General features: G+C 41.2%; 3 long non-coding RNA genes across 3 annotated transcripts; all 3 read left to right on the plus strand.

Annotated features, from left to right (window-relative positions):
• Positions 1–320: 320 nt before the first annotated feature.
• LOC121143241 lies at positions 321–47,961 on the plus strand. Its single transcript, XR_005880432.1, has 3 exons — positions 321–770; positions 43,417–43,539; positions 47,424–47,961. It is a non-coding gene; the product is annotated as an uncharacterized LOC121143241 (long non-coding RNA).
• A 313-nt stretch (positions 47,962–48,274) lies between these two features.
• Positions 48,275–59,701, plus strand: LOC121143242. The gene is made up of 5 exons (XR_005880433.1): positions 48,275–50,712; positions 51,640–51,726; positions 55,004–55,292; positions 56,122–56,250; positions 59,301–59,701. It is a non-coding gene; the product is annotated as an uncharacterized LOC121143242 (long non-coding RNA).
• Positions 59,702–92,167: 32,466 nt separating this feature from the next.
• Positions 92,168–97,511, plus strand: LOC121143071. The gene is made up of 3 exons (XR_005880203.1): positions 92,168–92,414; positions 94,815–94,911; positions 97,450–97,511. It is a non-coding gene; the product is annotated as an uncharacterized LOC121143071 (long non-coding RNA).
• The last annotated feature ends 46,668 nt before the right edge of the window (positions 97,512–144,179 follow it).

A 144,179-nucleotide genomic window follows, 5' to 3' on the forward strand; every position in this document is an offset into this window, starting at 1 on the left:
GTTCCAGGGGATGACCACCCTTTTCTGATCTCCACTGGGACTACTCACATATGATCCATAGTCAGGCAAGCAGGTAAAAGACTCATGCATAACATAAAATAAACCTCAAAGAACGGGGAACGAAGTGCTTTGTGAGTTCATGCCAATGCAGAAGATGGCCTTTCTAATTCTCTTAGTACAGACTCCACAGATCCTAATGGAGGAATGAGGAGAGCTGTCTTTTTCTGGTGTGCTCTTGGCCTCTCAATATTGCCTCTCTTCTTATCAATTACCTTTCTTTCAACTTTAGGTGCATAGGAATACCTGGCCTTCTCCCATCCTCAAGTTCTGCTAATTGGATTTTATGGAAAACACAGAGGGCAGAATACAGACTGAAACACTAATGGAAGCATCAATTACAGGCTTTCCTGGATCCTGAGATGCAAATGTGTGCCCAGGCTCAGTGGCATGTTTGTTTGTGCCTCCCTAGACACATGGCAACACAGTTTATAGGTGAGGCCACACACGGCTGTCTGTGCAGTGGGATGTGTGCTGGGACAACCACTGTCACTGGCAAGAAGGAGGCTGTAAGAACTTCCTAGTGTGCTTGCCTCGGCAGTCTCTGCCTTTCTTCCTTGTCGGCTAGAACCAAGAGAACTCACAGATCAAGGCAAGGACCAAAGATGCCTGGGTCCATGAGTGCCTCAGCAGAGCAGAGCGGCCGGGATCCTCCACTCACCCGGAGATGAACAGGAAGTGAGTGCCCTCTGCTAAGCCTCTGCTGTTTGCAGGTTAGTTGCTAAGCACCTGGTGTTGTTTTGACGAATATTGTCCTTTATGCAATTTTTTGTCCTTTAATGTGGCAGAGGTATTAGATCCTAAATTGCATATTCCTTTGAAGTGAGGAAGCTACATAAAGAAACAGATTTTCTTGTTTACTAGTGGTTTATCTGTCTTATGTAAACCAGTCCCGTCCTTCATAAACAGTTCGGTCAAGACTTCATGACCTCATTTCATTTGGAGACTGACTCTCCGAAGATCTCAAGAGAAGGAAACTGAAATCAGAGAGATGGAGTAAATGGGAGAAGGTCACACAGTTCATGTTTGCTTCAGCATCAAGTTTAAAGTACAAATTTACCCCAGAGTTCTTTATCCTTCCCATGTTTTTCTGTCAGAAGAGAATAGCTGGAAAGGGGATATGCTCAGAGGGTATGTAAGTGTTATTTCCATTTTATTTAGATATAATTACAATTATTGAATACAAAACTACATTCTAGGTCTCTTAGATTATCATACTCAAATTTATTTTAAAAATGTAAACTTACTGCTGTTGCGTGTATGTGCTGGGAGAACGGCTGTGTGCGTGCCATGATGCGCACACATGGGTCAAGCCACACCTGTGTTTTCTCCTTACATCTTTGTAGAGGTTCTGGGTATGGAACAGAAATTGCTGGGTTAATGTGGCTAGCTCATTTACCTGTAAGCCTTCTCTTGGTTCTCAAATTCCTTTTTATTTCACATTCTTGATCTTAATCCCCAAGGTATGTGTAATATTTAGAGATTTCAGGAGAAATGAAACCAACAGGTACATGTGTATGCAAGTATTTTTATGCTATATAGAGCTGTGGAATGCTTAATGGTGGGGATGCCTCTGAGAATGTGCTATTCAGCGACTCCATCGTGGTGTGAGCATTTGGAGAATATTTTACATAAACCCACATGGTATTGTCTAAACATGCCTAAGCTACATCATGATCAGATAGGGCTATTGTTTACATGGCTGCTTGGTGACAGAAACTACACATAGAGGGTTCTTAATTAAAAATAAACCATGTCCTTTATTCATATCATAGGTTTAAAATGCAGGTCATGCAAAAGACTTACCCAGCATCATCACTTAGTCATATGAACTTCTGTGAGTATTATCTGTTTTCCCTGGTGGACCAATTCCACAAGAGAATGTAGTACTACATACTGCTATCCTTGAAAATACCCAAGCTCAAGATCAGAAAGTAGAGTGTTTCCTGAATGTCCATCATTTTTATACAATGATAACTATTGCAACTTGAGTTTGGTAGTGTGTGTGTGTGTGTGTGTGTGTGTGTGTGTGTGTGTGATGGAATGAATGTAAATTATCCATTAAAAAGTGGGGTGGGATTACCTTAAGGAATTGCCTTACATGACTGTGAGACTGGTAAGACTGAAATGTGGTACTTGCAGCCAGTCAATGGATAATTATTTTCAAGTGTATATTTTCTTTTCAAATCAGTTGGAAATATAAAAATTTAAAAATGGTAGCCAGAATGCTATTTTATACAAGTCTATCATATATATTATATACATTATATAGTAATTGTCAGCTGTATTTGAACAAACAAAGCCACATGTGTAATCATATATCTTGAGGATGGCTCATTTTTATGGTCCAGCAGTCATCATTTCACGGCTATTGCTGGATGTGGTGTTCTAACACTCCTTTGCTACTTTTAGAAACATCAGTGTCTGCTCCATCCCATGTCAAAGGCTGGAAAGGCAGCAGCAGGCACTGTCAGGCATTCTTTTAAGACCTATGGGCACCTGAATAAGACTTGCACAAGGATAGACGCAATTGCCACTGCTGATAAACTTTGCAGCATGCTGCTGGTGTGTTCAGATTTTTCCATGTGTGAGGCAATATTTCCTTGTCAATTTTGGAGATTCGAGGAATCAACTAGGTGCCACAGGAGACGATAAAGGTGGAAGAAAAGAATCAAAGATAAAGAGCAAGATATGACATGATGAGACATAAATGAGTTAGTAAGTAGGAGAGAAATACAGTTCAGTGGAGGTACAAGGAAATGAAAAAAATCACCTTCCATAAAGAAAGAAATACTATCTTGCCTGACTGTCAAACGATACTTTCCTACTTTATTGAATTGTCTGATTTTTGCTTTTTGTTTTGTCTTTCTTTTTAAATGAAGTTATAGACGTAGAAGTTTCTCTCACTCTAAACTACAATAAATATTACTTTCCACATGTTACATGAAACATGTGAAATCAGAATCTGTGCTTTATATGAGTTGAGTATCTTCATATAGAAACATTAGTCATTCTATAAATATTTACTGGCTGTTCTATGCTCAATTGGGCAGCAACTATGTAAATATAATAAAAATGTGTTCTTACAGAATGTTAAAGACAGTTAAATTCCAGGGCAGGACAGGATTTATGCAAAGAGAAATAGGATATGAGAGTAAACACTGTTTCTAATTATTTTCTCTTAGGAGAGGCACAGAAGATTGCTCTCAGAGAACAGAGATTCATGCACCTGGGTTGTTGGATATTATGTTCACAAGCTGTTGAGTAAGAATGTTTTCTGGACATTGTTGGCCATATGAAGACTAACGTGCTTGAATGTGTACACAGCTGGTTAGGAGCTTCACAGAACAGCTTCCAGAACTCAAAGTCAAAGCAAAGGTCAAGAGCCTGTTGGTATGACTGTGAAGAACTCAAAAGATATAGGAGACAGAGGAGGACTTGAAGCACCTGTGCAATTTTTAAATGCTCATGCCTCCCTTGGTAATGTCCTCTCAAGTAAGGCTTTTGTTTCTGATTCCCTTTAAAGTAGGAAGAAAAACAACTCCCTTCATAATTCTCTCTCTAATCCACTATCAGTTTAAGTGTGTGGCATGATAAGCTGTAGCTCCCTGGGTTGTCTGGACTGGAGAAAGCAGGTTCTTTCTTCATCCCACTGAGATGGGCAATTCTCAGTACCTTAGAGGCAGAAAGAAGATAAGACACTTGACTTCCCAGTGAACCCCGCTCACTGTTTCTGCCTCGGTGTGGATTAGGAAGTGGACACATTCCCATGGCGTGATTGAGTCTCTCTGATCCCAGTGCAATGACAAATGAATTTCTTTTGAGACTTAGTGTCCAGCAAGGCAGTGGTTTTCACAATATATAAACTGCTTCTGTCTTCTGTATTGTAAGTGTTCTCTCCTATATAAACTTTCTGCTGCTGCTGCTGCTGAGAGCTAAACTTCAAGTTCAGCTTGATTCTGACTACATCCTTTACTTTACCACATCCTACAACATTACAATAATACTAACTTATCATTTAAAATGCTTTTGAAGCTTATATATTTAAAAAAGCAAACTGAAATCCTGCTGAGAATGGGACTTGATATATGCAATCAATATGAATAAATAATGTATGAAACAATATTTAAATAGCTTTGTCCTAATTCACTAAATGAAGCAATTTATCTTTTTCTACTTCCTTCCAAATAATTAGATTGTAATAGTTCAGTGAGAGCTCATATAGCTTGTGGGTACAGCCAAGACCCACAATGGTAAAATCCGATGGAGATGATTTTTCATAAAAACTTTCAGGTTAATTTGAAATATAAGACAGATGAACATTTTTGTGGTTTTTGATATCCAATGTCTCTTCCCCAAAAGCGTCATCAATTGTTGCTGCCACCAGCTATGAACTGAATGAGATTACCAGAATCCCCCATATTTGCCAGAGCTGAGATTTATTGTGCAACTTTTGCCTATATATTAATAATATTTTGTCTCTATGTTAATAAGAGTCAAAGTTGGTTTCTCAAAGGAGACACCATGAATTTTGGAAGGCATCATAGATTCTGAAGGAGTTCCTAGTTTTGCAAACTGACTTTTCTGGAAAGGAAGAAGAATCATGACAGTTTTCTGGAATTAGTCTTTAGCAATGCTATATTCACACTGCATGCAATGCTATATCTAAATGTGGAGATCTGATTGACTGAAAAATATGCCCAGTGTGTAAGGATATGAAAAAGTGGATCCCAGCAAGAAGGACAAATTTACCCTTTCCTGTGAGAAGAACTGAAACTGTGGCGTAATGAGTAATGAAGTCATAAGTAAAATGTGTTGGGTGAATTAATGGAGGTAATAATCAATTGATTTGTGTTACCACAGATGGAAAAATGATGTTAGGGAATGGGAAGATGGTTCAAGGAGCTGAGTTGAATCTCTAGATCCCACGTTTAAAAACAAAACAAACCAAAAAAGCCAAATGGATGTTTGTCTCTGTACTCTGGTATTAGGACCCTGGGAGTCAGCCTCATGGAAATAGGAACTTTGGATTCAGTGAGAGACCCTGTCTCAAGTGAATAGAGTGAAGAGTTACAGAACAGTGCAGCCAGCCAACATTCATGTGTATATATACACACATGTGTATGTATACACACACACACCAGAAAGGAAAGGAAAAGAAGAGAAAAGAAAAGAAAGGAAAAGAAAGGAAAAAACTACTTTAGGTAAAGGTTGTATGGCTAAGTGAATCTGATTTTGCATAGAATATGTTAACCTCTTTTGGTCTAGCTGCTTTGTTTTCAGTAGGAAATCATAGTACACTGTATAGCACCTAATACTTCAAGCCTGATGCAATTTTCCTTTTCTTATTCAAACTTAATTACTCTGTGCTTGTGTGGGGGAGTGGGTGTGTGTGTATGTGTATGTGTGTGTACATGCATGCCAGAGTGTTCCTGTGGCGGTTAGAGGGCAACTTGCAGGAATTTCTTTCTCTTTTCCACCTGCGGATCTCAGGGAACCAACTCAGGTCATCAGGAGCAGCAGCAGACTGAGCCAACCCATCAACCTCCTTATTCACTTTAAAGAGAAAAGTAATTCACACATTCTAAATTTCTATACTACACAAACAATTAATGTGCTACACAATAAAGATACTTAATATCTACTGGAGTGCTTGGATTTCTTCAGCAACAATTTCTGCTAGTATTTCCAAGAATAAAATGACTTAAAAAATCAGGAGGTGTGATGCATACCCTTTGAGTTGGCTTTGCATCTGACACAGTATAGAAATAGGTTTTAGTAAGACACATTTTTGAAAAGAAAAATAAAGGCTATTTAAAATATGAGCAGTACAAAAACTGTCTTTTCCTTCTAAGTTACATATGAGAGTATCTTTTACTGTTTTCATAACATTTTTTTTCATAACATTTAACAGACACTTTATACAATAATTTTACATAAGAGAGTTACTAGAGAAATTTACATAAGTTTAAAGAATGATGATTAAGGAGATTCCAGACCTGTGAGCTACTTTTACCACAATTACAGTCCACTAGGAAAATGATTAAGATTGCTCAATTATGTGAAGATGAGGAAAGGCTAAGATATAGGCCTTTAGATGACGATAACCACATAATGTTATCACTGGCAACTCAACATCACCATTTCTAACACGGTAAGCCAATCATCACTGTCGATTTCAATCCATAACTTAGGGAATCCCATTAAAAAAGATGTATTTTTACCAGGTATTGTCTTAAATATCTCATTTAACCCCAGAGTCTGGGATTACTTTACTCTCTTACTTGTAAACAATCCTATAACTTTTGGACACTAGAAGTCCATTCCACACACATTTTGATTTTATATTTATCTATAGCACTCTTATGTTGTTGAGGGTGGGCTTTGAGGTTTCATAGTCCCATGCCAGGCCTAGTCTCTCTTTCTCTGTTGTTTGTATGCAGGATGTAAGCTCTCAGTTCCATGCCTGCCTGCCTGCTGCCATTTTTCCTGCCAAGACTGATCATAGACTAATCCTCTGAAACTGTAAGAAAGTCCCCAATTAAGTGCTTTCTTTTGTAAGAGTTTTCTTGGTCATGGTGTCTTTTCACAGCAATAGAACACTATCCAATTTTGTGATTATGGAACAAATAGAGCTTCATCTCTTTGAGCAGGTGTTCCATGTACAAAGACTACGAATGGATAGCTTCTCATGTATAATCAGAGCTTCTTCTTTCACTGTGTAGATGCTAGTGTGCCTTATGGAATCTTCTCAATCACTGCATATGCTATGGCTTCACTGTCAGGGTCACCTCTCCACGTTTGATCCACAGTAATGGATTTCTGGTTCTCATATCTCTAGCTGGCTTCATCCAGAATTTGGTTGCTTCACTGTTATTACTTTCTGGGGTTTATGAGGCAATTTCTGTCTTAATATATGCATGCAACCAGCCCAAGAATGCCTCATTTGAGCATAAAGAATGAAGGCATACCTACAGTCATGCTCAACACTGAGGCATCTTTTCCCATTGTTCATGGATACAATTAAGGGTGTATTCTTGTCTCCAAGAATATGCTTAATGAAAAACTATTGCCCCTCCATTTGGTGAGAGTGAGAGTGTGCAAACAATCAAAAAATGAGCTAGTGAGATTTGAGAACTAAGGTGCCATTTTCCCAATTCGTTGGTAAGAAGTGAATCTGAATCTTGTTTATACAAAAACTTCTGCCACCATACTCCACTGATCCCTTAACACAGTGTTTTTAATTATGTTTATGTGTATGGAGGTACATGTATATACACATGGAAACAAATGTTTGTGTTCTGTCCAGTCCTGCAGCCATTCATTCTTAAATAAACACACAGATACTTACATTAATTATAAACTGTTTGGTCTATTGCTCAGGCTTACTGATAACAAGCTCTTATAACTTAAATTAACCCATAATTCTTTCCTTTTGTTGTTTTTTTGTTTTATTTTGAGACAGGGTTTCTCTGTGTAGCTTCGTAGATGAGACTGGCTTCAAACTCACAGAGATCCACCTTCCTCTGCTTCCCGAGTGCTGGGATTAAAGGTGTGAGCCACCAACACCCAGGCAAAGCCATTTCTTTTACCTTCATGTCATCAAAAGCCAGAAAAGGAGAAAGAACAAGAAAAAAGATGATGAGTCTATGGCAAAAGCAAATATGTAGGGGATGAAGATGTAGCTCAGTTGGTTGCAGTCTTGTCTATTATGCCTTTTGCCCTGGAACAAATAGCCAATACAGCAAAAACTGGGTCTGTCCTTGTCATCTGGAATCCTAGCACTTGGTAGGGTAGGAGGAACAGATGTTTCCCATCATCCTTGGCTACAAAGGAAATAAATTCAGGATGACTGGGGAAAATGTAAGATCTTATCTTAACAGACAAGCAAACCAAAGCAAACAAGTGAACCCCAAAACGAAATCCAACTAAACAAGAATAAGAACAGCCATAACAACAAAAACACATAAACATGTGTCTAAGGGGAAAAGGAATGGAAGAAGTTGGACAATCTTCAACCGTGTTTATGTAGCTGACTTATTTCTTGGTCTTTAAAAAAAAATGCCTCTCCATACTAAGAATATCTGTAATTTGTAAATGGTTAACTTTCACATAACATGAATGGATATTTAAAAAACAAAGGAAAAAAAATCACAGAAACAGTTGAAGTGAATAAGGGGGAGCTCTTGAATCCCAGACTAATGCCTGGGAATCCAGCATAGGACTGATCCAGACCCCCTGAATGTGGGTGCCAGTGAGGAGGCCTAGGCAAGCTATTGGGCCTTGGGTAGTAGATCAGTATTTATCCCTGACCTACAAATAGATTTTGGGTGCCCAATCCACAATGAGAGATGCTCTCTCAGCCTGGACTCCTTGGGGATGGCCTAGGCCCTGCCCTGGGTGAAATAACAGACTATGGGGAGGGGGATGGAGGGAGTTGGTGGGAGGGTGTGGGAGGAGAGGAGGGAGAGGGAGCTAGGATTAACATATGAAGCAACTTTGTTTCTAATTTAAATTTAAAAATAAAAGACAAAAAAACTAAAAAAAAAAAAGAGAGAAGAAAAAACTGTTTCAACGAAAGAACACTTTTAGCCTATGAATAAAATCTGACTCCCTTCCAAAGAGGGGAAGCAGATGACTCAAAAAAACTACTGAAATTGACAAGAAATTCAGAGTTAAAAGAACCACAAATCTATATGGGAAGGTTACCAAGACTGACTATTTGCTAAGGAAGAGGAGGCTCTCACAGAATTGCCTGCAGGTTGGCAGAGAACTTCAGGGATATAATTTTCATGATTCATTCTCCACAGCGACTTTCTGCCACCATGTCCCTGTAAGTAACACATGAAAGCAATGCACTGATATTAGACGTGAGTGGAAAATTTTTTCTGTTTTATCCTAGTTGCCCTATATGTGGTTGATGGACATTTGTTTATGTCTGTTCAGGAAAGTGCACCTAACTGTTTTCAAATGAAACGTTTTAGAATTTTTATCACGTGTGCTGGCTCTAGACTGATCTCCGAATTAAAAGAACTTCCACTACATAGGGGGCTCCTTAAATACATAAACCATGTGTGGTGGTCTGAAAGCAAATGGCTCCCAAAGGGAGTGAGTGACACTATGAGGAGGTGTGGACTTGTTAGAGTAGGTGTGGTCTTATTGGAGGAAGTGTGTCACTGGGGAGGCAGGCTTCAATATCTTATATATGCTCAAGCCATGCTCAGTGAGACAGGCCACTTCCTGTTGCCTGCCTATCAAGGTGTAAGACTTGCAGCTACAACACCATGTCTGCCTGCATTGCACCATGTTGCACCATGATGATAATGGGGGAAACCTCTGAAAAATGTAAGTCACCCCAATTAAATGTCTTTCTTTTATAAGAGTTTCCATAGTCATGATATCTCTTCACCACAATAGAAACCCTAACTAAGACACAGTAACTTGTGCTTACCTGTGAATATCTTAACAGCTAGCACCTATAAATGCTTGGAAGCAACTGGCCACTTTGTCTTCTGTTTCACAACAGACTTCTCTCTTAGACATGCTCCTACTGTTCTCTTAGCTAGACACTTATTCAATTGTCTTCCGGGTGTGACCTATACCTCTGTTCTCTGAATATCTGTTAATCTCTTTAGCCAATGGTCTCTGAATGCACGTGCTTCCTATGTTCCTAAGCCCTCCTTATCTCTTGTTCGATGGCTGGGGTTGCTCTAGAAAGAAAGGTCTTCACTTCCATCACAGTACTCGAAGGATCCATTGTAAGGGCCGTAGAGCTGCTAATACCAGTGGCCCATCCTGTGACTCTGCTATCATGAGGCCCTGGAAAAGACTCACTGAATTTCCTGTGTCTTCCTGTATGGTGATCCATCTTAGGGTGTTTTCTCAGTCCTTGAGACTGGTGTGATCTTGCTTCACTACAAAAGCTAACGGCAACAGCACTGAAAACTGGGAACCGGAAGGAGAGGTGAAAGCTTCTCGGGGCACTTGTTGAGTGGTGCACTGTCCTTAGAACTGCAGAACTCTACCTATTGCTTTGGAAATGGGGCTGAAGAAAATCAAGAGAGGAGACTGGTGTTTACTGTTTAAATAGCTACTGCAGTTGTCCCTGCAAATGTAATGGCTAGTAGTGAAATGATCTGGGTGAGCTTAAGAATAAAACTCAAGTAAGCATGACTTAGCTGATGCTGGGTCAAAAATTCTGAAGTCTGACACCAAGCCAGTTATTTATTTATTTATTTATTTTTGCATATTTACACATAGTACAATTTTGGAAAAAAGTTTCCTCTCGACAATCAATCAAAATAAAGCTTTAGAACTGACTACATTGAAACTCCTTTGCATAGTACAGCTCTTTAGCAAAGTACCTGTGACTTTTTACACAAAATGAGTTCTATTGACAGAGAAACAGTGCTCAGGGTAAGGACCCATGGAGGAAGGGTTTGTAATAAGCATAAGGATGGGTTCTATTGACAGAGAAACAGTGCTCTGAATTCTGGGTCATTCTGATGAAGGCTGGCTTTATAGAATAGAGAAGATTACCAAGTATTAGCACATTCTTTCACAGCCTTCTCAATAAAAAACAGGTGTCAACTTCTTCCATTGAGGGAAAAAGGCTATGTGTTTAACATTTCTGGTTTTTCTAGTGTTCATCTGTGAGCTCTTGTCCTCTACAAAGTATCAGCCAGCTAATTTACTGAATACCAGGCAGCTCTTTCCTTCCAGTGTAGTTTGACTTATGACTCCATCCAGCCCAGTTACCTTGACCTTAAAGGCTTTGCATTTGACATGACTGAGGTGGTGAGGGAATGAAGAAAGACCAGACACATGAACACACATGTAGAAAAGTTGGTCTCATATGGGTTGTGAGCACTCCGATAGAGTGATACCAATACACAGTAACCCCAAGCCTCAGCATGTTATTATGTATGTCAAAAGAGTAGGAGTTGTCTAGTCTTGATATGTCTCTGCATGTGATCAGTGACAGCTTCTAGACATCCTAGAGGAGGAAACTGTGGTTGCTGGTCCTTGTACATACTGGCTAGTCATTCCTAGATACTGGTACTTTCACACTGTCAACAATCACACTCAGACCAGAAGAAGGCATTGCCCTCCCTGTGAACCTCATCCCCGGGGACGGATTTGTCAAATTCACAGGAATCTAACATATTGGTCCTTGACAAGGCCCATGTCAATGCTATATATTCATTCAAGGCTTCTTCCCAGACCCAGGTTTGCCTCATGGATGTTTATGGAGTTGTCAGGGCACACATCCTCAGTAGAATGATTCAGCAATAAGTAATAGTAAAAAATAAAAATCAGAAAATTAGTGATTTAGTCTAAGTGGGGAGAGGAACACAGCCCAGCATGACCGCCCTCCCCAAGACCATCTTTCAGGTCCTGACAAGACCCAAGATATGCATAACTAAGCATCCTGGTCAATGATGATGGCCCTACCTATCATTATTGCCCAAGCATTAGTCTGTCTTATAAAATGTTCTGAGACATTGTCAGAATTGGGTGCAGTCTCTTGGGAGACACATTCCTTTTGCAGCTGGCACTAGGTTTCGGGCTTTTATTCTTCCCAGCATGAGACTCCTAGGAGAATTCTAAATCCTTGAGGACTATCATGTCAGTTGTCTGATAACCAAATTGGGAAACACAAGTGTCTCTTTAGACTATCTTAATTTGTTCCTGCTAGGATGGTTACAGTGGTTCTGGCTCAAAATGTGCACAGCTCAGTCCCCTTCCCTGATTCTCATGTACATGACCACAGCCACTAAATTCACCCCTAAGCTTGATCACAGAACCATGGGTGCTCTCTTGCAGAGAGGAGAACACACAACCACTAGGGCTTTTTCTGCAGGTGTTGGAAGCTCTCAGCTTCTGTCAGAGAACTGATTAGAAATGAGCTTAATACAAAACTCTCACACCACAGTAATAATGGTAGTCTAGGAACACTTCATGCTCAAGTACCACATTTTTTGTTTTACTGTACTTGATGGCAGCTATTGGGGTTGTCAGGTCTTACAAGGACCAGAGAAAGAACAGCGTGATACTAGATGAATGGTTTTGAAATAGGAAATATTGGAGCATAAAAAGATGAAATGTCTGTGAGCAACCCAAATATCTCCAATCTGTATTATTAGAACCAACATTCTACTTTTTAAGACTCTTCACAAAGCCAGAAGACACCGTAAGAAAACCAAATGATTCTGAATGGCTGTAGATGAAATGAACAGTGAATTAGCCTGATGGTAATGAACTATAGTTGCTCATTTCCTGTCTGCATTTTTTATGTGGTAGTTCAGGGATAAAACCCTTTTCTATGAATGGGGAAAAAAGGCAACCGTCTGAGACGTGTGAAAAGTTCAGTTTTCAGGTGATAGGTTCTGTGTGTACTTCTACATAATGTCTGTCTACAGGATTCCAAGGTTTTGAGAAAGTTTTCCATAATGTTGTGAATTTCATGGGTGGTTAACTTCTTCTGTCAACTTGTCACAAACTGGAATATCTGAAAGGAAAGTCTTTAAACTTTTGTAAAGGTTTCCTTTTATTTTATTATGTATAGGCCTGTTTGTGTTTGAGCATGGGTGATGTGTATGTCAGGACAGGTGCCCATAACCTAGATCATTTTTCTGCTGGTCTCTGAGGTGATTGTGAGCCACCTGACTTGTGTTCTTGGAACAGAACTGTTATCTTTGCAACTGAACTTGGGTCCTCTGCAAGAGCAGCATGTCCTCTGCTGGGACATCTGGGAAGAGAATCTTAATGAAGAATAAATTATCCAGATCAGGTTGGCCTGTGGATGGACTGTCTTCTTGGCTGATGGGGGAAAACGTAGCCCACTGTGGGCAGCACCATTCCATAGAAAGTGGTCCCTGAACTCTATAAGAGTAAACAAAGCTAGCTGAGCTTAAGTAAGCTATCAGGAAACATGGGAGCATTTCTCTGTTTCTGCTTTTGATTGAAAGTAATGTAACCTGTTGTTTTAAGCTCCTGCTTCTGTGGTTTCCATACGGGATGGATTGTTACCAGGAATTATGAGCCAAGTAAACCTTTTACCCCTAGCTGCTTTTTGTCAGGAAATTTTATCATTGCAACATAAAAGAAACTAGGACACTGGGTATTTGTAAAATCGTACCACCTAAGGTAGGATTTTACAAATAATATAAATATTATTCAACACCCCAATTGGTTAGAGAAATAGTAAAATCCCAAAGTTGGTGCAAGGGACATTTGAGAAATAATGCTTCTTAGATTGTTGGGTTACTGGTTTGTCTTTAACAGTACAACCAACCATTCAGTAGAGGGATTTTTGTTTTCTTTTTCTCTTAGAAAACAAAGAACTCTAACTTCATAAATCCTAAGTCCAAATTTTGTATTCAACTAACAAAGCCAATGAAATTTAGAAAATTAATCAATTATTTGTCATCTATTTATATTATGGATAAATCTTCATAACCAGTATCTAAAGAAATCCTGAATTTGTCATTTGTCTGTTAAGTTCTGTTAAAAGTTTTATTTTATTTTTTTTTGAGACAAGGTCTCATTATATATCCAAGGCTAGTCTAGAATTCAAGGTAATCAAAGCTATATCCTTCAGCTTAGTCAAAGGCGTCCTGTGAAAATTAAAATTTGGACTAAGCCTCTATTAAACTTTTGTCCTTTTCTTGATGCTTTCAAAACTGGCTGGGGGCACTTGTGGGTTTTGTAGTAGACCTCCTTTTGGCCATTGACCATTTTTGTTCCTGATAGCCTAGCTTGCTGAGTGGGTATAAAGCAGCCCCCTCACCTTTTTGCCCTAAGAAACTATTATAACATGATGTGAAAGGTGCTATAATGTAGATATATGCCAGATATGCCAACACTGTAAGCAAATGTGAGCACATGGGCATACCAGCACATAGAATTTTATGAGAAGAAAGAAAAGTGTAACTCTACCTAGAAAATGGCAATCAACATAAGGGTATCATGACTGTCTCAGACATGGAACCTAAGTTTATGTAGTTAGGAGTTTTGAAACCAGGACCTACTTTGCTGCCAAGCAAGTGTCTTCAGACAAGTTTGTATAATGTTTGTAAAGTGCAAATATAATCATTCCTCTGTCTTCTTTAACATTGGTCTCTAGTTCCCTTTTTCTTCAGGATAGTGTCCAAATTCTCTAGCAGACTTGTAAGATATGGGTCCATTTGGTCTCCAGTATCAAAGGCCCTCACCCCTACCCCTACCCCTACCTTATCGAGAAACTTAACTCTAACCCTAAGTCTAGCCCTAATGTTAACCTTTGTCCCAACCCTAGTCCTAACCCTAAACCTATCCCTTCCTTAACCTTAACCTTAGCCATAAGTCAAGCCCTAACACTGATGCTAACACTTAGCCTCTAATCTTAACCCTAACACTAATCCTGAACCTTAGCCTAATCCTAACCCTGTCCCTAACCTTCTAACCCTAACCCTAACTAAAATCCCTTGAAATTTTTGTGTGTATATGAATTTCTTTTAGACAAAACAAAATTAAAAACAAAACCCTCCTTTTTTATATATGTGTGAGTGTATATGTGTGTGAGTGTGTGCATGCATGAGTGTGAAAATGCAGATTGAAGGAACCCAAAGCTCTGGTGTCGAAGGGTTGAAAACATCTTCTCAGCAACAAGAGCTGTTTGAAATATTTAGAAGGCAAAGACAAGGATGAAGCCTTTACATTAGAGTGACTCCATAGGCCAGTATGTCAGAAACAAACAATTCAGTGTCTCACAAAGGAACACGTGAACGAAGCAAAGGTAGCTTTGCAAGACAACTTTCTTTTGTAAAAACGGTTTACCAGGAGCCAAACCTGAGTAGCAAGAACACTGAGTCAGGAAGGCCACTTGCTTTCTATCTTAACACAGGCGATGAGTCGTTTCCCCGCTGTTTATATTCCAACCCGTAGTCTTTAGTGACTGGTTAGTTTTAAAAGCATCAACTCAAAAGAAATGAAGGAAATGTAGAAGAAGCAGACTTCTCCAGGCCAGGAAGTTCAGGAATGAATTCCAGGGCCTTTGTGTAAACAAAAGTTTTACTAAGTGGGGAAGATGGAAAAAGCTGAATAAACATTTTCAGGGTGGGGCCGATTTATGGACTATTGGTCCTTGGCAAGACCGCTACTTAAAATAAATTTCACAAGTAGGAGTCATGAAGGAAAATGATGAGAAAGACAGTATTAATAGAGTCCCCTTCAGGGTTACAAGGCCATGCACTGAGTTTCTTATTATTGAAAATATTCAGGGGTAGACAGCCGGGAGCTGCTGGGAATGCAGTATTGATATGAAGGAGCATCACCTTTAATGTTCTTCCATTTTGTATATAATTGTTTTCTCCTCGTTAGACTTATTCTGAAGATACATCAAGTTGAGTAAGTAAGTATGCCAGAAGCATCTTTCCTGAAGGTCCCTATATAACCTGAATTGTGTAATTGCAAAAGCCCAAATTCTGAACTCAAGCAGGTCTGGCACAGTCTGGTTATTTGACCCTAGACAAATCAATGCATTTCCTTATATCTTTACTCTGTGAACTAAAATAAATAAGACTAGGACTGGTTTTACTTTTCAGATTAGTGGAAGCATAGAAAAACAGAAGATACACAAAGTAAGACAATTTTAGAATAAGCTAAGACACACAAAATAAAACATTCTAGATTAAGCTAAATGAAAACAGATGATGATGCCATGGTTATAGGGCATTCACCAGAGAACACTGCCCTTCAAAATGGGTTTAAGCCAACAGAAAGTCTTTAATAGCCCGCCAATGACTATATTGGGTGTTCTAAATCCCACTGTAGCCCTGAGACTTCCTTAGGGTGAACCCGTAAGCACAAAATCCATGTTTCTGGGTTGACACACTTCAGTTAACAAGAACAGTTAGCCAGAGTGGAACTATAGACATTAAAAAGCAAGGTTAGTACATTAGAGACTTTCCCAGAACTATGGGCTTTGATGGATTAGGTCTTTGTTTTCATTTTGGCAGATGGTGCTGTCTACATGCTGAGTTTTATGACTTGAGTGGTACTTCCATCATAGAGTCAGTTGTGCTAAAGTCTCAGGGCCTATTACAATCTGGGGTCCTCTTATAACCACAGATTATGAAACCTCACATTTATACTGAATTCTATGCTAGCTGGGTAATAATAGTTCACAGTGGTTTCTACAAGGAAAATCTGCTCAGTAGGTTTTCTCTTCATTAATGCATTTGAGGCTTGATGGGAAGAATTAGGCACAAAGTAGGGCTAGTGCCACAAAGATCCCTACAGTCATGCTAGGAAATAAGCTCAGGCTTCTTGGCTCTAGATTCCATGCATCTACTCACTTTACTGTCCATAAAGAGGACCTCATAGGTGAATGATGCTTGCCTGTGGTTCAGTGGTAGTTGAGACTCACAGCTAGCCCATGGGACAGTGTATTCTGAGGCTAGGATCTTAGCAAGAAAGCTTGGCATTAGCATCTTCACATCTCAGGATGAAAAAGTCATGACTGACTGATGGGCTGGAACAGGAGGCAAGTTCCTAGAGAAGGAAGCAGCTGGGGTGGGGTGAAGATACTACAACTTAGGTGTAGGGAGAGGGGAAGGAGGGCATCAAGTTAGAGTTGATAGAATCCATTAGACCTTATGTAGACCAGGCATGAAGATGGATATAGGGTGATAAGATCATGATGATGACAATGATTTACTGTAAAGATCTCACTTGTTGTCAGAACACATGCCTTGTTCATATTAACTCAAACAGTTTAAGTAAGGGTTCTTAAGTGAGACTGGCTTTATATACCTTTTTGAAGAAAACAAACTGAAACACTGTGAGAGTTAGCAACCAGAGCAAGGTAATTTGCTAATTTTTATTGATAAAGAATAATTAAATAGCCTGCCTTCTGGTGCCCTGCTCAGAGACTCCTGAGGCATGAGGACTGCTCCCTGGGGACCCCATCCCAGTGGTCCAGCCCATCCAGAGACTGCCAGTGTCCTAGTTCTGCCTCCACCCACTGGAGGAGGTAAGTGTGGGCCTGTTTCTGGCCTGCCTTCTGGTGCCCTACTGTAGCCTCTAAGGTCTGGGTACTGTTCACTGGGGAACCCATTCTGACAATCAAGCCCAACCAGAGACTGTCAGCATCCTAGACCCGCTTCCACCCATGGGAGGAGGTAAACTTGGGCCTGTTTCCAGCCTGCCTTCTAGTGTCCTGCTTGGAGCCTGCTGATGCCTGGAGACTGAGCACTGGGGAACCTGTCCCAGTGGAACAGTCCATCCAGGGTCTGCCAATGTCCCAGTCCTAATCCCACCTCCACTCATGGGAAGAGGAGAGCCATTGGAGTATCGGACCTGCTTGCACCCACCGGAAGAGAGCCTTGGACCTGTAACAACCAGGAGAGGAAGAGACTCCACCTGCACCCACTGGAAGAAGGGATGGAAAGAAGACAATATAAAAACATATTCAACGACAGAAAAAACAATATGACACCACCAGAGTCTAGGGACTTTACACCAGCAAGACCTGAACATCCCAATGCAGATGAAGTAGAAGAGAATGACCTTAAAAACAACTTCATGAAACGGATAGGTGCCCTCAAAGAGGATATAAGAAAATCCCTTAAAGTAATGGAAGAAAAAAACAAATAAAAATACAAGAAATCAACAAATCTCTTAAAGAAAGCAAGGAAAGCCAAGAAAAAATGGATGAAGGAGACAGTTCAAGATATGAAAACTAAAATAGAAACAATAAAGAGAATACAAACTGAGGGAATTCTGGAAATAGAAAAACTGGGTAAATGACCAGGAGCTACAGATGCAAGCATAACCAACAGATTACAAGAGGTGGGAGACAGAATCTCAGGCATTGAAGATATACTAGGAGAAATAGTTTCATCGACCAAAGAAAAATCTTAAATCCAACAAATACCTAACACAAAATATCCAGGAAATATGGGATGGCATGAAAAGATGAAACCTAAGAATAATAGGTATAGAAGAAGGTGAAGAAACCCACTTCAAAGGTACAGGAACATATTCGACAAAATCATAGAAGAAAACTTTCCCAACCTATAGAAAGACATGCCAAAGTACAAGAAGCTTACAGAACACCAAAATAGAGTAGACCATAAAAAAGTTCCCTTACCACATAATAATCAAAAGTACAATCATACAGAATGAAGAAAGAATATTGAGAGCAGCAAAGTAAAAAGGCCAAGTAGCCTATGGTTTTATCAGAATTACATCTGACTTTTCCATGGAAACTCTCAAAGCCAAAAGGTCCTGGATAGATATTCTACCAACACTAAGAGACCATAGATGCCAGCCCAGACTACTTTAACCAGCAAAGCTTTCAATCACTATAGGTAGATAAAACAAGCATTCCATGACAAAACCAGATTTAAACAATACATATCCAGTAATCCAGCCCTACAGGAAGTTCTGGAAAGTGAACTCCGAAAGAAGGAAGTTAATTACACTCACACCCATAGCCAATAGGTAATCACACATTATCAATATCTAAAATACAAAAGGGGTGGAATCCACACACAATACCATCACCATCACCAAGTCCAAAACAAACAAGAATGAACAATCAATGGTTATTAATATTCCTCAATATCAATGGTCTTAACTTGTCTATGAAAAGACACAGGCTAACAGAACAGATACAAAGACAGAATCTATCCTTCTGCTGCATACAAGAAGCACATATCAACTTCAAAGACAGATACTACCTCAGAGTTAAGGGTTGGGAAATGATTTTCCAATCAAATGGACTCATGAAACAAGCTGGTGTAGCAATCCCAATATCTAAAAAATTAGACTTTAAAATAAAAACAATCAAAAGAGATGAAGGAGGTCATTTCCTATTCATCACAGGAAAAACCCATCAGGATAAAGTCTCAATTATGAACATCTGTTGTTGGGGACCAGGTCTCAGTAAATCTCTAATTCTCAGCTGAAAGCCACTTCTCAAAACTCAGGCACCTTGCTACAGATGAGCCTGGTGCGATAGAAATAACCCATCACTTAACAATGCTTCCTTAATGACACCTGCACTCCCTGGTGCAAATCTCATGCTCATCACTTATCAACCATTTCCTGCTCCTTACAGCCCCCTGCCCCATTCCTCAGTGCCTTCTATCTAACAACCTCTTGCATTCCTTTGTCCCATTCCCTACATTCCTCTATATAAGCTTGTATGAAATCCTCAATAAACGGAGCTTGATCAGCCATGTTGACTTGTTTCCATTCTCTGTGTCTCCTGTTCCTCATTTGTTTCCCTCCAGGATAGCCCATATTGACTTGTCTCCATAGGTCGGGGCAATCCATGTCCTAAATATAAAGGCATCCACATTTGTAAAAGAAACATCACTAAAGCTGAAATCACACATAAAACCTCACACACTTATAGTGGGACACTTCAACACCCCATTCTCACCAGTAGACAGGACCGCCAGATAGAAAACAAAGAAACAAAGGAACTAATAGAAGTTATGACCCAATTTGGGTTAACAGACATCTACAGACCTATCCATCCAAATACAAAAGAATATACCTTCTTCTCAGCACCACAAACAACCTAAAATACCTTGGGGTAATGCTAACCAAACAAGTGAAAGACATATATAACAAGAACTTTGAGTCTTTAAAGAAAGAAATTAAAGAATATACCAGAAAATGGAGAGATCTCTTATGTTCTTGGATAGGTAGGATCAACATAGTAAAAATGGCAATCTTTCTCAAAGCAATCTACAGATTCAATGCAATTTCCATCAAAATTCCAGCACAATTCTTCACAGACCTTGAAAGTATGAAACTCAACTTTATATGGAAAAACAAAAAGCCCAGAATAGTCAAAATATCCTGTACAATAAAGGAAAGCCCAGCGGCATCACCATCCCTGACTTCAAGCTCTATTATAGAGCTATAGTCCTGAAAACAGCTTGGCATTGGCACAAAAATAGACATGTAGACCAATGGAATTGAATTGAAAACCCTGACAAGGACCCACACACCTACGAACTCATGATTTTTGACAAAGAAGCTATAGTTATACAATGGAAAAAAGAAAGCATCTTCAACAAATGGTTCTGGCATAACTGGATGTGGGCGCGTAGAAGACTGCAGATAGATCCATATCTATCACTATGCACAAAGTAATGGATCAAAGACTTCAACATAAATCCTGCCACACTGAACCTCTTAGAAGAGAAAGCAGGAGGTACCTTTGAATGAATTGGTACAGGAGACTGCTTCCTGAACATAACACTAGTAGCACAGACACTGAGATGGACAATTAGTGAATGTGACCTCCTGAAACTGAGAAACTTCTGTAAGGCAAAGGACACAGTCAACAAGACAAAATGGCAGTCCACAGAATGGGAAAAGATATTCACCAATCCCACATCTGACAGAGTACTGATTTCCAAAATTTACAAAGAACTCAAGAAGTCACCAAAATACCAAATAATCCAATTAAAAAGTGGGGAATGGACCTAAATAGAGAATTCTCAATAAAGGAATCTAAAATGGCTGAAAGACACATAAGAAAGTCATCAACATACTTAGCCATCAGGGAAATGCAAATCAAAACTATTCTGAGATATCATTTTGCTCATGTCAGAATGGCTAAAATCAAAACCATCAGTGTCAGTTTATGCTGGAGAGGATGTGGAGAAAGGGGACCACACCTGCACTGCTGGTTGTAGTGCAAACTCCTACAGCTACTTCGGAAATCAGTCTACTACAAGATCCAGTAATTCCACTCTTAGGCATGTACACAAAAGATGCACATTCATACAGCAAGTATATCTGTTCAAGTTTGTTCATATTGTTCATAGTACCATTGTTTGTAATAGCCAGATCTTGGAAGCAACCTAGATGCACCTCATCTGAAGAATGGATAGACAAAATGTGGTACATTTACACAACGGGGGGGGGGGGGGACGACAATGGAATATGGAAATTTACAGGCTATTGAATGGAACTAGAAGAAACTATTGTGAGTGAAATAATACAGTCACAAAAAGAAAAACATGGTATGTACTCATTCATATATGGTTTTATAAATAGCACAAAAGATTATCAGCCTACAGTCCAAACTTGCAGAGATGCTAGGAAACAAGGAGGACCCTAAGAGGGACATACATAGTTCTCTGGAGAATGGGAAAGGGACAAGATCTCCTGAGCTAATTGGGAGAGTGGAAGGAGGGGAGAAAGATTAGGAGAAAGAGAATGGGAGAAGAGGAGGGGGAGAGGAGCACTTGAGGGAGTAGGAAGATTGAGTCATGTGAAGAATAGAGGAGAGAAAGAAAAGAGATACCATAATAGAGGGAGCACTGATAAACACTTAAAGAGAAATCTGGCACTAGGGAAATGTCCAGAGATCTATAAGGATGACCCCAACTAACAATATAAGCAATAGTGGAGAAGCCACTTTAAATGCCCTTCTCTGACAATGAGATTTATGACTACCTTATATGCCATCCTAGAGCTTTCATCTAGTAGCTGATGGAAGCAGAAGCAGACACCCACAACTAAACATTGAACTGAACTCCTGGAATCCAGTTGCAGGGTAGGAGAAGTGATGAGCAAAGGGGTCTAGACCAAGCTGAAGAAGCCCACAGAAACCCCTGACCTGAACAAAAGGGTGCTCATGGACACCAGACTGATAGCTGGGAAGTCAGCATGGGACTGATCCAGACCCTCTGAATATGGGTGTCAGTTAGGAGTCCTGGGTAATCTATGGGGCCTCTAGTAGTGGATCAGTATTTATCCCTAGTATATGAATGGACTTTGGGAGCCCATTCCACATAGAGGGATACTATCTCTGCCAAGACACACATGGGAGGGCCTAGGCCCTGCTCCAAATGATATGACAGACTTTGAAGATCCCCCATGGAAGGCCTCACCCTCTCTGGGGAGCAGAAAGTGGATGGGATATGCTATTGGTGAGATCTCAGGGGAGGCAGGGAGGAAGAGGGAACTGAAATTGACATGTAAGACATGCTTTGTTTATAAGTTAAATTAAAAAATAAAGTATAAAATAAAAAAGCTAAAATACTTGGAAAATAAAAAAAGAATTAAGTAATCAATGAATCAAGATGCAGAAAGATAAATATATTTTTCCCTTATAATTGGATATTAGCTCTTAAGTTAAATGATAATCAAACTATAATCAATAGACCCAGACAGGTTAGGTAAAGAGGAGAACTTTAATGGGATGCATGGGTCTCTCTGGAAGGGGGAATAGAATAAATTTTGCATGAAGAATGGGGGCCAGTGGAGATGGGACCTGGAGCAACCATGTTGGAAGGCAAAAGGGGAAGAGAGTGTGGGGACTGCCTGCTGGAACTGGGGAACATTTGAGGGAGTGCTATGGAAACAGTGTATGGAAACTTCCTGGCATCTATGAGAGTGACCCTTGTGTGAACTCCTAGTAATGGAGGACACAGGGTCTGAACTGACCATCTTTTGTAGCCAGGAAAAGTTTCCAGTGGTGGGACTGGGTTACATTCTATTGTGTTATTGATTGAGGACATCCCATAGCGATCCCTAATCCACCCAAGCAGATGCTAAGACAAAATATTGCTGTCCAAAAATTGACAGTAGGATGCCATTACCAAGGACAACATCCACACAGCTCGTTGAATGTAGAGAGGTTGAGTTAGTGCCTACCTGAACCCTTCACCCCTATGTTCAAGACTTTTTGGAGCAGGAAGATACTCTACAAGCTAGGAAAAGAGAAACTGAGACACCAGCTTAGCTGGAACAGTAGCGCAATAGAACTCCTGGAAGTAGCCAACCAATATCTAGTTTAATTTGATTCTTATACCCCAAGGGGTAAAGAAACAGATAACCCCCTTTAGTCTTCAGTTAGAAAAAAGGGATTGCTAGGGAGGCACACAAATGCTGCCATTGTTCTGGGTAGAGGCAATGATAAAGTTAATGAGGTTAGAGGGGGTGGGAGGCAGCTCAGTGGAGAGAAGATGATGCTACTCAGCTGGTAGAGTTTAAAAAGTCTCCCCCTTTGATTCTGTCATCCATTTTGCTTTTCCCTAGACCTTCATTTTGTATCAGTTCTTACCAATGTCTTTCACTGTGTAATGTACTTTTAAATATGCCATTTGTTCTCTAGAAGCTGATGGAGGGTCCATTTGTGCTTCATGGTGCTCATTCGTGCCATTGAGCCTTAAATAATACAAGGCATTGATGTCTTGTCCATCATTATGTCTCCCAAACCTAGTAGAGGGTACAGTGTGTGATGTACCTTGGAAACATCGTAAGAATAATTATTGTGAAATAAAAGCCAGGCTTTGAGAAAAAAAAACAGTTATGTCAGGATAAAGTAAGGAAGTAATGTGATTTGGGAGGAAGGAAGATTCTGGGTTAGGAACAGATGGATGGCACAGAGCACAGTAGAGTTTATAGACTTTGAAGTGCTTAGTTTCTAGAGTGTGGTGGTCAGTACGTGTTCACCTTCTTCCCTACAGAGTCTTTGTGGTGAGACATGCAAGCCTGATTTCTCTGTGGGCCATGAATAGAAGACTTCGGAGCATGGGCAAATGATAATTTATTGTCCAATGTGATAGGAGGCTCCATATAATCATCTTCAGGGACACACACACACATATATGCACACACATGCACACATACACATGCACACACACACAGATGCACACACACACATGCACGAACGCACTTAAAAATTAATTTCAATTTTTTTTTGCTGGTAAATTTCAATACTTGGCAAGATCTGTGAGTATTAGGTAACAACAATCTGCTAAGGTATATGATTAAAATGTGTTTCCTCACTGTAACAAAACAGAGATACAAAGTGTTCTGGCTAGTTTAATGTCACTTGACACAAGTAAGAGTTATATGGAAGAAGGGAACCTCAACTAGGAAAACGCCTCCAGAAGATCTGACTGTAAGGCATTTTCTTAATTATTTTTTGATGGGTGAAGAGACCAGCCCATTGTGGGTACTCCTGTCCCTGGGCTGGTGGACTTGGGTTTTATTAAAAAGAAGATGAGCAAGCTATGCCAATCAAGTCAGTAAGTAGCACCCTCCATGGCTTCTTATTCGATTCCTGTTTCCAGGTTCTTGTCCTGCTTGAGTTCCCATGCTGATGAGCAGTACTGTGGAACTGTGTGATGATTTGAAAGAAAATGACCCTATAGGTCCACAGGGATGGCACTACTAGAAGGAGTGGCCTTCTTTGAATATATGTGGCTTTGTTGGAGGAAATGTGTCACTAGGGGGAGGGTTTTGAGGTCTCAGATGCTCAAGCCAGGCTCAGTCTCTTCCTGCTGCCTGCTGGTCAAGATGTGGAGCTCTCAGCTTCTTCTCCAGCATAGTGTCTGTCTTCATGGCACCATGCTTCCTGCAATGATGATAATGGACTAAACCTTTGAACTGTAAGTCAGTCTCAATTAAATGCTTTCTTTGCAAGGGTTGCCATGGTCATAGTATCTCCTCTTTAAGTCTGTTTCCTGACTCCCATGAGAATATATAAGACTTAGGAGAGATGTTTAAGAAGACAATGAAAAGCAATGTAAAGGGTGGAACACACCCCAAGAAACTGGGAAGAGGACCATGGTTCTTTTAGGGGGAGATAAGCATATTCTGGAGATCTGTGAACAGTTTCTGGAAGGAGACAGTACTCAGAGATTCTTTCAGGCTGAGGAGCAGTGTGTAATGTGTACATGTCTTGGCACCTGCTTGTCTTTATTTGTGCAAGGAGTTAGACAGCCAGTGAAAAATACATTCTACTCAATTTCCCTTTGACTATTACCTCATTCTAGGCCTGGGCTGGGCATGCATGGAATACTTGCACTCAAATGTCACTTGTCTGCATGGCTTGTCCCCATCTTCCTCTAGTTGTCAGTGACTTCTGTGGCTCCACTAGTTTACATTCCATTTGTCTCTATTCTTTCTTTTGAGTCTACCATATTTATTGCTATCAAATATACTATTTTCAGTACCCTTGTATTTTCTTTTTTGTCATCTGGCAATAGGAAGTCATGGGATGAATTTTCTTCTCCAAATCATATAGCAGTACATAGTTTGCTATGTGCTTTCAATATATCTCAGATGTAAGTTGACTGTGCATGTTCCTTCCTGGTGATGTTGACCGGCATATAACATGATCAACACTCAAGAGCACACTGGCAAATGTGTGAACTGCAGCAAGTTACTGGATCTCTTTATGGTTTAATTTCCTTACCTGTGAAATAGGGAAAGTCCATATTGCACAGATTGCCAAAAACATGTACTTACATAGTATGTTGCATGACATGTTTCTATTTGCGTGTTTGTAATTATCTGATTTCCTCTTATATCATGAGTTGGTTTGGTCCCCCCAAAAAACATTTATAGTCAATCATTAGGCATGTGTTACTTATACTTCAGGAAGTGGTCTTTCATGTTGCCTGGCACCATGCCTCTTTTGTCAGTTTCTTGTCCTTAAATTCCCAGCCTTTTCATCAAGTTCTGATTACCCTTTGTTTTTTGTTCTTGAGACAACATCTCATGTCACCCAAGCTGTTCTCACTTACTTTGTAACCAAGATGGTCTTTAACTCCACCTCCTCTCTCTCTGTCTCTGTCCCTGTCTCCTCTGTCTCTGTCTCTGTCTCTCTTTGTCTCTGTCTCTCTGTCTCTGTCTCTCTCTTTCTCTCTGTCTCTCTCTGTCTCTGTCTCTGTCTCTGTCTCTGTCTCTCTCTCTCTCTCTGTCTCTCTGTCTCTCTCTCTCTCTCTCTCTCTCTCTCTCTCTCTCTCTCTCTCTCTCTCTCTCTCTCTCTCTCTCTCTGTGTTCAGACCAGATGTTAGGCCTGGGTATCATTCCTTAGGTGCTGTCCTCCTATTTTTAAGACAGGGTGTCTTATTAGAACCTGGAGCTCACTGATTAGGCTAGACTGACAGATAGCAAGCCCCTGGAATCCTCCAGTTTCTGCTTTGTTAGTATTGGGATTTCACTTAGAACCATACATGTGGCTTTTTACATGGGTTTGGGGGGATTGAACTCAGGTCCTCATGGCTGCTCAACAAACACTACATAGACCAGATGTGTTACCACAGCTCTAATCATGAGTGTTTGACTCATCTCCCAAGAACTAAGGCTGTAGTCATGCACTGCTGTACATAGTTGATGTGGTGTTTGGGATATAATACAATGCTTCCTGCATAACTAGGCAAGAACTCTAGCACCTCACCCAGTCATCTGGTTAATTTTCACAGGTGGACTATTTTTCTTTTGGCTCCTGTGGCCTATGCTTTGTGCTCACTGTTCTGGAAAAAGAGTTTGTGCTCAGCCTGTATCTGTTAATCATTATCTCAACTGACTTCATTATTTTTCCTGGTATTGTTATCCCAAGGCACAGTTTATTCTGCTTTTTCAATGTACCACATGGGATTCTATCATCTGAGTTTCATCTTTCTGCAACATTCAGTCCCTGCTGCATTCACCACTCTTTAATATTTACTTTACATGGCCCTGCCATGAAATCTAGTTTTTAATGTATCATGCAAATAATAGAAAGGGGAGCTAAGTTTTGCTTAAATGCCTTTAATTGGTATTCTGTCCACAAACACTGGTATGAAAACCATACCTTCTCCCTCTTTCCCTGTCCTTCTCTTCCATCTATGACTCTCATCTCTCAAATTCTTTTTTCTTTTGGTAGTTTAGGAGTAAAAACAAAAGGGAACCCAAAGAGTTTCATTTAGATACTGGAGGTAATTGTTTTTATGACACTTAATGTGTTCAGTGGTTGTAGAGCACACATTGGGACTTAGTGTCTGTGTTCCAGGCCTTTGAATTCTAGCAGAACAGGTCAATAGAGTCTCACCTTCTTCAAAAGGCTCTCCTGACTCAGGAGGCTAAGAGGCTGATACAATCATCTCTGTGGCCTTGGAGTTTTCTGGGAGCATGGGGAATGACCCTGGAGTGGGCTAGAAGCAGGGACTCTACAGAGTTACATACTTAGGGAAGAGATGGCCCCTGCTGAAGGTTATAGGGGCTTATTTTGAGTGCACAGAAAAAAAATGTATTAAGCAAACCAACATTATTTTTGTATGGAAGATCCTCCCCCATGATGCATTCCTGGACCTAGCAACTGAAAGCAGAAACATGAGAAACAAGCTATCTTTTCCCTTCTAAATTGCATTACCCACATGGCTGACAGAAGTTAAAAATACTTGGCTGGTAGGAAAGGTGAGAAATGGGATGACTCAGTTCTTCTCAGAAAGACTCTGTAAAGGCTGTTCAGATCCTGCATCACCAGACACAATGTCCTACCAGGGCACATTCAAGATGTGAGAATCTGGCCTGCCTGAGAGTAGACATAAAAAGCTTTATGGAGGTGACAAAAATGTCAGGGTGACAATTAAAGAAACAAAATGTAACTCTTCTAATTAAAAACATCACAAAGAACCAGTGGCCACTAGTGAGTTCTGGGTACAAGTAGGACTTTTTTAACCTCAGGGCTTGTGCTCTGCGCTCCACATGCTCACCTCCCAGGCCTGGTTTGGCCTCTCAGTCCATCAGGGTACTAACTCGACTTGTGACTCCTCGGCAATCCTAAAACCCTGTCCTCAGCATTCAGGCATGAATTTGCACTCCCCCGGCTGGACTGGAGCTGTTTTTGACAATTGAGTTGTCAAACACCACGTCTACTGATCTGTCCTCTCTCGGTTCTTCCTTCCCCAGTATCCCATATTTCTTCCACTCTTCTGCTTTCATCACCCTTCTCTCTCTCTGAGTCCCTGCCCCTCTGCTTCTCTTCCTTCTTCTTCATTCCTCTGATTCATCTCTCTGTCTTCCTTCCTCCCCACAGCTAGTTGTTTAATAAAATTTAATTCGATAGTTTTAGAAAAATACAGAGAAAGGGAAGATAGTATGGGAGCTCCCACAGGATCCCTAAAAACTTTTCCTTGTCATAGGCATTATACATCAGTAAAGGTATGTTTGTTGCAGTACATGAACAATGTTAAGTGTTACTTTTTTGTATTTTTTTTGAGACAGGTTTTCTCTTTGTAGCTTTGAAGCCCCTCCTGGCACTCACCCTGTAGATCATTCTGGCCTCAGACTCATAGAAATCCACCTGCCTCTGCCTCCCAAGTGCAGGGATTAAAGGCATGCACCATCACCTCCACATCAATGCTAAGTTTTAAATAAAACTATACAAATGACATATAATTAGTTGATCAAAACAAATGACCATTGCTTGGGATCGAACTCCAGTTTCTGGAGGCAGCATGTGGTTACATTTCAACAGTGACCTGACATGTGGTGTAGCCGGGTCTTCTGACACTTTCCAGATTGTTGTAACTCTGTTCTGTGACCTGGTGCTTGACTGCTCTTTGCCGCTATGCAAACTTTCTCCTTCAAAGTGAAATCTCATTCAGCTGCAGGTTTAGAAGAAGCCCTAGGTGACACACTTGTAAATTCCTGCCATGCCAATATTCCCATCATGTCTTAGTTAGGGTAACTATTGCCGTGATGAAACACCATGACCAAAGAAACTTGGGGAGGAAAGGGTTTATTTAGCTTACACTTCTACATTACAGTTCATCCCTGAAGAAAGTCAGGAAGGAACTCAAACAGGGCAGGAACCTGGAGGCAGGAGTTGATGCAGAGGATATGGAGGGGTACTGCTTACTGGCTTGCTCCTTGTGGCTTGCTCAGCCTGCTTTCTTGTAGATCCCAGGACTATGAGCCAAGGGATGGTTTCACTCTCAATGAATTGGGTCCTCCCCTATCAATCACTAATTAAGAAAATGCCTTACAGGCTTGCCTACAGCCCAGTCTCCTAGACAATTTCACAATTGAGAGTCCCTCCTCTAAGGTGACTGTGGAGTTGACATAAAACTAGCCAGTACATAAAGGCTGAACTTTATTCCTACTTCCTTGGTTTTTGAGCAGTATCCATTTTCTCTTCCAACATCCCAGTTATGATTTTATGTTATATTTGGTGCCTATGTCTCTATGGAGTTCCAGAAAAGTTCAACCTTCCGCCAACAGACAGGCCACATTCATCCTAGGATAGCTATAAGTGGGTCAATGTTATGTTTCAGTATCAAAGGGTTAGATGACCCTGTGGAGAGACTTGTCTTGCCAAAGAGTTTCTCATAATTTCAGTATTACAAAACTATATTGACAACCTGAGTACTGACTTGTGCTCTATAGACTGTTCTTCATCTGTTAGTTGGTATTTCTCATAATTAGACTTGGACAATGAATTTTGAAAGACCATAAAGTATTGTATCCAGAGCATTGGATTGGAGATACTTCTCACTGTTCATAATCTGACTGGAAGCTTTCCCTTCCCTCCTGTTTGTGCTGTACTCTAGAAATATATTAGTATGTACAGCAGAGAATTAAAGAGAATTAAATTCTGCCTCCTAGGATGTGACAGGCTAGCATAAGTTATTCGGAATTTTTCTGTACAGAGATTTGTCTATTCTCGATTTCTTTGCCTATACAACTATTTAAAAGTACTAGTTTAGGCCTGGGGTTATAGCTCCAGTTGGTAGAGGACTTGCCTGGCATGCCTGAGGCTCAGGGTTTGAGCCTCAGCACCATAAAAATGGGCTGTGGTGTTACGCACTCCTGTCATCCTAGCACTCAGTAGGTAGGGACAGCCCAATGAGAAGTTCAAGGCCATTCTCAGCTATACAAAGACTTTGAAATTCCCTCTCTTTCATAAAAAATATCAGTGTGTATGCATGGCTATCAATTTTACAATCTTTACTAAGAAATTTAATATTGTTTGGCCATTTAACTGGGGCAATGTTTGTTTTGAAAAAGTCACTATCTTTCTTGTGCATTCTTTCTCCTTTTTAAAATTTTAAAAAAGATCATGTGTATGAATGTTTTGACTGTATGCCTGTGTATGTACCACTTATGTGCCTGGTTCCTGCGGAGGCCAGGAGAGGTATCCAGCCCCTTGGAAATGGAGTTACAGATAGTTATGAGCCCCCATGTGAGTGCTGGGAACTGCCCCTGGGTCCTCTCAATAGCAGCCATTGCTGTTAGCCACTGAACCATCTCTCCAGCTCTGATTCACGCCTCTTGAAGTTCTGATGACTATAGACTGAATGGTACTGTCTGAAGAGTTAAAAACCATGGTCTTTGTTCTAGACAGCTGTTCTCAAAATTTCTTCCAGCTCTCCATCTTCCCTCTTCCAGCACAGTCACAAGACATTTTAGAAACAACCTATCCTTAAAACCCTGTAGCTGGAAATGCTCCCTGTTTAGGTAACTGCCCAAATATACCACATGCATACCTACCATCTGCACCATTCTGTAGAATCTGCCTTCTGTGTAGGCCAGTGATGGGGGATGTCCTTCTGCATATATATATTTCCCTTATTAGTTGATGAATAAAACACTGCTTGGCCCCAGTAGAGGCATGAAGAGTTGGAAAGAGTCACCATGTGGAGCCTGGGAGGATAGGATGCTCCAGGCATTCTCCAGTAAGATAAGGCTATGTAGAAATACATAGGTTAGTAGTTACAGATTAATAATTTAAACAAAGATAGCCAATATGAAGTCCTAGCCATCAGACTACAGTTTATAATTAATATAGCTTCTCTGTGTGCTCATTAGAGGCATAGTGGCAGGACCTGGCAGGACAAGGAAACTCAGCAACAGTGCAGGGTCTTGAGCCTTATATGCAATATATATATATGCACACACGCATACACACACACACACATATATATACATGTATATATCATCATGATCAAATCAAGATACCAGCTGGGTGTTGGTGGCACACGCCTTTAATCCCAGCACTCGGGAGGCATAGGCAGGCGGATCTCTGTGAGTTCGAGGCCAGCCTGGTCTACAATGCGAGTTCCAGGCCAGCCTGCAAAACAATACAGAGAAATCCTGTCTAGAAAAACCAAAAAAAAATCAAGATACCAGCTATCCTTAACTGAGAAAATATTGAATAGAAGCAAAAGTTATCAGAGTATTGTAAAATTAATAGTGAAACTATTTTTTGCTTTACAGCAGTTTATTCTAATCTGAAGTAGTTTTCTTCCATTCTTCCCTTCCCCAATACTAGGATTATAGTGTCTGGTTTATGGAATTCTGGGAAATGAATCCAGGGCCCATACATGCTAGCCACACTCTTGCCAATTTGCAACTTCCCAGATGCAAAATGTGATATGTTTCAAAATGTAGCAAAAATATATTCCTAGAAGACTTTTTTTAGAGTCAAAGAAAGCTGTGTCTCAATGCCATGAATCAGCTATTGTATATTTTCATTCATTTTTTTATAAGTTCCTCCAGAGCTGTAAATGTTCATATGACCTCAGGTGACTAATCAGTTGTCTTGCTTTGCCAGAGAGATTGGCTGTAGTCTGACAACAAATGCTCGATCTGTTATAGTGGCCTTCACAGTCCTGTTTCTGTCAAGTCACCTGTCACACACACACACTATTCCAATTATTAGAAAAGAAATTCAGAAAATCATCTATGTCTTTTGAGACAGATGCCTTCTAAAGTGCTGTTCCTAAAACTTCTCTCCGTGAGAAGTCATTGGCAGCTCAGGGCTAGAAGGGGGAAGAGGAGCCATTTTTTCTAGCACTGTAGACACTAGTGAGATATCTATGTTCCAGTAAATAACCTTCCACCCACACTTGTGCAAAAGTCCTAACCGTACTCAGTGGTTCACCACACAAAAAAAGACATGGAAAGAGGAGAAGAATTTGGGTGGGGGGGAGGAAGAAGGGACTCATCAGAAGTAGAAAGAGAAAAAATGGTAATTGGCATGAAATGACCAAAATATATTATATGCATTCATGAAATTGTGAAAGGAAAACAACAACATGGTTCACTCGTTGGCTTGAATTCTGTGCTCTTTGGTCATTGCCTCCTTTGTTTATGAGCTGATGCCAGGGCAGTTTCTAGGTTCTCACCCCACCTTAGCCCCACTAGGATGGATGGCTGCACCCTTACATAGTGGAACTAGGAGGTGGTTCCTTGTAGATGAGTCTTCTGTGTCATCCTGGTTGTTCTGTAGTAAGTTGCCTTGCTGTGTGTGAACTAACCTGAAGGCCACTGTCCTTGAACACTATGGGGGGGTCCTGGGTGAATAAAGCTCTGACTTAGAACAAGTTGACCTGGCCAGCAGCCTCACATTGACTGCCTTTTAATTTGTGGATTATTTTTCAAAGGATTAGAAATAACAGGTGTCTGATTGGAATCTCATTTTGCTGTGTGGAGATGGAGTAGCATCTGCTTGCCCACCGAAGTCCAGTGATGTAGGAAAGCATCAGACTACTTGAAAAGATGGGAGATGTGAGCAATAGCATCAAGAAAGACTGCTGGGGATGAGTCAGGGCTCTTGGAGACAGCCTATAATAGAGGTCAGGTACTTGATTTCTATACCACAGAAGCCTTTGAGCAAGGCTTTGTATTTGGGTCTGAAATCTTGAACTCTGGTCTTGGCTTTGCCTTTATCTAGTTAAGTACATTCTCCAGAAGTCTTTTCTCTCATTTGTAACCAAAAATATTGGATCAAAATGCTCTTAATTCTAAGGTCTTATGACACTGGAGTCTTTAAAAGAAGTGCACAAAAGTGCTTTATTGACTAACAGAATTGAAATGTGTAGGCATAGAATAAGAAAACCCTTTTGTTTGTGTTTTCTGAGACAAGGTTCCATTATGTAGCCCTAGCTGGTCTGGAACTCACTCCATGAACCTCAAGCGAGCTGAAACTTTCCTGCCTTCTGCCTCCCATGCATTGGGATTCACAGGCATGATAGCTCAGCTCATGCCTGCCCCAAAATAGATAGAAAACTCCCTTTTTTACCAAAGACAAAAACAAACTAAAAGCCTAAAATGGACTTAGCACATCCTGCCCCCCATCTGGGATTATTGAATTTGTGGCACTGTGAACAGAGGAGTGAATAGGCTGTGGGCATTTCCCGAAAGTATGCAAGGTTTTTGGACAAATTGCTTTCCATCCTTCTATACTCTTACCAGAATTGGAAACTCATACTGGGAGCATATCCTCCAGGGCTGCTTTGGAAAGGCAAATAACTTCCTAAAACCAAGAGCTCTTCCAGCCTCAGCCTTGTCAGATTTTCATACAATTATCTACTACCTAACCCATTTAACCCAACCTGCTGTCTTCAGACAAAATGGTGAGGTCCTAAAAAGCTGCACAAATGAGTCCCCCTTGCATCCTTTAGGGAAATGACCCCATGTCCCCTTCTATAGGATGAAGCTGCCACTAACCCCTGTGCTGGAAGCTCATAGAGTTGGCTGCTCAACCTCTTGGGAGCCCTGCATGGCTGCCCCAGCTGCCTTGGCAACAAATGCGAAAGAGGTTCTCGGAACATTCCTCAGCCAAGAAGGGCTCTCTGGGAGACGCCCTTCTGACAGAGCCAGGCTGTTAAGACAGAGTCTATTTTCTTCATGCTTAAAATACATCGCTGTGTATGTGAGCTGCCTCAGGGTTTGGGTGACAAGGAATCCTATTTTTGTCACATTGCCCTGGTTTTACTGCTCTCCCACCACTCAGTGTCCTGAGAAGTCCTTCTGAGTAGCAACATGTCCCCTTTAATAAATCAAAACATTCGTGCGGGATCACACCACTTGAAATGAGACCCTGCAGAATGAGGTAAAGCCAAGCTGTTGCTGGCACTGCTGCAGCTTCTGAGCTGGAGTCTCCAGCACACATGCTTTGATTTAATTGGCCTAATGAGGCTGGGCTGGATGTGACTGCGTGATCAATCAGGTTCGAGTTATGAGCTGTTGAAAAATGGGATTACAGCAGAGAAAAGGCTTTTGGCAAATTGACTACAGGCAGGAAGCCAAAAAGTCTTGATTTAACAATTGAATAGTTTTTCCTTTATTTTTTTTTGTCCCATCCCTTGCATGCTGATAAGTCACAACAAAACCTAGGTAGGTGTTTCACTTATATGCTTTAGAATTTGTCTTGCAGTCCTCACTCTGTTTTGATCCAAACACAATGGGTTCTGCCTTGTGTGACATTAGAAACCAATGAACATTTTCTGTCTAGAATAGAGAAAGGCCCTTGCCAGAATATTGTTGTCCTTGTAATAGACTGGGAAGTAGTATAAATATATTTCATATATACATATACATGCATGAAAGCATATGTTTGAAAACTAACCTGTGACTTTAGCTATTTCCCAATCCTAGCCACTTCATTCCTGTTTATCTAGCTAGGTCCCTGGTGTACTAGCAAGAGTTTCTGGGTCCCCTCCCCCATATTTTCCAGTGGCTGTTCAAGGACAGGGATGGGGAAAGTGAGGGAAGGTCTTGAGTCATTCTAGGACAGCAAAAGAAACCTCTTGAAAAGACATTCTTCCATTCTGGGAAACTAGAAATGAGGGAACTTGGCAAACATGGCTGGTTTTCTGCTTGACTTGCCAGGCCTGAGGTAAATACAGGTACTGTGGCATGTGTCATTATTCGGGTCATCTCTAATGATGTCTACAGAGGGTTTTTGTTGTTGCTTAATTGAACTTTGGTCAAACTTAAAGGGTAAATTTACTCCTCAACTTTGGGAGCTGTTTATATTTCTTACTGTCCAAATAAGTTTAGTTTTCTCTTCCTTTCCTTTATAAGGTGGGTTGTAGCTTTTATTTTTAGTTCAAGTTCTGCCTTGGAGCTTCCTTTTGTTACGAGTGGGAACTAAGAATCTTAACCTTCTAGAATATTCTGAGCAAGGAGCTGCAGCTTCGCTGCTGAAGGGACACATTGATGTTCCACACTGTTTATGTCCATCTTTGCCCAGGGAGTTTTAATCACTCTACTGTCAAGAGGTTTAGATCTAGACTCCAGCACCTCATTAGCAGGTTTTCATGAGTGAGATGTTAACCTAAGACCACTGCATAGGTCATAATGTAACAAGCCTGGTAAAGATGAGTATGTTCTAAAGAGACACTCATGTCCCTCTGACTATCAGATTATTGGAACCTTAAACCCTAAGGAATGGGAGTTTCCCCACCGTAGTAGAAGGGAAAGTGCCAGGTAGAGTGGGAACTGAGTCCCTTGAAAGGATAAAACCCTGGTAACCAAAGTAAGACCACACCTTGATGAGAGAGCTTAGATGAGTGTATTGACAGCCCTCTGTTTCAACTTTAACCTTAGTTCAGAGTAATGAAGTGAGGATGTCACTGAATGACTTTGTCCCTCTTTCTAAAGTTGCCAAATTGAGTAAATCTCCCTTTTTGCTACATTATTATATTGTTGTTACTATATTATTTTGGCTATTTTAATTTGTTCTTGTTTTTTTCTCTTTAGTATTTTTCCTTCAATGTAAGATACCTATTGATTACTTTGGAATTTCATACAATGCATCCTGATCACATCTGCTTGCCATTTCTCCCAGGTCTACATTCCCACCCTTGTGCCTCTTCCCCAAAAGAGAAAAAGAAACATACCAAGTTCAATTTGTGTTGCCCATATACTGATTAGAGCATGGTCGAACTCCCAATGGCCAGGCCCTTATAAATAAATGTGCCCCCTCTCAACCTGTAAACCATTTACTATGTTTGTAACTGTGAAGAGCTATACTTCAGCATCCTTTTTTAAAGGACTTCCTTCAGTAGCTTCCTATCTGAACTGTTTCTTTTTGGGGGGGGAGGGAGAGGCTGTCACAGAAGACTTTAATGTCTCATTCTCAATTATGAATTCACTGTCATTGATACCACTGAAAAGGGAGCCTCCTTGCCCATAACAGCTGGTGGCAGCACAGATTATGGACTTCCCAACTGATTCCCAGTGGTAGCACATGAACCCAGACATCAACATGGTCTCTGGCAGTAAAAAGGACCATGGACATCAACATGACCTCAGGAGTCTGTATAGACCACTGACACCAACTTGGCCTACTGCAGCAGCATGGACTATGGAGGTCTTTTGAGGAGGCTTACTCCATAAAATGGACCATTCTTCCTCTTGAATGGATAGCTTCTTGTTGCTCAGAGCCATGTGATCATGTGGTTGGGCAGCAAGTTTGGGGGCAAAGCCTGCTTGAGCTCCAGGGTACTGTATACCTCCCTTCTAACCCTACTTGGCATCAACATGTTCCTTGGTCCACCACTCCCATTCCTATTGTGTCTTCCGTATCTCTAGTTCCATTTCTCCCCACAATGCATTCCACATAGTTCTGGCATCTTTCCTACTTCTCTATCATGCATTCATTTACTGACATGGCATTGCAAACTGCTGTGACTCACACATTATATACATATATATTGCTCAAACAGCTTTACATGCAAACACTTTTTGCAATCAGTCACTGGTCTGATTCAAGGTTTCTGGTAAATACTGGACTATTGCTGAGACTTGTCTCGGATATCCTGTTGTTGCCCGGAGTTATGGTGACTGACTTTGTGTGGCTGGGCCGCATGTCTGGCAGTAGGAGCTATGACAGCTCCAGGTCACTACAAACCTCCTTGCTATTGTTGCAGCATGACCATCCCATTTGCAACACTCTCTCGATGTCCTTCCCCCAGTAGGGCAAGTATCCTGAACTGTAGCAGTGACAGATCCATGAGGACTTGAGCACTGGCCCTACTCGGCAATGACATGATCCTTTGTCCTAAGTAACAGTGCTTCCATAGTTGTTATCACTGCTGCCACAAAAGAATTGCCAGGTTTTGGGTCCGAGGTAATGCAAGCTCTGCAGACTCATACTCCACTGCTGCTTCTCCCTTCAAAGGCTCTGTGGGTCTCTCAGGCTCCTTGGAGAGGTTCGGCATCACACAGTTGCCAGTGGCTGCCACAATCTTGACTCTTCAGACTTAATTGGTTCTTGAGGCTAGATGATTTAACTTGATTTCTTGGGACTACAGACTGTGACCCTTAAGACAAGTAACAATGACTTCTAAAAAATTCTGAAACTTTTATGTTGTGTCTTGTGCACATTGTCTATCTTCTTTAGAGTGAGTCAAACCCCAGACATTCAATTCACAAATCCTTGTTTTCCCTATGACATAGAGCTGGGTAAAGCATTTCCCATTGCTTTTCAGTAAGGGTATGGACATGCTAAATTCATAATTGTGCTCCCTATTCTATATTATTATTACTGCCATCGTTATTATTTAAGACCATTTGATATTTATTTGTGTGTGTGTGTGTGTGTGTGTGTGTGTGTGTGTGTGTGTGTGTGTGTGTGTGTGTGTGTAGACTGTAGACATGTCATGGCGCACTGTAAAACTCAGAGAATAACTATGGAATTTGGTTCTCTCCCTCTACCATGTGAGTTCTGGGAATTGAACTTAGGTCATGAGGTGACTTACAGTACTCTTATTCCCTGAGCAGTCTCACTTATGCTTATTATTTCTTCTTATTTTCCTCCTCTTATTCCTCCTTTTACTTAAAATATAGAGTAAGTTATTTTTATTTTTTATTTTTATTATTTTTATTTTTGGAATAGGATCTTGTAGCTCAGTCTGGCATCAAATTTGAATTCGTGATTTTCTACCTGTACCGCTCAAATTCTGGGTTACATGGACACTACCATATTCAGCTTTATGAACATTTAAAATAATTTAGGGTCACAGAAGAAGGAATAGACTTTGACATCTATAATAGTGTTCCCCTCTCCTTTTCTTCCTCCCTTCCTTGTTTCCTTCCTTCCATTTTTAACTTTTTTTTTCTGCAAACACTAAGTAGTCTTTCCCACATCCTCCTATTTGTGTAGAGGTTCAAAGTTTCTTTGAAGGGCAGGTGTGTTCATTATGAAACACTCACAGAGGAAAGGATTGATTGTGTCTGTTATGCAGGAGCTGTCCATCATGGAGAGGAAGCCATTGCTGTGTGAGTGCGCAGGTCAGGAAGAAGGAAGAGGGCAATGCCACTGCCTAGCCACCTTACTCCCTTTTCTCTTTTCATTCATCCCAGAACCTTACCCCCCCACAGTTAATTATCTCTGGAGAAAGCCTTCCAGGCACACTTACAGGAGTGTCTTACAGAACAATCTAAGTCCAGCCAAGTCGAAAATGAAGACTAACTCTCAGTAGGCTTTGTGGTTCTTATGGAATGCAAGTAGCTCAATGAGCTCTGCTTCCAGGAAGCCTTGTTTCACTTTAGGGATGGCTGAAGCTGGAGGTTTCTTCTGATCTCTTCTGTATTCCCAGCATACTTTTAGCCTGTGTTTAAAATAGAGTTGTACTATTCGCACATCCTGGGGGAAAGGTCTCATTTCTGCTCTTCAATATATGGGGTTAAATACAAGGTAGTATTAGAACAAAGGGTTTTTCAATGGGGAAAATTTCAACATGTTAAGAAATGGTAAGAGGGTGGTTGGAGAGATGGTTCAGAGGTTAAGACCACAGGCTGCTTGCTCTTTCAGAGGTCCTGAGTTCAATTCCCAGAAACCTCACAGCCATCTGTAATGCAATCTAGTGCCCTCTTCTATTATGTAGGCATATATGCAGGCATCACACTGTATGCATAATAAATAATAAATTTTTTTTAAAAAGGAAAGAAATGGTAAGAGACTCTTTGCTCTTCATGAAGTGTGGTCTCTGTGTGAGTGTCTCATCTCTGATCTAGCCTCATCATGTCAGAGCTTTTCCTCATTTGTACACTTATGTATTTTTTTTTGTTTTTTTTACGAGACAGGGTTTCTCTGTATTGTTTTGGAGGCTGTCAGTCCAGCCTGGCCTCGAACTCACAGAGATCCACCTGTCTCTGCCTCCCGAGTGCTGGGATTAAAGGCGTGTGCCACCACCACCCGGCTTCATTTTTATTTTTCTTGAACACTCACAATGTGTGACATGGTCTAGACCCAGAGAACAATACAGACAGTGCTCAGATATGACTGTGTTCACCTAGCTTTTGTTTCAGCCGACTGCCTTTCTTGAAACTCAAATGGTCCAAGGAAAGATTCTCAGGCCAGTCTACCACTTGGGCAGTTCCCATGCTGTAAGAAGCCCATCTGAGGAGCAGAATCCATCTTTAAGTAAAACAGATATCATCCATAGTTACGCTTTTGTAGCCTACCTAGCTAAAAATCGGTCTGTTTGTAGAGCAGACATAGAACACCTGCTGCGTACAGACGAACTTGCTACCACCACTCAGTCAGGAAGATGGGTGCTTATTGAGTTTCATCTCCATGCTTCTGTGTTCTCTGGGACTACAAAGGTGCACGCTTCTGCAGCAGGTGGACTAGGTATTCCTAATCCACTTGTTCTCCTCCATCCCCACCATACTTCTCAGTTGTTCGCAAAGCAAAAATGCCCCTCATTGCATTATTGCAATACTTTTCTCATTTTCTATATTCCTTATTGGACTCTGGTGGGCCAAGTTCATGTTGTCTCTACTCTGGGTCCTAAAACTAGCAAAGTGCCTTGTACTTCCCTTGTGGAATGAATGAATAAATACAGAGGTGCATTTAGGAGGAAAGCAGGATGGTGCTGAAATGAATCCTTTGGTATTTTAACCCCTGTCTTTCTGTTCTCAGCCATAAATCAATTTGGACTTTGGAAGAAACAGATATAGCATAGATGGATGAGTAACAATTGAAATATGTCCTCCAACTCAGATTGAGTGTTAGTTTCTGTGAATCATGAAGTAGTGAGCTAAGTACTTCTTGGTGCTCTTTGGGCCTGTCAGGGAGTATGAGACACGAACAAGGTGCTGTGGAGACAGTTCTTTTCGTAAAATGCTTTCTTTGCATGAGGGTCTATGTCAGATCCCTAGAACCTACATTCAAAAAGGCAGATATCATGGCACAAACTTCTGCTTCTAATGCCAGGGAGGAAGAGACAGAGGGATTCCTGGAACTTGTTAGCCAATTGGACTACCCTTTTGGATAAGCTCTAGGTTCAGTGAGAGATCCTATCTCAAAATAGGTTTTATGACTCCTCAACAATGATAGCTGAGGTTGACTTCTGCACACACATGAATAAGCAACTGTACATACAAGAACACACATATATACATGTACCCACAAAGATGTATATGTGGTGATATATTATTCATGATTTATTAAAGCTTTCCTGAGAATTCAGAAAGCAAAACATGTATATAAAAAGTATAATATAATAATACAAAGTATTTCAAAATTCCAAGAAGGGAAATTTGGTTAATTATGTACACATATACATTGAGGGTTAAACCACTTTAAAATTATTATTATTAATTATTATTTTATTACTGTATGTGTGAGTACATGGTGTGCCTGTGGTGGTGGGGGGAGACTAAGCACATGACAGCATGAAACTTGGTAGAGTTGGTCTCTCCATCTATCTGTTTTTGGTTCCAAGGATTGAACTTGTGTCAGGATTGTACTTTATCTACTGGGTCTTTTTTTTTCTGGCCCTTTTTGTGTTACCATTAATTTACTTATGGGAATGGGTATAAGTGAAACTCAAGGATGTGGGGATGCTTGGCAGAGGCACATGTGTCCTGGGCACTATTAAGCTGTCAGCTGGAAGAGAATGCAGGGACCAGGAGAGGGAGGTCACAGTAGGGCTCTGTCTTCTGTCTTGTCCAGCTCTGAGGACCTCTTTCTTACATATTCCCGCTGACTCATTATTAAAATGCAGAGCTCAGAGAACAGAGACTCGTGCACTGCATTCTGCCGTGGTTTTCTTCTTCCATGTTGTTTGGAACCTTAAAAGAATTTATCTCATCAATGAGACCCATGTACTTTGTGTTGCTTCTTTGTATATTTCATTTTGATTCCAGCTGTTTAATTCTAATCTCTCCTCTGCATAATGTCCATCACTCTAAAGCTTAAATAGATGATAAATAGGTGATGAGCTTTCTCTGGTTTATACATCTTCCCACTATTTATTATTTATTGTGGTGCATGGTGTACATGTGTTTGAATGTGTGTGTGTGTGTGTGTGTGTACAGAAGACAATTTTCAGGAGTCAGTTCTCTGCTTACACATGTGGGTTTTGGGGAACAAACTCAGGTCATCATGCCTATCCCTAATTTCCATATATATCACATGCTAAATCATCACCTGCAGTTTTTCCCTGTACAAATTGCTACTGGCTCAAGTTACACCAGATCAGAGAAATATGACTACAATATGCTTTATTAAACTATAAACACAGCAGGGTCCTTTTTGGTGAGATTATAGGAGTAGAGTCTCTGGGAGAGTCACCGCTGTCTTAGAGACAGATAAAAGGTATTTTGGAATCTGCCCCTCTATTCCATAGTGATCAATGCCATAACTGGAAAAGTGTGATTGCCTTCCTCCCACTGCATTTTAATTTGGTCACAGGATGGCAGGTGAATTCTCTATGCATCCATGAAAGCATAGTTGAGAAGGCTGACTGCTGCTCTCAGGACCCTCAGGGACTATGAAGCAGCTCGTTTGTCTCCTCAGTTCATCTGGAGGGGAGAGATCTGATCAGCTACAGGATGGTTGGCCCAACATTGTGGAGACACAGGACTGCACACATGTCCCCCCAGTCTTGTGAATCAGCTTCACTCATTTTTTTTTTTCAGGGTCAGCGTTCAAAGCGACATTTCAGACACAGGCCTGACTGCTTCCTCACTCTCAGCAAATCTGGACTTTTTTGCTCATAGACCCCTAGCAAATGCTGGCATGACTTTTACAAACACCGGCCAAATTTCAGTCTCATTATAAAATATAAAGTCAGAGCTGGCTTTGAGTTTTGCACTCACATTTCACACAAAACTAATTTGCAGTGCTTCCAGATGGGTTCAGAGTAGATGGCACGCTGCCTGCTACTCTAAAATTCATGAGGCAGAGAGCACTGGAGTGGGAGAGGAAATAGAGCTTGTACCCTGTATGGGGGAATGTGGAGATTTTGGGTCTAGGGAAAGAAAGAGTTAGATTTTAAAAACAACATCAGCAGCAGCTCAGTATGACCGAGGCAAAATGGCGGAGAACCAGCATTTTATTAGACAATCAGGGCCAGGTGTCGGCATGATGTATGTTCCATCATTAAGCTGTTCCCTCACTGGAAGAGGTAGGAATTACTTTATTCTTTTTAGTTAAGAAAAAGATTTTTTTGTATAACTCTGCTCTCTAAATCACATCTTTGTTATTAATCAGGTGTGTGTGTGTGTGTGTATCATTAACTAAATGATACTTTTTTGGCAAAGACTCAAAATTGCCTCCAGCGCCCGGGGTGATGGATCAGCTGGTAATGTGCTTACTTTGCAAGCAGGAAAGCAAACAAACACAAATCTTGAGTTTTTTTATTTTTTAATTTGAAACAGGGTTTCTCTGTGTAGCTTTGTAGACCAGTCTGGCCTTGAACTCACAGATATCCGCCTGCCTCTGCCTCCCAAATGCTGGGATTAAAGGTGTGTGCTACTACTGCCTGGCAAGACCTGGGTTTGAAACCCAGAACTACAGGAGAAAATTGCTAGGTGTGGTGTATTCTCCGGTAATCCCAGTGCTCAGGATGTAAAATACACACACAGGGCAGAGACAAGTGGATCCCTGGAGACTCGCTGGCAAGCTGGCCTTGCTTACAGCTGCCGGGCAGTGAGAGACCCTGTCAAGAAAACACCAATGGTGCTTGGGGAATGATACTCCCAGTTGTCCTCTGGCTTTCATATGCAAACACGCACACCCACATACACACAGCACATATAAAATACCCTCCAGTTAAAGAGACCCAACTTTATTGTGTCTCCAGTTCATGAAAGGCGATGGGGCAGACAGTGTGCGTAGGCTGCTTTTGTGAGAGGACTCCTGCAGGGGTTGAATGGGAGGGATGCCGGCAAACCCCACTTTATTCATGAATCTGAAACACTGGATTCTCCTGGCTGTGTCTGTCAGGAGCAAGGGCCATCTTCCACTTAATTCATGTACATGAATTGGGATTCTTGGGATTCAGGCTCCTTAAAACAAACGAGCAACCCGAGAAAACGGAAGGTAAAGGCTCTTTCCTGTGGGCAGCTAGATGTCCATTTCTTCATTTTCTCAAACGTGCACATCAGGACTCTGCACCTTCCCTGGCTGTTGATAGTACTCTAGGATAAGACTGGAGCAGCGGTTGAAGCAGAAGGAGCTGCCTCTCTATCCACTGGGCCTGGAGACGCAGCTCCCTGGTGTGCTGTCCAGGCTTTGCCCTATATGAACCGCAACCTTTAAACTGTGCCCTAAATGAAGCTCTACTGATGCCTACGAAAGCGCGTCTGTTTTGTGTCTGAGTTTCAAATTTGGGGAAATAGATGAAAGAAAAATTCAAAGTACCTCTTTTAGCTCATAATGACACTTAACTGCATAGATAAATGGCTTTAAAGATTATAACAAAGAATTGTTATAAGTTACTTAACAAATGTTTATTAGCTGCTTGTCTTTTTAATTTTGGGGGGGTGGTGTTAGTAATACAAAATAATAAACTTCATTATGCCTTTTTCTTTTAGTTTTTTAAAACAGGGTCTCTAAGGCTGGTCTTTACCTCAGTATGTAGGGAAGGATGAACTTGACCTCCTAATCATCCTGCCTCCAACTCCACAGTGCTAGGACTACAGGCGTGTACCCCACAGGTATGTACCCCAATGCTGATCTTTATTATAGGAATGTTTGTGTATGTGTGCTAGCTACTGTTATGTTAACTTGATACAACTAGTGTCATCGCAGAGGTGGAAGTTTAATTAGCGATTGATGGCTTGGGGAGCTCACTGTGGGTGGGACCACCCCTGGACTGGTGGTCCTGGGTTCTATAAGCAAGCAGGCTGAGCAAGCCATGGGAAGCAAGTCAGTAAGTAGTATCCCTACATGGCATCTGCTTCTGCCTCCAGGTCCCTGCCCTTTTTGAGTTCCTGCCCTGACTTCCTCCAATAATAGACTGCAATTGGGAATCAAATGAACCCTTTCCTCCAAACTTGTTTTTGGTCACTGAGGTTTATCATAGTGATAGTAATAACCCTAAGACAGTCTACATCACCAATGTGTCACATTCAGGAGAAGTCAAAGCATGATAATGGATTTGTGACTTGGTTTAAAATAACATGAAAATTATCAATGTATAAGTGGTATATAATCTAAGTGTTTTGTACCTCAGATCTCTAGACACCTTCAAGCTCTAATTCATAGCATGACAAGCTGGCTGATCCCTGGCTTTCATCTTTCTATAGATAAGTGAGATTCTACTGTCTGCAATACCTTCCTACAGGCTGCAGTGTACCTGGAAAGAGATCATAGATATGTGCCATTTTTAATTGGATAACCCTGTGATACATCAAAAGATCATTTTTTTACAAAGAAGATACTAGAAAATATTGATGCTTTCTCTATAATACATAATTTTTATTTTTAAAATAACATATCTTTTGTGCAAAAATGTAGAGATAATACTATATACATTAAAGAAAAAACAAAACTCTATAAACCCAGAGAAAATAATCTTGGTTAATATTTTAATGTATGTTCTGGCAGTATTTTATACATTTACATTAATTGGTCATATCTGAGATGTTATTATATATACAGTATTACATTAGATTAGCAATTAGAAGTAGCTGGAAAGAAACTCCATCTTCAGAGATGAGTACCTGGAAATTAAATTTTGGAAGCCAAGGCTCTCTTGTGTTTTAACTTCTGTTTTGCTGGGCTCATGTATCCAGGATGGTCCAGAACTCACTATAGCTGACAACTGAACTTCTTATCTCCCTGTCTCTAGCTGCCATGGGATAAGATTACAGGTGTGTGCCACCATGCTTGCTTTCATGTCGTGCTGTGTATTGAGCCCAGGGATTTGTGCGTGCTTGACAAGGACTCTAGTTTCTGAGCCACATCCTCAGACCCTCCCTGCTCTTAAGACTCCTCCTTTCAAATCACTTCTTTATTTATTTTATAAGTGTAGGTATGTCCAACATTTGTATGCTCATGAAGGTCTGAAGAGGTCACTGAAACCCCTAGAACTGGAATTATGGGTGGTTTTGAGATAGCTGTGTGAGTGCTGGGACTTGAACAGCCAGTATTTTTAACCAGTGACTCATCTTTCCAGCCCAAGAACACTTTCTTGTTTTTTTTAATGAAATAAAAGGCTAATGAAAAAATAGCCTTTTATTTTCTTTCTTTTTTAATTTTTATTTTTAAATTTAAATTTAAATTAGAAACAAGGTTGCTTCATATGTCAATCCCAGGTCCCTCTCCCTTTCCCTCCTTTCCTCCCATGCCCTCCCACCAACCTCCCAAATACCCTCTCATTTCCCCAGGGAGGGTGAGGCCCTCCATGGGGGTGTCCATAGTCTGTCATTTCATCCAGGGCAGGGCCTACACCCTCCCCCAAAAGTCTAAGTTGAGAGAGCATCTCTCATTGTTGTATGGGCACCCAAAGTCCATTTGTATGCCAGGGATGAATACTGATCTACTACCCAAGGCCAGTAGGTTGCCTAGGCCTCCTCACTGACACCCACATTCAGGGGGTCTTGGTCAGTCCCATGCTGGATTCCTAGGCATCAGTCTGGGATTCAAGAGCTAACCCTTGTCAGGTCAACTGTTTATGGGGTTTAAACCAGCCTATTCAAGGCACCATAGGAGTTTCAAATATAAATACACACACACACACACACACACACACACACACACACAAATCCCACCAAACCAAAACAACAAAAATCCCTTCTAATTTTCCATTCACTCTGGGAAACACATTGTCTCCTTTGGTCATTTCATTCTTCCTGCTTGCTCCATGTAGCTTACCTAGTAAATCACCCCTGCATGTTCATGATTCCTTATATTTGTATGTTAGAGGAAATGGTAGAAAAATTTCTTTTGGACAAATCTTGCTCATTGAAAATCTGTTCTATCTCCTAAGCAAACAGAACAGAGGCCACATCCATCCCAAGTGAGATGAGACTTTGGCACATCCCCTTCAGGGTGGTGATGGCTTCCTCGTCCAGCTTTTCCTGCTCTACTCCCACTGCTGTGTTTCTTTATTTAGAGTTCTAACAAGGAAAAAAAGTCCACAAGAGTACTTCAGGGTGAGAAGATGTTAAGTTGGCTTTGAATCGCTTTTGCTCTGTTAATATGAGTTGCATAACAAATGTCACAGGGTTGGTGGATTTTACCGCATCTGTTAAATATTAACAGTCCTTGTCCTTTCTGAGAGATTGAAGTGCCTGGAAACGGCTCAGCCAATCACAAAGAAACTGGTTTCCATGGAAGCAAGATCGCAGCTTCATTTCATTCACAATGAAATCCACACAGCAAGACAGATCTGTAAAAATAACCAGTGTAAAATCAAAGCAAAATATTCCTGGGTGTTTGTTCTATGCCTCTTGGCATATGTCAGATTTGCATTTTGAAAATTATCTAAAAATATCTGGGTATTCAGGAGAGTTTTTCACAGAGCCGAAGATCTGTCTTCTACCTCACCCTGGCAGTGGGTCTTCAGTGTGCCAATCTGTGTGTTTAAAGCGTTGAACCCCTTCCTTCTTTGCCTCTTCAGCACATCTTAGTGCTTGCTTTAGGCTGAAAACCAGAATATCTTCAAGTCGGGTAGACATAGATTACCTTAAAGGATATTGATAAACCAATAATAAAGAAAAACATGAGTAATAATTTATTATATCATTCTCTCTCTGGTGGGATGTAATAATCATCTACACTGGTTAGATAACTACTGTTCCCTTTATTTTACATGTGAAAACCACAAATCAAAGAGGCTAACAAGCCCCTTCAAAATCGCACAGCCAATAAGAAGCAGAATCTGATCTCCATCAAGAGAGATCCAAATGACTGGTCTCCTCCTTCCCTCCTTTCCTCCCTCCCTCCTTTCTTCCTTCAGTATGTATAAGTGTAATTGGGTGAACATGTGCATGAAGGTACATGTGACTACACACAAAAATATGGCACCAGAGGAAAATGTTCAGTGCCCTGTTCTGTCTACTCTCTGTCTTGTTCTTCTAAGACAGGGCCTCCCACTGATCCTTGAACAACCAGCAAGCACCAAGGGAGTTCCTGTGTCTACTCTCCAGAGTGCTGGGGATAAAGGCAGACATTGGCCCAACTTCTTCCACGTGGGGGCTGGGGATCCAAACTCAGCCCCTCATGTAGTGAGTACTCTTACCTATGAAGAGTACTCTTCAAGTCTCATATTTATTTTTATTATGGAGAGTATCAATGTTATTGTCAGTGGAGTAAAACAGATCTCTGGATCTCTCTGTGGACTACTCTATCTACTGTGTACACTCACCCATAACTGTATACACACACACAGACACACACACACACACACATACACACACACACACACACACACTCCATTTGATCTTTTTTTAACAGTCCAGGTGGTCATTATGGGTTCCGATTAACATGGATATGTCTTGAGTCTGGAACTGTATGGCACAACTGTTACTTTATAATAAACATAGTTAATCAATAGTCAGGACCTTGGAATATGCCAATAATTCCTGTATTTCAGAGGCGGAGGCAAGAGGACTACTTCAAGTTCAAGGCCATCCTGTGCTGTGGTGAGGCTAACCTGGGCTGTGGAATGAATGTCTATAAACATTAACCAACCAACCAACCAAACAACCAGCCAGCCAGCCAGCCAGCCAGCCAGCCAGCCAGCCAGCCAGCCAGCCAGCCAGCCAACCAAACAAACAAACAATAAAAATGTAGTTTTTCTAAGACTGTCAAGATCGTTTAGATAAAGACACTTGCCACACCATGCTTGATGATCTAAGTTCCATCGTTGAATCTATGTAGCAGGAGAAGAAAACCAATGCCTAAAAGTTACCCTCCACATGCACGTTATTTCATGTGCACAGCTACAAATACAAATGTAGTTGGTGTGACACCTCCAAGAATTTTATTAACAAGCAAAAAAGACTTTACAGAGAACCTCAGCAAATTTGGGTGGTGACAGAAGGATGTTGTTTGAACAGATCCACTTTTTGCCACTGTCTTACTGAGCAGAGAGGTGTGTCTGGCACGCCTAAATAAACAATTGAAGCAAATGACCCCTTGTATTTCAGAAACTTATTTTCCACTTTTAATATGTGAGTTTAATAACATGCTTACCCAATTACTGTTTACTTTAAGGTGTTCTCTGAAGATAAGGAGACTCCTGCACTTAAAAGTAACACAGGGGTTAGGAAAGGAAGAGAGCAGCCTTTGGCAGATCCTCCTCTTGTTCTTCTTAGTTCTTGAAAAACTGACATTAATATTAGTCACTTGAGAGACCAGTACTGTCAGTGTATGCGTGTGTGTGTGTGTGTGTGTGTGTGTGTGTGTGTGTGTGTGTGTGTGTGTGTGAAGTCAACCTCAGGTTTTGGAAACAAGGTCTCTCACTGGCCTTGAGTTTGCAGATTAAACTAGGTTGACTGGTCAGTGACAGCCATCCTCCTGTCTCTGTATCTTCCTATCTGAGATGACAAATACATGCAACTGTACCTAGCTTTTTATATGGGTGCTGGAGTTTGACTGTAGGTTCTTTTAGCACTCAGTCTTTAGTTTCTACAGTACCATTCTCTGTATCAAAGCTTTCTGAAAACCACTGTAAAAAGGATAAATATCCAGCAAGTGTTGTTCTTCCTCCATTGGTAGGAAGCACGGGGTCAGATGTGACCCAACATTTTTCTCATGACTCAGCATCAGTATTTTGACTCTATTATCTCTAACTACAAGTCAGTCTCAGAAGGAGACCCCCAGGCATCTGAACTTAGAAGAACTGAGTGTGTCCCCTCTGACAGTGCTCATTTCTGGCCTGGTTTCTCCAGCCCTGCTTCTTGTAGATATGTAGGTAAGTATATCAAGTCTAATTGCATGCCCTTTGTGGCTAAGACCATTTCCTTGATGTCATGTATTACACTAGAAATAAACAGATTAAATTAGCCTCCTTAAGGTGAACTCCTGAAGGACATTTGTTTTGGACATGGAGGTAGGCTTCGTGTCTATTTTACTGTTCTTCCTCTACAAAGAATATCAACTTAGTTTAAACATGCCCTCACAAATGCAAAAATCTTTGTACTGTTTTTATTGTTTTAAAGACAAGATCTCTTGTAGCCTATACTTGCTTCATGTAGCTGAGGTTGATCTTGAACTCCTGATCTTCCTGCCTCTTTCTCTGAGTGCTAGGATTGATTACAGGCCTGTGCCAACCGGCCTGGCTGCAATGCTGATCGTTTTTGTTTGCTTTTCATTGTTGCTGCTTCATTCAAGAGGGGAAAAATGGATTGTGAGAACATTGCCTTCTGAGTATTTTGAATACTTCAATTCGCAATGAACATTGTATCCCAGTCTATTATTTTGGAGGAAATACCATTTTAAGAGACAGTTTCCTTTGGGAATAGTTCTAGGAATAGTGACTTTACATATGTGTGAATGCATGTATATGCATATATACATATTTACATATAAATACATAACTATGAATTCACTTTTATTCTATATTATTTCTGAGAGCAGCAGTGACAACAGGAGAGGAAAATGGGTAAAAATCCGTGGGCCTACCTGACAGTCTTCAGTACTCTCTGGTATCAATGAACAGATCAGGACTTTTGTAGAGCTCTTTGGAAACATCTTGAAAGTGTCCTTTTGATAGAGATGGTGGATGGGTGACCTGTCCTTGGTGGTGAGTGTCAGCTAAGGCTGGCATGCTCTGTTTGCAGTCACAGTCTTGGAAGACTCTGGAGTTTGCCTTTAGCGTGTGAAGGTGAGTGGTTTTTGAAGGAGTCTGTCAAGGACACTGGAAATCAGATATGTGCTTCCAACCATGCATTCATAAAATCCTCCACGATAACTGGAAAGAAAAAAACTTAGCTTGGTTCCAGGGGACATGACTCAACTTCTGTTCTGCAAAGATCTCAATTAAGGAAAGTCTTATCTTGTAGCCTGGCCCTGGGCTGAGGCTTGGCCAGGGAAGGAAGGCCTTTCAGGTTAATTTAAGCCCCAGAGAGGCAGTAAAAGAGTTTAAGAGTTGCTGCTGTTGCTGATCTCACAGAAGCAGGGCCTGCCTCCCTGGTAAAACTTAAAGGGCATCGAAAGTTCATGCTGTCCCTGGTCTCCCTCCAAACCCCCTGACTCTCCTGCAGATAGTCGTGATTAGAGATGCTGGGCAAGGGTGCTATCTCTAGGTGGCCCCAGTAAACAAGCCTATCCCTCACTGGAACCTATTACTAATTCCCTCTGCGAATACAAGCAGACAAATAAGTCAGGCAGCCCTCATCAGCCTCTTACCTGAAATACTAGAGGGACCCATTTCTAAGTAGGAAATCCCAGGTCAGTAGGGGCTTGATATTAGTTACTTATACATTGCTGTGTGTGTCCAACTTACCTGATATCCAACTTAAGGGTGGAAAGATATTTTGGCTCATGATTTCAGAGCATTTCAGTCCACCACAGGAGGAAAAGCATGATGACTGTGTGTGGCACCGGGCTGTTCACATCATAGCAGACCATGAACTCAATTTTTATGCTACAAGGCTTTGGGCTTAGCAGATTTTCAGGAGAAATGGATATTAAAACATTGGTAACTTTCCAGGATGACACTGATAGTTTACATTTTTTTGCTAGGGTTTTACATTTTCCTTCATTGCTTTCAAAGAAGGATATTAGTACAAGAGACAGTCATTTGAATCCCAGCCGTTGATGGAAGTCCGTCCACACACTGCTTCTTGTTTACTGTGGCAGCTACTTCCCATGGAAAGAAATTGAATGAGAAAGCTGCTGACCATATGAGCACTGGTTTATGCTGTTTGGATCTCAAGGTTAGTAGCAGTAGCTGAACAAGTTCCTGTGTATTTTTCTGTTTGTGATCTGGACATTCTCTGTCATTAAGAACATGAACACTGGTGCACACCCATGTTCCCAGTACTCAGGATATAGAAGCATGGAGGATCAGGATCTCAAAGTCATCCTCAGCTACATTAGGAGTTGAAGCTAGCCTGAACTACATGAGACTATTTCAAACACAAAAAAGAAAACAAAAGAATAAGGAAGAGAAAAAAGAAAATTGTTCTTTGGGGCAGTCTTCTTATTACTAATTCACAGTGAATTTTCACCACACCTAGATATGCAGTATATTTCTTCCTCAGCATTCTGTTAGTGGTACAATTTGGTTGTTTCATTTGTGACATTTTCATGGGTGCCTATCAGGTACTTCAACTGAATCTAACCCCAATAGCCCTCCTTTATCTCCTTCATCCTGCTTCCCCTTCTATGTTTCAATAGGTTCCCTGTTACTTTCATGTTCATTAAAAACTTGTTTCTTTTTTTATAACCTGAAATTCCAAATATTAGAGAAAATATATGACACCTGTTTTCCCAAGTCTGGCATATTTTGCTTAAAATAATGATCCATCCATTCTGAGGCAAATGGAACAACACTGTTCTTCTTTATAGTTGCCTATACCCCATTATGTTTAAACACAGGATTTTCTTTGCTTTATTTATCTGTTGATACACATCTAGACTAATTCCATAATTTGGCTATTGTAAATAGTGCTGCTACAAATGTGGGCATTCAAGTATCTTGGATTCTTTTGGGTACATATCCTGGAGTAATAAGCTGATTCATAAATTAGTTCTATTTTTATTGTTATTGTGTGTGTACATTATAAGAGTGGGTGTGCATATGGACTCAGAGGACAACTTTTGAAGTAAATTCTTTCCTTCTATCTTTATATGAGTTTCAGAGATTGATCTCAGGCAATCAAGCTTGGCCTACAAGTACTTTTACCTACTGAGCCATCTAGCCAGTCCTGAGTTGATTCCTACTAACAGTAAGTGATAAGTCTAGTTTCCATCTTCTATATGTGGACAGTCAGTATTCACATCACCATTTCTTAAAGCAATGCATTTTCTTGAGATAACTTTAGTGTAAGTTTATTTCTAGGACTTTCATTCTGTTTCACTGGTCCATGTGCCTGTTTTCATGACAGTACTGTACTGTTTTATTTTTTGGTTTTGGGTTGTGGGCTTTATTTTTATGTCCATGTAAGATACACTGAAGTCAAATGCTCTAACACCTTTAATGTTGTTCTCCTGCTACACTTGACCTAAGAGGCCAATAAGTAATGTGTTTTTCTCTTTCTATAAAGAATGTTGTGAAGTGAAATCTTTAATATCAGATTGAATGTATCTAGAATTACCATGAAAAGTCCAGAAAGGTGTAACTGTTGAGATTTACCCTCTTATGGGTAGTTCTATTCACTAGACTGACATCAAGTAAAAAGGAGAAAGCAAGCTGAGTACTAGCAAGCATCATTCTCTGCTTCTTGACTACAGAGACAATGTGCCCACCTGACTCATATTCTTGCCCAAATGCCTCCCCACCATGATGCATGGTATCCTTAAAATTGTGAGCCACAATAAAGCATCATTCCGGTCAGTCTCTCAAGATAGTCTAGATAGTACATCTTGCCCCTTAAGAACACTGTATAAACTGTCAAGAAACTAAGGATGTGAGCTCACTTGTTACCCTAATTAATCTTGCTCACCTATTATGTCTTCTTATTGCACATCACAATCCCAGCCTCCGTGAATGACACAATGATGAAAAAGACCGCCGTTCTTGCTCTGCATGCTGGAAGTGCGAAGGAAGGAAGACAGACAGTTATAATAAAAGGCAGAGTTTAATTACTTAGGAGATGAATAAGACTCAGTGCTACCACCAGGAAAAAAATGACAACACATATTGGTGAGGATGTAGTGAAAGAGAAGCCCTTATTCACTATTAATAGGAATGGGAAATTGAACAACCACCATCAAAAATCAGTATGGAGGATACAAAAAACTTAAGTCACAAAAGCATGACCTAAGACCTAAGTTCGAAACCTCAGAATCTACATAAAAATCTGGGTATAGAAATGCATATCTGTAGATCTAGTGCTGGTTAGGCAGAGACAGGAAGATGCCCCCCCTGCTTAGTAACCAGGTTCCAAGACAGGGTTGTGTTTCAGCAAATAAGGTGGAGAGTGGTTAAAGAAGACTACCAACAGTAACCTCCAGGCACAATCACATGAACAAATATGGATGCATACACACCTGTATGAGCATGTGTACATGTACAATACATATACATGTGAAAAATAAATACCTGAGGGACACTAAGTCAACATAGCATGGAGATACTTGCATGTTAATATTTGTTTGTTGCTGCTCTCTTCATAAGAGCAAAGATATGGAACTGGCCTACATGTCCATCAACAGATGAATTGGAAATGACAATATGGCATACACAATGGAATTTTATTCAGCCTTAAATCATCATCTGCAAGAAAGTGGATGAACTGAAGATCATCATGTTAAGCAAAACAAACCAGACTCAGAAAGATAAATACATGTTTTCTGCCACGTGCAGAACCTAAATTAAAAATTATACATCTATGTATGTGTGTATATGTCTGTGCATTCATGTACTCGTGTTTATAAATCACAAAACCAGGAAAGAGGTTGTGAGAGAGGAGGAAGAGGCCTTTGAGAGTTGGGGAATACAGACAGTAACACAATGTTTCCAGTAGGAAAGCAGAAAGGAGACTAACCAGAAGGAGATGGGCAACCAGTTCCAGCGAGGGAATGGGGAGGGCAGTGGGGGAGGAAAATAAATGTGAGCAACGTATGACACAGGTGTGAAGATGCTGTGATAAAGACATTGCTTTGTGAGACAATTTAATTAGTCAACGTGGAACACAAGACACAAAGCAAAAGATCAACTCTTAAGTGACAGGTGTCCAATTTGGAATAGCTTTTCAAAGGGATGCTTATGAACCAGGTGATTCTAATAGGGATAACCAGACAGAAAAAACAAAGAGCAGGGCTTCACAGGGCTGTCTCTGTCTTTAGAAAGAAACTTGGGGCTAGGGAACTTGTGAATTGCGAGGACTTGTCTTTACTGTGCCAGTCACCAGACCAGGCAGGAGAAGAAAGGGCAGCCCCATTGCAGACCTGGAGCCTCATGAAAGCTACCAGTGAATTTCTGATGAACTATGATGTGTGAGGACTGGAAAGACAAGAAGGAAAGGAAGGCTCTTTTACCCCTAGGAGAAAGGAAAGCCTATGACACATCACCCCTCTCTCCTTGGGTTTGCTTAGTGGACCTGGCATTGTTACAGTTTCCTGTTTTGTGTCTAGATCATGAAGCTCAAATAAGATTCTTTGGCCACTGCCTTTCCTTTCCTCAGCAGCAACTTTATGTTGTTAGGGATTACTGGATGTTTTTCATTGGCTCAGAGATAATAGAGTGATGTGGTGACCAGGGCTGGTATCACTGCCTCAGAACCTGACTTTCTGGTTGTGCCCATCTTCTGTTCCTCAGAATGAGGTTTCAATTCTAGCCACCATGGCTCTGAACAGGACTGTAAGCTTCTGTGGCTGGTAACTCCTGGTGCTCTCCATGATGTTTTTTCTGGGGACCCTAGGTTCTCCCTGCTGAGTAACATCTACTGTTCCTGTCTAGTTAGGGCCAAGATGGCCCCATGCTGCTGCAAAGCCTTCTCATGTCACCATGTGCTCCCCTGGCTTTCTCTAGCATCAGCCTGTATGTTTATTGACAGTGAAGTATGTTTTGATACTTTCTCGTTGTGTAGTCTCACTTTGCTACATTAGTAACTGAAAAGCATTCAATCCAGTTTTCCTATCCAATTTGATTGGCCTTGTCTGGATTTAAAGAAACAACTCACAGGTAGGTAGGTTCTCTCAGAACCCACCTTGTCTTCATTCTCAAGGTAGTTACCCCACATATAGGATAATTACTTATGAATACCCCACCTCAAACATTCAACGTTCACACCAGTACAGTGTTGCCTTTCTCTCATTGATTCATTTGGTTTTCCTAAAATAGAATCTTGCTATATACTCCAGGTTGGCCTGGAACTCACCATGTGTCCCAGACTGGCCTTGAACTTGTGGCAATCACTCTGTCCCAACCTCACAAGTGTTTAAAATTATATGTATGATCTACCACCCCAGCAACTTCTACTTTTAAATTAAAGCCCTGATAAATAGTAAACGGATTATACCAGAGATGTGGGGATTTTTGTTTTATGTGTATGTATGTAGCTTCCCCTCCCCAAAGGACACACAGCTTTGGAGACAACGAAGACAGAGTCTGGCTTCTTACCGAGTGTCGGAGAAGCAGCTCCCTAGCAACTGCCGATAGAAGTCGTCATTAGCAGGCTTTTCTCCACCTCCCTGTGGAGCTGGCTGATGTGACTGGTAATCTGAACATGGCATTTTGCCAAGCACAGGATGGATGTCTAAGAGGATGTGAGAAAAGCCAAACCTGGGGGATGGAGCTACTCAAGGCAGTTTCTGATGAGTCAGCATGGGAAAGACTTCAGGACTGGAGGTATGAAAGGTTTGAAAACAAATTCACCGCTTTCCTTATCCCGTGCTGTACCACACACGTCTGCTCTTGGGATCCTGCCCTGCATCTTGTGCTTTCTGGAATTTTCCTATTGCCCTTGTTGGCTCCTTTTAATCACAGTTGTCTCCAATAGTAAATGACATGACTAGTTGAGAGTGCTTATTCTGTGGTTCAGAAGGTCAAAAAAAGGCTATGCACTCTAGACGGGTGATCTTTTGCCTTTCTAATATAAAAGGTATGTTCCTAACATAACTTTTCTCAATCTTTCTAAAAACTGGTCTAGTGACGGCTAAACACGAAATGAAGAATTCAATTTTTGAAAATTTTATGGATAACTCAAATGTTAGGGAAGAAATGGCTGTAGGGCATGCCTTCTTCAGACCTTTTCATTTACAATAAAAGAAAGACTACTATAAAGTGCATGAAGACCAAGTAATAGAGTATAACAATTATAGTTGATTGTCACTTGACAGAATGTGGAATTACCTAGGATTGTCACTGGGATTGGCAGGGTAGATACTGGGGGTGGTGATGGGGATGCTAATGGGGTGGAAGTGAGATAGGAATGGGGTGGGGATATGGGGGTGCTAAACCATTTCCTTTCTGGGTGGGCTTTGGTCCCAATTTATTGTTCCTGTCCCAGTGTTCATCACCATTTCCATTTTGCTGATGTTGAAAATGAGACTTGAGAAGTGATTCAGCTAAAGCTGGAAGCTAAGTGCCAAGTGTGGGTGGGTTTACTACAGAGTCCATTCAGGTGTAGAGTGGATCTCTCAGGGATCCCTAATTTTACCTCTGGTTTCACACCCAGGCTACAAAGATGAACAGTGCCCAAGGCAGTCAGGTGCCCAAGAATGGAGATAGAATGATACCATTCCTTGGCAATTCTACCCATGTTTGAGGATGCTATGCTAGTTGCCATGGAGACAAAGAGGGCAGGGTAAGTTTCTCTTTGCTACTCAGATCAAGGTAAGGCCAAGAAGGCAGCTCTCATGAATGCTAATGGTGGCTCTCTGATTAAAGTAAATTCCTAATCTGCCATCTTGTACCTCTCTAGCAAATGGTGGACTAGAGAAGGCCTTAGCTTTTCAGAATAGTTAAATATGTCATGTTATGGCTCCTTGCTCCCAAAGGCTGGTCATTTCACTGTTGAGTTATTTCTTTAAAGATGGGTTATATCTCAGAAGGCCTGTGAAGTCCTCTGCTGCCCCAGTATAGAGCATAGGAATCTTTAGGACACGGGTACATGCACAGATACACCCGCACTTGGATACCCACACTTATGAAAGGTGTCATCTCTGTATATGGAAAACTATGTTCCCAGTTGAATCTGCCAAAGTATATGAATACATTTGTTTTTTACCCTGATTTCACATCCATACAAGTATCACCTGGTCATCAGGTTTCTTATGTGGTATGCTTCCATTATAGAGGATTAGGCACATTATGTAGAGGCAAGAAGAAAAGTGTCATTGTAGCTCAGTTGGTAGAATGCTTACCTATTATGCACAAAACACTGGTTTTATCCCCAGAACCAGATAATCTGAGTGTACACATTTGTAACCTCAGCACTTGAGAAGCTAAGGCAGAACTGTCAACATATCAAAAATACCCTCAACTGTACAGAGCATTTGAGACTAGCCTGGGCTACATGAGAACCTTTCTCAACAAAACAAAACAGAACAAGACAAAGCAGAATATTGTAAAAAAAAAAAAACAAAGCAAGAACAAAGTTGTGGGGAACAGAAGAATTTATTGTTGACATGGGTACAGCTATGTAAAGGACCCCAAAGCCTCAGCCCCATGAGAAAGTGGAAAGTTCCGAGGGTGAGGCTCAGAGGGATGGGGTCTATGTGCAGATGTTGACAGTGTGTGCAGAGAATGTCTACCATAGCTTCACCCCTGAAAATTTATGACCTGAGGACTTTACCCCTACAGAGACTGCACCCACTGAAATTGGACAGCTCTGTCCTCTTGATCAAGCTCTATACCATAACCTCTGCTTCCTTGTTTGTCTATATGCAGTAACACATCCTTGTTCATCTAAATACAATAACCCTGCTTCTCTGATCAAATGTTTATAGTAAATATGCTGGGCTTCCAGGGTGCTGTGGCTTCTCCATCAGAGAGCCTAGTCCACCAGATTCTAGCATTTCTCTCTCTCTCTCTCTCTCTCTCTCTCTCTCTCTCTCTCTCTCTCTCTCTCTCTCTCTCTCTCTCTCTGTGTGTGTGTGTGTGTGTGTGTTTTCTTCATCCCCTCACCACCCCAGTAAGGTGCATCCATGGAGCTGTGCTGTAAAAGGTACAAAGTCTTTATATATATTGTCTCTCATGTTAATGATGAATAAGAATCAGCACAGAGTTTGAAACAGAAGCCTAAATCTCTATGCAGAGCAAATGAGCCTCCTCCTCAGAGCTGATGTTTCAGGAGGACACCTGGGTCCTTTGGCCTGTACAGACTCTCTGATGCTGCCAATGGGTCCAAAGAATATAGGTCCTACCAGGGTAGGCTCAGCCTGGTCAAAGGGTGAGGGCAGTAGTCATAATGCCTCTGCTTCTTTTCTTCAAAGGCAAAAACTTCTGGACACCAGGTGAATGTGTCCCAGCAACCTTGCCTAACACTTCTGTAGCCTTTACTGTGTTCAAGGCATGTTTATCCTCAGCTCTTGGAAAATTTACCCTATTTAATTCTGATTATTTTTCACTGAAGTAGACCCAGTTATGGTTGTAATTGTAGAGAAGGAAACTGAAGCACAGAGAGCTTTAGTGATTTGTAATAGGGCATAGAGCAGGGAAGTGGCAGAACTGGAATTTAATCCTAGCTGGTCTAAGAGAGTGATGGTTCAGAGAGCTCTGTGTGGTAGACAGAGTTTCTGTTCCACCTGGTTCCACAGCCGTTTAACCCTAAATAAACACACAGAGACTTGTATTAATCACAAACTGCTTGGGTTATGGCTCAGGTTTCTTACTGGCTAGCTCTCTCTTAATTATTAACCCATAACTATTAATATATATATTTCTATATGACCTTATCTTACTGGAGAATACCCGGTGTCCTATTTTCCCAGTAGTTACATGGTGTCTCCCTGAAGGCATCTCTGAGTCCTCTCCTCAGAATTCTCTTTGTCTGGTAGCCCTGCCGAAATGTTGTTTTTTTTTGTTGTTGTTGTTGTTGTTACTGACTAATCAGTGTTTTATTCATCAACCAATAAGAGAAATATATATATATATATATGGACATTCCCCATCACTGTGTTCCATGTGTTCCCAAGACTCCACTTACTCATTCTGCTTTATACTTATGTCATCATATAAGGCAGGGTGACCTATACCAGAAGACAAAGGGCCTTGGGTGTCCTCTTCCTATCCTATGTGGCACAATTTCTAGGGATTCCTCTACTCACAAGCACAGTGACAGTGACAATGTTGATCTTTCTGGCTACCTTTCCTAGGACCCAGTTCAAGTTGGAAATTGGCTGCTTCTGAAAGAGAGGATGTAGATCCAGAGGAAGCTGCCTCCCTTCTCTACTAGGCAGGCACAGCACCAACACTTCCTGTGAGAACTCTGCTTGCTTTCCTTTCCTTTTGACCCATAAGGGAGGGGAGCTGTTTAGTCTGAGATCATTCTGGGTTCTGTTTCTAATGAACCCTGAAAGGGCAGCTTGTCCAAAGAAGGCTTAGAATGGGAGCCCTATATTTACAGTATGTATGGCCCTGCGCTTTCTCTCTGTCTTCCTCTGTCTCTCTCTCTCCCTTCCTTTCTCCTGTGTCTCGTTGTGTACATGTGTGTGAGTGTGTGTATGTGTGTGTGTGTGTGTGGTGGGGTGTGTGAGCACGTGTTCCTCTGTGTGTGTGTGCAAGCTCAAGTACATGAGTGTGTGTGTGTGTGTGTGTGTGTGTGTGTGTGTGTGTGTGTGTGTAGAACAGCAAGCATAGTCTCTGCCGCCAGAATTATCAGAATATTTGAATTTTGGTCTGTTTGTGGTCTAGGGAGAAGAATCTTTGATGTAGCATATTCAAAGACAGGGCTGGAAATGAATCTGTTGGCAAAGTGCATCACATGAAATAAACCAGACCTGGTGTCTCATGCCTATAATCCCAGCATTGAAGAGAGAGGATTAGAAGTTGAAGGTCATCAGCAACTACATAGAAAATTCTAGATCAGCCTTGATTACACGGCTGTCTCCACAAGTCAAAACAGGGCCATTGAGACAGCTGAAGGGGTGAGGGTGTTCACTGCCCTGAAACCCAAGAGGTGAAAAATAGCTGACTGCTGCAAGTTCTCTTTAGACCTCTATGTGTGACCTCTACACGAATACCCCACCCAAAATAAATAAATAAATAAATAAATAAATAAATAAATAAATAAATACCAAACCCCAGAAGAATGTTCAAAGCCAAAGTGGTTATCTTCTTCTGAATTCTTTGTCAGTTGCTTCTATAGAAAGCTCAGCCTGTGTGTCTTGAGTTATGAGGTCTTGTCTCAACCCTGAGTGGAGCCTTCGACTGCAAGTTTCCTCTGCCTCTGGATGAACTCTGGAGTCTCTGCACCTCTGGGTGGATGATATAATGGTTTAAAAAAAAGTGCTGACATGGAGGGAAGGGAGTGGCAGAGCCACCCTGCCTCCCCCCATCAGAATCAGACAGACTGAGCTGCAGCTAATCCTCAGAATCCCTCCACCTTGGCAGCTGGAGCTCAGTGGCCCTGGGAACAAATGTCTAGGCACACCTCCACATGCATAGGTAAGGAGTGTGCTTTCACGGCTCTGTGCACAGACTCAGACCAGAGATCTAGGAGAATCAGTTTCCATGTTTATGCAAATAGCATAAGGATATTTAAAGGGATATTTTCCCTTTAAAATATATTGTGAGAAGAAAAACGACTTAACGAAAATAATGAAAGAAACACGAATCATGTTTTCAATTTCCTAGTTAGAAAGCACCATTCTGGCTGGCCTACCTCAGCTTAAAATTCTTGTAGTACTTTAGAACTTTTTTCTGTCTCAGAAGTTTTATCAGTGTATACAGCTGACATTCATTTTATCTTTAGAATTCAGTAAGCATTATCTGATGAATCCCTCTGGTGTTCCTTCAATAGCCCTCCTCCCTCAGGACACCTCTTCTCCCCACCTGGGTCACAGAGACAAGAACACTTATTACTTTGTTTTATAGCTGCCCTGAAATGGGCACTGGTCCCTGCATAGTGTAGTACACAGAATTCTAATGAGCACAAAGTGAGTGCCTTGGTCCTTCTCTCTGACAGGAGAGGGTGATGTCAGCCTCTCCAGGAAACACTGGATTGATTTTAAGATTGCTCTGAGGGGGAAGGAGTAGTTTTCTGGTGTGGGTTAGCATGAGGCTGCCTCCAGCCCACACTCAAGCTCAGCATATCTCTCTGTGTGTCCCTATATCTGGAGGGACAGAGACCTGAAGTGACTCCTCAGAAGACAGATGCCCTTCAAAATAAAAGTCAGGAGGGCAGCAGATGCAGATTTCTTTAAGGTTTAAATCTAGGTATTATCCTAGAGTTCCAATGATTATAGCTACTTAGTGTCCAACTCTAGCATTTTCTTTTAATTTTCGACTTCGGTTCATTTGATTAAAATGGAGAATATCTGTTTTGTTTTGCACTACCTCTTCTGTATCTATCTTCCTGCCTCGCTCCTACACATTTTCTCAGCATTAAATGCTGGTGTGGTGAGCTGGCTGGCAGAAGAGGTAACATTCAAGACACACCGTCTAATATAAAGTTAGTTAGGCACTTTCCATGCCACAAGCCAGGCAATAAGTGAAAAATGAAAACCCAGCCCCAGTATATAACCTAATAGACCTCATTCCTCTTTCCCACCTGTCTAGAACACAGATGTTCATGTCTGCTTTCAGACTGCTGCCATCGCAGCCATTCTATTTCCTGTTTTGCAAGTTTCTTTTTCAGCTTTCCAGTTTAGCTAGTAATTAATGAGTTAATGAATTGGCAAAGATTTTTAAAGCCTGTTGAACAATAAGTGTACTATATACTCTAAGGCTGAATTTCCTAAACGTGAGGAGCTCATTCAGTTCTCAGATGTTCTTGCAATGAGAAAAAGAAAACACCAACACTTTCAAACTCAGTGCAGTGACTTCACACATTATATTAACCATTTTTTTTGCAGTGAAGTTCACACTTTATTTTAATTTTTGAGACTGGATTATGCTGAATAGCCTTTGACGGCCTGGAACTCACTGAGATGCCCTACTTAATGTTGAACTCAAAATCCCCCTTCCTCTGGATTTCTAATAATACAGACATGTGCCACCACACCCATCTTAAGGCTTTTCTTCTTTGATTTAGTAGTTGATTTTAGTTGAATAATTTTCTGCTGGAGACAATTCCCAAGAAACATTCTTTAGTAATGACCATTGCCATCAACAATTACTCTCCTGTTCAACTGAACTGCACTATTGAATAATGTTTAAGCTCCATGATGGACACACAAAAATATGCCCTTGGTAATTTGTCATCAAAGACCTTGTACTGAACAGAAACTAGCAATTAATAATATGAAAAAGAGCTTAGGATGTGTGCAATGAATGTTTCATAAGTTACAGTGTCTGGGATGTGAAGAGAAAGATATCAGTATGGGTTCCCATGGACAGGAGGTTCAACTCTAAGTTGAGTTTCAAGGGATTCAGGACCTTTGTGGAGGTAGAGTCCATCATGAACTGAAGGAAGGCAATCACATATAAAAATGGGTTTCCTCACTATATTCTTGAGTTAGTACCTACTATACAGGACTGACTTGAATACCAGTGTCTATTAAGGAAACTTTAAACCCAGAAAGAATATCTCAAATACCAGGCTTATGAAAACTGTGTTTAATTTCTAAAGAAGTGGCATATTTCATAATATCCAGAGTTTTCAAAACCAAGAATCATTGAAGCGTTTATTTCACCACTCTGAAATGTTAGATGAGTCATCTTATTTGGTAAAATGATTACCCAATCCAGGGCACAGGGATTACACCAGGGCAGAACAAGAGGGCAAACAGGATTCAAGATGTGTCTGTGCTGGAGCAGCAAGAACGTGCACCTTCCTCTTTCCAGTGCTTACACAAGGAAACGAAAAACTCTGTCGTGTTTGTTATGTTCTAATCTAGATGGAAATATGAGTAAATAACCATTTGGTTGATGAACCCAGTGTAGTAAACAAGAGTCCCCACGTAAAGCCTGGAAGGAAATTGCCTAGATGTAACTCACTTTCTGCTTCATTAAAGAACAAACTCACTTTTATCTAACTATGATGGAAGGTTGGACAGATCGTCTTTGCTCTACATTTGAAAGACAGGAGAAGATCACATAGAGCAAACAGACAGAAAGAAAAAGAAAAGAAAAACAAGCCAAGCCTGGCACCCCCACATGTTAACAATAAAAAATAATGTACTATTGTCTGGCTGTCCTTTGGGGATGGGAGTAGATAAATAATCTCTTAAGGACATTTGAAGGGTTTCCAGGTGACTTTTACTCTGTCAGAGCATATTATGTTGAACAGAGGTAGAAATTTATAGGCAGCAAATATCTAGCTGATAAGAAAACATACCTGAATTATTTCTAAGTGTCCTAGGAGCCAAGAAGTACCTCAAAGCATGTATGTTTAGGTGTCATTTTTCAATCAGTCGCAGTTGTTGAGTTGTCATTTACCCATAATCAGAAAAGGACCTGAACCTGTGTCAAAGTTCTCTAAACTTCAGCAAGACAGTGTGGAACTAAAGAAAATGAATTCAGTCAAGATTGGCCCCGTGATAGTTATGTCTTTTCAAGTCACTAGGCAGTATGGTAGTAGTGAGTTTTGGACTGATGGATGATTCAGGAGTCAAAACTGATTTTCCTTTTAGCTGACTGGGCAAATTTAAATATCCCTTCAACAAGAGCTGTATTCTTTTCGCTGCTGCTAAGATGTCGGTTTGTACATTGCAGGTTGTAAGGTGAATAATGCACAGAGTATGACATATCTTTCAGTATTAACCACCTCCCCCATCTTCAACATGGGGGCTCCTCCTAAAGGACCTTGCCATTGGGGATACAAGTTACTGGATGAGAGTAAGCCATGTGACTTTATTGTCAGTTTCCCCATCTAATCTATATGATAAATGGTCAAACGGTATAGTCTTTAATGACTAGCTTAATATTATTTGTGATTCAAATTGGCTGTGAGCCCTATAAGCCCAAACCTGAAAGATGGTGATGGGTTTGCTGTGGTTCAAAGCCCCTGAAGTGTGCATGTTTTAACACAACAGGGCCTGCTTGCAGGCACACTCAGTGACCCCTCATTTACAACCACCTGTCTTGCTTGGTTCCATTTGTAAGTCCTAAAACTAACACTATGAATCTCTTGTGGACTTGTTGGGTATGCTAATGTATCAGGGCTGGTCCTCGACTCAGGAAGCCAGAAACTCTTGGCGTCAGTGAGACCCAAGCAGTTGTACTCCTATAACTGCAGTACTTGGGAGCTTGAGGCAGGAAAACTGGAAAGTTCAAGGCTTTTGTGTTGGTTTGGGTTTTAGTCCAGGTCTCAAAAACTAAAACTAAACAGAAAAAGGAATGCCCAAGAGATGAAAGTGACAAGTTGAACCTCTAAGGTAGCCACTGATTCACCTGTGTGCCCTGACCTCAGTAGGAAGCATTACAGACACTGCCCACTGCTTATCAGTGGGCTTGGGAGATAACAGGAGGCCAGGTGAGCTCTATTCCAAGGTCCAGGTTCCCAGATACTAAGTTGAAGTTAAGTGTCTTCAGTAACTCTTTAGAGTTCCTCTCACTCTTGGACCACCTAAATGAAGCCCTTTCCCTCATCCAGCCTTTGGTCTGGTCTGTTTCCTCCCTACACTTCTTGTTTTTTTCTACCTCCCCGTGGAATAAAGCATGAGTTGCATCACTCACTCCAAATCACTACCTAGACTTAGTGATAACTAGAACCCAGATTGATCAACTTATTTCACAAAGGCACACAAGGCAAACATTTTGGGCAGATGGGCTGAATGTTCTCTTTCACAACTACTCTGTGGAGTTTCCATGTCAGCTTTGCTATTAACTCCAGAAGCAACCAATAGATGACAGACAAAATATACACATGCATGCAAGTGAGTGTGGCTGTGTCCAATAAAACTTTACTCATAACAGATGATGGTGGCTATAGTTCACTGACCTCTAAGGTAGGTAATTATACAGTTTGGTAAAAATGTGCCCAATAGTTTATTCTGCACATGGTCTATGCTTGTGGAACAAACTAATCATTAAAAGAAGCCACTGCAATGCTCTTGAAGCATTACACTTTCAAACCAAAGGTCACACTGGAGGCTCTTGAATATAGTTACACTGACATGTGGAAATTCTTGGTGGTCTGGGCAGAGGGATAATGGAAAGCACGGGACCTCCCTCTGAATTCTAATTTAGCCTGCTCATTTTTTTTGGTTTTCTGTCTACAAATTATACTTGACTTAATTGACTTCTGAACAAAGGGTTGGTTAAGCAATAACTTGTAAATGTTTAAAAACTTGCTGAATAAATGCAGTCTCTGCAAGAGGAGGAGGAGGAGGAGGAGGAGGAGGAGGAGGAGGAGGAGGAGGAGCAAGAGTCATCTGTGCTGAGACTGCAGAGTCCCGAGCTCAAACTTAGGTTACCTCTTGGAAAGTGGCACTTTGCCCCCCAATTGAAATCTCTCTGCTCTCCCAGCTTGCCAGGGAAAGAACTTGGCTGGGTGGCTGAGACTGTAGGCTGGCAGGATCAAAGCACATCTGAATTCCCTGAGAGGAAGCAGCTGCTCTTCTGGGTCCTGCGGAAGAGCCTGAGTTTCCAGTGAGATATAAACTTTCTGAAGGCCCTGTGGGATCTTTCCCTACAATACCATGCTTTTGTTGTTGCCTCTAATAAGTACAAGCATGGTGGGGTTGTGTGGTTCTAAGAGAGACAAAGGCAGGCGAATGGGCTACAAAAAGTAAAGAACTTTACAAACAGTAATGATGATAATAACAGAATGGGTACTGTGGGGGAAAACCCACTAAGGTTAGAGTAGTCATTTCACTAGATTCTGTGGCTCCTGCCTTCAAAGGTTCACCTCTGCATAAGCCTAGCTGACTGGATTACCAACCAATAGCTTTTTCCCTAAGATTTGCACTCATGTTTTTCAAAGTAGGTTTCCTTAATTGTTTTATTGGGTTGTAACATTTTTATATGAGCGCTATCCTAAAAGCAATTCTTTTACAAAGGACAAGAAATTTTTTTGTGTTGTTTTGCTTTTGCTTCAGAAATCAAATGCTTTGAACAGTGGTCTGAATGTTCATAATTATATTTTCAGCCAGGAAACTAATGGCCTGAGTCTGTGTTGTTCAAAGTATAGTGACCTCTGTCCTGTGGAGAAATGTTAAACAGGCATATTGTTTTATTCATGTTATTTTCTTAAAAGTTTAGGAGAATGACGTAAGTCCATGCAGGTTTTTTAGGTTCCTGAGTTATTGGAAGATTGGTCCAGTCTAGAGGTCTTGATCTGATTCCTTTTTCTCTGCCAGTTAAATAATTAAAAGGCAGGAAAAATCCAGAGAATGACAGCAGCAGAGAAATCTCAAGCCCAGCAGATGGGAATCTGCATCTAGTAGACAGGCATTTCTGCTTATTTGTTGACACCACAGGCCGAATAACTAAGGCAAGCTTGCTCTTTCTTGTTACTAGTTCTGGATAGATCAAGGAGGGATTGTTGAACTGGCCAAACATGAAATACAGCTATAGTAGCATGGTGACTTGGACAGACAGTTGATGAATTTAGTTTTTAAAGTATTTTAAAATCCATTTATTAAGTTAGGACAGCATCCCAGTATCACCATCAAGAGTTACAGTAAATATAAATAGGTCCAGTGAGAGGGCAGATCTGAGAAGTCACCTGAGGGCTTGGCAAGGCTGTTAGCTGGCTTGCATTTTGCAAGAGAGGAAAACTTATCTAGGGTGCTCAAACCATCTCTTTTAAATATGTAATACAACACTGTCTTAGACAGTAAGCAACCCACCTTAGGAATCAGTGTCCAGTCATGTGGTGTAGACAGAGAGGAAAATCACCATTGATTTTACAAAGCTGGTGTCTGCCTGTCAAACATGAGGGCATAAAGCAGAATGAATGGCTCCTTTCTAAAAGAGTAGTGGCTAGTTACTGGATTGCTTTTTGAGCCATTTCAAGTCCTTGGATAATTTATTCTAACTTGTCAAAGAAGCATGTCATGGTCACAAAACATCAGAACTAGAAAGCACACACACACCTTCCTCCATGGAAAGGCGATTCATAAAGGATAGTTTGGGGGCTAGGGAGATGATTCATGGGTAACAGCATTCTAGGAGCAAGTATGAGAACCTGAGTTTGAAACTCAAAACCCATTTAAAAGAGAGATGTCACTCATGTGTCCATAATTCAGAAAAGGAAATTCCAAAAAGCTGGAGGAACAAGGAGACTGTCTTAAAGAAGGTGGAAGATGAGGAGAGACACCAGAGGTTGTCTCCTGACTGCCACACACATGCCATGTCATGCCTGTGTCTGCAATAGAACATATGAATGCACTCCCACACATTGTATGTATACACGCACATTATATACACACATATCTTAATACATATCACACATTGTGGTGATATATTATTTATGATTCAATAAAGCTTTCTTGAGGATTCAGGATGCTAACTAAGCCAGCCACACCAGTTAGGTATAGAAGCTAGGCAGTGGTGGTACACACCTTTAATCCCAGGACTCAGGATTAAGAGGTAGACAGATCTCTGTTATTTCAAGGCCACACTGACTACACTAAAAGAAACAGCTCACACAAAGGTGATCTCAGCACCAGGGATCACATGCCTTTAATCACAGCACTAGGAAGGTGGAGGCAGGATGATATGACTGGGTGGAGAAAGGAATGAAAGGAAGGAGGAGACAAGATCTGAGAGCTTTTGCCTCTGAGGTTTTGTGGGGTCATGATTGCCATTTCAGCTGGGTAGAGGTAAGATCTACTGGCTTGGCTGCTTTGAAGCTTGAACCCTCAGGAAAGCTTTATTAAATCATAAATAATATATGACCACAACACATGATCATTTCCTCACCTTTTTTGGCAAACATTCCTGTAAAGATTTTCAATCTACGAAATGATTCTTCTTTCGTTGTTTTTCTTTGCTTACTGTAAGATTCTTGCAAATGTGTATACTGTTAGTACAATCAATACATGTACTAATAAAAGGTCTGGATACAGGAAGATGGCATAAAGTGAAATTGAAATTGGTCCATGGATCTGGAGGACAAGAAGAGGATGGATGAACATACCACCATTTGCTTTCTCCCTATCTGGATTTTGTTACAAAGCCCACCAGACTAATTCTTTCCTGGTCCTTGAATATTTTCATTTTGGTTACTGTTACCAATTCCACTACAGATGAAGCCATGCTGTTCTTCTCTGGAGCACATCAACAGTTCACTCTCAGCCCACTTGTTAGATACACTGGATGCTAGCTTACCTCCAAATACCCCCCCAAAAAAAACAGAGATATGGCTGCCAAGATTAAGACTTCCCATCATTCCTAGAGCATGTGTCAGGCATGGATTCTGTAGGTGCATATGTATGTGCTCACCACTCTATTCTGACTCTCTTGTCTTTTGTCCCATAGACCATTTTCTGTCTTGTAGTTTTTAGTGACAGCAAAGCCTGAGAAGCTTATAGCAAGACAGCGAGAATCATTTCACCTTTGAGACAGGAAGGCTGTATGAATTGGCTTCATTTGAATCTCTGTTACCCAGCATAATACCTGATGTTTGATAGTTACTCAACAAAGACTTGCTAAATGGATGAATGTTTGAATGATGGGAACTTTAATCCTGTTCAAGCCCAGAGCTGCTGTATCTCCATCTACAGATAGCAGTGAGACAATTTACTTTCTTCAGAACTTTTGATACGTGATGAATATAGAGATTTCACTTAAAATTAGCCTCTCTCCCCAGCAAACTATCATGAGAGTCTGTAATAATTTTGAATGTTTTGGACATTGTGATCAAGTTCTCCAATGAAACAGAACCAATAGAGTAGAGACATTGGTTAGAGGCTATGAGATGTGGTGAATATGACTGTGGAGAATGTGCAGTCTACTCCCTGCAAATCTGCATGTTTTGTGCCATGGAGAGACTCAGGGAAGTTGGTGGTATAGTTTGAAGGCCTGTAAGTCAGAGAGCCAATCTTAAGAGATTCTAGTCTTTGCAACCCAGAGAGTTCTGAGTGCTGGGACAGAAGATCACCGATGTTGCAGGCAGGATTCATGTGAACTCTTCACTTAATGTGTGATAAAAACCTCTAGCTTTTCACACAAACCCCACCCACACCAGGGAGGGTTGCTCGTTCACCAACTAAGTTGATGTTCTCTTCCAGGAAAATCTACATAGACACACTTAGAAACATGCAGCCAGTTCTCTGGCTATTCTGTACCAGGTCAAGCTGATATGTAAAATGAAGCACTGCAGAAATAATAAGTGTACCCTTCAAGTAACTTGACTTCTTGGACTATTTCATGAATTGACGTATTTTAGGACTGGAGATGAAAGATGTGCAAAATGCTGGGTGTGGTCATGTGGTTGCCTGTAACCTCAACATTGTGCTGGTGAACACAGGAAGATCCCTGGGGCTTGCTGGCTACCAGCCTTGTTTAGGGTTCAGCAAGAGACACTGTCTCAGAGGAATAAGGCCGAGTTGATAGGGCAGGACACAGATGCCCATTTCTGGTTTGTGTATGTGTGTAGACTTGTATATACAACACACAAATACCACACACATAGACATACACACAAACCTTGTCTATGAAATCCTAAATTGTGAAACATGCATAAATGAACAGTGGAAAACCTTTTCTCTGGGGTTGACAGCGTTACTTTTCTTTTAAGCTTTACTTGATGTATGGAAGCACATCTTTAAATTTTTTTTTATTCAGCCGGGCGGTGGTGGCACACGCCTTTAATCCCAGCACTCGGGAGGCAGAGGCAGGTGGATCTCTGTGAGTTCGAGGCCAGGCTGGACCGACAGCCTCCAAAACAATACAGAGAAACCCTGTCTCGTAAAAACCAAAAAAAAAATATTATTCATTTTACATACCAACCATAGTTCCCCTTCCATACCCCCTTTCCCTCATGTTCTCATCTCCCATCCCTTCCCCTCTGCCCCCTCACTCCCAGTATACCCATGAGATCTTATCTATTCTCCCTTCCTGGGGATTCCATGCATCTTAGGGCCCTCCTTGCTACCTAGCGTCTCTGGGACTGTGGATTGTAGCCTGGTTATCCTTTTGGCACAATTTTTTAATGGGATCTGTTGTATTACATGTGAGGATTGAGCCGGGCGTTGGTGGCGCACGCCTTTAATCCCAGCACTCGGGAGGCAGAGGCAGGCGGATCTCTGTAAGTTCGAGACCAGCCTGGACTACCAAGCGAGTTCCAGGACAGCCTCCAAAGCCACAGAGAAACCCTGTCTCGAAAAACAAAAACCAAACAAAACAGAAAAAACAACAACATGTGAGGATTGAATTCTATTCATTATTTGAGGTGTGAAAAGAAGGCCTTTTTTATTTCATTAGCTTCCATCCTACAGTATTAACATGGACACTGACTTTGAGCACTGCTAACTAAGTTCTAGTTTCTGCTGGGTATATTAATGTTGTGTGTGAATACAGCTCTCCTTTAGTCTTTTTAGAAGAAAGCTTTGTCAATTTCTTAATTGACCTCCCATGTGCTTCCATACGAGGAATAATTAACATGTAAAAATTAATGTCTCTTATATTCAACAAAAAAGTCTATTGTGCAGAAGAAAAATTTGGCTTAGATTTAGGCAGTATCATCTATTCCATCTTGCCTTTATTTTTCTACATTGTTATTTTGTCAAAAATGTAAGGAAAACATATTTCTGCAAGTTACCATTGAGAAACAGTTTTGCTTTGGTGAACTTAAAGATTTTCAATTCTGTGTATGCTTGTGTGTACAAAAGTGGGTGTGTCTACCTGTGGTGCTGGGTCTTCTGGACCTGGAGATACAGGTGGTTGTAAGCCACCTGGCAAGAGTGTTGGACATCGAGCCTGGAATCTGTGGAAACACTATACATGCTGCTAACCCATAACCACCATTCTGGCCTTGAGCTTTGATTTTACCTTTTAACCATTTGGTTAACCTTTCTTTTCTACCAGAATAGCTTTAATTTTCACCCAAATGTTGGCCAGTTCTGCTCCTGTTTAGTGTCCTTCTTTTGATACTGTTGTCAGAGTAATGATAGTAGCAGTGGCAGAAATGAAGAAGAGGCAGAGACCCTTGGAGGTTATTATTGTTCAAGACTGGCCACATGAGTTCAATGGGCACAGTGTTATATCCACACTTCGACCTGGTCCCTCTCAATTTCTTAGTGACTACCCTTGTCAGCTGGGACAATTACAGGAGGTACAGATCAGAAAAAAATGTACACAGAGGCCAGGGAAAGACTTCGGGCATCCTCCTCTATCACCCCCTCCCCTATTATCTTGAGAAGGGGACTCCCCCTGACTCTGGAGCTAGGCTGGTAGCTAATAGACCCCAGAGATTCCCATGTCTCTCCACCCCTATCCAGCACCAGAGATTTAGTGAACCTGGAATCATGCCTGGAGCTCACAACTGATGTAGAGAATGTGTTTTATGATAAAAACCCATGTTACTGTGATATGCAGTTTAATTTGGTTGTGGAGAAGTAACTGTACCAAGTTACCCCTACTTTCACGTATCTGGTATTGTGTTATCAGGTCATGATCTAACTCTGCTGAGAGCACAGACCTAGTTCACTGGAGTCTCCCTCTCTGCCACTGCATCAGTCTACATGTGGGTCCAGGAAAGAGTGACCTCTGTAATTGAGGCCTGCTGACTTAGCTATGGCTTTACTCTGACACTATCATTCTTCAATGTCTAATCTGTTCCTCATCTTGTGGTCTCAGAATGCCAACATCAATCAGTAATCCAGAAAAATGCCCCAAAGGCTTGCCAATCTAATGGGGCCATTTTCTCAGTAGAGGTCCCCTCTTCCCAGATAATCCTAGCTTGTGTCAAGTTGACCAAACCATCATACCAATAAAACATACTGACAGAGTTTCAAGATATCTGGAGTTTAGGCAGACTTGGTGAGTATTTAAGAATATGGTTAAGAGAAAAGCCAGACATCCAAAGAGAAGATAACCCAGTCCAAAAACTGTGGCTTTGCTCTCTTGGTTTTATTTCTTACTTTGTCAAACTTTATCGGCAACTTCTTCCCAAATCTCAACCATGGAATTAGGACATTCAAGTTACTCATTATCTCCTGGCCCAGATCTTCTACTTAGAACAGAAACCAGTGATAATGGATTAAAACATACATAGATGTGTCAAAATACTTCCACTTTCAATTACCTTCTTGCCTTCTGGAATTAGGACCTCAGGGTTAGATGGAGGGGTGGATGACTGGCTGAAGACCCAGTGCTGCAGGGCCCTGAGTGGCCAAGGAGACTAAGAAAGCCTTCAGATTACATAGAAAGTTGAATGTGTGCTCTTACCTTTTGGAATCCTGTTTCTTAGTCTTGTAATGGATCAATCTCAAAGCACCTTGTCCACAGGATTAATTGAATGGAGCACAGAACTGCTTCTAGCCATTGTTGCTATCTGTAAACTGCATCAGTAAGGAATTCATACCCATTCAATGGAAAGATGATAGAGCCATGGAGCTGGTGCCCTGGTCTCTGCCTGGACTATTGATGTATCAGTGTCTGAAAGGATCAAAGTCTTCTGTGATGAGAAGTGATCATCTCCAAATGTGTGGCCTTTAACAACTAGTAACAATCTAAATTTATTAAAATTAAACAATATAGCAAAATTTAGTTTGCTAGTCATAGTGCCTGGCAGAAACCTTCAGGTGCCAATAGAAGCCTTGTTGAGCAGTGCAGATGCAGCATTCCCATCATAATGAAAAACTGTCTTGCAAAGTACTCACAGAGAGGAATTAGCTATAATTAGTCTCAAGAACAGACAGTGGACTGAAAGGCACTGTGAAGTACAAGGTTCGAACAAGGACGGTGATGAAATGTGACCCCACCAGGGACTTTAGGTACAAGAAGAATAAAAATCTACTTCTTAGGATGAAGGGTTGGCTTGTTTTAAGCCTGTAAAACTTAAGGCTCCTCCGGTGTCATTTATCGAAATTATAAGTCCAAGTCAGCTCCACACCCTGAATGGATATCTCTGAGCATCTGAGTCCTTATTTGGGAGGGCTAGAGTAGGACTTGGCCTATAGGCCAGTCAGGGTAGGTCATCTTCAACACAATGGAGATTTGCTCTATACAGTTTCCACAGTCAGGAGCATTTGTGTTAGAAATCCTAAGTCTTTCTGAAAGTACATGGACTACAACAGCTTCCAAAGACGACAGACTTGGGAGGATGGTGAAGGATCCAGGTGCTTATTCCATTCTAGTAACTTGAACACAGAAGACAAGTGCTGTCACTCTGAGTCTGGCTGAGTGAGCCAAACCCAACAATCCAAGGGAATAAGTGCAGAACTAAAGAAATGACAAGACCCACTGGCTTTGCAGTAGAAAATTAAAGCAACTGCTAACAGGAGAAAAAAAACAAACAAAAACAAGTGCTATAGAAATATCTGAATGAGGTGGGGGTTGGGGGATGGGGGGTTTTAAGCACCACAGGTTCAAAGACACCCCCACCTCTGCCCTGTAATGGAGGCCTTTACTTTCTGGGCCAACCTTGTCTGACAGTCTCATTCTGTATGAGTTCTTTCCCAGAAGGCTCCTCAGTTCCTGAAGCAAACAGTCTCCTTGCAGCCCCAATCTGCCAGGCAGCCAGACACATGTGAATATCAGCAGCTGGATACGTGCTGGGGCAGGAGGCACTGCAGCCTACCACATGTCAGTCACCTTCAGGTCTGTGTCCAGCTGATTCCTCAGAATAAGCCTTTGGGGAGGACCTACTACATCCATTGGAGCAAGAATTGAACTGGGGCCCTGAGAAGTTAAATAATTTGCTAAAGGGCTTGGGGGACAGCTTAGCTGGTACAGTACCTCCTCTTTGAGCACAGGGCTCTGAACGTGATCCCCTAAATCCATGTAAAAAGCAAGGTATGGAGATGCCCACTTGTAATTATTACGCTGAAATAGCAGAGACAATAGATACAGGGCTCCTTGGCCGTCCAGCTTAGTCAAGTTGGTAACTCTTATCTACAAATCAAAGTGGACAGCTCTTGAGGAAAGACATCAGATATTGACTTCTGGCTTCTACACATATGTATGCATACAGTCACACATATGTGCATCCATCCTCACATAACATGCTTACATACCACCCCCACCCCCCCCACACACACACTTCCTTGAATCCCTGAGCCATACTTGGGGATGAAGGATCTCAACCCAGAAATACATAATGCTGAATCTCCCTGACATTGCTGTGAGTACACTGCATTCTCAATTGGGCTCAATGGTCTTTGAAATTCAAGGTCTGTTTTCTTCTGTTGTAGGATTTTGTGCTCAAAAGAACCATGATTGGTAAGGGATAAGAGAAAGTTTAGCTTGGTCATGTTGACAAGATCTTAGAGGCTGGTTCTTGATAAGTCTTCTCACCTTGCTTGCTTCAGTCATAACACATTCTCTGAAAAAAGCCTAGAATTATAAATTTATGGACTACAGAAACATCCCAGTGGTTAAGATTACTGGCTGTTCCTTAAGAGAAACCAAGTTCAGTTCCCAGCAATTACATTAGGAAGTTCACAATGACCTGTGCCTCAGGTCAGGGGATCTGACACATCTTTTGGCTTCTATGGGCATCTGTACACATGTGTACATACTCATAAGCATACACAAAATGTAAAAATTAAAAATTTAGAGAAATAGATATTTTTAGGTAGATATAAAAGTTTAGTAAAATTCAACAGATAAAAGGTGAATATGATAACAAGCTGTACTTGAGGTAGCTTAAGAAAATCACTTGCTTCATACACAAGTCAACAGACTCTGGATGATTGACAATGGAAGGAACAGAAGAGGGTGCATGATACCTTAGGGCTGGAGTTGCAGGTAGTTGTTTGCTCTCTGATGTAAGTAGTAGGAACAAAACTCCATTTGTCTAGAAGATCACCTCTCCAGCCTGTAAAGTTCTTTCCCAATAGTTTGCCTGAACTTGGGTTATTGTGTATGAGTATTATGATCACTTTTGAAAACTTTCTGCCTCTTGGGGCGAACCTCGAGGTTGTCCCATGGTGATTTGCTGTGGCTGTTCTGTATGTTTCTACTGGTGGATGTTGGAAGAGAAACCTATGGATGGAAAATCTCAGTCTACCCTGATGTATTATCAACTGACAAAACTGTAGCAGAGGAGAAAGTTTGAACCAAATACTCAGAAGAATTGTAGGTCTATGAGAGCTTTTGTTTGTGGGTTGTATGCTTCAGAAACCTGAATTTCAAGCACTATTCTTTAGGAACTAGAAACTCAATGAACAGTCTCAAAAACAGTCTCAAAAAAAAGATGCCAATTAACTTGACAACTCAAAACATTCTGACTTTCTTCAGGTTATCCTTTTCCCAACCTGCATTCTCTAATCAGTAAAGGAGTGTAGTGATGAGTTTTGGTGAATATCTACTCCATTCGGTGTTTTGTTTAGCTTCATTCATAACTTGAACTTAGGAACATTACTAACGTGCCTCAATCCACACATTGGCCTAACTTGGCAGAGCTCATTAGCCATTCTAGATAGCGAGTAAGGACTCAAGTCATCTTTATAAAACAGAATGAAGAAAGACACCAAAGGTGATGAAGAGAAATACTTATTACAAGTATGTTGTAAAAGGAAGAGAGGCTTAAATTTAAAGAAGTGAACAAGGAAACTTCTTTTCAATGAGTTTTATTAGAATGAAAGACCCATAAGGCTGTCATGGATTCATGGTGGCAAGGAGAGTATTAGACAAGAAACCATATAATATATGGAGGGATAAACATGATGGATGTCTTAGTTAGGGTTGTGTTGCTGTGAAGAGGCCAAGACCATAGCAACTCTTATGAAGGTAAACATTTTAATTGAGACTGACTTACAGTTCAAAGGCCCAGTCTATCATTGTCATAGTTGGAAGCTTTGTGGCATACAGGTCGGAAGACATGGTGGAGAAGGAGCTCAGAGTTCTACATATTAATCTGCAGGCAGCAGGAAGAGGTTGAGACACTCTAAGCCTAACTTGAGCTTCTGAAACCTCAAACCTGTCCCCAGTGACACATTTACTTCCTTTACCACCACCACACCTACTCCAACAAGGCTATATCTCCAAATAGTGTCACTCCTTATAAGCCTATGATGGCCATTTTCTTTCAGATCAGCACTTAGGTGCTTCACAAGGAAGGAGAGGCCTCCTTTTAAAACCTGGAGTGGAACCTCATTGAGAGAGAGAGAGAGAGAGAGAGAGAGAGAGAGAGAGAGAGAGAGAGAGAGAGAGAGAGAGAGAGAGAGAGAGCAGCACACCATGAAAAGGATGTGAGGGAAGCTAGAGTCTCTTCAGAGAGGCCTTTGGAATACTGTCCATAAGCAAATCCAGCTGAATAGTTTCTCCAGACCAAATCTTCCTCCCAAAAGCAAAGATCTGATGTTTTATTACATTTTAGGATGCTGGAAAGTTCTGGGTTCCTGAACTTAGGTCCTCCAAACTTATGTGTGACACTCTGTACTCACTGTCTCATCCCATCTCCTACATGTGTGATTAAATCAAGTAGAAGAAAAATTATTTTAAGCTCTGAAAAGTTCTCAGGCACTGACTTTCTGACTTTCATCATCTGTATCTATTTAATACATTTACATTTGTTGCAGAATTTTGGAGATGTGAGAGCAATCCCACCAACTCCTCTTCTTCCACAGGATCTTACAACACAGATGAAAAGACTGGGTTAAGATAAAGCAATGAGGAAATGTTAGTAGCTGGTTTCTCTCATTACTTAGATCAAAAAAAGAAACCTAAGAACCAGTGTGTGTTTAAATCCTAAAGTCAGATTCCAGGGTAGTTAGGGTGCTCTGGTCTTATTGTGGTTTTGAACGCACAGTTTCTTTATGTCTATTACTGATACTCTCCCTGGGTCTGAATGGGAAGTTTGTTGGATCTAGAGAGGGATTAAGGCTGGCATTTGGGGGATCATGGGTGGATATGAAGGGACTGTATTTTAAAGAAGCACAACAAATATATTTCTGTTTCTTTGGCCCAAGAAAACAAAACAAAACAGAACTCACTGCCTCTGTTGACACTAAATTACAGAAATGATGTGACTGTGGTTTTGAAGGGCTGGTGTCACATGTCCTCATTAATAGATTTCTCCTAAGCAACTAATTTCATTGTAATTGGCTAACCCTTTTGAATGTGTCTGTTTGGGGTGATGTTGAGTTAGAAGACAGAAAGGGTATTTGAAAAACCAGCCCTGGTGTATTTTAGTAGGATAAGCAACAGAGCTTTAAAGAGCAGCTGAAGAAACAGCTGAATTTAAAATATGTCAAAGACAATTAAGAAAGAACCACTGAAATGCATGTCCCTGGTGTGTTGTCACAGAAAAAAAAAATACAGCCCCGGAAATCCACAGCCCTGTTGTTAGCCTGGTTCTGTGGTAATTATTAGCTGTCCAAACTTAAAGTTATGAGAGTTCTCTGAGTTCTGGCCTGCTTTGCTGTATATTGAGGATGATTCCAGAGACGAGGCACTTTACAGTTAATAGAGAGAATGGGTGAAAATTCTTAACAAGGAGACTTGCAGAGTGTGGAGGAAGGGATGCAATTGGGGAAAGTAATGAAGCATGAGGGACAGACAACACCGCTCAGAGGCAGAGCTTGGTCGTCTCGGGAGTCAGCTCTTCCGTCTTGTTCCTGACTTTCAGCCATGCTCACACTTTCTCAGCTCCGGGCTACCTTTGCTCTCCCTCCTGCATTCATTTTTTTTTTTTTAGAGACAGGGTTTCTCTGTGGCTTTGGAAGCTGTCCCGGAACTCGCTCTGTAGATCAGACTGACCTCGAACTCACAGAGATCCACCTGCCTCTGCCTCCCGAGTGCTAGGATTAAAGGCGTGCGCCACCAGTGTCCAGCTCTCTATTACATTCTTTAGCTTTTCTATAGCACTTGTTTTTGTTTGTGTTTTTTTCTCCTGTTAGCAGTTGCTTTAATTTTCTACCACAAAGCCAGTGGGTCTTGTCATTTCTTTAGTTCTCCACTTATCTCTAACTGAAGTCTGCAGACTAAAGCCCTTTCTTGGAGCATCAAGGAGAACTAAATGAAGAGCTTCAGGTGACAAGGGTTATATCTGTCCTAGAGAGGACAGAAGCTTGCCCCCTCTCCTCCTGCCCCTTCCTGTAGATCAGAATCTTTTTCAAGTGGATGGCTATTTATTTATCTATCATGATTAACCCCCACCGTGTGTGTGTGTGTGTGTGTGTGTGTGTGTGTGTGTGTGTGTGTGTGTGTGTGTTTGGAGCCATCCATCTATTTTATTGTGTTTAAGACAGGGTCATTCACTGATCTGTGGGTAACCAAGCCTGGCTGCTTGGTCACTGAGCCTCAGGACCATCCTGTGTTCATCTCTGCAGTATTCAGGGATTGAACTCAGGTCCCCAAGATTTTGCCTGATCAAGCTGTTTCCCCAGGCTCAGCTGTGTGTTAGTAAGTTGGTCACCAAGAGGGTATGCCATTCCTCTATAATGTTAGACACAAATATGGACCCATGGATAATTTAGAAGTTTTAATTTATATGCAAGTATATTGAAAGACTTTCTAGTAACCTCATGAAAATAAAACCAGGTAAACTTATTGTAGTAATGTACTTACTTCAATATTTTCAAATTATTTCTCTCCTTCCCTCTCTCCTTTTCACTCTTCCTCCCTCCAGTTTTTTTTAATCAAGGAAGAGGATACAGGGAACAAAGGCAGACTGTGGAGCTTGCGCTGCCCTGGATGGGACTTGCTCTCAGTTCTAATTCTTCAGCCCTTGCTCTCAGTCAGCTGCCCCATCACCATCACCAATCTCCAGAGGAGATGCTGGAGCTCAGACAAGTGAGGGCATAGCACAGGACTCTGGGAAGAGGAGAGTTTTCTCCAAGAGTGAAGGGAAATGCCTGATAAGACTGTGCTGCAGTGTAGCTTCACTGACCCAGTGAAATCTTGGCTTTTGAATCTCATGACAACAGAAACTTGAAGTGTTGGCCTGTGGTTTGAAATAGCTTGCAGAGAAACATCACTCTTTACAATAGCCACAAACACCATAAGATATCTTAGGGTAACTCTAACCAAGCAAGTGAAAGACCTGTATAACAAGAACTTTGAGTCCTTAAAAAAAGAAATTAAAGATAACCAGAAAATGGAAAGGTCTCCCATGCTCTTGGATAGGTAGGATCAATGTAGTAAAAATGGCAATCATACCAAAAGCAATCTACAGATTCAATGCAATCCCTATCAAAACACCAGCACAATTTTTCACAGACCTCAAAAGGACAATCCTTAACTTTATATGGAAAAAAAGACCCACGATAGCCAAGGCAACCCTGTACAATAAATGAACCTCCGGAGGCATCACCATCCCTGACTTCAAGCTCTATTATAGAGCTATAGTCCTGAAAACAGCTTGGTATTGGCACAAAAGCAGACAGGTTGACCAATGGAATTGAATCAAAGACCCTGATATCAACTCACATACCTTTGAATACCCAATCTTTGACAAAGAAGCTAAAACTATACAGTGGAAAAAAGAAAGCATCTTCAACAAATGGTGCTGGAACTATACAATGGAAAAAAGAAAGCATCTTCAACAAATGGTGCTGGAGTAATTGGATGCTGGCATGTAGAAGACTGCAGATAGATCCATATCTATCGCCATGCACAAAACTTAAGTCCAAATGGATCAAAGACCTCAACATTAACCCAGCCACACTGAATCTCTTGGAGGAGAAAGTGGGAAGTACCCTTGAAGGAAATGGTACAGGAGACCCCTTCCTGAACTTACCACCAGTAGCACAGACACTGAGATAGACAATTAACAAATGGGATCTCCAGAAATTGAGGAGCTTCTGCAAGGCAAAGGACACAGTAAACAAGACAAAATGACAGTCTACAGAATGAGAAGAGATATTCACAAACCCCACATCTGACAAAGGGCTGATCTCCAAAATTTACAAAGAACTCAAGAAGCAAGACTCTAGAACACCAAAGGATCCAATTAAAAAATGGTGTACAGAACTAAACAGAGAATTCTCAATAGAGAGTACAAAATGGCCAAGATACACTTGAGAAAGTGCTCAACATCTTTAGCCATTAGGGAAATGCAAATCAAAACAACTCCGAGATACCATCTCACTCCTGTCAGAATGGCTAAAATCAAAAACACTAATGACAATTTATTCTGGAGAGGATGTGGAGAAAGGGATACACTCCTCCACTGCTGGTGGGAATGCCAACTACTCTAGCAACTTTGGAGATCAGCATGGAGATTCCTCAGAAAAGTGGAAATCAGTCTACCACAAGATCCAGCAATTCCACTCTTAGGCATATAACCAAAAGATGTAACCCATACAATAAGGACATCTGCTCAACTATGTTCATAGCAGCATTATTTGTAATAGCCAGAACCTGGAAGGAACCTAGATGCCCCTCAACTGAAGAGTGGATAGAGAAAATATGGTACATTTACACAATGGAGTACTACCCAGCAGAAAAAAGAATGGAATCTTGAAATTTACAGGCAAATGGATGGCACTGGAAGAAACCATCCTGAGTGAGGTAACCCAGTCACAAAAAGACAAGCATGGTATGTACTCACTCATATGTGGATTTTAGACATGGAGCAGGGCATTGCCAGCCCACAACCCTACCGCCAGAGAGTCTGGGGTGCATGGTGGACCCTAAGAGAGATATGCATGGTAACCCAGAGAAGGGTTAGGGGATGCAATTTCCTAATTGGATTGGAGAGTGGAGAAAGGGAGGGTTGAAAGAGATGGGAAAAAGAGAGAGAGAAAACAGGAGGGGAGAGGAGGACACGGGAGAGCAGCAAGGTTGAGCCAGGGTAAGAACAGAGTAGGAAAGGATGGGAGATACCAGAAAAGAGGGAGCCAGTATAAGTTGGAGGAGAGATCTGGCACTAGTGAGATCTTCACAGATCTACAAGAATGACACCAACTGGCATTAAGGCTACCTTAAATGCCCTCCCATGATAATGAGAATGATGACTCCCATATATGCCATCCTAGAATTCTCATCCAATAACTGATGGAGGCAGAGGCATCCTCCTGAACCGAATTGAACTCCTGGAACCCAGTTGCAAAGAAGGGTGATGACCAAAGGAATTAAGATCAGGCTGGCAAACCCACAGAGGCAGCTGACCTAAACAAGGGGGAACACATGGACCCCAGACTGGTGACTGAGGGACCAGCATGGAACTGATCCAAGCACCCTCCCACTGAACCTGGGTAACAGAGAGGAGGCCTTGGCAATCTGTGGGACCTGGGAGAGTGGAGCAGTGCTGACATACAGAAGGACTCTGGGAACCCATACCACATTGAGGGATGCTCTCTCAGCCTGGACACATGAGGAAGAACCTGGGCTCTTCCCGGGATGATGTGACAGACCCTGAAAATCTCTCATGGAGGACCTTGCCCTCCCTGGGCAGCAGAGGGGAGGTGGAGTGGGGGTGATGGGTTGGGAGGGTTAGGGGTGGGGGAAGAAGGGAGGGAGAGGGAACTGAAAGTGACATGCGTAAAAAGTTAAATAAAAAATATACGGAAAAAAAAGAAATAGCTTGCAAAAATCTTTTACTGTTTAAAACTTCTTCTGGTGTCTGACTTTGTAGGGCACAGCACACAGAATCAATAAATATTTGCTAAGTCAATTTAAGCATTCAATACAGAGAAGGGAAAATTGGGAGTGGTGGAAATATTGGAGAACATTTAGTGAAGGTAATTCTGGTAAATACTCAGCCAGTCTTCTCTCTCTGCCTTTTCTTACACGGATGAGAACAGCAGCTTGTCCATGACTCAGCAGCTCCTGAACTTGGAGAGCCCATAACTGTCTACCATATAGTGACTCAACAAAAAAAACCCTACAATTTTAACTTCTCTGTTTAAAAGGAATTAAATTGAGAGGGCTGGGGAGATTGTTCAGCTAGTCATGAGCTTCCTGTGGAATCATGTGGACTTGAGTTCAGTTCCCAGCACCCAAATGAAAAGCTGTGCATGGCAGTCCTAGGTTTGGAGGGCAGAGACGAGCATCTCTATGGGTCTTGCCAGCCAGCTAGTCTGGCAGAGTGACTAAGCTCCAGTTTGAGAGATGCTGTCTCAAAAAATAAAGTGGAGAATGATAAAGTAATATACTTGACATTGACCTCTGTTCTCAGCATGCATGTGAACATATGGGTATGTACACCAAGACATATACACACTAGACAGATAGACAGACACACACACACACACACACACAGAGATGCACACATGAACTAAAGAACACAGATAAAAAAGAAAGAGAAATGGAATTAAATCTACAGCTAAGCTATGTCTGGTGGATGGGGAGAACTTGCTACCTCAAGATAGGACATCTAATTTGGAAATGTGGGAGAGAATTTTTCTGCTACGAAAGAACTGTGTTTCCTGAGAGTGCTGTTATAAAGAGACAGAAATGCAATTATTTTGGATTGTTTTTGTGCTCTGGTATTTTTAGAACTCCCTATAAACACCTCCCTGGAGGAGAACACTGCACTTGGCATGCCACAGTAAATCAGGCTGTTCACAGCAAATGGAACTGACAACTTGACAAGATGTCTGGGCTTGTAGATGTCAGAAAGAGCCCAGGTGCTGAGGCAAGATATTCATGTATTTGGACTCTTGGGGGGGGCAGTTTTTTTCCTCCTTCTCTCTCACCTGAAGCTGAAGATCTTCCCACGGCTGACCCTGGACAACTGTCAAGACAGTTACTCCTGTCCTAACTCACTACTGGGCTCCAGGCGGCTAGAGGTTTAACAGTGAAGAAGGTTCATGCTTGTGGGTATGTCTGTAGAAGTAAGGATGGGTCTCAGGGCTGCTGTGAAGTGATAGTTAAACTGTGAAACATGTTAAAATTGGACGCTATGTAACTTGGCCTGGTGCAGTGATGTTGCTATGAGAAGCAAGGTGTAAGAAAATATCCCCAGGATGAAAGAGAACAGGATAAAATACCTTGATTTTTTTAAAACAAGGATATGGATTTTCTTTCCATGCAGATTGTTAAATAGGCTTTTCTTGTTCGGTGGGGCCTGGTAATGAGAGCCGACAGGATATTAAGGTTATTTCAGGTTCCTGTGTCTCCCAGGGTCACATAAGCCCTCTGCTATGCATATTAATCCATCTCAGCCTTCGTGCCAGTAGCTGCCTAAGTAGGGCAATGGCTTTAGTCAGTGTGCACCCTTCCCCCACTGCAGTTTAGTTATGGGGCCAAGCCTTCTGATTACCAGAGTGTGCACCGAAGATCAATCCGTGCTTCTGATTTCACAGAGATAGCACCAAAATGTAAGATTAATAAATGGTGAATCTAATGGCTGTTTCCTCAGAAATGGAAAGCGTAAAGAAAAAGAAAAGCGACATCTCCTTCCTTTCCAATTTCTCCTCTGTGTGGGCATGCCTGGGCGTGCCCATGCATGCATTCATGGAGTGCATTGGACTAAGTGGAGAATTTTGCATCACAGACTGGAAATGAGGACTGGCTCCCACCCAGCTCTGATTACGTTCTTCTCTTTTTTAGGATCATAGCTGGCTCATCTGCAAATCTTTCATAAAGAAAATCCTGCAGATGTGATTAAATCTCTGTAAATAGAAAACTGAATACTTGCAATTCTAGAATGAATCTATGGGTGACTGCTGTGTGTCTCCACCAACAAACACTGTCCCAGATGATTCCTTGAAGGACCTGTGGGGAGCCTATTCTGGTTGCTATTACTTAAACTGCACAATGATGCTGATAGGATGTTAGCATTTAAAATATCAGACTGGATTACTAAGCATTTGACTAACAGCGAATTCATTGACTTTTCCTGGCCTCAGTTTTTTCTTATATAACATGGGAATGATTTTACCTTTATCAAAGTACTCTTTGTTGTTATTGTTGATTACTTATTTAATTAACTAAGGGTCTTGCTATGTGCTAGGAATGTGGGTCTATACTACCGCGCTCAGCCTGGTAGGATTCTAATAAACACTAAATGAGATAGTTCAGGATGAACTATCACTATGGTAACAGGTAATACAAACAAAATTTTCAGATGTGCTTTAGCAAACTCTAGCCACCTTTTGACTACAAGTTTATGCCAGTGTTAGGTACTTAAACCCAACTGTTCAGTGCCAAAGAGGGAAAAAAAAACACCAGTGAACAACCCTCTTTCCACCTACATTTGTCTTTGAGCAAAGCTGTAAAGGCGCACTGCAATCTCTTCTCTTCTGATAAAAGCAAAGTGTGTTGACTGTAAGTGGCCATTAGGGAGCCAGTCTCTGTAGAGCACCTTCTGTGGAATAGGTACTCAAAACTCATTCACACTGTAATGGCTTAATATTTTCTCTAGTGAGGAGTGACGGTAGAGGCCCTAATAAAACATCACACAGGCTCTGGAACCTCTGAAATTTTGAAGCAGATGTTTTCTTAACACTCTGTAAATACTCCAATCATCTCAAACTGCTGCGCGTTCACCTTTGTGCAGATTTTAGAAATGTGCCCTTTGAGTAATGGTCCTGTCTAATCTGCTCGACGTTTATTGGTGCTCAAAGAGAAGTAAGGTTAGAAGATGTAGTGGGGCACATTCTAAATAAATCAGCCACAGAAAGCAGGATGAATCACAGGGGGAAATTACAGTGTCCAAATCATTTATACACTGGTGATTACCGTCTCACCTGGGTCCCCCAGATGCCACACAAAATCCTGTGAAACTAGAGGAGCCATTCATCAACCCGAGGCCTGAGTCTGCACAGTTCCCAACGAGACCCACTAGGGGAGACTTCAAGTGATGTGGGACAGGAGTGTGTTGAGAAGGGAATGTGCAGGTCTGTAGGTCTTCTGGGACCATTTATGCTCTGAATTAGTCAGAGAGCTCTGGGAAATTACATGTGTAGCTGCCTCTGCCTCAGTTCCCTAGCAGGGAAATATCTGTGTGTGTGTGTGTGTGTGTGTGTGTGTGTGTGAGCATGTGAGAGGGGGAAAAGAAAGATTGTGATTTTCATAGTTTTGAAAGAACCAGGACCTCTGTTTCCAACCTTCTCTAAAGCAAATGTCAATCCAAAAATTCATAAAGGGGGCTGTCAAGATGGATTATCAGTAAAAGGCACATGACACATGCTGCTCTTCCAGGGGACTCAGGTTTGGTTCTAATCGTCTATATGAGGTGGCATCAGGGGATCAGACACCTACCCACTTTTGGCCTCCACAGACAACTGCATACACTTATGCATATAAACATTAGTGCGTGCAGACACACACACACACACACACACACACACACTTAAAAAATCCTCATAAAAGGAAAAATGATGTTTGTGAAAAGGCAGCTCAGTGTAGACTAGACTCTCATTCATAATCTCTGGAAGTTCTCAATGGATTTAGAGATACATAGAGCTCTTGGGACTTTGTATGGGAACTTTTGGGCAAATAAGCTCCAATTGTGTTTGAATTCTGGAAATTTTTCCCTATGCTAAAGTGTTGAACTTATGCATACAATATAAAAGTTGTTATGCAGATAATTTATGCAGCAACTAATGACAGAAGTTTGCTGTCAGGTCTCATGAATCTGTGATTCACAATTTTCTCCATGCTGTATACTAGATGTACAATTAGTTATTTTCTATTATTTACTTATGTTAACTGTTACATTACAAGACATGTGGTGATATGTTCATTAAAGACATATGTGATATATCTAATTTTTCTGAATTGAAACATCTCCTTCTGTAGGGAGAAAGAAACTGGTAGAACTTCCAAGGCAGGTTGAGGCAGTTACAAGATTGACAGAGAGCTTCCCCAGGGATACAAAGGCAACAGGAGACATCTGCTGGAGAAGAGGACTCATCTGCTGGAGTGATGGCAAGTTGGGCAAGGAGCATCAGGGACACAGCTTTTGTGAGTCATCACCCAAGCTGTGGTGGGCTCTTTTGTGATACGGTTGCCAGAGTCACCCATGTTTCTCTAAGTAGCCACAATAAGCTCACTGGTTCACTCAGGAAGACTTGGGAAGACTTGTTTCCCTGATCTTATGTCAAGAAAAGGCATGTAACATACAATTTAGCAATATATTTATATATCATAAGCACTATATATTTTACATTATTTTTGGCAGTGCTGGAGATTGAGTACAGGGCCCTATACAAGTTAGGGGCACATTGGAAAAGTGAACTACAACACCACCCTGGTCCTGTATTTTTGAAACAAAAACCTAAAATCTGAACACAGTCCCTTAAGTTTTACCTCCTACCTTCATTGACATTATGACAAATTGCTGTGCTGTGAGGCTCATTTGAAGTACAAGTTCCACAGAACTTCTGCTTCCAATTGAGATGGAGAATGCTCCCCAGACACTGAGGGTGTCACCTAACAGCAAAAACAAATAGGAAAGCTACAAAACTGAGATGTTTTTAATCCACTAGGGTCTGAGGGATTCAAAGAAACATGGGTGAAGCAAATTCCAAGACAGACAAGAGTGGGAAATGACCCCTGTGTACCTTTCTTCCTAGATGAGGCCTGGGCAGGGAGTAAACTGACAATGGTTGAGGCAAGACAGACAAAAATCCCATTGCTGAGTGTTGGCTAAGAGCAAAACAAGTTCTCAGCAATTTATAGTCAAAAGACTAGACTAGTAAACACTGATTATCAGAGCCTGAATGTTCTCAGAGACCAACAAACACTGATGATCACAGTCTCCCATGTTCCCAGGGACCAGCAAACACTGATGATCACAGTCTCCCATGTTCTATGAATGCAAGACTGGCTGAAGGGAATGACCCTCCCCAGCTCTAGGCAGACCAGATGAGTGTACCTGCTACACAGATAAGAATGGACTCAGCTGAGTTTATTGGGGGCCACGGTGGGCATCAGATTTTCAGTCATTATCACCCTTTACATATCTTGTAAACAATAATTATATAAAAATAAGAACTATAAAGAGAATTTACTCTTACTTGACAAGTTACATAAATTATGTAGTTATTAAGTCAATGAACACACAAGCTGTGTGCACAAATGAGGAAAAGTAAATAATTATGAACAGAAAAAAGAACGAGTGTATGCAGATCAGCCCGGAACATGGATGTTATAATTCTAAAAAACCCACAACAACCGACTTTAACACCACTGTGGAAGCATGCCCAGATACTAATGTCAAATGTGGACGAGAAACTTGAATCAGTGGAGTGAGCTAGCAGAGCAGAGGAAACTATAATAATAAATAAACAAATGAGCTGGCAGGATGGATCAGTGACTGAGAGTGCTTGTTGCACTTCATAGGAAAGGACATTTAGTTCCTAACACCAGATCAGGCAGCTCACACCTCCAGCTCCAGGGAGTTGGATTATCTCTGCAGGCTTCTGCAGACACCAGCAGACATACACACATATACATTAGGTTAAAAAAAATCTTAAAAGAACTCTTTAAAAGTTCTTCTATGTTAGTTCTATCATATATTATTTCTGATACAGGTTTGCTTATGGACCCCTTCCCTACCTCTATAGGTCATATTCCTCCTCTTTGCATTCAGGATAACTAATATTAAATCATTTGGTACATGTATGGTATGTGTGTGCACATGTTCATATGTGTGAATGTGGGCATGAATGTGCCATGACAAGTGTATGGAGGTCAGAGGATAACCAGGTATGGAGGGCCTCACCTTCTTTGATAATTTCTGCAGTGTATATCAGGTTAGTTGTCCTTTGAACTTCAGGGGTTATAGTGACTCCACCTGCCATCTTTCTGTAGGAGTGCCGAGAAAACATATGCGTGCTACCACGGAGTCTGGGATTCAAACTCAGGTCCTTATGTTTATATGGCAAGTGCTTTACTCTTGAGCCAACTCTCTGTCACCCAGAATAACTTTTTATTCAATACCATGCATTGTGGTGAAGGATCAGACCCTCACCCAGACCCCTCCTTTGGCAGCTATGACAGGCTGCAGAAAACACTCAGCAAGATGTAGTCCTCTGACTCAGCAGGATGTGTTGAGGCCCCTGACCTTGTCCGATCTTGCCCTCATTACTGGGAAGAGGCTGCCAGATACGCTCCATGTAGTAAGAAACCAATCAGAGGTTAGCTGGTGGGCTCTGGATGTGTTTTTCTGATAATAGTGGAATGCAGTAGGTAGCAATGGCCCTTGGATGGCCTCCAGGCATAACAACATTTCTGCAGCTGCAGCTGATCAGTCAACTTGAGACAGGTTCCCACAGCCCAGAGGTGCACCAATCCCAAGACAGTTACTATGCAATGCCCCTGCCTTGTTCTGCCTCCAATATATACCTTACCCACTGTGGCTGATGGATGGAGGACCCGAGTTAACTTGAAATTAAAAAGACTCTGCTTTTGCATCAGATCTGGTCTCTTGGTTGTTTGTGGGATCTAGACTTTAGGCACAACTAAACTTTAAAACAATTGTTCTAAGATTTATTTTTTAAATTAATGTGGGTTGGCATTTTGTAATAGATATTTTTGTGTTTTACTTTGAACCTTAATGAAGCTACTTGAAAATAATTCGGTGCTTTTGGATTTGGCTTAAAAGCAAGCTTTATTAGATGGGGATAGGAAACATTCAGTGCAGAGTTAAATTCTCTCTACTGGGGAGAGGCATGTCTTATTACTTTAAAGTAGGGATGAGTAGGCAGTTTTTTTCTCAGCAGAGCCAAACTGCAAGAATTTTTAGCTCATTGGACCATGCGATCTCAGTCTTAACTTCCAGTTTTGTCATTGGGACACAAAAGTAGGCACAGAAAAGAAATTGGGTACAGCTGTGTTCCAGGAACATTTTTAAAAGTTGGTGGCAGGCTGGATCTGGCTAGTGACCATGTGTACCCATGCTCTATGTTGGAAGCTATGAGTTAGGAGGTGCTCTTTCCTGGTTGTGCAGCCACCATCACTGGCTCAGAGTAAGTTCTGAGCTATGGTTCTTCAAAACCTTTCAGCTACTTTCTCATTTATATACTCTAGTGATACTCTAGTACTTAATGGAATAGCTAGGGAGAATATTTTGCAAATCTGTGTCTCCTTGGGTCTGTCTCTGTCTGTGTCTGTCTCTGTCTTCCTGTCTCCCTGTCTTTCTCCCCCACACCTTTCTCTCTCTGACAGTAGATACCCTAGTCTTGCTACATTCCTGGCTCATATGAATTGCTTCTTTGTTGCAGTGACAAAATGCTTGAGAAATCAACCTAAGGAGTGAAAGGTTCATTTAGGCCTACAGTTTGGAGAAACACAGCCTATCATGCCAGAAGTTGAAGGAGGCTGGTCTCACTCTGTCCACAATTAGGAAGCAGGAAGAAATGAGTGCTGGTATGCAGCTTGCTTTCTCCATTATTCAGTTCAGCCCCCAGCCACTGGGATGCTTTTGCCCACTTTAAGGATGGATCTTCCCTTCTTCACCAAACTTTTCTGAAAATCCTCTTAGATGCGTCTCTTATATGATTGTCTTAATTTATTTTCTTGTTGCTGTGATAAAATACCATTGCAAAAGTAACTTAAGGGAGAAAAAGTTTCCTTGGCTCACAGTTCATGGTGCCATGGATAATTGTAGGGAGACTGAGGTGGTAGGAGCTTGAGGCAGCTGTCACACTACATCCACAATCAGAACACAAAAGGGATGAATGCATGGTAGCACTCATTTTGCTTTTCCATTTTATACTCCCTAGGATTCTTTGCTTAAGGAATCCTTCTGTAAACAGTTAAGAAGGGTTTTCCCACATTGCCCAAGGTGTCAAGATAGTCCCTGACAGGTAGGTTCATAGGTCCATTTCCCAGATGACTTCACATCATGCCAAGGTGACAGCTAACATCATCCAGTTATTAAGCTACTTTTTACAAAAAGACTTCCTCTGTGTGCAGAAGGAATCTGCATTGGCACACTGCAGATGAACTTAAATACCTGAAAGAATAACCATTAGAGGGTGAAGGGTAAGTCAAGCTATTTGGAAAGCTTGGGAAACACTGGGTCTAAATTAAGGTTAGCATGATGCAGTCTCAGAAATTAATGGTTACTAAAGAAGCTAAAATATGGTCACTTGAGATATGTTTTCTGTCTGAAGCTATTAGGAACCTCATCTTGGCACTATAATCTGCGACATGTCTTTAGTCTTAAATTCCTGAGCTATTGAATGCAAAGCCATTGCCCTGATCTTTTTCCTTTGTCTTTCAATGTCGACATCTAACCTGAGGAATGGGTATGGTCTGAGAGCACCCCAAATTAATATGTGTCCAGGTGGTTCTATATTCATATATTGACTATAATAATTGAGGTAACATCTTATACCAGAGACACCCCAGCTCAGAACTCTTCTTCAAAGTTTCCAGATGGCTTTTGATGTTCCCAAATGGATCCCTCACATGTACAGAATAATATAAAGTATAGCCACAGTCAAAAAGCTTATGATCTATTTGGGGAAACAAACTCATATAAAGCAATTGAGAAAAAAACTCATGTTATATATAATTAACTCCAAACTAATTATATATAAGATAAAAACTGCAAGCAGAAAATTGCTTTATGCTTGAATAGTCAAGGCAAGCTTTCTCTGAAGAATTATCATTTATCTTTGGTCAAATAAAATATCTCAAATATAAGAAAATTCTTGCTAGCTAGATCCAGGTCCCCTCCCTCCCATTATTTAAAAATGAATTAAAGGCAAACATGAACACCTGCTTTTGCAGAAAAAAATTTTAAGTTCCTTGAAAGTGTTCTGCTTTTCTTTTTAAAGATTTATTTTTTTTATTTAGCTGTATGTGCATGTGTTTCTGTGTGGATATGTACACATTAGTGTAGGTGTGTGAAAAGATTACCTGGAGCTGACTGACTTGTGGTTATGAGCTCCCCAAAGCAAGTGCTGGGACCCAAATTTCAGATCTTTTTACTTGTCCTTCAATGTCTTAAAAGTCCCTTAACTAAGTTTTTTCTTTGTCCAGTACAGAACATCTGATATCATCATTATATTTTACTAGAGTGATGGGAGAAAGAGGGAGATGTGATATATGTAAAACTAGTTTTTGAGTGTTTAATTACTTTGAAGCTAAAGAGAGGGTGGCCATGAACTAGTCTTTATTTTCTCAACCTGGGCGTTTATTAAGGAGACATACTTAGTTGTGTGCTCCTGATTAGCTTACATTAAAGAAGGTTGCTATGTCTCTTCATTCAGGAAATTTTTACTCAAATCTTGGCCTCTATACACATAAAGTTGGCATAAACTAAACATTTACTCAGAATAAATTATTATACATGTATTTTAAAACAATTCTTTTGTATGTTTATAATATTTCCACCTTTTAGAGAATGAAACAAATGTACAGCCTAGTGGGAAATACTTGTTTATTTTTACATAAAGAATTAGATCCTGACTGAATTTCTGATACTGCAAGACACAGAGTATCTTCATTATTTTTCGTCTGATGCAAATTTTGATTTTATAGTTATTGTGAGAATGCTGTTTGACGTAAACATTTTGGTATATGTTTTAGGGGCATATCAGGAATTGTTAAATATTCTGCCCTAAAGCCAAAATTCACTAAATGACCTCCTTTCCTTTATTCCTTCATTCCTTCCTTTCTTTTGTGAAACTTAAGCCACCAACTCAAATAACAAGTTTTAAAACCAATCAGTCAATCACAATTCAATATTATGATATGCTTAGTTGAAGACCAACAGTGAGGACATCTTAGAAGTCTTGTTTTCTGATATTGCAGAGACTGTTAGCTTTAAATGACTAACACACAATAGCCACTAATCTGAAGCAAGAAATTTGAGCACTATTCACTGATCTTGTGTGGTACACTATCACACATACTGGCAAGTGAATGTCTTGTGTGTACATAACCAAAGCCTCAGTGAAATCACAAGATGCTACATGGACAAGCACTCCCAGAAATTCCTGAGAGTTTTGATATAGTTGGTTTTGAATTAATTTTTGTGGTCGTGTGGTTACAGACACTTCATACTTTTCAAATTCTTTGAGACCCCTCCACACTGAATTATATGGATTTATATGGGTTTGTGACTCACTGTTTAAAAAAACTAGGAAGCTAGGTCTAAGACAGGTAGTCGTGATGCACACCTTTAATCCCAGCACTTGGGAGGCAGAGGCAAGTGAATTTTTGTGAGTTTGATGTCAGTATGGTCTATAGAGTGAGTTTCAGGACAGCCAGGACTACAGAGAAAAATCCTGCCTTGAAAGCCAACAACAACAACAAACTGAGAGACAAGGGGAGAGAGAGAGAGAGAGAGAGAGAGAGAGAGAGAGAGAGAGAGAGAGAGAGAGAGAGAGAGAGAACATTGTGGTATGTACCTTTAATCCTTTAATCTCAGCATTCGGTAGGGACAGTTAGGTAAATCTTTTGTGGGTTCAAGGTCAGCATGGTCTACAGAGTGAGTTGCAGGACAGCTAGATCTATATAACAAGGCCATGTCTCAAAAAGCAAAAGCAACAACAGAAAAGAAACTAGGCCTGTAGCAGACCATCTTAAAAATTAGAGCAAAAAGTAAAAGAAAATTTATAAAGAAAAAAAATAGACCTTTTCCTCTGGCCTTTGAATTGTGCTACAAGACAAGCCATGTGAAGTCCATCTCTTCCCTCTGCTAGGTTTCTGGGAAAGACATTCAGTGTCTTCCCCTTTCCCAACTCTCTATCCCATCAACCTCAGACTTGCAAAACTAGTGTGTCAAGAGAGACACAAGAGGTTAGTCCTGAAGGAGAAGACCTGCCCTGCAAATCCTCCTGAGAACTGTGGAGAACAGAGCTCTCCTAGCACAGAAAGAAAGTCCTGGGAGGATCTTGCACTTCATGAGTTTCCAGTATTCCCTGAGAGGCTCTGAGCCTTCACCTGCATTTCCAGGTCAGTTTTCTGTAACTGTCTCCTAGCTTGTTCAGTAGAGGCAGCAGGTAATAGCACCTCCTGGGACGCAGAGATAACAAGCCCTAGAAGGCTCCATTTTGAGGGACACTTGTAACTTTTCAATTGCTTTAAGGACTCTATACTTATTTCATCATTTATTGTTTTATTTGGAACCTAACACAGAATTTTGACAGGGCTAGAAGCATTTCAGGTTAAATTAGTCTTCAGATCAGAAATGTGGACAAAGGCTTCCCCGTTCTCCAATTTTCACTTTCCTTTGGTTATTTTATTTATTTTTCTTTTGTCTGTGAATTTCTCCTCCTGAGATAGTTATGCTATATAGCTCAGCCTGGCATGAAACTTACCATGTAGCATACTTTGGCCTTGAACTCACCATGTAGCCCAATGGCCTTCATGCAGTCCACCACTTCATGGTAACTTTAACTCCTTCATCCCCTCAAATATTGGCATCACATACACGAGTCACTTGACCAGCTTCTCATTACCACTAGTAAGTCCTGGGCATTGTTCCGTGACCCCAACCCTCTCTTGCTCCAGACTGGGAAGCCATTTGCAAATATAAGCAATGTTGAAAGATGCTTTGTTCAAAGAGAAACAGTGCCTGCACTTAGTTCTATCTGTCCCTCAAAGTTGTTTTAGACACTTGACCCCAAAGTTGCCTTAAGATAGAGACAAACAATCCTTCACTCAAAAGAACATATTTCAAACTGACCTCTGGGGCTACCTATTTTAAACAGGTTGAAATTTTTGCAAAAGCCATGTCCCAGTTTGTAACATGAGTTCTAATCAGTCTTAATAATAAAACCCAGAGTCAGATATAAGGGTAAATGTTGAAAGATTAGAGAGACAAAGAAGCAAGCCACACCTTAATTTGACAACTTGTCAGTCAAAAGGAGACTGAGCTAACTCCTCTCACTTCATATACCTCTCTCCACCCAGCCATATCACTTCCTGTCTGTCTGTGCAGACCTCCAGACCTCCATGGTTAACTAGTAGCTAGCTCTGCCCTCTGATCTTTAGGCAAGTTTTATTTGTTGGAGTATAAACAAGGCATCACCAAATTTCCCTTTAGTACGTTTACACAATGAAGTACTATTCAGCAGAAAAACACAATGGAGTCCAGAGATTTGCAGGCAAATGGATGACACTAGAGAAACCATCCTGCATGAGGTAACCCAGTCACAAAAAGAGAAACATGGCATGTACTCTCTCATATATGGATTTTAGACATAGACCTGGGGAGTGCCAGCCTACAATCCCAGGGCCAGAGAGTCTGGGAAACAGAAACTTCATTCAGTGGCTGATGGAAGAAGAGGCAGAATCCCTTGGTTAAGTACTGAGCTGAACTCAAGAAAGCCAGTAACAGAGAGGGAGGACTGATGACCAAAGGGATTAAGACTGGGCTGGTTTAACCCCCAGAAACAGCTGACCTGACAAAGGTTAACTCTTGAATCCCAGGCATCAGCCTGGGAATCCAGCATGGGACTGATCAAGATCCCCTGAATGTGGGTGTCAGTGAGGAGGCCTAGGGAATCTATTGAGCCTTGGGCAGCAGATCAGTACCCATCCCGAGTATACACACGGACTTTGGACTCCCATAGAACAATGTGAGGTGCACTCTCACCCTGAACTCTTGGGGGAGGGTCTAGGTCCTGCCCTGTATGAAATGACAGACAGGGAGGGCCTCACCCTCCCTGGGGAAATGAGGGGATAATGGGGGGGGTCGTTGGGGGGAGGGCACAGGAGTAGGGGAGGGAAAGGGAGAGGGACCTGGAACTGACTTGTGAAGCAACCTTGTTTCTTATCTAAATTTAAACTGAAAAATAAATTTAAAAAGGTTGTAACTAATATAAGAAAAACTATATGCAATAAGTATGAAATATATAAAATATGTAGGTAATAAATACATCAACAATGTTTATTCCATTAACAACTGAAAAATTCAGAGAAAATGCTCCATTGTCTATCCTATTTTGGTGAGTCCAAAAGGTTGTATCTAACTCATTTTTTATTCTAACTTACATTACCAAAACTATCATTTTATGTTTCTCAACCCTATACACTTTACATTTCTTCAGTGAATTTATTTCCTTGTAACAAGGAAAGCTAAGTATAACTACAGCTCAGTTCCATCAGAGACCTGAGAAGGAAGTAATATTACCTGAGTATGCACGAAGTGCAAGCAAGTGATTGCCAAAAAATGTGAGAAATGACACAAACAGCTGGATGCCTGGACAGTAACCCAAGGTTCCTCTGCAACATTGGGACATTCATCTTCTGCCTTCAGGCCCAGCATATTTCTCCTTTGCTAAAATGCAAAACAAGAACTCTGAATCTAATATCGCTTGTTCAACTTTTTTCTTTTCTTTTTTTTTTAAGCATTACCAATAACAACTTGTAAACAACTACTCTATATGATGACAAATTTCCATAACCCATTGGACAACCAAAAATCACCCCCACAACTCTTGGGAATGTGAGTATCATGTTCTTAAATTTACTTCTGATTGTCTGGAAGTACTGGTATCTGAAAAGAAAAGTATGAGTTAATTGTCAAGTCCCAGGAGAGGTAGCAGTATCATTTGTTATCCAGTCTCTGGATAATGGGAAAGTGCAGGACTTGTCTCAAGTCCTGGGTAGAGTAGCCTATGAAGTTGTATCATCTCAGCTAGTCACCTTGACATTGTCCTGGGCAGTTTGTACTCCTAAGCAGATCTTTAGGTGATGTTTGTCAGCTTAGTGGCATTATTATAGTCCTGGTGGAATCATCGCTATGGGGTCCCATCATCCTTTTGAAGACTTGAAAGGTCACTGTTAGGCATGGTTGTGGTTCACTGAAGAAAGATTAAACATTTTAAATATCATATACACCAGGCTAAAGGATCAATACTTCTTACGTATATCTAGAGTACAACAACTTAATTCCTAGTTACCTGATAGAGACTAAAACCTGAAATCATGTATAGGAGGCTAGATGAAGCTAGAATCAGTTAATATTCTATATGACCATTAATATCATGACAAAAAGTTAATATATTAATCTTATAGCTTTTGTAGGTAGCCCCAACTTTGGCCAAATCAAAGTTGCTCCCATGTGTAAGCAATTCCTGACCCAGTGGCAATACTAGCATTTCCAATATGCTACCTTCACCATCAACATAGCAGACACACCTTTAGGTTTAGCTATTAACAGGAATCTCTTAATGAAGATATAGAGTTCTATCCCAGAGATCACACATTATTGACAACACAGGCTCCTTCTGCAAACCTATTTTGGGATCATAAAGATGAAAAAATATTAAAATGTCAGAGTATGTGACAAGTGACACAGAGACTAGAACAATGTTTTACTCACACCAATGCATTCCTGTTCAAACAGAAGTCTGGGTGACTGTATGAACAACAAAACAAACTCAACCAAATCAAAGGAAAATAGGGTTTCATATAACACAGTATCAGAAAGTAGACATAAGAGACTAAATGTGTCAACTGGTGGCAGGTAAGTCCACAATCTATTGTGATAGCTTCTTCCCATCAATCAGATTTCTTCTAATGTTTTCTTAAGGTTATTTTTTTATAGATGTGGTGACTTTAACAAGAGTCTAACAAGCAAGCAGACAGGCTTCAATCATTGGTTTCAGGAACTGTCTGTGCCATGTAGGCATCCAACTCAGCATCCAGGTATCCTTTAGTTTTTGACATGTATGCATCCAATTGGCTGTCCAGCTGCTCCTAGGTCAATACAGGGTGAGTGAGGGCACCTCTCCCTAGGCCATAACCTCAGCATCTGCCTTAAAAGCCCCCTCTACCCAGATCTATCATACACAGACCTCAGAGTGACATCCTGCCCCTAAGCATGGTCCTGGTGGCATGTCCCACAGTAGACTCTCTGGGGTGGGGGAAAGACTCTCTGGATTATGGGTAGCCTCTTCCTCTAATCACTCTCCTGGCTAGGGCACACATGGGTTGGCCTAAACATTCCTGGATTTACAGTAAAGTCAGATTCATATGAAGTAAAACCTCTAAAAGGTTTATAGTGTGCTTAAAAATATACATAGGCTTAGGAGAGAAAAAGAAACAGGATAGTAGGAAAAAAACAAAGAGAGTAGTTGAGTGTGGTAGCATACACCTTTAATCCTAGCACTCAGGAGGCAGAGGCAAACAGATCTCAGTGATTTCAAGGTCAGCCTGGTTTACAGAATAAATTCCAAGGCAGGCAAAAGTAACAGAGAAACTCTGTCTCATAAAAGAAAAAATAAAAGAAATAGAGCAATAAAAAAGCCACATAAAGATGAAAAACATACAGAGTGTCAAGTGCTGCTAAATTAATCCAACTTATATATTTAAAAAATGCTTTGACTTCTAAATTTAAATATAAGGACAGGTTACTTGGGAAAAGAGTTTTTGCTTGTGTTTCCACAGAAAATGAAAAGCTGTGAATTCCTTCCAGACTTAAATGGTTTGATGAAGCACTGACCCAGGTGATCCAACATCCCAAAACAGCTGAGATTATGCTATTACAGATGGCTACAGCCAGGATTTCTGGGTCTTCTTAGGATCCCCAAGACAATACCCCTTAACAGCAGGAAGTAGTTTGGAGATAACAATGCCCACACTCCCAAATATTGTTTATAAATGTTTATTTTCATTTATACAGGGTTGGTTATAAATGTTAATGATCACAGTCAATCTCTTTCTAAAGGGAAAATGATATAGAAATAAATACTTTGTATTGGTATGGATTTTCATTTATTGATACAAATTTAAGATCAACTTTGTGATATGTATATTTCTCCTCTTGTTTAAGTATTGTGTTTATACTGATCTTTTAAAATGTAGTTCATATTTAAATACAGATTGTATATTGTCACCTATAATAGTCAGAACTTATAGTTAAGTTAGTTAGGTTTTCTAGATATACAGAGATGTATCTGAGATGGGTAGATATTCTTCAAACCTTTCAAAGGCCTACAGAATATATGGCATTTAAATGGTTTATGGTTTTTCATGACAGTGAGACACAACTACTCCTGGCAAACCAATTATGTCTGAGAGGAAGATGGGCATTGAAGAAACTTGTTATGGAGTTTGCTTTCAACATGGCAAGATTAGCCATTTGGGCTAGAAACTGCTCTTGCCTTTACTGTTTGATAGACTGGACATGTAGGATCCACAGGAAAGTGACTGCTAAACTTGATGGAACAGCCCTAAAGGTTCTTGCTTCATGGAAGAGTCTGCCAAACTTTCTTCAGGACACAGAAAAATGACTGACAAACTGCCAATGCAGATGGACAGTTTAAAATTTCCTGCTTTGCTGAGAAGTCTGCCAGAAACATGGTAGCCTATAGGCTGAAGATGGATGCCCCAGTGTTACAGAGGAACTTCGGGTGACTGTCCAGGCAGGGAGATGTCTCTGTCAGTTCTAGTGTTTTATGTTATCCTTCTGTGGTCTTTGATGGAGTTAAAGACAGATAGTTATAATTATAGTTTTCCTTAGTTATGATAAAAGATAAGCTACATATAGGACTTTAGACTCACACAGATAGGATAGATGATAAAATATTTTCTTAAATCTTGCTAAATTTTAATGGACTAAATATTGTAACTATAGTTCTTACTTGATAACTGTTCTGTTATATATAATTTGATCATGTTAAAGTTAAAACCTTTCTTTTTGTTTAGACAGAAAAGAGGAGATAATGGGGAAAGTCCTTCTGTATACATGTTTGTCTTATTGGTTGATAAATAAAGTATCGTTGGCCAATAGGGAAGCAAGATAGGTGGTGCTAGGAGTCAAGGAGGTGGCTGGGAAATGCAGTCAAGTGTGAAGAGTCGCCATGTAATCCTGGAAAGAGAGGACATATGAGGCTGGCATCCTCAGGAAGATAAGACCTTATAGAAATATATGTGTATATATGTAGTTATGGGTAATACTTAAGACAGAACTAGCCAATGAGAAGCTCTGGACATTGACTGACAATATTGTAACTAATAGAGCCTCTGTGTGTTATTTGGGGTTGACTCAGCTCTGGGACCAGATTGGTTTGTTACAGTATGGTTTCTTACAACAGGCATTAGGTTCTTTAATTTCTCTGAGAAGGAGTTTACGTGGCTACAGGAAAAAAATGAAACTAAATTTAGGATAGAGGCCTGCAAGAGGCCCTTCAAAGATTTTGCTGATGCCAAAATGTTACCTTGAGTGTCCCTTGCTGGTCTACATTCTTTAGCCCAGTGCCTGCCCTTGCTACACCTACTGCATAATCTAGAATGGAGGGGTGTTCTGTTTGATTATCCTCAGAAAAAACATTATTTCTAGGAATGCCCAGTTTACAATCCCTTTTTACGTGACCTTGTTAGCCACATTTGAAACACTAGACATTTTTATTTTCTCAAACCTCTGGAAATCACATCTATCCAAGCATCATCATGGTCATGAAATTCAATATTGATTGTATCTCAGAGTTATTTCTCTAAGGGTGCTAATCTTTTTTTTAAAATTTGAATTAGAAACCAGTTTGCTTCACATATCAATCCCAGCTCTCTCTCTCTCCTCTCCTCCCGTTTATCCCCCCAACTCCCCACTCAATCCCTACTACACTCTCCAGAGTGGGTGAGGCCCTTCATGGGGTATCTCCAAAGTCTGCCATATCATCCAAGGCAGGGCCTAGGCCCTCCCCCATGTGTCCAGGCTGAGAGAGCATCCCTCCATGTGAAATGGGCTCCCAAAGTACATTTGGATGCCAGGGATAAATACTGATCTAGTACTTGAGGCCCCATAGATTGCCAAGGGCTCCTCACTGACACCCATGTTCTGGATCACTCCCATGCTGGCCTCTCAGCCATTAGACTGGGGTCCATGAGTTCCCCCTTGTTCAGGTCAACTGTTTCTGTGGGTTTCTCCAGCCAGGCCTTGACCCCTTTGCTCATCACTCCTCCTTCCAGGAGTTCAGATTAGTGTTTACCTGTGGGTGTCTGCCTCTGCTTCCATCAGCTCCTGGATGAAGGCTCTAGGATGGCATACAAGGTAGTCATCAATCTCATTATTGGGGAAGGGCATTTAAGGTAGTCTCTCCACTATTGCTAGATTGCCAGTTGGTGTCACCCTTGTAGATCTCTGGAAATCTCACAAATGTAAAATCTCTCATCAAACCTATAATGACTCTCTCTATTATGGTATCTTTCATCCTGTTCTCTATTCTTCCCCTGACTCAGCCTTCCTGCTCCCCTATGTCCTCCTCTCCCCTGCTCTTCTCCCCCTCACTTTACCCCAGCTCCCTCTCCACTCCTATGCTCTAGTTGACTCAGAAGATCCTGTCCCATTCCCCTTCTCTGGGTACCATGCATATCTCTATTAGGGTCCTCCCTGTTTCCCAGACTTTCTGGTGGTGGGATTTTAGGCTAGCACTCCCCTGCTTCATGCCTAAAATCCATATATGAGTGAGTACATACCATGATTGTCTTTCTGTGACAGACTTACCTCACTTAAGATGGTTTCTTCTAGTGCCATCCATTTGCCTGCAAAGTTCAAATTCCATTTTTTTCAGCTGAATAGTACTCAGTTGTGTAAATGTACCGCATTTTCTCTATCTACTCTTCAGCTGAGGGGCATCTAGGTTGCTTCCAGGTTCTGGCTAAATACAAATGATGCTGCTATGAACATAGTGGAACAACTGTCCTTGTTGTATGAGTGTGTGTCTTTTGGGTATATGTCTAAGAGTGGAATTTCTGGATCTTGTGATAGACTGATTTCCATTTCCCTGAGGAATTTCCATACTGATTTCCAAAGTGGCTATACAAGTTGGCACTCCCTCCAGCAGTGAAGGAGTGTTGCCCTTTCTCCACATTCTCTCCAGCATAAACTGTTGTTGGTGTTTTTGATTTACACCATTCTGACAGGAATGAGATGTTATCTCAAAGAAGGGTGATGTTCTTATCTTTAATGGTGTAATTACCCTTCTGCATTGTGCGTTAGCATTTTCAAAAGCCAGAGATTCATTTATTATTTGTCTAGCTTCTGAACTTGCTGTCATTCTATTTACTGCTGAAGTCAATCTTTGTAATGAATTTGTGAAGGCTTCCTTTTGGCCCTGTATAGCTTTAGTAAATGACTCAATTTTTCCCTTATTTTTCCAGTTCTGTTACAAGCTTCTGTGTGGCAGAAATCCAGGAAATGGTAATCATATAGAGATTGCCTTTGTACATTGGCATAATCTCCCTCTCCAAGAAGTTGGTCTTGGGAGATTTCCCTACCAATGCCCCTATTTCATTGCTCAATGGTGTTAGTCTCATCTTTCCACCAGGCCCTCCTCTGTAATTGAGGACCGGTTTCAAAACTGCTATAACCAAGTCTCTCCAGTCTTGAGGGATAATGCTATTTCAAGTTGACCATGAGTTAAACTCTGCTTCATAAAAGGTGAATATATGTCATATAAGATTATTGCTTTTTTGAATCTCCCTAAATCTCACATTTCTACAGTTGTCCATTTAATTCTTGCAGTCTTGAGGATATCTATTGTTTGGCATTTGATCCTGTAAGGTGACTGGATAAATTAAAGTTGTTTGTTTTAAAACCTTAGGCTGTTCCTCTCTAAACTTATAATGCAATACTAAAATTTGTTCTCCATTAAATTCCTCTGTCTGGGTTTGAATATCTCTATGATCTGTTTTATAAAGTTACATAAGTTTCTCTAAAACTATATCTTAGCTCTAATATTAACCAACATTTTAGTGATACAACAAAAATGATAAAATTGATAATGTTTATAATTGACATTACATGAATCCTATCTAGATTGGTTATCCTCTCATTTAACTGGTCCAGTTTCAAACAGTCCAGCATATTATCATAGAGAGACCTAACTCCCTCCATTGTAATAGTGATTCTCATTTTTTAATGTGGGGAAAAAGACTCTCTCTTTTAAGTATTTCCCCCTTTAATAATTCCCAATTGTCTCAGCAAATCTGCCAACAATGAGGTGAAATGTGAGGCATAGCATGTCTGAGTGGAAAACACAGGTGGTGAGCAGCTTGGCTGAGGACAGCTGCAGCTGCTGGCATAATATCTGTGAGCTTACAGTGGTAGCCCAAGGAGAGAGCATTTATGGGGAGCCTTGAAACCATGGGGGAGAGGGAGTTGGCTGTCTGAAAAATGCACAAGAGATTTTATAGAAGAAGCACTTATGGCGGGAGCTGCCTGAAGGCAGAACCAGCCAGTCTAGGGCAGGTAAGTCTGGCTGCAGTATTTGGAGCACAGGTGGGTGCCTGTGGAGTTTGGGGCCTGAGGAGTTTGTTGCAGAGAGGATGCAACAAAAAATCCCAAGCTTGCTTAGAGACTTAGGGAAAAAAGATAGAAGATCCTCTCTGGTCGGGTGGCGACTCCAATGGGAGTCTTGCTTTGTGGCTCTGGCCTGCGTTGGTGGCTGGGAAATCACAGGCAGGTGTTTTTTTCATGAATTCTTGCCCCATATTGGGTACCAATCGTAGCACAATTTCTAATTGGTCTTAAAATAGAATCCCGGAGTCAGATATAGCGGTAATTGCTAAAAGATCAGAGAGACAAAGGAGCAAACCACAATCACTCCTTACTTAGATAACTTCTCAGTCAAAATGAGACTGAGTTCCTCACACCTCCTGGCTTATATACCTCTCTCTGTTCAACCACATCACTTTTTGCCTGTCTGTACAGATATCCAGACCTCTCTGGTTAAATAGTGGCTAGTTCTACCCTCTAATATTCAGGCAAGCTTTATTTGTTAGAACATAAACAAAATATCACCACACCAATTCCAAGTTTTCAGTTAGTGTTGAATGATCACCAATTGGCTGGCTGACCCAGTCTTTTAATGGAGTTGAAGATACTGATAACAGATGTTGGATGGTCACTCCTCTTGGTGCACCTTGACTCATTCTGTCAGGTGCTAGACCCAAATTTTCACTTCAGAGAGAGCCAGTAAAGGAGTGTGTCTGTCTGGAAATGGATTCATCTTCTACACTCTTGCCAAAAAACTTGAGCTGTGAAGAACATCCATATGACCTTCTGCATTTGTATTTTATTCTATCCTCATAAACTCCATAGACACAGTCTTCAGCTTTTAGTATATGGTCTTTTCTGTCCTCACAGTTACCATAAGAATTTCCAACTCTTAAGTCTCCTTTTAGAGATGAAGAACCTGCAGTTCCAAGAACTCCAACAGGATGAATGAAGATTCCAGAGGTTATCTTCATTTCATGAGACATACATATTACTTAGAGCCTGACTGGAAACATTACCATGAGTGTTCTTATAATGCAACAATCCTTTCTCCCATCTACTTATCCTGTTATGACTTCAGACTCAAGGTTGTGACTAATATACCTGGGTGTGACTCCTCTCCGTAGGGCCTTTTACAGCACTCATGGTCTAACTCCCCTTTCTATTTTTCCCTTCATTATTATTATTATTATTATTATTATTATTATTATTATTATTCAGGATAGAAACAATCTTGTTTCACATGTCAATCCCAGATCTCTCTCCCTCCCCTCCTCCCCTCCCCCCCAACTAGGTCCCCCAGTCCCCCACCGGATCTCCATTCTGATCCTCAAGGAGGGTGAGGCACTCCATGGTGGATCTCTAGTAACTGTCATTTCATCCAGGGCAGGGCCTAGGCCATCCCCTAAGAGTCCTGGATGAGAGAGCCTCCCATATTGTGGCATGTGCACTCAAAGTCCATTTGTAAGCCAGGGATAAATACTACCCAAGGCCCCATAGATTACCTTGGCCTCCTCACTGACACCCGCATTCAGGGGGTCTAGGTCAGTCCCATGCTTTCCATGCCTGAAGTGATAATATTTGCCACTGAGAGATGAGTAGACAGGCACAAATGACATCTGTTCTAACATCCAGTTGCTTCCAGTCTGTGAAGCCTGGTAAGTGGAAATACCATGTGTTCCTATCCAATAAGCCACACAGCACTAAGTCTGAGTCTAACTAAAACTTTAAGCAGAACCTTCGGGAGGTTGAGGAACTGCTGAAAGAATGGAGAAGTAGTAGATTCTAATTAACATATCATCTAATTAACTCTGTCACCATCCCTTTGTGGATGTGACAGAGACTGTCAAAGATAAAAGGACTGTGCTGGGCTGGCAGTGGCCCAGGTCCAGAAAGCTCTCAGACTCATCTTCATTCCTGAGATTTTAAAAGAAAAAACAAATTATCACAGGAATGTGGTTTGGCATTTGAGGAAGGGAAAAGTGGTTTTTTTGTAAACTTAAATCTGGTGTGTTTGTTCTCCACATCAGCAAATAATGCATTGATAGATCAGTATACCCTTTCTAATTATCTCCAGGACCCTTTTCTGTGGTATTTTGTGGCTCAGTACTGGATAGGTGACAAGGATGCCATCAGTACTTTGAATAGCTTTCCTTGTTTTTGTCACCACTAGTAGTTGTTACTTCCCCAAAATAGAGCTTCAATCTAACTTTAGTTTCTTCCAGGTCTCATTGCAACTATGTCTTCTGCTTTGTGGGTCATGCAGTTGAGTGAATATTCTGGCCAGATCATCTCTTTCTTCTTCCTATGCTTTCCTCCACCATGGGGAAACTTTATTCCAGAGAGTCTATACTTGGAGATGGTGGTACCTTTCCCTTTGAGATTCTTATTTCATCCCCATGTTTTCAGTTCTAGGTCGCCGAGCTTGTTCAGACTGCTGTTCATCCTTCCACATTTGTCTCCTCCCATCCCCTTTTTGGAAGCTTCATGCAGCTGTTGCTTCTCATTCCAAGTGGTTCTGCTTCTCAGCTGCCAACCATGGGTCTTACTCTGTGCTTTACTGAGCATTGGAAGTACTACTTTTCTCTTTCCTATCTACCATCTATGACAAGCTAATGGTAAGTTAATAGTCCTGGGGAGCTTTGACTCCTGTCAATCAATGCCCAGGACAAATGCTGCCCAATGTCTGTTCCTTGCAGAGCCCCTAATGGAGCTAGCAATGGTACTCAGTCTCAGAAGAGCCAGGAGAACTCAGAACCTGGGGTAAAACATAAGGCCAGCTATGCTCTGCCTTCAGGTAACTCAGCTTCTCCCTTCAGAGGTTCTTCCTGATAACCTATCAGTACAGTACCGTTGACTACCCACTTCCCCAATGACCGGATGAAATAATTTTACTTCTAATATATGCTTTTGCTCGTTGTGCCTTTTTGTGTCTGGATGGCTGTTTTTGTCTGACCCCTATGTCTCTGACTCCCATCTGATGTGTTGTACTTATTTTCTCAAACCTGTTTGAGCCTCAGATACCCTCTTTCCATGCTGTCTGCTCCCCTGAGTATACAATGTGCCTTGCCTTCATTAATCACACAACTCTGTCTGGCTCTCTAGAACTCTGGCTTCAGTTGCCAGTACCAATGCATCATAGACCCATGAATGATCACATACTTAAAATCTTCTGTGTACAAGCCTTTGTATAAAATGCATTATTTTATTAAAGTAAGTTAGGTTCCCTGAGATTCAGAAAGTGTTTGTTGTGTGTGTTTGTGTGTTTGCATATGCATATATATGTGTATGTAGAATGTCTGTATGTGTAATTATGTATTTGTGTATGTATATGTTTTATGTTCACATATGTATATGTGTTTCTGAGTTTGTGTATGTGTGTATATGTATACATGTTTCTAAATTGTTTTTCTGTTGCTGTAATAAAATGCCATTACCAAGGCAACCTATAGAAGAAAGAGTTTATTTTGGCTTTTGGTTCCAGAAGAATAAAATCCAGCAAGGTGGGGGTGGTATAGCAACATGTGGCAGGCATAGTGGTAGGAGGAGAAATCAGAGAACTCACATTATCAATTGAAGATCATACTGGAAGTAGGGTGAGATTTTTTATCTCAAAGCCCATCCCTAGTGTTATGCTTCTTGCAGCAAGGAACCTCCCAAACCTCGCCAAGCAGCGCCACAACTGGGACCAAGTGTTAACATACTGGAGCCTCTGGAAGACTTCAAACCACCACAGTGTATATGTATAAGTATGCTTGTGATTATGTGTGCTTGTATTTGTGTATATATGTGTAAATATATATATGTGTGTGTGCATTTATGTTTGTGTGCATATCCACATGTGTGTTTGTGTGTGTGTATATGTTTATGTATACATATTTGTATACACTTGTGTGTTTGTATTTATGTGTGTATATCTGTTTGTGTATGTATGCATATATGACTATGTGTATTTGCCTCTGTGTGTGTTTGGTACAAAAGGGTGACAAACAGGATCCTCTGCTGAGGCACAGGGATGGGTGAAAAGTAGATAGAGTCATCACAAGTGTAGTATACCTTTGGAGGAAGAATGAGGTTCAGTGTGGTCAAATTTGAGGGAATGATTCTCAATAAAGGTTGTTGTGGTTTGAATGTAAATTATTTCCCATAGTCTCACATCTTTGAACACTTGATTCCTAGATGGTAGCTCTATTTGAGAAGGTTATGAAATATACACAGTCCTGCTGTAAGAAGTGGGCCGCTGGGCAGGGGGCTTGGAGCTTTATATCTGCGTTCTTCCTGTTTACTCTCTATTTCTTTTCTATAGATGTAATGTGACAAACTAGCCTTTTGCTTCTGCCACCATGTCTTCCATGCCTGATGCCCTATCTTCTCTGCCATGATGAAGTATACGCCTCTAGAACTGTGAGACAAAATAAATCCTGCCTCTTTTTACTTACTGTTGGCAAGGTATTTTATCACAGCAACAGAGCAGTTACTAAGATAGAGGCTGTGTTTTATTGCTATGTCCTAGGATGCTAAATGTTCTACCCAGAAAATGGCAGTTGTGACATCTAATGATCAAGACAGAAGGACACAAGTCTGACAGCACTTCTAACAGTCTATACAAAGGATAAAGTTGTGAGACTTGGTAAAAAAAAAAAAACATGGCAAGGAGGACTCCATTAAGTGCCATTACCACAGCTGTAGGAACCATGGCAATACCATTTTCAGAAACAAACAAACAAACGAAAGTATATAGGGCTCAACTTCAAGAACCATGGGTCAGCTAGAAATTTATAGCCAGGAAATAGATGAGTGTCATAAAGTAGAAAGTTAATAAAACATAACATTAGGGGGAGGAAAACCGAGATTGAGCTCGCCTAAAAGCATCCTTGCAAGCAGATGCTATTTCAAGAATTATGGGGTCATCAATCTGCTGTGATATCAAGGAAGCTCAGTTAATGAGGTGGTCTGCTATGAAAGGTAGGGTGTTCTTGTTAACCTAAGTTAGAAACAGACTTGCTAAACCTGAACTTTATGATCTAACACAGACAGGTGTGGAGGATAATTTCAGAGCCTCATGATAGAATGACTGCCTGGCATGCACAAAGCCCTGGTTCAATGCCCGGCACTCCATAAACTAGGTGTGGAGGTGCACACCTGTGGCCCCAGACCTGAGATATGGAGGCAAAAGGATCAGAAGTTCAAAGATACCCTGGACTACAGGGCAGTGAGTTTGAGGCCAGTCTAGTGTACATGAGATCCTGCCTCACAACAAAATAAACAAAACTAACACAACCTACCACAGCCCCTAGCTTAAGTTTGGTCAAGTGAAGAATCTCTTTGTCACCTTTGGGGAAGTACCAGTCTCCTTTGCTGATGTGAGACATTTTAGAAAGGCCTGCTAATCTGGGCCAATGGTGCCTTGGTAGTATTCCCTGGGGAATCTTGGGGTCAGTGTGAAATGACAGAATGTAAGGTTGCCCGCGTTAAAGACAAAGCTTATTTCTCTGGCTTTGGAAGCATGGGTGGACTGGGTGGGCAGGTAAGAAGATATTCCAGTGATCCCCCAAAGTGAGAGAGACAGCAGATGATTCTGATTTAATCAACTTCATGGAACAAGGCAAGTGATTGGCTACGGGGCTCCAGTAGACAGTCACCAGCAATGTTCCATTTATAACACACTTAATAGGGGCATAGCAATGATGCAATATATAGACATGGGAGAATCAGGAAGGGGTTGGGCTTCAGGGAAGGGCTGAGAGTTCAGTCTGGAGTTCCAATGTTGGGTCTGAGTAGCATATGGGGACAACTTTGGCTCCAGGTACCAACTAAGAGCAGAGGCTGATGAGTGACACTATCTGTTAGGACATTTTGCTTGCTTGATTGCTTTAATGGGATAGGGTCTGGAGTGTACCAGGCTGGCTGAAATCTCCCCGTCTAGCTGAGGATGAAGACCTTGGACTGCCTTCAGCTCCTGACTCCTGAGATTCCTGACTTATGCCACCACACTCTATGTGGTGCTGAGGATGGAATCCAGGCATTTGTGTAGCTAGGCACCCATTGAACCCCACTCCAGCCCCCAGGGTACCCCTTGTCTTTAAAACAATTGTATCTTTAATAAGCTTACATACCCCCTTAAACCACCCTTAGTCATTATTCACACTTTCTTTCTCTCTTCCCTGTTTCTCTTTTTAATTTTTCTTTCTTCTATTTTTTTCTTTCTTTTTTTAAGACAGTGAACAATTAGTAGTTGTCCTTTGAGTTCAGGTCAGAACACTCCTAAACTGAGCTCAGTCTTTTCAATTAGTGAAGGGACTGAGCTTTTAAATAAAACATTAGGTAATGGATGTACCAGGAATGGACTAAAAAGATGCAAGCTTTTTGTACTGATCTCAGTTTATTCCCCAATGTCTCCCACAGAAAGGTCATGAGCAACATGGCTCAGCACTCTGGGTCCAGAATAACGAAAGTAAGTTTTCTTCTGTGGTAGAGTCCCCCAGGACCCAGAATCTGGCTGTGCTGTTCATGGCTTTAGATTCCTCCCCCTAAGTAAATTGAATCACACTATGAGCCAGTTTCATCACTGAAGGCTGCATAAAAGCCTGACATACCTTTTTGGCAGGAGGTGCCAAATAGCCTTTCAAAGTGCTGAAAGCCTACCTCCTACTGCCATCTGTGTTGGCAGGCCCAGTGGGAGCAGGGCAGACCCTGGGGGAGGGAGCTGCAAATTTCATCCACGTGGGAGCTAAGCCCAGTCCAAAGACACTCTCCTGCAAGGTTTTCCTTCCTTTGACTCTGTTGATGTACTTCTTTCTGAAAGCAGCCAGAGGTCTCAGTGTGTGTTTTCACAGAGTTCCTGACCCCTCCTGGCTCAGCACTCGAGAGCTTTAAGCATGATGGGAAGTGAGTGCAAACAGGGATATGTGCAGAAGATCCAGTGAGGAAGATCTGTGGCTCCCGTACCTGTACAAACGCCTGATTAATCAGAAAATCAATCTTGCTGTCCAGGTGACAGATAGGAATCCGCTGCTGGAGGTGAGGAATGACGAGATAATTCTTCCCCATAACTACAAGGCTGCCTAATGTACATCTCGAGAAGCTGGGAGTGAAGACCTTGGTAGAAAGTCACCACATTCTTCCTCTTGTTAATTGAATGCTGGTGAGGGCAGAGAGGAAGAACAAGGCAGCTTGCACTTTGTAAAATCCCCTACCAACAGACGGAACCAAACTGAACCAAACCAAACCAAACCAAACCAAACCCCTCTCTAAAGACACCCAAGTTCTGAGAGGTGACTTTTAACTGTTTTGGTAAGGAGGAGAATGGGTACTGGCTGTTCATGTCCACAAAATGCTAGCGTGAGAGGCTTTGTTTTGTTAGAGAAAAGTATTCAGCGTGTTGAGGCAGCAGCTTTCTCTAAGAGCTCTAAGAGACTGAAAGGCTGGGACTCTCTGCTCTGTTTAAATGGCTAGGGAAACAGCATCTTAGAGGGCTTGTGCTTCCCCCCCCGCCTCTCTGCCTCCCCCGTGTGTGTGTGCGTGCGTGCGTGCGTGTGTGTGTGCGTGCGTGCGTATGTGTGTGCGTGCGTGCGTGCGTGTGTGTGCGCGTGCGTGTGTGCGTGCGTGCGTGTGTGCGTGCGTGCGTGTGTGCGTGCGTGCATGTGTGTGTGTGTGTGTGTGCGCGTGTAGAATCAGAGGATAACCTTGTGTGTCTTTGCTCAGGTGCCTTCCACTTTAGAGTCTCTCACTTGTCTAGCACTTTTCTGAGTAGCACAGACCAGTTACCCACTAATTCTGGGTATCCAACTGTCTGACGTCACAAACATGCCCTCTTTGTATGATTTTTTAGAATATGCATTCTGGGGATCTGCTTTACCAATTGAGTCTGGGATTCTAGAGTGCTGACCCCATCTATATGGATAGTAACTCTAAGAGCCTGGGAGCAAAGTTGTCTGTCTGCCAAGTTTCTGTATTTCCTGGATATCTCTTTAAAGAAGGCTATGGTGGCAGCTGACATGGCTGTTTTCTTCCATGTCATGATATGGATTTCTGTGGCAGCCTTGGATCTGCTTTAAATGTTCCATCCTAGACCCACAGTGCAGGTCTGCATGGAGCAGCATTTTCCTGCCTCCGGGATAATTTGTCTCTGAGAATATAAACCATTGGTTTTATCTACAGCTCTACTCCTGGTTTCTTGACTTTATTCCTCATTTCACGGACCCCCCATAATTCTATAGTTGTAGCTCTTCCACTCAGGATGGTTACTAGTGAGATTTCTTTCTGGAAGAAAATGCCTCTAATAAAATGTCCAATTCAGCCATATTTTGAAGGAATTTGGAAAGCTCCCTGGATTTTAAAGGAACAAACAGAAACAAAACAGTAAACAAGCAGACTTAAGGGTTCCTTAAAATCATCCCTCTTTCCTATGATTTTTTTTCCTATCCCTTCAATATCTCAGTTATTCTCTGTGATTCTGACCCATCCCTTAAGCCACACTGGGTAATATTCTTTAATTAAAAAAATGTTATCTGGTTTCATTGAAATCCTTCTAGTCAGTTATTACATGGATGTGCACATGTGGATTCCATCTGTGGTGTTTAATCATTTCCAAAGAGCCCACAGCTAAGAAGGTGCATGGACATAGGGTGGAGCCTGAGTTCCATCCCATCCCAGCTTTGTCTTAAGAGGCTGGCTTAGTACAGACAAGAGAGGTGACTGGTTACTGTTGTTTACCAGGGAAGGGTAGTTAGATTATGGAGAGAGTCTTAAGGTCTCCTGTTCTCATTTTAGGCATTCACATTCACTTAAGGCATTATTACTTGAGGATTAAGATTTTTAAAATACATTCTGTAAGCCAGACTAGAGAAGAACACCAGCACCTTTATTCGTTGATACCTGTCAAGAGGCGATGGATGATGAGGAAACCTTTGGCTCTCAAAGAAATCATGTTGTGTAGGGAACTCTTCTCTGCCTGTGATCTTCTAGATGAGGTTTAAAAGTCAGTGAAATGGTTTAAATGGAAAAACAAACCAGAATGGCGAAGAGTGAACAAGTATGGAGATTTTGAGATCTGTGTGTGTTTAAATTTAAAATTCCAAGGAGAAAACTACAAGTCTGTGTAGATACTCTGCACTGTGGGCTTTTATCATTGCTTGTGTGGAAGGAGCCAAGAATTTTTAGAGAGTATGGTGTTTTCTAAACCATACTATATTGCCTAACCTGATGAGTTTTTCAGCTGAAAGAAAATCTGAGACTAATCCTGTGTAGGAAATTGTAGGAAGTTAAAGCCTACAAGGCCTAGAGATGAGCCAAACTGTCTGAGCTTCTGAACATACCTAGCTAATGAAGGGAAAACCACATGATTTCAATGGATCAGAATGGCTTGATGCTGAAAGGTTATATATTAGTCTGCTGTTTCCCCTTTTACATGACTCCTGTGTCTGGTATGTTGATGCTGAGCCTTCTCACCACTCTCCAAGGTCCCATAAATTGCCAAGGCCTCTTCTCTGACATCCAGGTTTGGGGAAGTGGTCTAGATCAGTCCCATGCTGGTCTCTCACTCCTCAGTCTGGGGTCCATCCATTCCCCCTTGTTTAGGTCAGCTGTGTCTGTGGTTTAGGTCAGCCTGGTCTTGATTCCTTTGCTCATCACTTGTCTTTGCAACTGAGTTCCAGGTGTTCAGTTCCGTTTTTAGCTGCGGATGTGTGCCTCTGCTTCCATCAGTCACTGGATGAGGGTTCTAGGATGGCATATAAGGTAGTCATCAATCTCATTATCAGAGGAGGGTATTTAAGGTAGTCTTAATGCCAGTTGATGTCATTTTTGTAGATCTGTGAAGATCTATTTAGTACCAAATCTCTCCTCCACCTTATAATGTCTCCCTCTATTATGGTATCTCTCATCCTTCTCGCCTCTATTCTTGCCCTGGCTCCAAGATATTCAAAACAACCCTGTACAATAAAGGAACTTCAGGAGGTATCACCATCCCTGACTTCAAGATCTACTATAGAGCTATAGTCCTGAAAACAGCTTGATATTGGCACAATGACAGACAGGTAGACCAATGGAATCGAATCAAAGACCCTGATATCAAACCACAGAACTTTGCACAACTGATTTTAGACAAAGAAGCCAAAACTATACAATGGAAAAAAGAAAGAATGTTCAACAAATGATGCTGGCGTAACTGGATGCTGACATGTAGAAGACTGCAGATAGATCCATGTCTATCACCATGCATAACACTTAAGTCTAAATGGATCAAAGACCTCAACATCAAACCAGCCACATTGAACCTCTTAGAAGAAAAATTGGGAAGTACCCTTGAACAAATTGGTACTGGAAATTGCTTCCTGAACATAACACCAGTAGCACAGACACTGAGATCGACAATTAATAAATGGGACCTCCTGAAACTTAGGAGCTTCTGCAAGGCAAAGGAGACCATCAACAAGACAAAATGACAGCCCACAGAATGGGAAATGATATTCACCAACTACATATCTGACAGAGGGCTGATCTCCAAAATTTACAAAGAACTCAAGAATTGAGTCTCCAAAACACCAAAGGATACAGTTAAAAAGTGGGGCACAGAACTAAATAGAGAATTCTCAATAGAGGAGTCTAAAATGGCTGAGAGACACTTGAGAAAGTGCTCAACATCCTTAGCTATCAGGAAAATGCAAATCAAAACAACTCTGAGATACCATCTCACTCTCATCAGAATGGCTAAAATCAAAAACACTAATGACAGTTTATGCTGGAGAGGATATGGAGAAAGGGGACCACTCCTCCACTAATGGTATGAATGCCAACTTGTGCAGCAACTTTGAAGATCTGTATGGAAATTCCTCAGGAAAATGGAAATCAGCCTACCACAAGATCCAGCAATTCCACTCTTAGGCATATACCCAAAAGATGTACACGCACACAATAATGCTATGCCATTTGTTTTGTCTACTTACAAAGTTTTCATAAGGAGTACAGCAACAATACATTTAAGGTGTTACAGAGGATAGCAGGAGAAACTTGTCTCTTCTCTTACCCAACATAGAATATCTTCTCAGGAAAGCTGCAGGCACAGAGTGGAGCCAGCTAAGATGCATGCAGGCAACAGAGATGAAGGGCAAGGACAACCCAGATGGCAGTCATAAACTGAGATTTGGTGTTTGCTGTCCTGAGTTTGAACTAATCTTCCCTTATTATCCTCCAGCTCATCCTCTTTAGAATAGGAATGTTTATTCAGTGCCCTTATATAATGGAAGTAGACAACCTGATTTTTTACTTTTAAACAGGGGTCTATAGTTAAGAGATTGCCTTGAATTTCAGAGTGGTTGGTGCTATGCCCAGAGCATGGAAAGGACAAGGATAGACAGAGGAACTTAATATCTCAGGATAGAAGGAAGAACTCAAAGAATGAAGGAAAAACAAAGACACAGAATCATCTTCAAATGGACCCAGACAAGTTTAAGAATATTGATCTTCAAAATAGTAGCAAGGAGGGCCTCACCCTCCCTGGGGAATGGTGTGGGGATTGAGTGGGGGGGGTTGGGGAGGCTGGTGGAAGGACTAGGGAGGAGGGGTGGGAGAGAGAGCTGGGATTGACATGTGAAGCATTCATATTTCTAATTTAAATAAAAAATAAAAAATAGTAGTTAGTAAAAATGATAAATCATTCAATAAATATTTCAAATACTTGGCTATATCAGTTATGGAAGTGGATGCTGATTCATAAGCAGGAAAGAAATAATTTTAGTAGAAAAATCACTCATCTGTGGCAATGATGGTAATAATTAAGCTGAGAAATATCTATAGATGAAAATTAAGAGGTTGAAGATCTGAGAAGGTATTCACACAATGTGAAAGAAGTAGTTCTCATATAACATTTGTGCTAAGAAGAAAACAAGCTTAGCATTTGGAGAGGTCTGGCAGGTAGCATCTTAACCCAATTATCAAACTTAGCTCTAGAGCAAAACTACAGAAAGCTTGCCAGGATGGTGTGTGGGGAGGATGCAGAGGAGTCACCTATGAAAGACAGGAGTTTAATGTAACATCAAGCAGATTCAACCTTGGGACAGACTAGAGATAACTGGCCCTTTATTTTCAAAATGTCAAGGTTGAGATTGTTTGAAAAAAAGAAAAAAAGACCTGTGAAGCATTTCAGAAGATTAAGTCACTGTCAGCCAGCATTGTGTCTTCTGGGAAACATGTGATTGGTATAGGCTGGATGGAGGTGAGCGCAAGCGGTAATGACGTGTCAGTGTTAATTTCCTTATTTTGATAGTTGTATTGTGACTGTGTAGAATAACATTCCCACTTGAAGGAAATTCACATTAAACTATCAGGAGTTGTAGGAGAATTTATAAACTATTCTGAAATGGTTAGAAATGAACAGGCTCTATATCACACTTGCAATTTTTTTCTAAGTTTGAAAATTCAAAAGGAAAATTATGTAAAGGCTGGAGAGATGGTTCAGTGGTTAAGAGCACTTGCTACTCTTCAGAGTACTTGATACTGGACCCTGTTAGGTGCCTCATACCCACCTTTAACTTTAGTTTCAGGGCATCTGGTGCCCTCTTCTAGCATCCGTGGGCACATGCACATATATGGCCAATACTTGAATGCAAGCATGCATGCCCAGACACACACACAACACTGACAAATAAATAAATATTTAAAATTATTTATAATGTTGGAAAACTGGATAAGAAGTAACCTTTCCCTCAAAATTCTATCATAGATGGGGGAGAGGGTCAAAAACCTCCCCCATTTCCAGCAGCTATGGGTAGGTAATAGATGACTGGTGAGTGGAGTCATATTCTGCAATGGTGTAGCCAATGATAAGTTTCTCTTGCTCTAGTCATGTGTACTTATACCAGAAAAAGACATGGACATAGGAAGGGAGGTTTGTTAGGATAAAAGGGAGGGGGAAGGAGGTATGTGAGGGTAGTGGAAGGGGGTGTGATCAGAGTATGTTACATATATATATATATGAAATTGTGACAGAATAGAGATTATAAAAGAAAAGAAGAGGCTCCTACTTTCAAAAAGTTACTATAGGGATCCAAGACAAGGTTCAGTATTTAAGAGTTACTATATGGCCCTGAGAGAATTTTTTCCCCCTTGGGCCCAGGGTTTTCATTTAAACCAGAAATAAAATTGTCTTAATAACCATGAAGGTTGAACTTAATAAATTAAGCGAGGTGATACGGAATACTTCACAGTGTGTGTGTGTGTGTGTGTGTGTGTGTGTGTGTGTGTGTGTCAAAAGTGAGGTTTGACAGCTAGGACTGTAATTCCATCTACTCATAAGGCTAAGGCAGAACGACTACATGTTGAGGGTCTTCCTGGCCTGTATAGAGTGAATTTAAAGAAAGTCTAGTCAACTTAATGAGATTCTATCACAAAATAAAAATTGAGAAGATGGTTGAGATATACTCCAAAAGCAAAGTGCTTCCTAAAATCTGTGAGGACCTATGTTAAACTCCTTATACTAAAAAGTGTTATGGCCAGGTATGGTGGTGCATGCCTTTAATCTCAGCACTTGGGAGGTAGAGGCTGGTGGATCTCTGATTTCAAGGCCAGCCTGGTCTCCAGAGTGAGTTCCAGGAAAAGTCAGTCTCTAAAAGCAACCTCTGCCTCTTCCCCTACACACAAAATGTCAATTACTACTACATAACACAAGTTAAAGCATAACAAATGCTAAAAGGAAAATAAAAAGCATGTGGGAAATTCTGAGGAGAAAAAAGAACTTCTCTGTGGAAGCGAGGGAGACTTCACTAGGTTGAACAATTCTCCAGAATGGATGGGAGGTTTTGACTCCCATGTAAGGAATGGGATACAGGTTTATCATGAAGCAACAAGGCCTCATTCTTGTCCCTGACTCACTTAAACCATTTTCAGGCCCTGGGACACACCCTGCAGTGCCTTCATATGTTCACATCAAATCTAAAACTTCTATGTGCTTGGCATATATATTTCTTTGGTAGGAAAAAGCAGGTTTTCTTACCCAGACACTCCTGTATAGATGTTTGAATGCTTGCTTTGATTGACAGCTCCAGCCTCCTTAGGGCTTTAAGGAAACATATTATTTGCATATGATTAGCAAATAGTTGAGTTACACTTTCTACCCACTGGCCAACATATCCAGTATTGACACCAAATATAAATATATATTTTGACACCCAGTGTTTGAGTTTCTTTTCTTGTCACTGTGATAAAGTACTCTAAACAAAGCAATTTAAGGGAGAAAGGATTTCTTTTGGTTCATGGTTCAAGGTATACTGTAGCAAGCCACCGGTGTTTGTGGCTACGGGGTTACAACACTTCACAACAACCCAAGGTGAAGGGCTAAGGATGTAAATGGAGGAAAAAAACACCAAGGTCAGAAGCCTACATTCCCAGGGCCCTCTGGCAAAGGGTGGGCCAAAAACAGGAATTAGCATTTAGACAATAAGGATGGACAGAAAACAGGAACTTGCATGCAGGCCTTACTGGGAGGTGGGTGTGGGTACAACAGGCCTTGGACAGAGGCCCACTACCCTATCAGCCTGGGAGCAGGCAGCTGTAACCAACCACAGAGAAAACATGTTTACTAAAAACAACCAGGTGCTGTAAGAAATGTTTACCAGAGCAATAAGTTCCTGATAAGGGCTCATTCATGGGAACACCCTGACTTTGGTCTTTCCAATGGCTAACCACCTCTTCCTGCCCCCCCCCCCCACTGACTCTGGTGTCAGGGGCATATAACCAGCTGGGGTAAGAATAAAGGGTGCCTCCTTCTTGAAGCTTTCTTTGCACCACCTACTGGTCTCTGTGTCATCAATCCCCATAGCCTCTGCACATTCTCGGACACAGGCTGTGCAGCAGGTGTGGCAATTGGAGGACTCACTGAGATGTGAAAGAGAGGGTAAGGGGCCAGGGTCGTCCCTTTTGCTGCCCAGGGACGGATTGGGGAAAATAAGAAAAGAAACGATAGGGAATAGTCCCAGAAAGCTTGAATTACAGTGTCAAGTAAAAAAGTTACTTGAAGAACAAGGGACTACAGTCAAGGCTAAAACCAAGGAAGGCTTTCTAAAATCGATTGAATGAGCGAGTCCATGGTTCATTACTGGGGGAGGCTTAAATGTCCCAGATTGGGAGGATATTCGACATGATCTTCAGATAGTTGGGTGTTGGTGGCACATTAATCCTAGCACTGGGGAGGCAGAGGTATATGGATCTCTGTGAGTTCGAGGCCATCCTGGTCTAAGAGCGAGTTCCAGAACAGCCTCCAAAGTAATACAGAGAAACCCTGCCTCAAAAAACAAAATTTTAAGAAAATAAAAAAGGGGGAGTATGTTACCTCCCCCAATATTCAGTTATTCATCATACTTTACATTTAAATTTTTGACCGTAGACAGTAATTATTTGTCTGCTATGGAGAAACATTGGAACAAACCCTCACAGTCTTTGGGATGGGTCAGATGGAAGGACTTGATTACATGAAAATGGCAGCTACCCACTCCCCTATTAGCTAGGGTCTGAGGGATTGCTTGTGTTTTCCCTCCAGGAAGTGAAAAGCCCATTTGGGTCCCTGAACAGTGCATCAGGCATGTCAACCCCAATACTGCTCCTGATACTAGGAATGCTTGCCATGATAAAAGATGGTTCAAACATCACCGAACACTCAGGTCAGGGAAGTATGGGCACTAGTGAGGAACACCCCCCAACCCCTGTTTTGATGCCAGTTAGTCATTCTAGCTCCCTGTTCATCACTTTTATAACACCAATAATACATTGGGAGCGGCTGCTGCCAATGAGAGATTAAAAAGTCAGAAACTAAACAATCTGAGTATCCCCCTCTTAAAGGGGAATCTCTGTTTTATTAAAAATATTTAATATCTCCTGGATTAAATCTCCAGGCCTTTGCGCGACACCAAGGTTGGGAAAGAAAGGGGAACCCAAGAGGTTGCCCTCAGTTGGAGGGTGGATTGGATTAAATCTCCAGGCCTTCACCCAACACAAAGGTCGGGAAAGAAAGGGTAACCTGAGAGGTTGCCCTCAGTTGGAGAGTGGATTGAATAAATCCCCAGGCTTTTTCCTGAGGGATCATCTTCAGTTGGAGGATGAATTGAGAAAACTGGTAACAGTTAGTAAACAAGGTACTGGTATTAAGTGAAGAAAAAGGAAAAGGCAAAGGTATATGGAATGGAAAATGTTTGTTTACATTTATATAGGGTTGGTTATTGATACAAATTTAAGGTTAATTTGTGAGTTATTTCTAAAAACTTTTGGCCAAAAGCCTGGCCTCTCCACCTAGCATCTACAGAATTACAAGGAGTGGGTACGGCTGTAGCCCCTAACTGGAGGAATGATAAAGAACATACAGAACTTTTTTAACCTTTTGTTCAAAAGTTCAAGGATTGGCTGGAGTTGTTCTGTTACAGAGATTTCAATTAAGGAAGTTTCATTTCAATAAACTAATCATGACCTAGGGAAAAAGGATGACCCAAAGATGTATGTATGTTCTAAATGTATGGAGTGGCTACGCTGGTATATATAAAATGTGATTGTGAATGCATGAGTGTGAACTGCTTAAATTGCTTTGGATATGATTAAAAGGATACTTAAATCCCTTCAAATATAGTTAAAAAGCTACCTAATTGCTTTATATATAGCCAAAAGAAACATCCAGCCAGTCAGTTAATGTCTTAATAGAAGTTAAAAGATTTAAGCCTTCAGAGCCAGTCGATTTAAAAAAAAGTTTTTTCAGGGAACTGCTGCTTGATCAAGCCCCACCCCCAAAGGTGTCTGTGTAGATGCAAATTAGACCTTGTCAGCTAGTGAGAACTCTTCTGACTGCTCACAGACTTCAAATAATTTTCAAAAGTTATTTGGGACATAGTATAAGTTTACAATTCTTAAATGATTCTCAGAAGTTATTGGAAAATACTTAATGGTTATGTCCTTTTTAAAGGGCATCTACTAGTAATTTAGATAGTGATCCCAATTCACCTAGATAGTTAACTAAGGAGGGTAGACACATCCTTCTACTGTTATAGTCTAGCATCAACAGATGTTAGCAAACAGTTCAAACAAAATTTTCAAAAATAAAAAGGGGGAGTAATGTCCCCAGTCCCCACATGATTCATTAAATAATCCACTCCTCATTTTAAAATTTTTAAAATGTGGATGCCAGTGAGCAATCTGCTGCAGACAGATTCTGGCATGATGGAACTTGAGCGACTTTTGCTCAGGTCAAATGGAGACATCTATGCACTAGACAGTGGAGAAGACCCTAATTCTGCCCTAATTTGGGGTTGAGGGCATGTTTGTGTTTTCTTGCAGGAAAAGAATAAAGCTCAGCGGCTGTCAGAACATTTGGTGAGATGCATGGAGCAGAGAAAAACTGGACCTGAGACCATGGAAGCCTGCCCAAGCCAGTTTAAGATCTCCTAAATCAGTGTTCCTGACCCTTAATGTCATCAAATCTACAGCCCAAGAAAGAAAGAAAACAGTCAGTTCAAGATTTCCAGTTTTTCAACAGGCCTGCTGCATCAACCTCCCGGACCTGTGAGTTTTCATCCTGAAGCCAACAGAGAACTGGAAGATTAGCAGTTTGCCCTTGACACACCTTGAAACAACAGAATTCATTTTGCCAGTTTTCCCTTTGGGAAAAAAAAGGACCCATTTAAAACAATTGGACACTGGTATGGACCGTGCAAATTGATGGCTCTGTGGATAGTGCAACAAACCTCTTGTTCACATTTTCATCATGAATGTATCTAATGTATCTGTGCAAGTGCACCTTCTAAATTTGCTTTCCTGAGTGGATCTTGGAATGATATCTTTGTAAACTTTATCACTGTTTTGGCCATCAAATTATAACTGTAAGTCATAAGCGGATTACCCTTGTGACAGAGGAAGGCTGGTAGAACGCTATGGCCCAGATCAGGGTATGGGTACGGTGATGGGGAGGCGCTATGTCAATGGGGATCCTGGGAATGGTGTTAGTGGTGGTAGGCATTCTGGCTTTATGCCGAGTTCAAGTGTGCCTTGTTCCATAAGCAACAGATCCATCACCAAGTATCACTCAGCTTAGCCCATGGCAATCCCAGTAGCCATGAAGTCTGGTTATAGAAGATTCAAGGATGAGGTTCTCTGATGATGGGCAACCTGTGGGGAAGAGACCTCCCGCCTAAGACGGGGTTGCCAGGTCCCCCAAGGATGGGTAAGGGAAGGTGACCCTACTTGACCTAAGACAGGAGTGCCTCATTAGAAAATAAAAAAGGGGGAATTGTGGGAACAACAGACCTTGGGCAGAGGTCCACTTCCCCATCAGCCTGGGAGCAGGCAGCTGTAACCAACCACAGAGAAAACATGTTTACTAAAAACAATGCGGTGCCTGTAAGAAATGTTTACCAGAGCGATAAGTTCCTGATAAGGGTTTGCTCATGGGAACACCCTGACTTTGATCTTTCCAATGGCTAACCTCCTCTTCCTGACCCCCCACCACTGGCTCTGGTGTCAGGGGCATATAACCAGCTGGGGTAAGAATAAAGGGTGCCTCCTTCTTGAAGCTTTCTTTGCATCACCGACTGGTCTCTGTGTCATTAATCCCGACACCCTCTGCACATTCTTGGCCAGGCTGAACAGCAGGCACAGCAGGAGGGGATGAGATGTGTTTGTTTTGCTAGAAGCTTCTAGTCACAAGCGGGTCAACAGACCCCCATGGGGGAAGGGCGCAATAGTATACTGCCCATCTTGAAAGGGAAATCAAAGCAACAGGAGTTTGAAGCTGCTGGCATTACATTCACAGACAGAAGAGAGGAGGAAATGCATTTTGCTGCTGATAGCCCCTTCTAAACCCAGAATCCCTTGCCCAGGGTTTGGTCCTACTCACAATTAAGATGGTTCTTCTTACATAATTAACATAATCAAGATAATACCTCACAGGTATGAGACTCCCAATCCAGGTGATTTTGGAATTTGTCAGGTTGACAATTAACATTCTAAACATCAGAGGAGAAAATGTTTGAAATATATAGTTGTGACTGAGTATGGGAGAAGTCCTTCCGATTATGAGAAAAGCAAAATTACAAGTAGATGATCTGGTACATGTCAAAGTCTGCCTGGCTGCCTAGTAAATTCTCTCCATAGATAATCTAAAACTATCAATGTATCTCTGAGAGAAATCAATCAGTGACAAGCTAGATAATGAGGTTTGCCAATTCAAAGATGAGCTATGGTTAGTAAACTTGAATGAAATTCTATGAGAGAGTTCCAACAATGAAACACTAAAATCCTACCAACACAATTTCAATCATGAAGTCTATATTTAAACATTTTTTTTAAACTGGAAATTTGCAAAACTGAAAAAGAAATTGAATAATAAAGAAGCAAACAAAGTGTTGGAGACCATGAGTTGGCAAGTAAGTACATTTCCTGATGTTTGTAGTATTTATTTCTGAAAAGTGGGTAATTTATTGTAATTTTCTTGTTTTTGTAAACGGGTATTTACTTTTGCATCCTGTAATAACATTTATCATTGCTTTGACCAAATAAGTAATAAGAAACAAATTAAGTTCTGAGGATTTACTTTGAGTTGTATTTTGGGGGAACAGTCCTTCTTGGCTGGGAAGTTACGGTGGCATGATCATGAGGTGGCTGGCCCTTTTGCATCTGCAGTCAGATATCAGGCACACATATTGAATGCTGCCACTCAGCTGGCTTTCTTCTTCCTTTCTTTTTATTTAGTCTGGGATGCCAGCCTATGTAATGGTGCTGCCTACAGGTAGGTGTGTCCTTCCTCCTCAGGTAAACCCCTTTTCAAAACAGCTTTACAAACATTCCCACAAGTGTGTCTCTAAGTGATTCCAAATCCAGTCAGGTTGATGATGAAGAATAACCAATGTACATCTCATTTTATTAATCTACAGTTTTGGACTCTTTATTTTAAAGACCACCCAAAGAAAACAGCAACAAAAATCAGCCTCAGGCCCACAAAACATGGACCTATTATGATTTTCTGAAGTCTCAGTACCTCTTGCTGAGGGTTGACTTGGGCTTGATCAGAAACAGCTGGAATCCCCGGTTTGCACAAAGAAGCATATAGACTAACTCGTGACTAGCAACTTTTAAGATGGGGGTAATCTGGACATTGTATATGCAGAAGAAAATGCTGGCTATAAGAGGCAGAGGGATACTGCTCTTGAGAAAAGGGTTAGAACAGAGTAGAGACTGGCTTTCAAAGAAAACCGTAGGGAGGGAGTTATAAGAATGGACCACGGGTTAGCTTGGGGGACTCTATTTCTTCATGTTCTTGTTTACACACAAAGTCAGGGATTAACCTGAAGGGTGGATGGTTTGGAGGTCTTAAAGTCTGAGCTGGTTACTAATAACTTTTTTCCTAAGTGGAGCATTTCCTTTCATCACCACCAAGTCCCCTGTTGGTCTTAAGTCTCTGTATGCAGAGGCTTTGATGCAAACTTGTCTATAAGTGTGATAGCATTTGTTTAGAAAATAAGAAACTCTTGCTGGAGTGTTAGATTAGGGAAAGCCACAAGAGGGGTGATGTATGCCACTCAGGAGCCTTGAGTAGGGAACTTAAGATGTTGCTTAAAGAGAAGACACTAAGATTATTTATATATGGATTTATTCCATTCCAGGGCTTAAGGTAGCTTATAAGAATAAAGTGAGATATGGTACAAAAGTATAAACACCAAGACTGAAAATAGCATCAAATGTAGAAGAGAAGAATTTCAGGTGTGGCCTGTTAATGTAAGTAATTGAAGGGTTTTGGTGTGAAAATATCTGGGGTTATTTGGTACATAGGTCTGAGTACACAAAGGCTGTTAATGTGTCTGGAATGCTATAACAATAACAATAGCTAAAATCCCATCATAAATTTTAGGACATTGTGTAAGCAGCAGAAATGTGTTTTTCACATAGGAGAGACTGCAAAGTCTAAGATTAAGGCCTTGGAAGATTCAGTGTCAGGTGCATGGACACCTGCTTCAGAGAGGGACCTTCTAGGTGTGATCTCACATGGCAGGGAGGAATAAAGTGGCTCTCTTGAGGTCTCTTCAAGGGTCACAGTTCTACTCTCGAGGGACCCATGCTGTTGTTCCAAACATTGCCAAATGTCTCACTTCCTCAAAGAATCACTTTCAGGGATAGGATTTCAACATTTAAATTTGGGGCACACAAATACTCAAAAAATAATAGAAGGGGCTCTATTTGCTGGCCTGCTGTGTGAACTGGTTGATGAGATGGATTTGGAATGGCCTCTGTCGTTCCCAGAGCGACAATATTCCAATGTCACAAGTTGTTCTGTTTCTCTGTGGTGTCATTATCCACCTGGGAAATGCTGCTACAAATTGGAAACTCCAGATTTCTGAGGCAGAAATGAATCATCTACAAATAGAGGGAGAGGTATTGGCCCAGCATGCTCTTGCTGTCTGGGTCATTGTGTTACAGTGTAAGGAGGTGTTGAATATCCAGTAGTAAAGGCCCATTGCTTCTTCTTTATTTATTTTATTTATTTACTTTTCAGTTTAAATTTAGATAAGAAACAAGGTTGCTTCACAAGTCAGGTCCAGGGCCCTCTCCCTTTACCTCCCCTCCTCCCATGCCCTCTCCTCATTTCCCCAGGGAGGGTGAGGCCCTCCATGGGGGTGTCCATAGTCTGTCATTTCATCCAGGGCAGGGCCTAGACCCTCCCCAAGAGTTCAGGGTGAGTGCATCTCACATTGTTGGATGGGAGTCCAAAGTCCGTGTGTATATTCGGGATGGGTACTGATCTGCTGCCCAAGGCTCAATAGATTACCTAGGCCTCCTCACTGACACTCATATTCAGGGGGTCTTGATCAGTCCCATGCTGGATTCCCAGGCTGATGCCTGGGATTCAAGAGTTAACCTTTGTCAGGTCAGCTGTTTCTGGGGGTAAAACCAGCCCAGTCTTAATCCCTTTGGTCATCAGTCCTCCCTCTCTGTTACTGGCTTTCTTGAGTTCAGCTCAGTACTTAACCATGGGAGTCTGCCTCTTCTTCCATCAGCCACTGAATGAAGTTTCTGTTTCCCAGACTCTCTGGCCATGGGATTGTAGGCTGGCACTCCCCAGATCTATGTCTAAAATCCATATATGACAGAGTACATGCCATGTTTGCCTTTTTGTGACTGGGTTACCTCACTCAGGATGGTTTCTTCTACTGTCATCCATTTGCCTGCAAATCTCAGGATTCCATTGTTTTTTTCTGCTGAATAGTACTCCATTGTGTAAATGTATCACATTTTCTCTATCCACTCTTCAGTTGAGGGACATCTAGGTTGCTTCCAAGTTCTGGCTATTACAAATAATGCTGCTATGAACATAGTGGAACAGACGTCCTTGTTGTATGAATGGGCATCTTTTGGATATATGCCTAAGAGTGGAGTTGCTGGGTCTTGTGGTAGGTTTATTCCCATTTTTCTGAGGAATCTCCATACTGATTTCCAAAGTGGCTGAACCAGTTGGCACTCCCACCAGCAATGGAGGAGTGTCCCCCTTCCACCACATCCACTCCAGCCCATTGTTTCTTCTTAAATGGAGAAGCAATGCTAGTTCCAGAAGAGACAATGCAGAGAAATAAAAGGCAGTCTGTTTTCAGAGTATCTGTGACTTAGTATGAAAATTATATCAATAATCATAGGTCTGCATATACATAGATTGTGATATCTGTGAGTGAGAGAAGAAGGCATGGTGGTCAGGCCGAATAGATCATGGACAAACAAGACATATTGGTATTAGTGTGAGAGAGAAAAATCGTGTCATAGTTGCATGTAGAGGAAAAGCATTTCTGTCTTGGGGACTCTGGCAGTCTGAGGAGGCATGGGAACATTTGGGGACCGGTTAGCAAGGCTGCTGGAAGCCTGGAGCATCCAGGTGTCTAAGGCATTCAGGGCAGTTCAAAACTAGTATCTGTCTGTGTTCCCAGACTCAAGCAAGAACTTGAAACTTATTGTGATGGCAATGAAGCATAGGGTGGCATAATGTAGAGGGAAGCTGTGGCAGTAGGAGGCTAGGACAGGAAGCCAAGGGAGTATCTTCAACTACTTGCAGAAACCACGAAGAATGAATTGGAAGTGGGGAAAAGTCATAAAGTCTCAAAGCTTGCCTCCAGTGATGTACTTTCTCCTGCAAGTCTCCCCTGCTAAATGTTCCATAACATTCCCAAGCAGCTTTCACCAACTGGTGACCAAGTTCAAATGTGCAAGTCTATAGGGGACATCCCAATCAATACTCAATCCACCACATTAATTGGTGGTGGAACTCTAGAAAGAGACTGTAGTGGCAACTATGGAGAGAAGGAATGCTCTGAAGATGAGCATGTGATCCAAATGGGTAAGATTTGGTAATTGGCTGGACAGGAAGTGAGGCTGAGGAATGAGAGTGTGCCATAAGTAAGGCTGATGGGGGAGAGGAGATCAAGGATGACACCCAGTAAATGGGCAGTTGGTTCTTACTCAATTCACTGCCAGTTCACTCCAAGACAGGGCTAGAGACAATGCCAAGAGAAAATGAGAAACCTTCCTGCCTGTCAGGGTTAGAGAAGCTTGCCCATTTAATGGATTCAAATTCAGCTGAATGGATTTCAAATCAACGCTCTCCTGCACATCTCAGTTTATCTTATGAAACATGTACAAAGCAAGGCTCTGGAAGCCTTCTAGGCACATATTAAAGGTCTCCATGGAGCTATACAGTAACCTGTTATACTAGCCGAATGTTCAGAAAACTAACACTCTCCATGAATATGAGAAATGGCTACAGGGAAAGATGGAACACCTCTAATTAGTGAGGCAACTCTCCTCAAGAACTAGACTGCCTTGCAAAAAATTGGATTGACTTTACCTTAAAATAGAAATAGAATTCTTCAGGGTGAGCTTAAGGTTAATGGGAAGCTTGTGCTGTAAATGTGGGCTGACCTCAGGACATTCCACACTCTGGGCTAGAGTGTATAGATTTGTTTGTATCCTTGGCTTCCTCTCAGACTCCTAGGCACATCCTATAAGATCCTGTGTTGACGTCTTCATCTCCACCGATAATAACATACTTTCTAATTATCACATCTGTATTTTAGAAGAGCTAATTAGAAAGAATTTGATAGCCTGGGAATTTTCTGACAAAAGTGGTACAGAGCACATACATAGCCCGCATATCTGGAGATGGTGGGTCTAGTTGCACACTTGTCTTTCCATCTTTAGTGATGACAGATGTTTGATGGCTCTTTGTAGTGCTCTCCCAACCACTTCAACCACAGCTCTCTCAAACACACTCAGCTTTTCTATGTGAATGTCATTGTCTAGATTGAAAAAAGAAAAGCCTGTGAGGGAAATCATGGGGTTTTATCAAATTCTGGACTTTCATAATTGTAGTATAGCCTGACACACATCATTCCATTGTCAAATTGTGTCTCTGTGGTTTTCAGTTAACACTTGAATGGTGTTAATATGCTTAGTCCAGGAGCTGAGCTTCCTGATCACTATACATGTCTGCTAGGTCCTCTTGCACAAGGTAATAATGAAATTGATCAACTATTGGCAGGAAATGTGCTGGAGGCCTCAGAATTTCATAAAAAGCTTCATGTCAATTACAAAGGTGTGAGAAAGATTTTTTTATCACTTGGTAACAAGCCAGGGAAATTATGATTAAATGTCCTACTTGCTCCTTATGCAACCAAACTCCACTACCAGGGTACTCAAAGGAACAAAATCTGGAAGATAGGTGTGTTTCATTTTGTAGAATTTAGAAAAACAAAATATGTACATCAGACCTTTGCTACCTATTCAAGATTTCAATGGGCAACAGCTTTGAGTTCTTAAACTGCTGATTCTATAATCACACATTTGATAGAAGTTATGGCCATCAGGGGAATATTTGTACAGACTAAGACTGACAATGCTCCAGCATATGTGTCTAGTAAAATGAAACATTTTTTTGCTTCTTACAATGTAGAGCATATTACGGTATACCACACAACCCTACAGGGCAAGCAGTTACAGAAAAATCAATCTAGCTCTAAAAGATACACTAAATAAACAGAAAGGGGTAATTAAGACCCCCACAAATTGATTGCATAATACTTTCTTAACTTTGCATTTTATGGATGCTAATGGGAAAGGAACAACAGTTGCAGATAGACATTGGATAATAGAAAAAATATGTAATTAAAGCAGCCTGTATACTTTAAAGATGTGTTGACCTCAGAATGGAAATGAGGATATGTGTTATGTAAGGGAAGGGTTTTTGCTTTTATTTCCACAGTAGAAGAGAAACTATGGGTACCATAAAAATTGATAAAGTTTAGACTTCAACAAAAGAGCCCTCCTGATGTGAAGAAAGGACAAATCATCCCGAAAAAATGTCCCAAGAAAAAGAGTAATTTGACCTATTAGCGTATCATATCTGCAACAGGATAAAATTTCTTAAATCTTTGCAAGTGTTTGTTTCTGTTTTTCTTAACAGACATATAATGTAAATGGTCTTTTTGTAGTCCCAGTCCAATTAAAAATTAAAGCTGACTTTGGAGTTGGAATATGGCTCTCTCTTTCTCTAAACCCAAGCATGCCTATTAAAGTAAAATCCAAACTCTTTCTTATGTCAGAAGAACCACCTGATATGGGACAGAAGAAAAACAAAAATTAAGGGACTATTTTATTGCCACTAATCTCATAAATATTGTCCTAAAATTTATAAGATTAATATATACATATATATACATTAATTGTATTTTATTTTGTTATGAAATTAATAGACATGTAGAGAACTAATTAATTCTAGAAAAAGGCTTCATCTAGCTTTCTTTACAGTATTTTGAATCTGACTCTCTATCAGGTAACTAGCAATTAAGTTTTCGTACTCTGGATGTACATAACAAATATTTATCCTTTAACGTCTTTGAGATTTGTTGTATATGACATTCAAAATGTTCAAGTTTTCTTCAGTGAACAATGACCATACCTAACAGTAAACTTTGAAGTTTCCAAAAGGATGATGGTGCCCAACAATGATGATTCTACCAGGACTGTGACAATGCTGCTAAACTGAAAACATTACCTAAAGATATGCTTTGGACTACAAACTTCTCAGGACAACTTGGAGGTGGCTAGCTGAGATGATCTATCCTCAGGACTTAAGAAAAGCCCTTCAATTGGGCATTGGTGGCACACACCTTTAGTCCCAGCACTTGGGAGGCAGAGGCAGGAAGATCTCTGTGAGTTTGAGGCCAGTCTGGTCTATAGAGGGAGTTCCAGGAAGCCTCCAAAACAATACAAAGAAACCCTGTCTTGAAAAAAAGAAAGAAAGAAAGAAAGAAAGAAAGAAAGAAAGAAAGAAAGAAAGAAAGAAAGAGAAAAAAGAAAAACCCTTCACTTTCCCATTTCTCAGAGACTGAACAACAAATGATACTGCTATCTCTCCAAGGACTTGACAATTAACCCAGTTTTTTTCTGTTTGGGATCCCCTAAAGATGTCATCACCCCCAGAGAGTAACAAGTACATTTAAGGATGTAATACCCACATTCCCAAGAAGTGGGTTGGTGGTTTTTTGTTGTTCAATGTGTTATGGATATTTGTCATTGGGGCTTGTTACAAGTTTTTATTAGTAATGGTCAGGAAGAAGTTACAAAAGAGGATTAGATTCAGAGTTCTTGTTTTAAAAGAGAAAGAAATGATAAGGTATAAGCATAGATTATTGAATCTACTCTGAAAAGAAAAAGTAGGGCATATAGAAATAGGATAAAATGGTAGATTATTGAATCTACTTTTAAACCAAAAAAGCAGTCAATAATCTTAAATAGTCTATAGTGATTTGGTTCTTTGTATATTTATATACATTTAAGTTTATTTATTTTAGAAAATAAAATACATACATTTCTAATCTTGTTCAAGGTTTTGTACCTATACAGCTCATTTAACAATGTAATGAAAATTTTAGGCCTTGATAATTACTATTACTATCTAGGATAATAAAAAAAAATGCAGGCTAGTAATTAGTCATCTATTACAATTGAACCTATAGTCATATTAGGTATGTTTTCAAGGTCAAAGGTCATCTTCAAATATTTCAGAGATCTACAGAATGTGGCACTTAAGATGTTTTAATAACATAGTTTTTATTTTAAGGATAATGAGACTTCTCTGCTCCTGGGAGCACCAACTACATTAGAGAAGATGGTGGTATCAAAGAAACTCCACATGGAGTTTACTTTCTCTGTGGCAAAGATTAACCACTGGGCAAGAAAGTGCTCTTGCCTCTACTGCTGACAGTATGCTATACAAATTGGACATGCTTAATCAGTTAATATTATTTCCTTCTCAGGTCTCTGATGGAGTTGAATATTTCATAGTTATGATTATAGTTTTCCTTGTTACCAGATTCAGAGAAGAAATTTGCTGAAGAAATTTAAAGTATATAAGGTTGAGAGACATTAAAAGTTTGCTTTTTTAATACAAGTGGATTAGGTACAATCTTTTGGACTCACCAAGATAAAATAGATATGGAGTATTTTCTCTGAATTTGTCAGTTGTTAATGGACTAGACATTGTTGATATATTTATTGCCTGTATGTACTATATATAATTATTGTATTTACTATATTTTTTCTTATATGAGTTGTAACCTTTTTATTTTTAGACAAAAGGGGGGAAATGTGGTGCTATCTTGTTTGTATAAATAGTGCTTGCCTAAAAATCAGAAGGCAGAGCTAGCCACTAGGTAACCATAGAGTTCTGTCTGGAAGTCTGTACAGACAGACAGGAAGTGACATGGCTGGGCAGAGAGAGGAACATAGGTGGGAGGAGGGAGGAGCTCCCCCTTTTCAGTCTGATGAATTTGTAGAGGTAAGAACTCTAGTGACTGGCTGCTTCTCCGATCTTTCTGCTTTCACCTCCTAATGCCTGACTCCCAGTTTTACTTATTAAGACTTGTTAGAACTCATGTTACAGAGTTATGGCAAAATTCTGTAATCCCAGCACTCAGGGGGTGGAGGCAGAGGGCTCAGTGAGCCTCAGATATGAATGACCCTTGTCAAATAAAGAAAAAATAAATCAGTTCTGTGACAGTGTGGTAATTATTCATATTCCAGGGTTCAACTCCCATGTTGCTCAAGTCAGAACCAGGGACAAAAAGAGACTATAATGTGCTTCCTGCTGAAGATTCTCTGGAGATGCGTGGCTGGAATAATCAATTAGTATTCCTATACACATCCTCCTCCATAATTAACCCTTTTCCAGAGAATTTTTTCTTTTTGGTTATGTTTTGAGACAGGGTTTCTCTGTATTGTTTTGAAGCCTGTCCTGGAACTCATTCTGTAGACCAGGCTGGCTTTGAATTTACAGAGATCCGCCTGCCTCTGCCTCCTGAGTGTTTGGATTAAAGGCGTGTGTCACCAATGCCGGCTCCAGAGAATTTTTTAAACAGCCTGGAGAGAATTCATGCTCTTGCCTCTCCCCTTCACAGCCCGCTTTGGACTTAGGCTCATATCCTTTGTCCAACACAGTCTGGCCATGATCAGATGAAATGTACTTTTTAACAAACAGGGGCACTGCTAGCTCAGGGAAGAACAAAAAGTTCAATGAGCAGGAACAACGTGAGAATTTTCTAACAAGAGGGATAGGCAAATCAGTGGTTTAAAATTAACCTGCGTAGCAGCTTTGGATGCACCAAATCTTGTGTATTTCCAAGATAATAAAAGGACCCTGGAACAGCTGTAACTTGATATTCTCACAAATGCTGAAAAGCTGTCAGTCTTACCTGAGTCGCACCACATTTTTAAAGCAGAAATGCCATTTAAGTAGAGACACACTCTGAGAAACAGACTGGGTCAGCCTTCCAGGAAGCCAGTGTGCTTTAGTACTGATCCAGTGTCCAACTGCGGACAATATTTCTATGAAACCTACTGATTAAACATTAGCTGATGTCTCTCCTTGAAGGAGTACAGAAATATGATAATTGTTATGAATGGTCTCTTAGAGCTGGTCTTATCAAAGATTTCGCTCTGAGGTCCACAGGGAATTCTCAAGGAGTGCTGTTGTTTTCCTTTTGCTTCTACCAAATTTATCAATGTCTGGGTCATTCTTTGCCTGATCACAACAGCATGCATTCATGAATAGGCATCAACTAAACTCCTGCAATTTTACATGTTAATTTGCTCGTATCTTTAAGTGTTTAAAGCAATTAGATAAGACCTTGATAAATTAAGAGGAAATAGAAAAGGCTTGTGTAGTTTGATGGCAGATTCTGAGATAAATTGTGTTTTATGTAACTATTCATTTGTTGATTAGTTTATCACATCACATATTTTCCCATTTAGTTATGTTTCTTCTTCATCAATGAGCAGTCTCATCTTTGTTTCTTTGGATGGCTTTCTGCTCTTGATTTTAGCTTATAAATGTAACTAATTGTTATCTTGGCAAAAGGTTTCCTATCCTGTTGTTATTTGTTGTTATTTTTTTTTACGTTCAAAATATTTATTTTCACTTTTATTTGCGTGTGCGTACGTGCGTGCGTGCATGCGTGTGTGTGTGTGTGTGCGTGTGCATGTGCATGCATGTGTGTGTGTGTGTGTGTGTGTGTGTGTGTGTACACACTAGTGCAGTTGCCCGCAGTGTTTTATCCTCTGGAGTTGGAGTTACAAACCACCTGACCTTTGCTGGGAACTGAACTCAGATCCTCTGTAAAATCAGTGCCCACTTTTAACTGCTGAGTCATGTGTGTGTGTGTGTGTGTGTGTGCGTGCGTGCGTGCGTGTGTGTGTGTGTGTGTGTGTGTGTGTGTGTGACATGTGTACATATTCCTGAGTTTCACTTGTGTAGTTGTGCATAGGTCTTATGTATGCAGGTCAGAAGTTCAAGTCCGATGTCTTTCTCATTTTTTTTTTAACCTTTTTTGAGACAGACTCACTAACTGAGCCCAAATATCACTGATTCAGCAAGGCTGGCCAGGAAATGCAGGGATATGTGACTGTATTCCTAGTGCTGGCTTTTCAGAAGCATGCCATTATGATCTTTATGTAGGTAGTGGGGTTTGGAGCTCAGGTCCTCATACATTCCTGGCAATCATTCTATTGACTGAGTCACTGAAAGCTTACCTGTAGTAAATCAAGGTAGAGCAGGGTCCTGTCTGAGTGGTATCAGCTCAGAGATTGCCAGGTAGGGAGGATCTCTAGAGCTTAGTGATCATCAGTGCATGATCCCTCTGATTCTGATTGCCTGAGAAGGCAACATTAGGAGTTGTGACAGGCTTGCAAAACAGTGGTTGGTAATTCTAGTAGGCACTGTTCTACAGGCAGTTAGTGGTGAGGCAGAGAATGGTAGCAGAGTCCAGAAAAGATGAGTCATCATGAACATTGGCACTGGTTGAAAAACAACAACAACAACAACAACAACAACAAAAAACAAACCACTGCAGTGTAAGGTATGGAAAGTAGGATCTGTATGACCACAGGCATGTATTGAGGAAGAAACAGAGTCCAGGACATAGAGTTGCAGTGTTGTGGACACTTAAACTCAAATTTCTAGTAAGAAAAGCGTAATTTCAGTACAATATGTGTAATGCAATAACTGGGCCATCTGGTGTTAAATATCTACATTTTTATTTAACTGGGATGCCTGTGGTTCATTTTGAAACTCTCAGTGTATGCATATTGTCAGAAGATGCTGTCAGTACCTGTCCACAAGAGGAAACTTGCTATTCAGAAATGAAAATCATAGAGAGTTAGCTTTGGAGATGCAGATAATTACAGTAGGCAGTTAGGTGTGTGTGTGTGTGTGTGTGTGTGTGTGTGTGTGAGAGAGAGAGAGAGAGAGAGAGAGAGAGAGAGAGAGAGAGAGAGAGAGAGAGAGAGAGTCAAGACTCAGGTTTTTGTTTTTTGTTACTTATTCTCATAATCTCTCATTACTTTACTCCTGGGATGACTATACTTTTCAAGATGTTACAACTGCCCTGCGTCAGAGACAGGAGGTTTGCTGCTCTGTCAAATAAAGCTATCAAAACTACATGTGCCCAGAGTGATCCTATCCCATTGACAAGGGATATTTTGACTTTCTAAAATGGCTGTCTAGATGATTCTGACCCATGAATGTCTTGGGAGCATTTGGATGATCGATGTATCATTTGCATAAAGAACCACATAGATGACATTTTCCACTTCCATTTACATACTTTCGATAATAGAGGCATCCAACCAGTCTCATCACCAGGAGAGAATGCATCACCATCTTGAGGTAGAGGTTTGCACATCTAGTTCTTGAGCTATTTCCTGTGTATCTGACAGGGTTTCAGTTCTTTCCATAACCTCAGTTAATGGGTGATGTTCTTCTGTATATATGTTTCTCTTATTGGTTGATGAATAAAGCACTGATTGACCAGTAGAGGCAGGAAGATAGGTGGGACAAGGAGATGAGGAGAATGTTGGAGGAATGAGGAGACACCCAGGAAGATAGGAAACACCAGACATTCTCTGGTAAGATAAGGCTAAGTAGAAATACATAGATTAGTAGTTATTGGTTAATAGTTAAGAGAAAGCTAGCAAGTAAGAAGTTCTAGCCATCGGCCAACATTTTAATAATGAATATGTGTCTGTGTGCTTATTTGGACCTGGGGGAACAGAAACCTCTGTCTTCACTCAGTGGTCTAAAATGAACTTGCACAGAACCTAATGTATAAGAAAAGCTGAATAAAGTCCTTAAAATGAGTGAATGGATAAGTGAATTATTTCCCAGTAATATGCATCATTGCACCTAATAATTATTATACTTTTTTCTTAAATAATTTAATCTCTAGTGTAGATATTGCAACAGAGGGCAATTTTGTTTGAATAGATTAAAATTTTGTTTGAATAGATTAAAGCCAATCAATATTGAATGTGAACTGTTAGGCACAACTAGGCAAGAAAACATATATGCTGTGTTGCATGCATATTCCTGTAACAGTACTCATATGTTCACATGTGCAGTTGGGAACAGGTCAAGACAATTCATGCATTATGTTGCACTCAAGTACATACACATGCATATATAATTGTAGTCACCTTGTGAAGAAGCATTTGTTAATAACCTGATTATAAAAATAAGCTGGGAAAAATTCTTATGTGCTAAGAAGTGAGGTTGGGACTTGAGCTGAGCTGCTGTGACTTCTCCCTGGACTCCTTTTAGAATTCCTGGATATGTGTGCAGTAGTCATTCATGGTTTTCTTGTGTTTTGGCCATTCTGTGTGCAGGGTAGCTTCAGCACACCATGTGTCTGATCTACACAGGAACCCTTTCTCATGAGAACAAGAGGTAAGCTTTCCAACTGGGTCATCCAGACTCTTAGAAAGCCAACAGGCCACTTTCATTCCCAGTGAGGTCACATGTAATGCATACTGGTACAACAATTAAGATGTATAGATATTATAATTTGTTTCTTGCCTTAGTCAGTGATTAGAAAATTCATGAACAACAGGCACTTAATAATTTTGTATGTTAGAATCCAGGGCATCACAGCAATGAACTGTGTACAGGAAGATTCTCCATGAAACTGAACAACCTGGAGCTTCCAGCCTGGTAGACTAGGTCCTGGAAGAGGCCTTTAAGAATGTGTTCCTGTTCAGCTGGAATGTGACTCAGTTGGTGGAGTGCTTGCCTAAATCCAGAAAGCCTTGGGTTTGATCTTTGTCATTATATAAATGGAGCATGCTGGCCTAAACCTGCAATAACAACACTTAGGGGGCTGGAGGCGTAAGGATCACAACATCAAGTTGATCTTTGTCTATACAGTGAATTCCAGGCTAGCCTGGGCCACATAAACCCAATCAAATGAAAGAAATGAAATGAAGAAAGCAGCCCTGGGTTCTTTGATACAATATGTGCAATTAGATATTTCGACATTAATTTTCTTTAAAAAAAAAACCCACTGACTCCAGCACTTCGGAGTTTGCAAGCATCTCTATAGCAGTCTTCCTATGGCATTGAGCTGTCAGATTATCACCAACCATCAGGGTATCATAGAATTCAGGGTAGCTACAGCCGTGCATCTTCTGGTGAGTGGGGATGAGTCAGCAAACACATATCTAAGGAGTCAGCACTTCGGTGGGTCCTCAGGGATGAGGGTGTTGAAGTCTAGCTTTTGGCAAGGAAAGAGCTACCTTGCTTGACAAAAGTGGAAACTGTCTAGGTTCTGGGTCAAGCTGGGAGCAGACAAGCTTGCAAATTTTAACACCTGAACCCAGCGTAGAGGGAAGACAGGGGAGCAATTAAGGTCCCTGGAGATTGGATAGGATCTTTAAAGCCTTCTGAACTTTATCTGAACCTAAGAATGTGTGTGTGTGTATGTGCAGGTGTGTATGCGTGTGTGTGTGTGTGTGTGTGTGTGTGTGTGTGTGTGTGTGTTCATGTGGGGGGGTGTATCTGCATGTGTGGCATTGTTCCTCAAACACTGTCCACCTTTCTCTTTTGAGATAGGATCTCTCACTGACCCAGCCGGCTGGCTGACTGGCCAGTGAATTGCAATCATCAGTTTATCCATATCTTTCCAGTGCTGGGATTACAAGCAATCCCCACTGAAGACAGAATTAGATTCTTGTGCTTGGATGGCAAGTACTTTGCTCATTAAGCCAGCCCCTTCCCCACTCTGAACTTTATTTCAAGGGCATTGTTGTGTGGATGAAGAATGTTCCACATCCACAAGCAGGTTCACATTTCCTTCTCTCGCCACACTCTGGCCCCAGGTGTAGAGAATGGATTTTGTTTTGCTCTGCATTTTCTCTTCAGCATCACCACCTGGAGCACAGATGCATCTGTGTAAACAAGGGTAATGATCTTTGGTACATGGAAAGGAGGTAGTTCTCTCAATGGTATGCAGCATGTAATCTGCAAAGACAGCACGGAGAGCATGGGCACTGTTAGAAGCATGGGTGATGATGTCTGGGTGACCTAGTGAGGGTGAACACTAGAGAGTGCTTTTCTGGCATCCAGCATCCACTTTCTATTCCACCAGACATCTGATTGGAAGCATTAATAATGGAGGGAGACTGCTAACGATTTTGACCATCGACATTCTGTTGAGGATGAAGATAAGGGCAATATCAGTGCCAGGAAAAAATCCTGTGCACCTATTAAGATCCCCAAACTCCTGCAGGCAGTTGATTCCTTGTTACCCTCCCTGTGACAGTTAATTTTGATTGTGAATGTGATGGAGTTTACAATCATCATAGGAACAAAGCTCTGGGCATATCGATGAAAGTGTTTCTAGATGGCATTAAGTGAAGACATGGGCAGCACCATTCCAGAGGCTGGATTCTGGAGTGAATAAAATGAGAAAGTGAATTGAGCGCTGGTGTTCATTCGTCAACTCCCTGACTGTAGATGCAAAGTGACCTTACCTTTCTTGATGTGACATGATGGACTGTATCTGGTAGAACTCTAGGACAAAATAAACCATTCTTTCTGATGTGTTTGCTAGGTGTACTGGTTACTGTTGTTGTGTTGGCTGGCAAGAAACTTGAATCATCTGAGAAGAGAGAAATTTAATTGAGAGGATGCTTCCTCCAGATTGGCCTGTGCACATGTCATTTCTTACTTAATGATTGATAAGGGAGGGTTCAGCTCATTGTGGGTGGTGAGACTCCTGAACTGTATAAGAAAGCTGGCTGAGCAAGTCGTGAAGAGCAAACCAGAAAACAACTCTGCTTTATTTCCGACCTTCAGGTTTCTACTCTGAATTCCTCAAATGAGCAGTGTGATGTGAAAGTGTAGGTTAAAATAAACCTTTTCCTCCCCAAGCTGTTTTTGGTCACTATGTTTTATCACAGCAACAGAAAGGTAACCCAATTACCTGCTCCACAGCCATCTCCAGAATGTGGCTGTCTGATGACCACCCTCAGTGCCTCCTGCTCTTCCCAAGGAAATGGTTCAGTTTTTCTTACTGTCAGGTAACCCCTGATATTGGTTAGACCTGGTGGCACCTGTATTTGTAACTCTGCTACCAGGGAGGTAAGGGTCAGGTGTCCCACCAAGTAGACCTCATTAAGAATCTGTAGACAAGGTAAGGACCCCTAAACCAGCCCTACTTAAATACACATAAATGTTCAGAACTATTTAGGTTCCAAAACAGTGGCCCTGGAAGATCAGTGAACATGGGAACAATTTTGGATGGAACATCTAATAAGGGAAGAAATTGAGATAGAGTTAAGATAAATTTTTGTGTATATAATAGAAAGATTTATCTTTAAAAGGATAAAATGTATCCATAAAATACATTTGTTTTTGATAATGGTAGAAAAATAAGGAGTGGAGATTTTCATAATCACAATATCCCTCCCCCTCCTAACAAGAGCCCAAACAAGAAAGAACATCCTCTGTCTGGCATAAAAACCAAGCTCAAAAAACTAATATGACTCCATATCGCCCTGAGACAGCCCTGAATCTCAGCAGCTAATTTAAGGAAATTAAATTCTGGAAAAATCACTAGTAAGGCTTTTAATATTCTTATTGTCTCTCCACGTAGAGAGTTATCTCAGTCGTGAAGGCATTTTGCTTTGTGTTCCTGTCAAGTTGAAAGAGGGATGGGACGGTCAATGGAAGGAAGTGGTGAACAGGAGTAAGGCAGGGGTACAAGTAGGGTGGGCAACAGGACAAGCAGGACAAGTAGCTGCTACTGTTGGCTGTAACCTAGTTCTGCAAATCCTAGGAGAGATTCCTGTCTCTGATCTAGGCGAACAGAACACTGCCTTCAGGCAGATCTCTAGCTAAGCCTCACAGGGCGGTTGTTCTCCTTGCCACTTTCAAATATCACTAGCAAGAGAGACACCTCCACCTCCCCAGAGTGTTCCTGCTTCGTGAGTGGGTAGGTGGATGCTTGGTTCCATTTTCACAGTTTCCCTAAGTGGGAGATGGAAGCAGAGAGAAATAATTTTTGTTTTGTTTTGCTTTGTTGTTCTGTCTTAATGTGATCTTCTTTCTGTGTGGCAGTAGAATGCCTTTCTTGCCATCAAGAGAAGCAAGTGTTTTGAATTATCTTTAAAACTATAAAGGCAGATATATAAAAAACAGCATGGAGATGATAGCTTTTTCATCTCTGTCCAGAATCTGTAACCTTAGGTATACTGGGGAAGGTAAAGTAAGCAAAAAAAAATCATTTTATTGATGGTTATTGTTTAACTGCAGGTACACATGTGGGGACAGCCTGAAACTTTGTGAAGTCATTTCATCTCCTTCCACCTTTCTGTTGGTTTTAGGGATTGAATTCAGATCATGAAATGTTGGAGGCCAGTGCTTTACTCACTGAGCTGTCCTGATGACCCTGCTTTCTATTGCGGCCTGTGTTTATTCTTGGCTGATTCAGGGGTTTTTCACTGTCTCTGGAATGACATCTATGCTCTTGGGTGAGGGTACAGATGTATTGCTGAGCACCAAGTATTGGAGTACAGAAATGTGAGGTGTGGGGGTGTGACACTTGGTCCTAGCTGAAGTTGGCAGTGAAGTGGGACAGGCTGTCAGTCCTCCACTTCACTAGACGCTGGTTGGTCCCTTATATGAATGTACTTAATCGTCTTACTGCTCTTGGTCATTTTGCTCTTCCTGAGCAACTGGGGTTTGGACCTACTAGGAAACTACTAGAGTCTAAAAAGACTGCCTGGCCCTTTCAGGGACCCCACTGCTAGGATTCTCTTGGAACATGTCAGTGGTCAAAATTTTATTCTGACCCCCATGCTTGCTGTGTGTAAGAGGATTTGCACTTGTAAAGAAGGAAAGTGTGACTCAGAGAAGCTGTGAACTCTCGCAGAGTCACAAATGAACAAGCTATTGAATTTATTCTACTTTTCAACTCATATAACTAGCTTCCCATGGTATGTGAAAGACTTTGCTCTGCAGGCCACCACATGCTGTCTGTTCCCATAGTGTGTGTGTGTGTACAATTTATCTGACCCCTATCAGGTTGAGGTTCTTGGAGAGCAGACACCATATGTCTAGCTTCTTGGGATCTACCTGTGGTATCTTAATCTAGAATTCATTAGGATCTAGAGCAGTCTGCTACGTAAATTCTGAAATTATTCAGTGTTTATTCCTTGTGACTCCCTGTCCCATTTGTGTGGTTGCACTATAGCTATAGATAGAGAATCCCCACAGAGAGTAGACTCCTAGAGACTAATGAACCCCTAAAGATAGCAAACTCCTAGAGACTAGTGAATACCCACAGAAAGTAGACTCCTAGAGCCTAGGGAACCCCCCACAGAGGGTGGACTGCCTACTAGAGACCAGTGAACCTACACAGAGTGGACTCCTAGAGACTAGTGAACACCTACAGCGAGTCTACTCCTAGAGGCTAGTGATTTCACATAGGAAGTAGAGTTTTGTCATAGATAGCTTCAACTATCAAACTAGCAAAAACCTAGAGTTACTTAGGAAGAGAACACCTCAACTGAAGAATTGGCCAAATCAGACTGACCTGTGACCACCTGTGACCATTTTCTTTATTTCTAATAAAGATAGAAGGGTTTAACCCATTGTAGGTAGTGCCACCTTTAGGTAGCTGGGCCTGTTAGCTGAGCAAATTATCAGGAGCAAGTGAGTAAACAGCCTTTCCCTGTGTCCCAGCCTCTATTTCCTGCCTTGATTTTCTGCTCTGGCTTCCCTCAATAGTGGGCTATCACCTTGTAAGGCAAACAAATCATTCTTTCTCAGAAGTTGGGTTTGATCATGTTCTGTTGTCACAGCAACAGAAACCAAATAGAGCAACCCTGTAGTCTAGTGAACTCACACAGGAAGTAGATCCCTGTAGGCTAGCACACAGGAAATATCCCTCTGTAGGCTAGTGTACCCACATATGAAGGAGACCTTTTCCTCACCCCTGTTTTTAGTGCTACCATCCTCGGTCCACACTGTGTCATGAGGACAAACACCCTGAAAGGGTGAGACATCATCTCGGAAGCCCACCCCTCCTCTTTCTTTCTGCAGATCTGCCCGTCATCACCAACCCTGATTTTTCTATTTCACCTGTCCTGGTGACAAGTCCAAGGTCATGTTCAGCCCATTTTTGTTAAGACAAGTCATTCGGTCCTGATTTCAACTAGACAAGTGTTGCAATCAACCTTTGCGATAGGCCTCAGGTCATGTCGATAAAAAAATTTCCAGAGAGATTTAACTAAGTTGGGAAGACCTCTAAATGTGGGCAGTGCTATCCTATGGAGCATGGTTCTGGACTGACTGACTACAAAGGAAAATGTGAGCACTGCACTCATCTTTTTTGCTTCCTGGTTGTAGCTGCACTGTGAATACCTGCCTTATGCTTCTGTTGCCATGCCGTTCCCACTACGAGGGACTTACAGCCTAAAACTGGTAGGATAACAAACTCTTTCTCCTTTAAGTTGCCTTTGCCAAGTACTATTACAGTAGTGAGAACAGTAACCAAGCTCAGGGCTTTACATTTCTACTTGCTGACTCTAAGGGATGGGTCATACTGCAATAAGGAGTCTCACCTCTCTGTTTCCTTGATTATCACAGCACCCAAGACCAGCCCAGTGGTGTTCCTGCTGACTGGGAGAATTACTGACTACTCCACCACTTCTCTCTCCCTTCTACAGGGACTGAAGTGTTATTATGAAGGGGATATCTACTGTGTCCTCAGGGTACATCGGAACCAATTATCTGCAAGCCCGGAAATAACTAATTTAAAGTAGAAAACATAGTTTACATTAAAGTCAACAGTGAAATGGGGTGAATGACATGATGAGGACAGAGGAGTGCTTCAGAGGCAAAGTCGGGGTGCTTCTTGGCGTCACTGGCAATCTGTCACGGAAGAGAAGGACCAGGAAAGGCAATGGTCAGCGGGCAGAAGTGCGGCAGGTGCTGAGAGCAGGAACTGTGCCATCAGGTAGCAGGACTTCTGGTAGTTGTTACGGTGCCTCCATTGACTGATTGCCCTCCCTCCCCCAGCTCCTGCTTTACTGTACAGAGCACCGAAGTTAAGGATCTCCCCTTGTGATATGGGCCAGCTGTTAGCTTCTGAGACAGGCATTCCCACTCTCTTTTAAAGAGACAAATGTCAGTACAGGAACTTCTCCAAAGACATACCTCTAAGAATTAACTGAATGTGGATTTAATCTGCAGTCTGGCTTTAAATTTACCAGGCCCTTCCTCTCTTAAAATAGGATGCATAGAACTTCTTGCAAATGTGGTGAGTTAGTGAGGTAGTTTGAATGAAATGTCTCTCTTGTTAAGTCTTGAGCATTTGAATAATTTAGTCCCCAGTTGGTGGCATTTGGGAAGCCTTAGCAGAGGAAGTGTGTGAATGGGAGAGGGTTTAAAAGTTTCAAAAGACCCTGCTATCTTGAGTGTGCTCTCTCTATCTCCTGATTGTGATACGAACTCCTAGCTGTTGCTCCATTTTCTCAACTGCTGCCTCTACTCCGTCATCAGACTCTAACCCTAGAAACTAAAAGCCCAAAATAAACTCTTTCCTCCATAAGTTGCCTTTGTCATGGTGTTTTATCACAGAAATAGAAGTAAGTAACAGTCAGGATGGAATTTCTGGTCTTGGTGGTATTCCTACATGATACCTATTATGTGAATCATACATTGAGAAAAGAAAATAACATTTAAGAATGGCAGAACACAGACTCACTATGTATACAAGCTCCCAGAATGTGCAGACCCAAACGTTGAAGAATTCACTGAAGATGAATAAAGGCTGGGATGATTAGTCAGGGCTTAAAGTACTTGCCATGAAGTCTGAGGATTAGAGTTTGGATCCCTATAAACCAGGTACATTTTGGAACCTGTCTACTATCTCAGGCTTGGAAGATGGAGAAACAGGATTAAAGAGCAATCTGGCTAGCAAGACTAATCTTAAGGAGAGCTCTGGGTTTGATTGAGACTCTACCTCAAGGAATAAGGATCACTGGGCCTCCACATGAATATACTCATGTATGTCCATACCACCCCACACAGGAATCCACGCATGCAAAAACAGACACAGATATAACAGGCACACATGAAAACAGAAAGAGGAAAAGAAAAAGATAAATTACTGATACCATTTTCCTGAAGACATAACCTTATAGTCTTGTTTATATGCCTGTAGACAAGCCAGCCCATGCTCTAAGAGCTCCAAGCTTTCTCATGTATAATGTTTAGGAACTAATTTATGTCTTCCCTGCAAAGCTGCTTTTTAAGACCAAACACAGAAAATCATACAAGATCAGGATTCAATGGTTTCTTTCATTTCAAACAGCTCTTAACATTTTGATAAGTTAAGCACAAATGAATCATAAATGCACAGATTAAATTTCCCTTGGAATACAAATGACTTTCAATTGCAGGGGAAAAAATGTGTTTGGCCAGATTCATCTGTTTTTTGCTGAGTGAAGAATTTTCAAAACCTGTTTGCAAAGTTTAAACACACACCAATAAAACCAAAAATGTGACTCTGGTGTTCTGTTCCTCTCTCAGAGTCAATATGGTTTAGCAAGAATGTTTAAAGAGAAATTCTCTCCCTTTCCAAATTAATGGTCTTTCTTTTCAGGCATCCCTTAGAATATTCCCTCAATTTCTCTGCTTCCTGTTTTGTAGCTAAAGAGAAACATTCACCAACTGTGTGACAAAGACTGTGCTCCCCTGTGACAGCACAGACTTCTTGACTTGGCATGTCTACTGCACAACGCAGACACTTATGATCAGTGTCCTGAAGGAAAACCATCAAGAAGGAATGCTTCCACATGACAAGAAAAACAAATCATAGTTGCATCTTAGATGCTTTAAAAACATGCTCTGATTTCACCCACTTACACTACAATGGCAGTTCGGAGGAAAATGGTAAAGTAAAGCAATTCCTCTCTAGTAAAGGCAGTCATTCACTTAAACAAAAGAGTTAGCTACTCAGAGATGGAGCCCTGGAAACCAGATACAGAAGTTGCTGCCCTGTGCCTCTCCTCACAGGAGGAAGCAGGAAGATAATGTTTCCAGGAGATGAACTAAGTTAAATTGTCCTGAGTATAGATGAGAGTTTACAGTCATCTCATAGTTTGGTGACAAGCTTATTGAGACACACCCATGGGAGAGCCAAGGTGTTGGATGGAGATGGAACGGAGGTGATTAATGAACAGACCCATCAAGGCAGAATCAGATGAGAAGCCGATCTCTTACTGACCTTCTTTGCTGGCCAATAGTAGAGCACTGTCTATCTGGATGTGAGAGTCCTTTCATTCAGCTTGTATCTGTAAAGTCTGACTTCATCTCACTCCAGTAGAAAACTAAAAGAAACAATGAATCAGACACCTGTTTAACAATGATGATGGCACAGGGTCTGTATTCAGCGACTTTGAATTCAATGTTCAGTGTCATTTAAGATACCTCCTGGGTCTTTCCAAAAATCAGGACTGGATTTTCTTTACCTTTTCCATGTAGCAATTGACACTGAACCTTGTGATCTTGGTTATATCAATCTGGAGAAAAAGTGGGTCAAAGAGATGAGGAAAAATCCAGCTCAGGCAAATGGTGAGCAAGTATCAGCTTTGCCTGGTGATAGAAAAGAAACTGATTGTCTCTGGATTGGGAGCCCAAAAAGAGAAATATAATTTATTTTTGCCTTTCTTTTCTTTGTTCTGTTTCTTCCCTTTCTCTCCTTGCCTCTATCTCATTCTCTTCTCCTCTTTCTCTTCCTGCCCCCTTTTTCTTTCTGGTAGATGTTTCTTTCTGCTGAGGAATGGCCACTCTATACGTATAACAGTGAGCTGTGCCACCCTCAACTTCAGGGGCCATCTTTCTCTGTGTTTTGGATTGCTTAAAAGTACTCTAGGCTCCAACCTGCCCATCTGATGTGAAGTCCTCTTGGTCAGAAATATGAGGGAAAAATTAATCATCTATCCTTGGTGGTAGCTCAGAATTTTCAGGTAGAGTCTAGATGATGGTTAGACAGACTTCACAGAGAAAAGCATTGATTTCTGATAGAAAGGAAACACTGCCCAGCATGGCTCCCTACCATCAGTAAGCAGTCAAAGAGATCAAAAATATGAGCCCTGCTTTCTTAAGATTCCTGAACAGAGCACTTTGAAGATTCCCCTTAAGGAGAATGTCTGTCTTGACCACAAAACTCAAGAAGTGCCTTTCTATTTAGATTCTGAGTATAACTGAAAAGAAAGAGTTTAGAATACACAGAACATTAGCATTGTATGGGGCCTGGTGGACTTGGGTTTAAATCTTACTTTGAACTCACTAGGCTGTTTAATTTTTTCTTCTGAGACAGGTTTTCTCTGTATTGCTTTGGAGCCTGTTCTGGAACTCACTCTGTAGACCAGGCTGGCCTTGAACTCACAGAGAGCGATCTGCCTGCCTCTGCCTCCCAAGTGCTGGGGTTAAAGGCATGCATCACCAACACCTGTCCAATGCTAGTTAATTTTTATTGTTAACCTGACAACACCTACAGTCATCTGAGAAGGAAACTCAAACGAAGAACTTCCTAGATTAGGTTGACCAGTGAGAGATTTAGTTGAGAATTGATGTGGGAGGGCCCACTACA

Source organism: Mesocricetus auratus, unplaced genomic scaffold, assembly GCF_017639785.1.
Source record: "Mesocricetus auratus isolate SY011 unplaced genomic scaffold, BCM_Maur_2.0 Super-Scaffold_100011, whole genome shotgun sequence".
In the NCBI taxonomy this organism is placed as follows: Eukaryota; Metazoa; Chordata; class Mammalia; order Rodentia; family Cricetidae; genus Mesocricetus; species Mesocricetus auratus.